The sequence below is a fragment of the Sphaerodactylus townsendi genome, linkage group LG06 (assembly GCF_021028975.2).
Source record: "Sphaerodactylus townsendi isolate TG3544 linkage group LG06, MPM_Stown_v2.3, whole genome shotgun sequence".
Classification (NCBI taxonomy): domain Eukaryota; kingdom Metazoa; phylum Chordata; class Lepidosauria; order Squamata; family Sphaerodactylidae; genus Sphaerodactylus; species Sphaerodactylus townsendi.
In genome coordinates this window covers 117830215-117973769 of record NC_059430.1, presented here as the reverse complement: position 1 = coordinate 117973769, position 143555 = coordinate 117830215, and the positions used below count along the sequence as shown (strand labels likewise).

Genomic DNA, 143555 nt, shown 5'->3' with positions numbered 1-143555 from the left:
TGATCCATCACCAGCATGTGGTATTCAAAAGTACACAGTCCCCATAAATGGGGGTTCTATTTCCTGTTGGGAAAGAAGAACCATGAAGGCTGCTCCTGAGCTTCTGGGGGGAAGGGTGGGATAAAAACATATAGAATATGGAAATGACACCACAAGGAAGAATCTGCAGAGGTAGGCAATAGCAATCCGCTTCTGCTTTTCATTTCCCTTGAAAACCCCTTGCTGGTGTTACCATGAGTCAACTGCGATTTGACAGCACTGACATTTCACAACAATGAATTATGTAGCGTAGAAGAACATATTCCCTGATGGTTGCCCCACCAAACAACTTCTACACCCAAGGAGCTCAGCATGGCATATCTGGTTTCCCTCTCACCTATTTTTTCCTCGCAACAACCCTGCGAGGTAGGTTATGCTGAAAGTTCCATGGCTGAGTAAAGACTTGAACATGGCTCTTCCCAATCCTTTTCCAACTCACTAATCACAGCGCCACACTTGGACTCATTCAGGTGAGTATGCAGAAAACCGGGAAGTTCTAAGACCTCTCCTAATACAGCTCTCCTAATACAGAGGTGGGATCCAACCAGTTCTCACTGCTTCTCTAGAAGTGGTTACTAATTTTTTCTGAGTGCCGAGAAGGGGTTACTAAAGCAGCCTCCCTGCCCAATAGGGACTGGAGGTGTGTGTGTGCGGTGGCGCCACTGTTTGAATCCCACCACCATCGGAACCTGTTATTAAAATTTTTGGATCCCACCACTTCTTAAAAGGGTTTAATGTTCACGCACTTTCCCTAGGAAAGCTTAGGAATTGTAATCCTGTGAGGAGGCTGAGAGAATATCCAACAGAATTCTCAACAGACTACAATTCCCAAGATCCTTTGGGTGAAGATCATAACAGATTGAGCCCATACTGCAGGTTTATCAGATTTCTGTTGGCCCTATTTTTCTTCTCCCTGCAAGACCTTATATGCACAAGTTTCTTTGAAGGTTAGGTGGCTCACTGGACATTTCCCTTCAGTGTCACTTACGGACCACGCGTATTTTGATAGGGACAACGACGATCTCTCCACCGTCAAACTCCCCTTTGCACTGGAAGATCCCATCACTGCTCGAGTCCCAGAGAGTAATCTCCAACTCTTTGGACACTTCATCAATCTTTTTCTCTTTGTATGGTTTGTCTGAATCTGTTGAGATTTCTTCCTCCTCGGGGTCAATCCAGGTTAATTCAGCTTCCCCACTTCCTCTCACTGGAAAGTATAAGAGCAAACAATTAGTACAGCGAAATACCTGGTTTGCAGAAGAGGCAAGACAGAGAGATAGAAAGGCAAGACAAAAATATTCAAATAGAGAAGGTACCTTAAGGGCTTTCCAGTCCTACCTTTTGCTCAGTGCAAGAAGTCCATCCCCAGCAGATGGCCATGAGGCTTCAAGAACTCCATTGAAGAAGAGACATTATTTTCCTCGGTGGCTATACGCTTTGCCACTGAAAGATGACAGCAGAATTGTATATTAATCTGTCATTTCCTGGACCTTCTTTGTTCTAGAATGCTCTGCTTGCTCCTAGTGCCTTGGGGACAGAACTAGGCAGACACTAGGATCCAAATGGAGCATTCTAGAACAAAGATGGTCCAGGAAATGGTGGGTACAATTCTACTATCATCTTTTGGTGGAAAAGATTAATAGTTCAATTGTGAATCACTCTCTGTAAATAAGTTTTTTTCCCCTCTAATGATCAATGAAGGTCAACCCTCCGATCCCACCTGCTCATTAGATTTAGCTCTCTGGAATAAAGAGAGAGCATGCCCTTGCCCTCTTCTCCTTAGCAGCCCTTCAAGTATTTAAAGATCATGACCATGTCTTCCCCCTCAGCCTTCTCTTCTCCAGGCCAACCATGTCCTGTTTCATCACTCTCTTCCATCAGCCTGCTTTCCAGACTCCTAACCATCTTCTATATCCTCACTGAACCAGTTCTGATTTGTCAGCTCCTTTCTTAAAGAGGATCATGTGACTTGGACATAGCACATCAGATGAGGAGGAGAATGGAATGGCTATTTAGATAAGTTGGGTACTGGAAGTAAAGGGTGACAGCCAAACATAAAACTGGTTCAGAAAATGGTAACTAGGCTGTTAACTGGAATGGGTAAAGACAGCTGTGTTTCACAAGTAATTGTTTTTTTTTCAAGGTACAGCTCAAAGTGCTGCTATCTATATATATAAAAATCTAAACGTGTGTTTGTCCCTGATGGTCTCCCTCAGAATGGATCGCCCCCAATGGATCGCCCCCAAATTTTCACATGACGTTCCTCCCTGTTGCAGGCAGGTAATCGGAACTTCAAACTGCCGAAAGTCCATACCTGAGCTAGGTAAAACATCTTTTTCCTGGCACACTAGGCCATGAAGCTGGCTGTGTTTAACTGTCACCCTTAGAATGTTCGTGCAGCATGTCAGTCTGTGGCCTGAGGGGTTTGTATGCCCTTAGAATGTTCGCGCAGATGGCCACAGTTGAGCATTGAAAACAGTAAATAGGTAATACGGTTAGGTAATACGAGTGAAGTGAAACATATGCACACTTTGCCGTGTGAGACGTCAGGTGGGGTTCCCCCCCCCCTCACACGCAGGTAACTTTCACTCTCTGTGCCTCACCCACTGCTACCACACAACACGCATCCAGCTCATCCTCACACACCTCACTCTGCCCTCCCTCACATCCAACCACCACTTACCCTCTTCCTCACCCATATTCGCCACAGCTCTCTTTTACTAAAAGCGAGCTGGAGTTTGCCTTTTTCTTCTAAGAAAATCCACGGGGCGGGGCTGAACCAACACTACCGGCTCCGCTTCTTTTGCACGTGGCCCTTTACGAACCCAGGGAGCTGGCCTCGATCTGAGCGCCTCACCACCCTGCCTCTGCTGCCTGACTGGGATAGCCTGCTTGCCCCAGTTCTGCCTTACCCAAGCCTGGACTGTGCGTGTCAACCAGCCTCATGGACAGCGGGATTCGCACTCTGGACAGTTCCGTTGTGGAATGGGAAGGGTTACCTTATACTAAAAAAACAAGACAGCACCATATAACGATGTGCATTGAAAAGGGAAAGAGGGATTCCATTTGACCACCCCAAAAGGCTATGCTGGGGATCATTGGACCTACATGGACATCTGTGTGGGTTGCGGACTGTGATGAGAAGGACAATTGCCACAACAATGCATGGCCGGGCCCGCTAGTTGATTTATAAAGTCATAAACAGGTAGGCTCCAGGCTACCTGACGGACACACTTGTTCCCATACAACCTTGTCTAATTGTTGAGATCTTATCCACTGGTCTAATTCTGCATGCTCCCAGTTCTAGAAGGGAGATAGGTGACCCAGGGACAGGGCCTTCTCAGTAATAGCCCCCAGTTGCAAAAATGTCCTTCCCTCACAAATTCACCAGGTGTCAGGTTCCTCATGTTTAAGTGCCAGGTTAAATCTTGGCTCTGCCCCACTCACCCAAATGTTCGGTAGTATCTGAATTGTGGCACAGAATCTACCTGACAGTTTATGGCCTCTTCTGCACACGGAGAATAATGAACTTCCAATCGACTTTCAATGCAATTTGCAGCTGGATTTTACTGTGAGAAATAGCAAAATCCACTTGCAAAGTGGATGGAAAGTACAGTATTCTGCATGTGCAGAAGGGAGTTGATTATAGATTTTGGTGATATTGACATGTCAGTATCACCAATATCACCTTGAAGACTTTGCAGTTGAGAAGCCAAATCTAAACAATATTTTTAACTAACAAACATGCGGAGAAACATAGAAATCTTCAAGGAAGTCATTGGTATAAGCTAGAGAACAAGAGTTTGGATTTATATCCCACTTTTCTCAACTGTAAGGAGTCTCAAAGCAGTTTAAAAACCCCTTCCCTTCCTCTCCCCACAACAGACCCCTTGTTAGGTAGATGGGGCTGAGAGAATTCCAAGAGAACTGATTAGCCCAAGATGGACAGAAGATTGTGTGGGTGGATAGTTTGATTTCACCTTTGCACAGGAAAATGGTCTTCTCGCCCAACTGCACCTCCCCATTACTAGGAATAATCTCCAGAGATTCCTTCGTGCCATAGACAGTCCCTAGGAAAGAAAAAAAACATTTCAGACAGGAAGTCTAGGTCTCCCTAAATGGCAAAGCCAACTCATCTGTGAGCACATAGTCAGGTCTGGCCTATAATACAAGTTATCCTCTTGTGATGCAACCACGCTTGCGACCATCATTAAAGCTGCAGTTGATCCCAGAGGAAACCCCCCCACACACACACACCGTCACCCAATTCTGCGCAATAGAAGATTCTAGGATAAAATATTGTGGTAATTTTATGTTAAAAGGTCCTGGGGTTTATTCCATAGGCCAGTGATGGTGAACCTTTTTGAGACCAAGTGCCCAAACTGCAACCCAAAACCCACTTATTTATTGCAAAGTGCCAACACGGCAATTTAACCTGAATACTGAGGTTTTAGTTTAGGAAAAACGGTTGGCTCTGAGGTGCGCGTTACTCAGGAGTAAGCTTGGTGAAGCAACCGTGCAATGCTTCGAATGGGTGAATCACAACCCTAGGAGGGTTTACTCAGAAGCAAGCCCCATTGCCAGCAACAGAGCTTACTCCCAGGTAAAGAATCGTGCCCAGGCCAGCCTAGATGCATGTGTGGGGTGGGTATGATTTTCCGCCCCCCATGATGAACTCTGGGTGCGTGTGCTCACAAAGAGGGCTCTGAGTGCCACCTCTGGCACCCGTGCCATAGGTTCGCCACCACTGCCATAGGCCAATCTCACCTGATCTTGTAAGCAAGGTAGGGTCAACTCCCTGGTAAGTGCTTGGATGGGAGGCCCCAAGAAAGTCCTGGGTTGCTACAGAGAGGCAGGCTGTGGCAAACCACCTCGGTTTGTCTCTTGCCTTGAAAAACCAGTGAGGACATCATAGGATTACCAAACCTCCAGGTAAGGTCTGGAGATTCCTGGAATGATACCTTATCTCCACATTGTACCGATCAGTTCCACTGGAGAAAATGGCAGTTTTGGGGGGGGCGGGCTGTATGGCATTATACCCAGCCATCTCCAGAATCTCCATCCACAGAATCTCCGGGAATTTCCCAACCCAGCGTTGGCAACCCTAGGTCACCATAAATCGGCTGCACCTTGACTCCCAGGTCTCATTCCCTACACTAAACTAGGCAACATTTCAAGACGTCCTTTTGATGTGTTGCATTCCCAAAGTGATCAGATTTCAGTTTGAACTGGAAGGGAACTTTTTTTGGGGGAAAAAATGAATTTCAATCCTTGTTGAACGTTAATCCAACAGGGCACAAGTGTCAAACTTGCGGCCCTCCAGATGTTATGGACTACAGTTCCCATTATCCCCTGCCACCATGATGCTGGCAGGGAATGATGGGAACGGTAGTCCATAACATCTGGAGGGCCGCAGGTTTGACACCTGTGCAATAGGGCATCCGTTTGTTTAATGAAATAATTTTCTAGATTGAAACAAGAACCCAGGTGTATCCATAAGCCTGAAAGTTGACAAGTTGCAGTTAGAAACTGACAAGGTAGGGTTTTCTTTTTTTCTTGAGGAATATTTGATGGAAGAAAATTTGCCAGAACCCTCACTAAAAACCTCCTCCCACAACACCAGGTATACACTTTCTGCTCACTTCCTAAAATCCCATGCTAGTCAGCAGAAAAGAAATTTGCTAAAAGTTTAGTGATTCGGGGATTCCCAGAATTCCAAAAAGACCCCTTGATTCCTTCTTACCGACTGTAAATATGATGCTCAGAAATCTTCCTGGTCCCATCTTCGGGGTGTCAGGTGGGGATCAGAACTCAGCTTCTCCAGTTCGATCATCGGAACAGGGCCCTTTGAATCCCAGGGTATTTATAAAGCTTTCTTCCCCTTCTCTCCTCTCTTGTTTTTTCCTGCCTCTTTCCAGTGCTGCCCTAATGCAGTACTGGGTGGGGAGGGGGGCTAGATTAAGGAGCCAGACTGGGAGGGGAGGGAAGAGATGCTCAAACTTCCCTTCCTCAATTTATCAAGAGTGGGGAAAACACTGGGCTTTGTGTATATTTGAAAGGTGGGAGGGAGGAGAAAAGTTCTCTACTGAAGCTCATACCTTGTATGCACGTGGTCTCATGCGTGATCACTGGCATCCTCAATCCAAAGGGTCCCAGGTTTCAGTGCTGAGAATTATCTCCTCCCAAAATGAAGGGAATGCTGTGGAAGTAGCATACCTTGATTTTAGTAAAGCTTCTGACAAGGTGCCCCATAATATTATTTCAAGTAAGCTAGTGAGGTGTGGACTAGACAATGCTACTATTAGATGGACTTCTAATTGGTTGACTGACTGAACTCAGAGGGTGCTCATCAATGGCTCATCTTCATCCTGGACAGAAGTGACTAGTGGGCAGAGGTGGGATCCAGCAGGTTCTCACCAGTTCCCGAGAGTGGGTTGCTAATTATTTGTGTGTGCCGAGAGGGGGTTACTAATTGGGTCTGCTTTTCCATTAGAAATTCCATTAGGTCCAAAAATCATAAAGTCCTGTTGTTTCCTATGTGGCTGGTTAGCGAAGGTAGAAAACGGGATAATTCTCCCTGTTGGGCTGTTTTAAAACATGTTTTAGAAATATGGCAATGTTCCTTGTTTAAGGAAAGCATCCTTCTTTTGATTTCTAGAAACAAAAATTAGAAGGTGTTTGAAAGTATTATTAAGTATTACGACAGGCAGCGGTCAATTAAGAGGAAGAAGAAGAGTTTGGATTTATATCCCCCCTTTCTCTCCTGCAGGAGACTCAAGGGGCTTACAATCTCCTTGCCCTTCCCCCCTCACAACAAACACCCTGTGGTGGGTGGGAGCTGAGAGGCTCAGCTCAAGGTTACCCACGGCTGCCGTGTGTGAAGTGTACAGGCTAATCTGAATTCCCCAGATAAGCCTCCACAGCTCAGGCGGCAGAGCTGGGAATCAAATCCGGTTCCTCCAGATTAGATACACGAGCTCTTAACCTCCTATGCCACTGCTGCTCCTGCTTCTTAGAGGAGAAGTAGTTGTTTCTGTTGGCAGTAATCGATAGGACTTGCTATAATGAGTTTAAATTATGGACAGAAAGATACTAGCTGGAAATTAGGAACTTTTTTTACAGTAAGAGTTTTTTACAGTAACAGAGAAATTATTAATGCCCCGCCCCCGGAATGCCTGGCCACGCCCCATCATGCCCCGCCCAGCCCCATTGGCACTACGCCACTGTTTGAATCCTACCACCATGGGAACCTGTTACTAAAATTGTTGGATCCCACCACTGCTAGTGGGGTACCACAGGGTTCTGTCCTAGGCCCAGTGCTAGTCAATATTGTTTATCAAGGACTTGGATGTTGGAATAGAGGGCATGCTAATGAAATTTTCAGACAACACCAAATAAGGAGGGGTAGCTAAAACCCCAGACCAGAGGACAGAGTCAGAATTCAAAATGACCTGGACAGATTAGAGAGCTGAGCCAAAACAAACAAAATTAATTTAAACAGAGATAAATGTAAGATACTTCACTTAGGCAGAAAAAAAATGAAATGCACAGATATAGAATGGATGACACCTGGCTTGACAACACTACATGCAAAAGGGACCTGGGAGTCTTAGTAGACCATGAACTGAACATGAGCCAGCAGTGTGATGCAGCGGCCAAGAAAATCAATGTGATTCTGGGCTGCATCAATAGGAGTATAGTGTCTAGATCGAGGGATGTAATTGTACCTCTCTATTCTGCATTGGTTAGACCTCATCTGGAATATTGTGTACAGTTCTGGGCATCACAATTCAAGAAGGATATTGGGTCCAGAGGAGGGCAACCAAAATGGTAAAATGGGTCCAGAGGAGGGCAACCAAAATGGCAAAAATCTGGAATCCATGCCCTGCAAGGAGAGACTTTGGGAGCTGGGTATGTTTAGTTTGGTGAAGAGAAGGTTAAGAGGTGACATGATAGCCATGTTTAGATATTTGAAGGGATGTCATGTTGGTGTGGGAGCAAGCTTGTTTTCTGCTGCTCCAGAGACTAGGACCAGAAGTAATGGGTTCAAAGTGAAGGAAAAGCGATTCCACTTCAACATCAGGAAAAACTTCCTGATAATAAGGGCCAGAGGTGGGATCCAGCAGGTTCTCACAGGTTCCCGAGAGTAGGTTACTAATTATTTGTGTGTGCCAAGAGGGGGTTACTAATTGGTGATTTTGCCATGTGATTTTTGCCTTTGTTATGCCCCTCCTCTCAGCAGTAAGCAGAACTTGAAACAGTCCTAGCAGGGTGCAGTATGTGGCTGCCTGCGCCCTCGTGCATTGGTGCACCCTTGGGACAGGGTGCAGCAGCTCTGCGTCAAGCCTGCAGCCCGCCCAGGAATACCCCTGGAATGCCCAGCCACGCCCCGTCATTGCCCCATTAAGCTTCCCGCCACAGTTTGAATCCCACCATGGGAACCTGTTACTAAAATTTTTGGATCTCACCACTGGTAAGGGCTGTTTGACAGTGGAAAGCACTACCTCAGAGTGTGGTGGAGGTTTTTAAACAGAGGCTGGATGGCCATCTGTCAGGAGTGCTTTGATTTATGTGTTCTTGCATTGCAGGGAGGTAAACTTGATGGCCCTTGGGGTCTCTTCCAATTCTACATGATTCTAAGAAGACAGACATTTTTTTTGCTCCAGTTTCATCCTACTCTGCCCACCCATTCTCAGCTACCCTAGGGAGAAAGCAACCAGATGTCAGATTGTCGCCTGTATGGTTTCCACTGCAGTGCCAGTGGTGTAGTGGTTAAGAGCAGCGGACTCTAATCTGGAGAACCAGGTTTGATTCCCCACTCCTCCACATGAAGCCTGCTAAGTGACCTTTGGCCAATCACAGCTCTCTCAAAACTCTCTCAGCTCCACCTATCTCACAAGTTGTGTATTGTGGGGAGGGGGAGGGGAGGAAATTGTAAGCCACTTTGTTTGTCCTTAAAGATAAAGAAAAGCGGGGCATAAAAACCAACTCTTCTTCTATGGGAAAGGGTTAAAAATTACATCCCCAGCATGGTGGCCCCACTCTTCATTTTCCTCCTCCCATGGTTACTTTTAGTTCTTTGAAAGTTGTGGGAGATCCTACTCATGGACCTTCTGGGGAATAGTTTGGCCTGTACCCAAGAGTCTTCTTTTCCGAGTCTTCTTTTCATAGAGGTACATACAGGCAGACAGATGGGTGGGTGGGTGGATGCATCCATCCATCCATGGAAGGAAGGAAGGAAGGAAGGAAGGAAGGAAGGAAGGAAGGAAGGAAGGAAGGAAGGAAGGAAGGAAGGAAGGAAGGAAGGAAGGAAGGAAGGAAGGAAGGAAGGAGGAAGGAAGAGGAAGAAGAGGAAGGAAGGAAGAAGGAAGAAGGAAGGAAGGAAAGGAAGGAAGAAGGAGGGGAGGGGAGGAGGGAGGGAGGGAGGGAGGGAGGGAGGGAGGGAGGGAGGGAGGGAGGAAGGAAGGGAGGAAGGAAGGAAGGAAGGAAGGAAGGAAGGAAGGAAGGAAGGAAGGAAGGAAGGAAGGAAGGAAGGAAGGAAGGAAGGAAGGAAGGGAGGAAGGAAGGAAGGAAGGAAGGAAGGAAGGAAGGAAGGAAGGAAGGAAGGAAGGAAGGAAGGAAGGACAGGGAAATTTTTCTTAGGCAAAATGTTGGCACTCCAGAGAGAGAGAGAAAGAGAGATTCCTATGGTGGTTTCTGCACAGCACACTAATATACGGTGACCAGACGTCCCGCTTTTGGTGGGACAGTCCCTTATGAACAATTTGTCCCGTCCCACATGAGTTTTGAAGTGTCCCAATTTTTTGGAGAGCTGCCCTTTTTTGCCTTCACAGGGCACAAGGCAGTGTGGTAGCCTCAGCGCCTTGTGACACTTGGGAGCACTGCCTTCTGGGGTGCTCCCATCTCCCGCCCTGTCACAAATGGGGCTTTAGAGGCAGATAGCAGCTCCTATGGCTTTCTTGCGATCTTGTATACTGCCTGCGATATTACCCATACCCATACCAGTTTACAAAGGTGACCATCTGGTCACCTTACACTAATAATGTGTGCAACAAGTTATGAATGAATCCAGTTTCCCTGGTTTGCCTTTGCCTTGGAGATTTCACCCCTCTAGGAAATTATTACAAACAGTCCAGGTTGCTGTTGCTCCTTTGGTTTCTCCAAAAAGATTGCTAGTATAACGATTTTTGAAAAACCTGGGTTGAGGGAAACATTACTGGCTGAATCTGTTTTGGGGAAGAGCCCTGAGTGAAGTTAAACAGCTTCCTCAGCCCATAGTTGGGCTCTGCAGAAACCACCTCTGATACACTTATGGACCTTTAGCAATGTGATACCGTGTTTCAGGGAAACAGGGTATGACTCAGCAGGAAGCATAAGAGAGATCCATGCTTTGCTTTGTATGTATGTTGCATTCCCATATATTCTATTATTTTATAGCTGTGTTTTCATTTTCTGACATTTGATAGGAATTGGGGGACGGGGGAGATTTCTGACCTCATGAGTTTTCCCCCCACTGCTAAAGGAACTTTACATCCATAAAAGAACACACAGATTATAAAAGAAGTACAATAACTTCCTTATCATCGATATATATTTATGTTAAACCTGTGATGTTGACTTACTTGGCTTGGCTTTATCGTTAAACACATTTACTAGTCTGTGTGATAACAAGAGATGGCATGCAGCTCACCAGCCAATAAGGCAAGAATAAGGTTCCTAATGTGAAAAAGTCTATGGAATAAAAGTCGATTGATTAGATTGATTGATTGATCGATTAGAATTAGGAGAGAGAGCAAGTAATAGGTAAGTTATTCAGCTGTGTAAGTAACCTTGGTCTTTTTTTTCTTACAGTGTACAGGTTCCACAGACACATGAGGCATGTGGAGAGGAGGACCAGAATCCAGGACCTCAGAGAGTGTGAGTGCCCTCCAAGGAGAAAGAGGCCCTCTGTAAATTGTACCTATCGACGTTAACAGTTTTAAATGCTTTGTTCTAGGAAATGGCTTATTCACAAAGTACTTTTTTATTGTATAGAACTGAATTTTTATTTGTTGTATAAAAAGTTCAAGTTAAACAATGCCCATGCTGTTCTTTTGTTTAGGCCTAAATATCTACACCCACACACCACACCACATCAGATATTTAAACAACCCAAACCTTTAAATCTTTAAAAGTGGGAAACGGCACAACACATCGCTCTTCTCAGAGGTTCTTGCGAGCAATATGTTTCTTAGCTCACGTTTCCCAGCCTGTTTTTTGGCCAGTGTTTTCAGAGTCAAGGGATGTCTGAGGTTCTGAGGGGGTCAGCGTGAACTTTTCTCTTTTGGGTGGGGCCCCTAGTGGATTATTCTTCCTTCACTGGTCTTAGAGGCATGTTTTCGGGTTCATGGGAAGTCAAGGGCTTGTGCTCAGGGACCAGGGATGTTGAAGGGATCAGGTCAGGGTATATCTGCTGTTCAGGTGACTGCCTCACAAGCCTGCGCACCAGCAAGTCAGCCGCTGTTTTAATTGCACCCACAGCCTCAGACATAACATTTTGGCTTCTGGCCATGATAGTTACAACGTTCTCCCGGTGCAGCCTGCTCTCCTCTAGCATCACTTCATGTCTGTGATTCTCTACTTGCAAGACATGTTCATGCCATCTTCTCTCCTCTGCCCTCTCTTCTCTCTGAGGCCATTTCCGCACGGCCACGGTGGGGGTTGGGTTGGCGTACATGACGCCGACCCAACCCCCCTGGGACCGTTCGCACAAACGGTCCCAGAAATTACCGGGACGACGGCGCCGTGCTGCGCCGTCGCCAGATCGACTTACCTTCCCTGCGATTGTCCGGCACGTTGCCGAGGCCAGGGGACCCGCCCCCCCTGCCCTGCGCGACTGCACCGGAGTCACAGGGCAGCAGGGGCGTGTCCCCAGGCCTCGGCAACACACCAGACAGTCGCAGGGAAGTTGATCGGGACAGGGGGGAGGGATGGCACCTTCCAGCCTCTGCCGTTCGCACAGTTGGAAGCCGCTGTTTCCCAAAAACCTCACTCGGGAGACGTGAGGGCGGCGCGGCTGCGAAGCAGCTGTGCCCCCCCCATGTGAACAGCTCCCTGTGGACAGCGTTTTTGCCATCCCCAGGGCGCTGTATTAGGCCCGTGTGGAAAGGGCCTGAGTCTCCGCTTTGGCGGTACATTAAGTCAGCAGTTGCGGGCAACATCCGAGAGCAAGGATACTCATATCATCCTTCTCCTCCTCAGAAGCTGCCTGCACTTAGGAGACGTCTCTGCCACACTTGGCAAATCAGACTTAGCAATACTGCAAATGTTATGATAGAGTTACAACCCTTTCAAATAAGGGGATTTTTGTGGATGCTTCCTGCCTTGAAGTCAATGTGCCCTTTCCCTTTTCTCCCACGATATTCTCAGTTCCCAAATACCTTGTTTGGAGGCTGCACACACACTAATACTGATGGTTTGGACAACTCACCTCATAGCGCTCACTACATCCCCCAACTTATGGTGCTGGGGAATGAGACTGATAGCTTGTGAACTTAATATGAGTAGCATAAAAGTAGCAGCAGAGTAGCATAAAAGAGACCAATACACAGTTGCTGGTTTTATAAAAATGAATTTACTAGCTATTAGGGAGGGTTACATGGAAGAAAATAAAGAACAGCTTTTGATTCTAGCACTAACTTGGTTACACATGCTGCCCAGAGGTCACCTTGAGGGGATGGGGCAGTCTAATGCAATGCCATCTAATCAAATAAATAAATAAATGTTACTTTATAACTTTCTGTCTACGTGACTAGGTGTGTCTTAAAAAAAAACCTCACTTCCCATGGTGTGTAACTGCACAGGGAGGACTTTTAAAAACCGGGAAGAAATCACTTCCCGGGGCAGCCGTTCACTTGTGAGCAGGTGCAATCCACGTTTCAAATAAATAAATAAATAAATAAATAAATAAATAAATAAATAAATAAATAAATAAATAAATAAATAAATAAATAAATAAATATGTTAGGATTTGCAAGTGTCTGTCACAATCTTGACTAGAAGGGGTTAACTATGTGCATGTTAATTAGGTACTGAGGTCACAGTTCATTGATTAAGTCATTGACTAGTTAACCGGCATTGCATAGGTGAGGCTTGGCACGTAGGTCAGCGGTGATAAAATTATCTGTGTTCCTTTGTCTCACTCACATGCTCAGAAGTTCTTTGTTGGGATTCACACAAGGTGTATTCCTGCCGTGCTCATAGGCTCCATGTGGGCTCACATGGGCCTGAGTAATCCTGTTAGTGCTAGGATAGAAAGCTGTTCTTTGTTTTATTCCATGTAACCCGTTTTACCCTTATAAGTAAGTAAACTGTTTTTATATAACCACAGCAATTGTCTCTGGGTTGATTATTTTTCTCTGCTAATAATCAAACAATCCAATTATCTAACAACATAGTTTGCACCTTGTAGTCTCACGTGGTGCCTATCTTGCAATGTCCTACAATGGCTTCTGCAATGGCTTCTGCAATGTGATGCCTCGAGCATCTGCAATGTGTCCAAACAAGGACTTTATAACTTTCTGTCTACGTGACTAGTTCCACATAAGCAATGCCGGGGCTAACTGACCGATAGCTTAATCAATGGACTGGCCATCAAGCTGTAACCTTGGTAACTAATTAGCATGCACACAGCTAATCTTTTCATGTCTGAAGGGTGACAGACTCTTGAAAAATACCAACAGACTCCCCCTTGCTGTTGAAGGAGAAATTAGATGGGGACGTGCAGTTGCTGCTCGCCACCATGTTGTTGCTGTGGGGATGTTCCTTCCTCTTCTCCCTGCTTTTCCTGTTCCTCATCAGATTGGCCCCCTAAATGAGGAAAAACACCACAAAAATATCCAGGCAAATGGGTGTACATGGAACTCTCCGCAGGATGAATGTGAGTGTGTCTTCCATGGGAACTCAGGGCCTACCTGGAGGATGGCACCAGTGGTGGGATCCAAAAATTTTAGTAACAGGTTCCCATGGTGGTGGGATTCAAACTATGGCGTAGCACTAATGGGGTTGGGTGGGGCACAACGGGGGCGTGGCCGGGCATTCCAGGGGTGGGGCATTCCTGGGCGGGGCTGTGGCAAGGATGCAGCCACTGCGCCGATCCTTGGGCGGGAAACAAATGCACGCAGGCGCAGGCTGCCACGCATGCCGGTGCACCTCCTAGACTGCTTCAAGTTCTGCGCGCTACTGCTGAGAGGAGGCAAAATCACGTGGCAAAATCACCAATTAGTAACCCCCTCTCGGCACACACAAATAATTAGTAACCTACTCTTGGGAACCTGTGAGAACCTGCTGGATCCCACCTCTGGATGGCACCCTTAAGCACTCGCTCTTCTAAGTGACCTTAGAGGGAAGGTCTTCCCTTGACAACTTGGCAACTTGTTCTGGCAAAGGCCACAACACAAAGGGTTTCGGCAGGAAATCCCACCCCACACCAGGCCAGGAAGACTGCAAAGGGTGCCGTTATCCCCAAGGAACCAATGCAGGGAAAGGATGGGTGGGCATTCACAAATTAAGGGGTTGTGTTTGCCCACATGCGTCAAGAGGACCCACATAGTCCCAATATGCGTAGCTTGTGGGTGCCAGCACTGGGTCACCACCAGAAGGCCTGCAGAGGGCTACAAGGTGGATTGTTCTGGAGCAGAAGTATGGGAAAGATGACAAAAGGCAATTGGCATGAGGAACAGCAGCACAGTGGTTAAGGATCAGCTTGACATGCACAAGGTCCCAGGTTCAATCCCAGGTATCTTCAGTTAAACAGATCAGGTAGTAGGTGATGTGAAAGGACAACTTGAATCTCTGGACAGCCTCTACTGACCAGAGCAGTTCACAGTGAATGTACATCCTGCATAGACATGCATACGTATGTTTGTAGGAAAAAGCCAACATGTATTCACTTGACAAGTGAAACTGGGGCTTCCGTCACACATTCAGCTGTACATGCAGTGAAGGTAACATAATTACCTAACGCACTTATATTTTTTAAAAAATAAAACCACATGCACGCTTTGACGACTGAGGCTGAGATTAAGCTTGGGAGAGCCACTCTTATCTCACCTCGGTCTGGGGTTCTTTTCCCTCCCAATGACTCCAGACCAGCTGATTGTTCAAGGATTTATTGTAAAAGTTCAAAACAAAGAAATAAAACATAAATGCAGTAAGAGATTGCTCAACTGGTTACATTCCTTTTGGTTCTTTGTCCCCATTCCGGGAACCCATGGCCCAGAGATGCTTCTCTGACCACGTCTCAAGATGGAATTCCAAAACCTTTGCTTTCCCCCTCTCAGGAAAACTCTGTTCAGGCCATGAGGTAACTTAGGCCTTTGAAGTTTCATCCTAGCACCTCTGCATAGTTTCCTGTCCTCCCTCCAGGAGATCAAAAGGCAAAGATGCTTTTCACAGTCATATGTGACTTCCCTTTACTGTAGAGATAGCATCATTCCATGACACGCCCCCTTTTGGAGATGAAGTCTGTAAACTCCATGTTCACATACTTCAGCTTCCCAATAATACTGGTTGCATAATATCAAATGTTTCTAGCTAATACATAGGCCCTTTCCCCACTTACCCTTTTCCGAGGGTTGCTGCGTGCAATTCCCAGCGCGCGGCATCCCTGGCGCGCGCCCGGGCGTCCCCACAACCCCGCGCTCTGCGCGGGGTCTGCGCGGGGTCATCAAAAGGCGCCCTTTGAAAGAGCACCAGGAATGCCTCGCGCTGAGGGGCGTGACAGAAGCAGCATCAGGGCAGCTGCGCTGTCACTGCCCCTCTCAGTGGGGAGTGCCGAGGGACCCCGCACTACTCTCCTCAAGTAGCGTGGGGCTTAAGGTAAGTGGGGAAAGGGCCATAGTTCAGCTAACTATTTTCCATCACACGCCCCCTTTTAGAGAGGGAATATGTAGTATAATGGTTACATATTTCATCTATCCATATAGAAAAGATTACATGTGTTACTTCCACATCAGTCATCTCTAAATAATACAGAGATCTGCTAACTACAATACCTTTCATGCACATTCAGCTGTACATGCAGTGAAGGTAACATAATTACTTAACGCACTTATATTTTTAAAAAATAAAACCACATGCACGCTATACATGGTTTGGGTGTGTTCACTGTAACATTTGAACAGGGCTTCTGGCCCTGATAGACGAGCAATCTGACTCAACGTACTGCAGCTTCGTGTGTTCAAAACCGTCACAGACATCAGAGTCTGGACAGCACAGACACTGGACAGTCGGGGCCTCCAAACTACCTCTAGGATCTGGTTCTTGTTCCTGGAAAGCAAAATAGTTCAGCTTTGGGCCTGAAAGAGGAGAGTTTTGGCTTCTGCACCTGATTTTCTGTGGTCAAGTTTATTTATGGCACTGATGTTTTTCCTTGCTGAGGACTCCGTGGCTTCATGCCCGGGTGGGGTTTCAGGGATGGCACGATAACCTGGGATTACTGGAGAAAAACGAACACAGGATGTTTCTGTTTCCCGACAAACCCGATTGTGTCATGATGCTTTATTTATCTCTCCTGTTCTCTTTTCAACAGGACAGAGATGCAGTTAATAGGTTTCCAACCAGGCATGCAAGTCTAAGAAAGGATCCTCCTTACCACCTGAGACTATTATGAGATGCTTGCAATGTAATTGCCAACTATTGCTTTCTGATTCTTCAGTAACAAGTGTCCCCTAAGCATTCTGCATGGTATTATCCTATACACCCATAGCATAGAGTGGTAAGCTGCAGTACTGCAGTCAAAGCTCTGAGTTCAATCCTGGCAGAAGTTGGTTCCAGGTAGCCAGCTCAAGGTTGACTCCGTCTTTCATCCTTTTGAAGTTGGTACAACAATACCCAGTTTGTACAGATAACATAGTCTGCCTAGTACAGGGGTCTGCAATCTGTGGCTCTCCAGATGTTCATGGACTACAATTCCATGCTGGCAAGGGCTGATGGGATTTGTAGTCCATGAACATCTGGAAAGCCGCAGGTTGCAGACCCCTGGCCTAGTAGATGTGACATTACCCCATGGGTCAATAATGATCCGGTGCTTGCACCTTTTAAGCACCTTTTAGAAAATCACAACCCTAATCCAGACATTCTAAATGACAAAGTCAAATATTTTAACCAAAGGGTTCAACAAGTATGAAACAATCAAGTCATGTAATAAAACCAATTCTTATTGTCTCAGATTAATCCAGAGGGTACATTTGCAGAGCAGGGTTCTTTAAAAGACAGTTACTTAAAACAATGGTAATAAACAGACAAGATTCTTTGCCTGTTTCCCTAAACATATTTCTCACTGAATGGCACAATTTTTCTTCTTGCATTTTGCAACCAAAAGTGCAGCGAATCCATTTTGAGACTATTCAGCTGGTCTGGAAATTCAGACTGGAGGGCATTTTTTTCCCTTTGAGGAAAAAATTTGACAGAAGATAAATGCTTGTTTCCCTCAACCAACATTACGTTCATCAGGTTATTCAACATCAGAATTATACCACCTAATCAACACATAAATTGGATTAGTGGTTTAAAAGACAACCTGGTTCATAGGGCAGCGGATTAAAAGTAATTCTCAAAGTATTTGAAATATACAGACATTGGGCCTTTCCCACCTCTACGGGTTTGCGCTTACTCAGCGCAGCTGCATTTCCAATCAAGGTCAGGCTCCCACTGCCAGGGCAGCCAGAAGGTGCCTTCAGTGTCAGAAATGACGCTGAGGGGATGCCGCCGTGGAGAGCGAGAGTCGGGCGCTTGTCGCCGGCCCCGGACTCGTGGGGAGTAACTGCTGGACCACGTGCTGGCCATTTGGGGAGAGAAGCATTGCAGCAAACAGTAAGTGGGGAAAAGGGACATTGGGCTTTCCACCCACGGTTTGCTACTCTCTAGTATAGCCCGTTTCCACCAGCAGGGGTGGAGTGCTCCCCCCCACTGCCAGGGCAGTCCAGAGGTGCCGTTTCTTCAGTGTCAGAATGGCCAGCTGAGGGATGTGAGGAAGCAGAGTGAGCTCTTGCGTTGGTAGCTGCCAGTGGACACAAATTAGAGGGCTTTGCCGCTGGACCATTATTTAGGAGAGTAGCGCGCATGGAAACAGTAGGTAGGAAGGGACCATTGTATGTTGTAGGGTTTAGAGTGGGGATTTAGCATTCCTCTCACATTACTCCAAAAGGGGCATTTTCCTTGGAAAGGAGGGGAAAACTGCACATTTCAAAAATAAAACTGATTATCAGTTATGAAGCTGAAAAGTAGATGGATTTATATATGCTTCTAGGAACCAGATTATACATTCAGGATTCTGGAAGGGCGTTCTTTAGGCCCCCCCCCCCTTTCAATTATTTATTACATTGTTTTTCCTTCCTTTTCTCAAGGAACCCAAGATATGGAATGCAATTTCCTCCTCTTTATTCTTCCAACAACCCTGTCTTCATCACTCTGTCCCCCTAGAACAGTGGTGGCGAACCTTTGGCACTCCAGATGTTATGGACTACAATTCCCATCGCCCTTCAGCAGCCAATTGGCCATGCTGGAAGAACTGATATGTAATCCCTGAGTCTCAAAAGTCCCTAGAGTAGAGGGAGGACCCCAGACTCCAGGATGGATTCACTCTATCAGTTTCCAGCATGGCCAATTGGCCATGCTGGAAGGGGCTGATGGGAATTGTAGTCCACAACATCTGGAGTGCCAAAGGTTCGCCACCACGGCCCTAGAAGAACGTCCATCATAGCTTGGACCTTTCTGACATTCTCCTCCATGGCTCCATCCAGTCACTGCTAAAAATAACCCCTGCCAATATCCTTCCCAGCTGTATCCTTTCCTCCGGCTCTTCCCCCATAAACGACAGATCCATACCCAGAGGTGGGGTCTGGGAAAGAGGAAATAAAGATCAAGATAGCGTACGGTTGTTTAGCTTTGGTGTCTCTCTCAGAAGGAGACAAGGTGCCTCACTGATGTGAGGAGTGGAATCTCATAGCAAGAGAAGGGCTATATCAAGCTTGAAATGAGCCTCCGGGAGAGATAGATGCTGCTTTCAGAAGGGAGAGAGAGGCACAGTGGTTGAATCAGGGGAATCAAGGAGTTAAGAAGCCTTTTGGCTTCCATTCCAGGCTCTGGCGCCATGCAGGAACATGGCAGATGTCTCCCAGCACGTGTGCAGAGCAGACCCACTCTGTCCCCTGACTTGGGGCCAGTTCTTCATCCCTAAAAATGTGTGCAAGTTCTTGGCAAATGGATAGCTTTATTTTAGCATCTTCCCAGTTTCCAGATACCAGCTGTTTATATTCTCCAGGAGCCTGGTTTTCCTTAAGCGCCAACAGTAAGCCCAGACAAGGGTGTCTTACTGCTCTATCTAACCAAGGAACTGATCAGTAAATTGGGGAGGAGGGAATCCTTGTCTTGCCTGTTCTGTGGATTTGGTAGCCCAATCACTCCAACTGCAATGAGGACCATTTAGCACATATTATTACTGGTAGTAGTAACATCATCACCATCATCATCATTTATCCCTAAGAAAGGAACATTTAACTGTCATTCTCCTCAGACGGGGTCTAGATTTTCTCACAGGAAGAAGCAACCTGGGTCCATTGTACAGCCCAGGACCAACATACCTTCAGGACCACTCACCTGGTCATGCTCAGAGACTCTGCTATGGTTACCCCCATCTGAGGTTAGACAGGGGGCAATCTGAGAAAGGGTCTTCTCCACTGTAGCCAGAGGTGGGATCCAGCAGATTCTCACAAGTTCCCAAGAGTAGGTTACTAATTATTTGTGTGTGCCGAGAGGGGGTTACTAATTGGTGATTTTGCCACGTGATTTTTGCCTTAGTTACGCCCCTCCTCTCAGCAGTAGCGCGCAGAACTTGAAGCAGTCTAGCAGGAGGTGCACCGGCGTGCGTGTCAGCCTGCGCCTGCGTGCATTGGACCTGCATGGACTCTAATGTGGAGAACTGGGTTTGATGACCCACTGCTCCATGAGTGGCAGACTTTTATCCGGTGAACTGGATTTGTTTCCCTGCTCCTCCACATGATGTAGTGGTTAAGAGCAGGTGGATTCTTATCTGGTGAACTGGGTTTGATTCCCCACTCCCTCATTCCTGCTGGGTGACCTTCAGCTTGTTACAGTTCTCTCAGGGCTCTCTCAGCCCCACCTACCTCACCAGGTGTCTGTTGCGGGGAAAGGAAGGGAAAGGAGTTTGTAAGCCCCTTCAAGTCTCCTTACAGGAGAGAAAGGCGGGGTATAAATCCAAACTCTTCTTCTTCTAGTTTTGTCCTTTAGGGGTATTTTGCATGGAATAGAGGATTCTCTGATCTTTTCCGCACATGCAAAACCACATGGGACAGTCCACTGCCTTAGCACTTACGAGTAGATCAAACCGCACTCTGAGTAGGAAGTGTTTTAATCCTTGTCTGCTCTTTTGAAAGAAAATGCTTCAGAATGGAGCTGGTCTCTGTTCAAATCGAATCAAGTTTCTGTTCGTATCAGATGCTATGTAGTTCAGTGGTCTGGGATGCTTTGATTTTATTAATGAAATCCAAAACAGCATATTCACCTTTTCTGGAGCCGCACTATACTGCCACCTCCTGGTCAGCGACTAGCAGCAATTCTGAGATTCTTTTTCATGCGTAGGGTTGCCAGGTCGCATTTGGATTCCTGCACACTGTGGGTATGGAGTTTGGGAAAGGCAAGGTTTGGCAGGGCCCTAAGAAGAATTTAATGCCATCAAATCTGCCCACCAAATGGGGTCATATTAACCCACAGACAGGCTCCTAGGCTTTCAGGCATCATTTACATTTTCAGTATTCACACAGACACGGATACCCAGTGGAAATAAAGTCAGCCGACCTCTTTTCTCACAGTGCAATTGTTCATCCTTTTCTTTTCTCTTCTGAAAGCCTGACTTGTGTTTTTACATGTTGGCTCTAGTAACACAAGCGAGTTCACACCCTAAGAAACTGAATGGTGCTATGTATTTTGAAATGTCTAATGTTTTTTAACATTTAAACAGGACCCACAGGATAATAGTATAGCAGTATAACAAGAAAACATGTGCTTAACTTGGAAATTATTTTCATATATATGTATTTTCCTATTGCTTCATAGGAATAACAACATAAACAAATATTTCTTTGTACCAAAGTTGTACACACCTATTGCTTCATAGAAGAATTATATACAGAAAAATCATTTCATAATTAACAACAAATATTAGGTAACAAACATTATTTTTTAGTCACAATATAGCACAGCAATTTTAAGGTCTCATTCAGAGTATTTTACTGTGGTATAACACACAGCTAAATTCCCATTCATAATACCTTTGTCCAAGTCAAAATAGGCACTTCATTCATAATAGGTAACAACTCTTTGTAGACTCAGTCCATTCATGAAATTGGCTCTCCAGCTGATGCTATCCAAGAAGTCGCTCATAGAAAGTCAATTCAAGGACAATCTTGTAAGGTAGGACGTCTATTGCAAGCAAGCATCAAACTGTTTTGGCTGGTCCCAAAGGCTCGCGGGAACTCTCGATCACATGCAGTCAAGGTCCCGACTAGACTGTATTGCTCGTGGAGTGTAAAGAAAGAAGAGGCAGTATGACATCACAACCCTGGTGCTAGCGCGTTATTGGCACATTGCCCTTCCCCCTTGCCTCAAAACAAACCGCAGCTCAGTGCAAAGTGCCTTTAACCATTGGAGCCCTAGGGTGATGATCACAGTGGCTCAGAAAAAAATGGTGGGTCCCTCGTCTCTGTGGGGCCTCTAGCCTAGTCAGCCTTGTGGATAATACAGCCTGTCTTCCAAAGAAAGTCACAATACTAGAACCAGGGGGCATTCATTGAAAATGCTGGGCGGAAGAATTAGGACTAATAAAAGGAAACATTTTTCACTCAACGCGTGATTGGTGTTTGGAATATGCTGCCACAGGAGGTGGTGATGGCCACTAACCTGGATAGCTTTAAAAAGGGCTTGGACAGATTTATGGAGGAGAAGTCGATTCATGGCTACCAATCTTGATCCTCCTTGATCTAAGACTGCAAATTCCTTAGCAGACCAGGTGCTCAGGAGCAGCAGCAGCAGAAGGCCATTGCTTTCACCTCCTGCATGTGAGCTCCCAAAGGCACCTGGTGGGCCACTGCGAGTAGCAGAGTGCTGGACTAGATGGACTCTGGTCTGATCCAGCTGGTTAGTTCTTATGTTCTTAAGGCCACACCATCAGAAGCAAACAGAAGAGAATTTGGGGGTTTCATAAATCTTTTATGGTTACATCCTGATTCTGAAGTGTTTCGCCTGTGGCTTCAATAGGAGATCAATTATAATCAGATAATTTTACCAGTGTGGAATAAAAACAAATCATATTTTGTAATCAAATACAATTCATTTGGGATATATCTTTTTTTAAAAAAAAATGGTTTAAAATTTTAGGAATAGAAGCCTACAACCTGAATATATTTGGGATATATATATATTTTAAAAAATGGTTTAAAATCTTAGGAATAGAAACCTACCACCTGAAAAACTCTTGTCAAAAATTAAAATATTGCCAGGATCAGGAAGTATGGGGAGGGGGGGTTGAGAGGGGGAAGACCTCAGCCATGTTGGGATGTCACAGAGTCCACCCTATGAGGCTGCACTTTCATCCAAGGGAAGGAGATTAGTTCTAAAGGAAAGAAAACTCCAGGACCAGCCTTGAAATTGGTAACCCTAGGCTCCTTCCGCACATGCAGAATAATGCACTTTCAAACGGCTTTCAATGCTCTTTGAAGCTGTGCGGAATAGCCCAATCCACTTGCAAACAGTTGTGAAAGTGGTTTGAAAACACATTATTCTGTGTGTGCGGAAGGGGCCCTAGCTGGCACTGTGTAGCATTGATACCAGATATCAGAAGTGGTTTAACTGGGGAGCTGAGAGATTGAACCTTGGGCCTGTGACTTCTCTAGGATCAATGATAGTCATAGGATTTTTTTTTTGGAGGGGGGGATGTTTTGTAACCTATTCTTAGTCCGATAAACCAGTGCAAAAACATAGTCAGAAAAGACTTTTACCTGACCAAGGACTCCTTTGCAGAAAGAATAACTTTTCAGTGCTTATCAATGTAGGCAGCATCAACGTCACAGGTTTTTTTTTTAATTTTTCATGTACACAAGTTGAGCAATGACTACCAGGAAGCATTTTTTTAAAAAAATGCATTAAATGCTATTATATCTGTGTTTCCCTTTCCCTGGAACATGAGCAAGAAGGATAGGTTACATTAATAAAGATGAATTTTCAAGGGGGGGAATTACTTCCTTTTAAACCATAATAATACTGTATTTAGAAGAAGAGGAGTTGATTTTTATATCCTACTTTTCTCTACTGGGGGAGGGCGGTATATAAATAGAATGAATGAATGAATGAATGAATGAATGAATGAATGAATGAATGAATGAATGAATGAATGAATGAATGAATGAATGAATGAATGAAGCAACACGCATTTCTGTATGGACTCAATGGCCCTTGTGGTCTCTTCCAACTCTATGGTCATTTCCACACAGCACAATTATACTGGGTTACAATTACGATCTGGGTCTATTTTATCCCAGTTTCTCCCTTCACATGGGTGCCCATTTCCATGAAAGGATCAAGTTAAGACTGGGAGGAAATGCCTCAGTTTGTTTTGCACAAGCCTGTATCTTTTGTATTTACACTGCAAGCGTATCCACGGATGCGCAAACATCCCTGGTTTCCCGCATTCTTTTTGGCTGTTGTTTTTGGGGAGTAGCTTGAATGAACATTCTCATATCTTTGTGGAAAATGAGAAACTCCCCCCCCCCTCCCGTGATATGCCCACTAACATTTGAGTGCACATCTTCTTAGCTATGCGCTCCAAGCAACCAATACATGTACAGAAAAGAAAACGGGGATATTTTGGGACTCCACTCTCGATTAACCCAGGTGAAACAGCACCCGGTCGATACCATGAGCAGAAAATGTGCTTGGAGGAATGTTTCAGGAAGGGTGGGCTGCAACAGTCGGCGGCTCAGCAGAGTTGAAAACTGACATGACGTCAGGTGGGGAACTCAGGGGGGCAGGTCATGGGGCGAGGAGATTAGGCAGCTGGTTGGGAAAAATAAACTGGTTCTGCTCCCATGATGTTTGCACGGTAGCAGGTTTCTACGCAGGATTTTTGAAAAGGATCATCATTTTGGCGATTTTTGAAAAACCTGGGATGAGGAAAATACAGTGGAACCTTGGTTTTCGTCACCCTTGCTTTTCGTTTGTTTCAGTTTTCATTGATTGCCTGGGTGAAAAGGTTGACTCAGATTTCATTGATCGCCTCGGTTTTCGTTGATTTCCATTGCCTGTTGATCGCCTCAATTTTTGTTGATTTCCATCGCCTGTTGTCCGTCTAAACCGCATCAATAGAGACCCAGGACTGCAAGATAGGTGGCCCTATGGTGCCTTGGTTGTCATCAGTTTCAGTTTTCGCCGGCTCCTGCCGAACGGATTACCAACGAAAACCGAGGTACCACTGTATCGTGGGACAAATCCGCTTTAGGACCGGGAACCATGCAAACTTCTTGGCCAAACCGGGATATTTCCCTTGCTCAGCCCAGGATATTTGGACCATGAGGAAACAACCTGTGACTCTATGATTCTATTATTCATCCCACACCAGGTACCTTGTGAGGTAGGTAAGGCTAGAGAGTTCCGAGAAGACTGTGGCTAGCCCAAGGTCACCCAGCAGGCTTCTTATGGAGGAGTAGGGAATCTAATCAGGTTCTCCAAATTAGAGTCTGCCACTCATATGGTGGAATAGGGACTCGGATCCAGTGCTCCAGATTAGAGTTTGCCATTCTTGACCCCTACCCTGTGCTGACTCTCAATCATCCCCTTTATGGCATCTGCAAATGTGTTTCTTGGTACTCATTTACTTCTTTCCAAAAGTTCATTATATCAGCTTCCCTTCCTTCCAGTGCAGCAAAGAATGCTTCAGAAGACTATGTCTGCACAATATTCCCACTGTAGCCCAATGCTTGACTTCCAATTTTTGCAATTGGTTCCATGTAGAGATGCCTTTTGGCTCCCACCCCATCCTCGTTATCAGCACTGCAAATATTGTGACATCACTTTCCCAGAAGTGGTTTACCCTTGACCTCTTTGGTCTGTACCATAAAGATTGGGGGAATTCCTAGAGCACTGCAGGCAACTATGACATCACTTCTGAGTGATCAGTGAACAAATTTCACCCCTCTCTAGGGTCTAACCCCCCCCCCCAAAAAAAGCTCCCATGGTTTGCAGCAACACGTTGGCAACCCTAGCCCCCACCTTGAATGGCAGCCGAAAAGTACCTCCAGGCACAACAAGGTTGTGGATCTCCCCGATTAAAATGTGAATGCTCTTGTATGCTATCTAGGCTGGCCTACCCTAACGTAGCATGGAAAGGTAAAACAAATCAAACACAACAGAAATCTAAGACTGACAGAAAAAGCAGTCATAGTCACCACATAGTCAAGATAAAATAAACCATAAGTCCAGAATAAGACAATCTTATTTTTTTTAAATCCAGATTTTTTTTGCACTGAAGTTCCCTTTTTTAAAAAAAGTTTGTTTTCAAAAACTATGAAAAATTCAGTGCAGAGGAGAGCCACAGTGTTTCCCTCTAATTACCCACTCTCTTTTACTGGCTCTGTTCCTGTTTTTCATAGGCAGTCTGACATGCTGTTGAATCGATATTTTCATGCCAAGGGCAACCTTCCCTCCCACTAACTTTCCAGTTTAGGCTACACAACAGAAGGTTCTGTGGACAAAGTTGGCTGTCTCGTTGGCATCATGGATCTTGGCCTATGAGGAAATACTGCACAGTTTTGGAAGCAACAGTGGGGGAAAGGAATTTCTCAAGGACACACACACAGAGAGAGAGAGAAAAGCTAACAGAAGCAAAGAAAATGCTGACACACTGATATCTCAGCAGCTACCTGGCCTGACCTCTTTTAGAAGCCACCAGCAGCCAGTCAGAAAAACAAGGTCATCGGTTGGCCTGTGGCTGCTGTTCTTTGAAAATAATGTTGATATGGACAAATCTTAGGGTGGCCAGCTCGGGCTTGAGAAATTTCTGCAGATGGAGAGGCAGTGCTGGAGGAATAAGGTTGCCAGCTGCGGGTTAAGAAATACCTGGAGATTTTGGGGGTGGAGCCTGAAGAAGGTGGAGCTTGGGGAGGGGAGGGACTTCAGTGAGGTATAACCAGAGGTGGAATCCAGCAGGTTCTCACCAGTTCCCGAGAGTGGGTTACTAATTATTTGTGTGTGCCGAGAGGGGGTTACTAATTGGGTCCGCTTTTCCATCTCCACACCCTCGCCTCCCCGAGAGGCATACTGCCTTTGAACGTGAAGGTTCCATATAGCAATTGCGACTAATAATGTAATCCCCTGAACTGGGTTAATCCCTCTTACAAGGTACCACAATTCTAATTGATTCTCAGCCTTTCTTACCTTTTATCTCACCAGTCTCTATCAAAGAACCTGTGTGTTTCACCATTGCTGTGTTCAGATTTGTGAGTTGGGGCATTTTCTATAATGTGATGATGATTTAGAAATGACCTGGTGCAAAAAAAAATGGGGGGGCTTGTGGTGGGGTGGCTGCCCATGGGGGTGGGGCATCCAACAAGTTTTGCCCAGGACTCAGGTTTGTCTAGGTACGCCTCTGCCCCCTTTGCTGAGGGGGGCTGGTGAGGGAACCTGTTACTTAAATTTTTGGATCCCACCACTGGATGGAATTTGCTTTCCAAAGCAACCATTTTCTTCAGTGGAACTGATCTGTTGCCTGGAGATCAGTTCTAACAGTGGAAAATTTCCAGCCACCTCCTGTAGACTGGCAATTCTGTTGGGAAGGGAGCTCAGCAGGTATGTGATGCCATACAGGTTGCCTGGGAAAGTTATCATTTTCCTCCAGGGAAACTGATCTCTGCAATTTGAAGGCCTCTTGTAATTCTGGGAGGGCTCCAGGTCCCGCCTGGATGTTGGCAAGCTGTATGTGAGGTTCTGTGCTCTCCTCTGCTGATTACACCAAAGTGAACCATTGGGCAAAGGCCTGTTTCAGAGGCCAGTGCAGAGGTTGGCATCTCCATTGGTGGATCTCTTGGCAATGCTGGGCAAAGACATCAGCCATCACCTTGTTATCCTTTGAACCAGCCTCTATAGGCTTTCCCTCAAACAGCAGTTTATTTTCCCCAATAAGGAGCTGCTCTAGTTTTGCTCAAGGCTGTGGGCCTTTCCCCACTTACCTTAAGCCCCGCGCTACTTGAGGAGAGTAGCGCGGGGTCCCCCGGCACTCTCCACGACAGGAGCGGCGACAGCGCGCAGTATCCCTGGTGCTCTTGCAAAGGGCGCCTTTGGTCGTGGGGACGCCCGGGCGCGTGCCTGGGATGCCGCGTGCTGAGAGCAGCGCGTGGCATAGGGGGGATCAGGGTGAGTGGGGAAACGTCCTGTGATAACCTTCACTTCCTAGTTTGCTGGGTGTTAAACCCTCCATTCAAGAAACAGAAGCAGGCCAGAGGAGTTAAGCACAGTGGATTCAAATCTGGTGAACCAGGTTTATAGAAGGGGGTTACCTTTGGGGCAGAGCAAGGGGGAACTACGCCCGGGGCATGCCTGTGTCCTCCACCCCTGCCACACCTCCGCCCGCCCCCACCATGCCCCGGAACACCCCCGGAATGCCCCCACCACACCCTGTCCACACCCCCGCACAGGCACGCACCCAGGACGTCGCGCCCCACCCCACCCCATTGGCGCTACCCACTGGTAACCATGGTGCTGCTCTGAGCTGCTCAGAAGAAAGGCCAGATAAAAATGTAAGCTGTAGGAGATAAGGAAATGTCTCCACAATTTGTACTGGGATTATCTGGTTAGCCACTGTGGGAGCCAGGGTGTTTCTGTTTGCAATTCCCTCCCTGTTTTGAACAAAAACAATCAGTTATTCAATCACCAGCAGAGGCTTTTGGGAAATGATTTGCAACAGGAAATGTAGAAGGTATGCAAAACACAACAAACAGCACTCTCAGTCGTCCTTGAATTTTCTTGCTGATCATCAGTTCACAACCTTGGGGTTCCTCAAATATAAGGACTGGGAGGACAGCACTTGAAGCTTGTAACTTTTTATCTCCCTCTGTGTGTGTGTGTGTGTGTGTGTGAGTGTGAGTGTGTGTGTGTGTGTGTGTGTGTCCTCCCCCATTCCCCTTCCTGTTTAGTCAATTGAAACTTTCTTGTTATAGTGGGGGGGGCAGTGTTGAACAAAAAACCTCGCAAGAGGACAGGTGGGGGTGACACAGCTGCCCGGACTTCGGTTTTACCAGCAAGCGTAAAGGGTTGCCACCCGGCAACTTTCTTTATCAGCACTATAGCGCCAACTCAAACTCCAGAGTACTTTACCAGATGTGCAACCGGACTATGAACCTCTGACCTCTTTGTAATGCCAATTAGAAAAAAAATTAGGAAAGAAAACTCTTGACAATTGCATTACTTCCTGGGCTTCTAACAGCCCCAAACAAAGAAACCAAGGAAGTTGAAACTTTTCAGAGAAGTGAGAAATAGCATGAATGTGACGCTCACGCAGAGTGGCCAAGCGCAAGCTAAGAAATTCCTCGAAAGGGCAAAATACCATAGCAGCCATACTACAAAAATGCCATTTTCTCCAGGAGAATTCATCTCTGTCGCCTGGAGCTCAGCTGTAATTCACGGAGATTTGCAACCACCCACCTGGAAGTTGGCTACCTTAGGTTTGGGGGACTCCCTTTTGTGCTAGGCTGCATGAATAACATGCAGCCTTCCCTCTTTATTCAAGAGTCGGGATGCTGAATTTCATTAAAAGCTCCCACCTATCCCCTCGCCATGAGGAAAAATTATTTTCCCAACTGTTTTTTAATGCGCTGAGCTTCCATTAAAAGCACAGAAGTGGACCCAGAGCAAAGAGGAGCAATCCAGTTTGAGGGCTCTGTTTACTGCATTTTTATCTTTTCCTTCCTCTGAGCACCCTCGGGGAGATGTTCGTGGCTTTCCCTTCTGCACTGTATCCCTACAACAACCATGGGCCTTTCCCCACTTTTCCTTCTACCACCTTCTACCACTACTCACTGCGCGCGTCATTTCTGGCGCGCGCCCAGGCTTCCCCAGAGCGCGGGGTCATCAAAAGGCGCCGTTTTGAGGAGCACCAGGAATGACGTGCGCTGAGGGGGCGTGAGAGCAGCAGCGTCAGGGCGGCTGCGTTGTCACCGCCCCTGTAGTGGGGAGTGCCGCGGGACCCCGAGCTACTTAGCCCGAGTAGCGCGCAGCAGAAGGTAAGTGGGGAAAGGCCCCGTGTGAAATAGGTTAGGCTGAGAGAAAAAGCGACTGGCTCAGAGTGATCCAATCCTTCTCATCACTAAGTGGGGATTGGGTTTTGCCTGTTTGGGAGCTCAAATTCTGCTCTTCAGAGAGCCAGCATGGCTTCAAAAACATAGGTAGCTTTAAAAGGAGATTAGACCGATTCATGTGTTCCTGCATTGCAGGGGGGTTGATGGCCCTTGGGGTCTCTTCCAACCCTATGATTCTATGTAGGATAAAACCAGCAGTGGCTACTCATCACAGAGGCCCTTTCCGCATGGGCGCAAGCAGGGGTGCATCGGCAAAAACAATGCTGATGCACCCCCTGGGACCGTTCGCACGGACGGTCTCGGTAGGGGAGCAGGCAGCGGCACACCCTTCGCACAGGCTGCGCCATCCCTGTCACCATCCCTCATCTCCGGCGCATTGCAGAGGCCAGGGGACACCCCCCACACACACACACACAGGCTGGAATGGCAGCTCTGGAGTTGCAGGCCAGGGGGGGGTGTCCCTTGGCCTCTGCGATGTGCTGGAAGCCAGGAGATGAGGGACAGCGACAAGGACGGTGGAGGGGGGCGGAATGGCGCCTTCCAGTTGCTGCCATTCACACAGCAGCAGTTGGAAGACGCTGCTTCCGAAAAAACCTCGCTCAGGGAGCGAGGTTCAGAAGCAGCATCTTCGCGCCACTCTGGGGTGGCGAGGCCGGCGCTACTGCGATGCAGTGGTGGCAGCCGTGCAAACCTCTCCCCAGGGATGGCATTTTTGCCGTCCCTGAGGCGCTCTATTCCACCCATGCAGAAAGAGCCTAAAGAGAACCTCCACATTCAGGGGCATCAAACCTCCACATCCCAGTGCTTAGGAATGCTAGCCTCCAAGTGGGACCTGGGGATCCCCCAAATCGTAGCTCATCTCCAGACTACAGAGATCAATTCCCCTGGAGAAAATGGATGTTTTGGAGGATAAACTCTATGATATTGTACCCAATTGAAGACCCTGTTCGCCACAGGCTTCATCCCCAAACCTCCAGGTGTTTCCCAGCCTGGACCTGGCAGCCCTGCCCCCACCCCCACCACCCCTCATCCCCTGCTGGTGGCCAAGGACCACCAAGGCAGCCCTACCACCACCCCGACCACCCCTCATCCTCTGCTGACAATCCTGCCAATGCCAGGAGGAAACATCTTCTACATCCCATTGATGGCCTTCCAGAGTAACTGGTTAGCCAGCACCTGAGACAGGAGAGTGGCCGAAATGAACCACTGGTCTCATCCAGCAGGGCTCTTCTTATGTGTTTGGTAACAGAGCAAGCCAACATGGTACCAAGGATGTGGCTTTAAAAAATAATAATAATAGTGCAGTAATTGTCCCAGGGAGAGTTATAAATTTGGACAACGTCACTACAGCTAGGCAGAGCAGTTTACTTTGTATTCCCCTGATTAATCCATCTTTATTTGTTACAACCATAAACCAGCCAAACATTAATCCAAGAGTAATCCATTCTGCTGCTTCAGTCTACCAGACTTGGAACCTCAGGGGCAACAAAAGGCAGATATTTGAGATAACTCTGACTTTTCCTAGTTGCTTTCTCCTTGCTGCCTTTCTGCTCGTGGTGAGGACGGGCACATGCAACCTGAGGCTAAGAAAGGAAGAGCTGTTACACAACTTAATTAGCAGTGGTAGGTATTTCTTCCAAAGAAGCCATTGGAACTGTTCCCAGTCCTTATTATAAAGATTTCCTTCGTCATCTCCTTAATGGTCCGGGCATGAACACTCATGTTCTGTGGGATTATCACCTGGAAGTTATATCTAAACTCGCCTTCCCATCCCCAGCTTCATCCGAAAGACTTTCTGTAAATGTAGCAGGAACAAATATAATTGACTCTTTTTAAAAGGAAGTTGAAGGGCAGGCAATCCAAGCCAGACAAAAGGAAGGATTTCTTCACACAGCACATAGTGAAATTGGGGAACTCCCTGTCACAGGATGTGGTCATCAAAATACTGAGGGTTACAGTAATACAGCAATCATTTAAAAATGACAACTGTAGCAATGATGGCTAAGATTATTATTTCTATATTCAACTACCTTTATAAATGTTATAAACAAATATAAAAATAGTTGTTGTTTTATGTTTGCAAGATATGGCGATGGACACCAAATTGGAAGGCGTCAGAATGGGAGTGGAAAAATTACTGAGGAAGAGGGCAACTCACAAAGGCTACGAGGCAGGGTGGACATCTATTCACTCCGATACGAGAAACAGTATGCTGGTAGGTCTTGAACCATAAGCCAATAAACAGACTCTAAAGTATCAATTAGCAGCGTTTATTGACGAGGCAAAGTCAGTTTCAAGGAAATTGGTCTTTGCAGACCCATATATCCCCTAACAAATCCCCCTCCCAATTTCCCAGAGGCAGCCTCTGGAACCGAGACTGGTCCAAGGTCAGCAACAAATAGCGAAGGAGCTACCTAGTCTTCTGCCCACAGTAAGATAACAATTATAACTCTTTTCTCATGGGACAGGAGATGCAGGGGATGCCTAGTTTACTACAAAGCAGGCAAAGCCATAAAGCATAAATCAAGGAAAGAATGCTCAGATGGCAGTGGTAACATAGAGCAAGCTGGTTACATATATCAAAAAGGCATTGATTGGTTATCAAAAAGGCATTGATTAGTTAAAAACAATCTGGGCTCCCTAGTTTAAACAAGTGATGCTGGGATCCACCCCCAAACAGCATCATTGTCAATGGTGTTTAAACTACGGAGCCCAGATTCTCCTTTTAAATCCACCTTAAAGGGAGAATCTGGGGTCCCCAGTTTAAACAACATTGAAAGTGATGCTATTTTGGGGTTGATTCTCCCCCACCCTGAAACAGCATCACTTTCAATGTTTAAACTGGGGACCTCAGATTCTCCCTTTAAATCCATGCCAAAGGGGGGATTTAATAATGATAATAACAACAACAAAAAAAACAACCTTTATTAGGCATTGAGAGAAAGAAAGAAAGAAAGAAAGAAAGAAAGAAAGGAAAGAAAGAAAGAGAGAGGGAGAGAGAGAGAGAGAGAGAGAGAAAGAAAGAAAGAAAGAAAGAAAGAAAGAAAAAAAGAAAGAAAAAAAAAAAGAAAGAAAGAAAGAAAGAAAGAAAGAAAGAAAGAAAGAAAGAAAGAAAGAAAGAGAAAGTTGAAAAACAAGCATTGGCAGGAAGGGGGGATTTAAAGGGAGAATCTGCGGATATTTAGGGGGTGCCTGCTGTCAGGGGTGCAATTATTAAGGTAGCAGCACCAAATTTCAGAGTATCTTCGTGAGACCCTACTGATGATACCACCCAGGTTTGGTGAAGTTTGGTTCAGGGGGTCCCCATCTCCTATTAGCTCCCATTGGAAACAATGGGGGATGGGGCACCCCGTTTGGGAGCCCATAACTTTGAACTCCCTGAACCAAACCTCACCAAACTTCGGTGATAGCATCAGGAGAGTCTCCCGAAACATCCCTGAAATGTTGGTGCTGATAGCCTAAAAACTGCGCCCCCTGCAGGCCAAAAACGGAAAAACCACTAAAAAACCACAAACAGACCCTGCATTTTTGGCGCCCACCACAAAGGGGCGCCCGTGGGGCAACTGCCCACTTTGCCTAATGGGTAGTACGCCAGTGCATATATCCCCTATATTGCAAAAGGATCTGCATTCCGGTAAGCAATTTTTCGATTCGTCCAGAACACAGTCACAAAGTCTATCAGAATATGCTGTCTTTTGTATTCCTCCTGCCATTACTTGAGAGGGGAAGAGTTCAGTCTTTCAAGCATAAATGCTCTCCTAAATAGAGGAACTTTCCTAAGTATAAAAAGGAGCATATCCTTGTTGTGCCAATAAAGTTGTGCTCTCTTTGTAGTATCAATAAAGTCCAAGTTATACAGATGCTTGTTCACCCTAGAGCATGTTGCTGATCTTCCCAGTATCTCCAAACCACTATTTAAACACAACAACTGGAGTCTAGTCTTCATTCATTTTCTCCACAGGGCAGCATAGGAATCAGATTTTAATAGATAAATGTACCCAATAGTTTCTGTGGTGAATTGAATTTCCAGCCAAGGCCCGAAGGTCCTTAACTGTGCCGATGCTTCTAGAGATTATAAACCTACTTCCTCTGACGCTAACTTTCCCCATTAAAGAAACATTAGCCACACAACTTGGCCTTCCTGTGATCTTCCACAAACATACTGACAAAAGGGAATCTAGTATCTCTCTGTATGCCTTGATCCATATTGGTGTTTTGTAGAGAAGCTACCTACTTTTGCACTGAAAGCTAAGGTGACCAGATGGTCACCTTTCCATCCCGGGACGGGGAAGCGGCTGTGCGCGCGCACACACGCGCAGCCGCAGAAGCGCACGGGCTTCTGCGGCTTGTGACTTGGGCGGCAAACAGCAAGCAAGCCTCAGAAGCCCGCGTGCGTGGCCGCAGAAGCGCATGGGTCACAGGGCGGCAAACGGCAAGCCACAGAAGCCCGCGCGCGCGACCGCAGGAGCAAAAGGCAGCCTTTTGTGCGGCGCTCCCCGTTCAGAAACAGGGAAGCGCCCCAGAAGACACTGCAGCTGCTACAGTGCCTTCTGGGGCGCTTCCCTGTTTCTGACCGGGGAGCGCCGCACAAAAGGCTGCCTTTTGCAGCGGCGCTCCCTGGTCAGGAAACAGGGAAGCGCCCCAGAAGCGTTCTGGGGCGCTTCCCTGTTTCCTGACCGGGGAGCGCCGCCGCAAAAGGCCGTGTGCTGCTGGGGCCATTGTCCATAATCGGGACAATGGCATAAGCCCAGCAGGACGCAGGACACTCTACGCAAAAGCGTGAGTGTCCCGCGAAAATAGGGACGGATGGTCACCCTACTGAAAGCTGAAATATCTGTAGGAACAAAATGGCCACCTTTCCTGTAAAACAATATATGGCCATTGTTGAGACTAAGGCCCTGTCGTGAGTATTCTTAAGATAGGTCCTCCTGGACAAATTAACAGGGAAATGAACTGCCAAATAACAGAATTGGGTTGACAGGTGCTTTCCCAGTTATACTTTGTCAGATGCCTGGATTTAGAAAATGATATCACCTTAGGTTCCCTTTGGTTAATTGTCCGCCCTTTCGCATTACAATATTCATCACAGGCCCATTTATTAAATAGAACAAAGGTGGTAATTTAGCCGACAGACACTTTGTGTGTGTCCTCAAAGATATTTATTGATGGAACCAGTGAATACCACCAACAAGACAATGTATGCAATAAGGAAAGCAAGCCCCACTCCAAAGGCAGAGATTGCTAAATTCCGCGCCATCCTGGAGTTCCGCTGAGCCTCAGTGACATTCCTAGCATGGTTAGCATCTCGTGTCTGAGGAGGAAAGAATAGTGAAAGAATTAATAAGTGAAAAATATATGACCGAACAACATTGCTATCATGGGAAGCAGGTGTCACTGAGCTGCTGTGGAATATGGTGTTGGCTGACAAAGAATCTTTTTGTCATGAACTGAAAGGATATGGTCAAAGAAAATGTTCAGTAATAAACTACACTACAGAACAATTTACATACACAGATATAGTCCAAGAAGATAGTTTCGGAGGGAAACCATGTTGGTCTGCCCTAGCATAGCTAGATTCGAGTCCAGTAGCATATATGACGATAGAAATCTTGGTTCTCAAAAGCTTATACTCCAAAAGTCTCATTAGTCCCTGAGGAACTACTGGATTTGAATCTAGCAGACATATTCTACAGTATTCTTAAACCAGGAGCTGAGAAGAAGAAGAAGAAGAGGAAGAGGAAGAAGAAGAAGAGAAGAGGGAAGAGAAGAGAGAACACAGTTAGCAAGAAGAGAAGAGAAATAAATAGAAGAGAAGAGAGAAAAGAAGAAGAAGAGGAGAGAATATGAAGCAAGAAGTGAAGTAGAAGAAGAAGAAAGAAGAAGTAAGCATGGGGAAGAGAGAAGGCCAGAGAAGAGAAGAGAGAGAGAGAAGAAGAAGAAGAGAATGATCATCACAGTGCTTATCATATAATGGCCTCACTTCTTGAGGAAGCTCCAATCCTCTCTGTATAACTTCCCTTCTCTCAGAGGTTTCACTTGTCCATATCCACCTCCCGAGGCTGCTGTTCCCACTATTTATTTGCTGTCCTTCCAAAGAGGCTGAAGGCAGTTTACAGCAGTCAACAAAACAATGCATTATACTGAGTAAATATTTTAAAACCACCAGAATAAGATGTTCTGTGAGCTAAAACAAATATATCAAAATAGCTCTCATTAGTTCTCATGCTGTTTAATACCTGGGTCTCCTATTCATCAATTTATCAAAAACAGGACCCCAACAAAGAGCGAATGTGGAAGGAACACCTGAGGGAGGGGGCATTTGTCTGATCCAATGTTGCTGCCTCAACCATATGTCCGGTGGAACAGCTCTGTCTTACAGGCCCAGTGGAACTACGTTAAGTTCCAAAGGGCTCTGGGTTTCCCAGACAGAATGTTCCACCAGGCAGGGGACATGGTTGAAAAAGCTCTGGCCCTGGTTGAACCCAGTCAAACCTCCTTTGGGTCGGGCATCCCCAGAGATTGCTGTTCACTTATCGCAATGGCCTTTGAGGGACATATTGGAAGAGGCAGTCCTGAAGATATGCAGGTCCCAGCCTGTTTTGGGCTTTGACGGTCAGCACAAAAATCTTGAACCTGACCCAGTGCTCCACTTGGAACCAACACACTCGGCGTAGCACTGGTTGAATATGTGCATGCCATTTGGTCCCTGTTAGGACCGCATCCTGCTGGTACCCTTCCAGCTGTAATTTATCCTATTATTGTGAGTTCTATTCTCCACTCCCAACAGGAACAGCTCCCTGCCCTCCTCTAAGTGACAGCCTTGCAAAAGCTTAAAAAGAGCCATTGTGTTCCACTTCAGAGTCCTCTTCTTCAGACCAAACATTCCCAAGTCCCTCAGCCTTTCCTCATGGGCTTGGTTTCCTGGTCCCTGCTCAAAAACATCATATTCGCCTATCAAGGGAGCTCCTGGAAAGCCCCCATGTTTACCTGGTTCCAGTTACCAGTAAAGGCATAGTAAGGCAAAGCACTCCCCATGGAGAGGGGGGCGGCAGGGACTTACCGCGGCGCCATTTGCCAGCTGGGGAGGGTCACGTGGCTCTTCCTCTGTGTGCAGGGGAGGGGCGGTCCCATGGGGATTACGTCTGCGCAGCCAGCACAGGCAACTGGACGCCCGTCGCAGGGCGCAGGGTCCTGGCGTCAGCAGCCAGGTGCCGCCCCTTCCCCATATATGGGCAGGCCAGACACATGTGGGCCCTCTTCCTCCTTCGTCGGCCGACTTGTCGCACCTACCACTCCCTTATTGCAAGTGGGGTTACAGGGGCTCAATTTTACGCCTTCTTTGTCATAGCCATCTGGCGGTTGGCGCATGGGGGACTGATCTGGCTTGGGGTAAGCTGCTTGCTAACCCCTTTTGGGAACCTCCTTATGAGGTATGGGGGGAGCAAACCAGGGGTCTGGCAGCCCAGGCTTGGGCTGAGACCGCCTGCCCCCCCCCCCCTCCAGCAATTTGGGGAAATCCTCAGAATGCAGCCCACCGCCCGTCTGGAATTTCCCACCTTCGTTGCTGCTCCCTGTTACTCAGGGTAAAAAGCTCTTTCCCTCAAACAGCCAGGTTTGGGGAAAGCTTTGTTGTGGACAGCCTGCTTGGCTGCCCAACCCTCGGATCAGACCCCCATGCTGCGCCACACGCTCTCCTGTTTTTTCTGCCAATAAAAGTTTATGGCTATAGCCAATTTTATTACCATAATAAAGTGTTTGTGTTTTATTTACATCTGTTGTACTTTCCTCTATGTCTAGCATATCCCTCACTCAGGTGGCAAAAAGTTCACAGTCTCTTGATATGTCCTTCAGTCTCTGTCACTACATACAAAGGGAACATAAGGCAGAGAGTTGCCAACCTCCAGGTGGGGCCTGGGGATCTTCTGGAATTTCCAATTAAATAAGTTTAGACTTTAGTGAAGTTCTTTTCTCTAATCAAAGAGGTAAGTTTAGCCATTTCTGCTCATTCCAACAATTTCACAAGCCATTCTTCTGTTGTAGCACTAGATGAAATTTTCCATTTTGGGGCCTATAATATTCCCGCTGCTGATGTCATATATGAAAACAAAGTTCCATGTTTTTTGAAGCCGCCTATTCATAAGACCCCAAAGAACACCCTCTTGTTTCATTTGTTTATTAATATTTAAAATCTTCTGAAATGTTGAATGCATTTGTAGTTACGAGATTTTTTTAGCTTTATTACTAGCCCACCATGAATGATTTTTTTACAAAAACCCTTCATGGTGTTCACAAGTCCGGCATACATTCAGGAGATTTTTATACGTTTTTCCCAGTTCCTCCATTGGCAAATGGCACACTAGTATTTAATGATTTCCCACCCCCACCCCACACACAAATGACACCTTTTTTAAAAAAAGTTTCAGCCAAAAGAATCGCTAGAAAAGAAGGTGCATTGAAAACGTTTTTGAGGCTGCAAACAAAATACTGGGGTGGGGGGGAATGCAGAGCTCCTCAGAAGACATTTTATTTCTCACATCAAGACTTTTTAAAAGGTCTGTGCGGAAAAGGCCATCATGTGACATCTACCCCATCCTTACTTCCTGCATCTGACCAAGAAAAAACTCACCTTTATTGAGAAAAACAAGGCGGCAATTCCCAGAGGCAGGCAACAGAAGATCATGGTGAGAATGGAATATCCCATGTGATCTGGTTCATTGCAGGGTCGTACAGAGCTGACAAACAGGGTGTGCTGCAGCGGTTGGATGATGGCCCCTTGGCTGGGCCCTACTACCCCCCCCACAATGTGAAAGCACATAATGGCTAATGCAAGGATCGGCGGTTGCATGGGGTTTACTGGCCCAGCAACAGGATATGCTTGTTGATCGTAGGGCTGTTTTTCAGAGTAGGGTGGTGGGCTCAGGGCAGAAGGTGGACCTCCATGGTATTTCTGGTTGTCCATAGTGAAAAGGTCTCCTTCTCAGCTCTGCAGGGGGTGTCTCGGTTCTTGAAATGCTCTCACTTTCCTCCTTTCTCTGCACTTGTTGCAACTTCAATTCAGTTTTCTCCTCCTCCTTGATTTCTGTTACGCCTAATCAAAGTCTCTGTGCTATCCTGATTGCAGGTTGGTCTTCCCCAGTTTGCTCTGGTCCTCTGCCTGCTACCTTTTTATGTAGCCCTCTGGAGACTGGATAGAGCAACTTCCCCATGCCTGCAATAAGACTGAGAGGGCAGGACAGTGAGGCATTATGAAATAAATAAGCCTGACAGAGAAGCTGACAAAAGACTTGAGAGTCATGTGAAGAAGGGTCGAACTGCCCTTCTGCCAAAGAAATGGAAGCTCTGGGGTTTTTGCACTTGGGCTGTCAGACACTCAAGTCAGCTTTGCAACACTTGAGATTTAGTCTTCTGGAGAAGCATGCCATATGGAAAGAACAAAACACTCTTCAATGTGACATATGTCCTCTTACTTCCTGCTCCTCCAGTTAAGGTAGGTCCACATCCTCATCATTTATCAGTAGCCCTAATGCCTGAGTGCCCAATCCACTAAGCCAGGGGTCTGCAACCTGTGGCTCTCCAGATGTTCATGAACTACAATTCCCATCTGGAGAGCCGCAGGTTGCAGACCTCTGCACTAAGCATTCTACAGCCTGAAAGCAGGCACATTGCAGAAAAAGAGAAGGCCTGGTGGAAGAGTCTTTGCTTGGCATACAGACGGGCCTAGGTTCGATCCCCGATATTGCCAGTTAAAAGGAAAAGATAGGAGGTGATGTAAAATACCCTAATCTGAAACAACACTAACTGAAGAAGAGTTTTGAATTTATACCCCACCTTCCTCTCCTGTAAGGAGACTCAAGGTGGCTTACAAATTCCTTTCCCTTCCTCTCCCCACAACAGACACCTTGTGAAGTAGGTGGGGCTGAAAGAGTTTTAAATAACTGAGAGAGTTATTTGAACAACAGAGAGGGAGAATAACTGAGAGAGAAGAACTGTGACTATCCCAAGGTTACCCAGCAGGAATGTAGGAGTGTAAAAACACATCTGGTTCACCAGATAAACCTCTGCCTCTAAGGTGGAGGAGTAGAGAATCAAACCTGGTTCTCCAGATTAGAAACCACCTGCCCTTAACCATTACACCGCACTGGCTCTCATAATCTTAATCACTACACCACACTGGCTCTCATGATCTAATTCAGTATTGAGTAGCTTCATATCTATTCCCATGAGCTTCCGCTTCAGGTGATTCAGGTGATTCAAGGTACAGAAAAGCAAAGTGTAGAAGTCCAGATCGACAAGGGTTAAAATCAGAAAGGTAATCTAGAAGGCACATACTTTGCCATACTCAGTTTGCATACTTCAGCCCTGCCTGGGACAGATCCTCCTGTTGGTCTGCCTGCCTGCCAGCCGAGCGGAAGTCCACCGGGTGAGCTGCCGCCTGCTGCCACTGGGAAGGAGTGAGAGTCCTTCCCCACCCACCCCATTGGAAACACCTGCAGGGGGTGGGGCCTGGCAGCTACAACAGGAGCTCCACCAGCAGCCCAAGGCAGCCAGCCTTTCAGCCCTGCTCGACAGGACAAGATCCTCCCTGTTGGTCTGCCCTGCCTGCCAGCTGAGCCGGGGAAGTCCACCCGGGTGAGCTGCGCCTACTGCCACTGGGAAAGAGTGAGGAGTCCTTCCCCCACCCACTACGTGGAAACACCTGCAGGGGTGGGGGCCTGGCAACAACAGGAGCTCCACCAGCAGCCAAGGCAGCCAGCCTTTCCAGCCCTGCCTGGGACAGATCCTCCTGTTGGTCTGCCTGCCTGCCAGCCAGGCTGGAAGTCCACCCGGGTGAGGCTGCCTTCTGCCACTGGGGAAGGAAGTGAGAGTCCCTTCCCACCCACCCCATTAGAGCACCTGGGGTGGGGCCTGGCAGCTACAACAGGAGCTCCACCAGCAGCCCAAGGCAGCCAGCCTTTCAGCCCTGCCTGGGACAGATCCTCCTGTTGGTCTGCCTGCCTGCCAGCAGGCGGAAGTCCACCGGGTGAGCTGCATGCCTGCCACTGGGAAGGAGTGAGAGTCCCCACCCACCCTAGTAGGAAGCACCTGCAGGTGGGGCCTGGCAGCTACAACAGGAGCTCCACCAGCAGCCCAAGGCTTGTCATAGACTGTCTTGTTTGTATTAGTGTTGAATTAGTGGGTAGGTTATAGTTAGCTTGCCCAGCTCAGTGGTAGTTTAGGCTTTGTTTAAGCTGGTGATATTTTATTAGCAGAGCTGGGGCCCACCTTTAGTGGGGGGTTATTTCCAGTCAGGCTCTGGGTGGAGGGAATTTAGCTGAGTCATGGGGGCACCAACTTTGGGGCTAGGGATCCCAGTGCTGATGGGACGGGGAAGATATTGCGGTAGGCGGCGGCCATATGATAGAAGGCGACGAGATATGGCTATGCTCGTTAAGCCTTCCTGACCTCCGACCTATCCCGAAGAACGATGGTGGTTGGGATCAGGGACACTCTGCTTCGTCCTTGGTGTTGATTAATGCCAGGTCCATTAACAATAAGACCAAGGTGCTCCAGGATTTTCTCGGAGCCCAGCAGGTGGACCTGGCGTGTGTCACCGAAACCTGGGTGCGCGCAGGGTGAGACCGTCGCCTTGTGCGAGGTCGCGCCACCAGGTTTCTCAAGGTGGTCTCCCACCAAATCACAACACAGGGCCGGGGCGGTGGCATTGTTCGTCCGGGAGTCTATTCCCTTCAGGGCGCTCCCCGTCCCAGAGATCACCGGCATGGAGTGTGTCGGCCTAGAGTGGCTGGCCCTGGAGAGGTTGGCTGTTCTCCTGGTGTACCGGTCGCCTGGCGGGCCGGGAAGCGGCCTGCCGCGGCTGCTGGAGGTGGTGTCGGACTGGGCGCTGCGGTTCCCCAGACTTATTGTCTGGGGGACTTCAACGTCCATGCCGATGCCGCCTCATGTACAACGGCGGCGACCTAGTGTCATCCATGGCGACGCTAGGCCTCTCCTTAGTAAATTCGGGCCCCACTCACGCAGGCCGGGCACACGCTGGATTTGGTCTTTGGGTCGGGATTGATTTGGTCGCGGTCCTCTGTCAACAGAGTGCCATGGTCCGACCATTACGCCCTGTCGGTCCGGGATGGACATGCCCCACCGCCTCCTGTCTGAGGCGACGGGCTGATTTATGCCAGCGCGGAGACTTATGGATCCACTTGGTTTCCTGAATGCTCTGCGGGACCCTGAACCCGCCGGCACACTTTCGATGAGCAGGTAGAGGACTGGAATTCCCGGCTCTCTGATGCCATCGAAGTTCGTTGCCCCCGGCGGCCTCTATGCCCCCCGGGCCTCGGCGTGCTCCATGGTACACAGAGGAGTTACGCCGTATGAAACGGGCGCTTAGACGCCTAGAGCGAATATGGAGGAAATCTCGTGACGAAGCTGCGCGAACATCTTATAGGACGTTTATGAAAGCCTATGAGATGGCGACGAAGGAAGCGAAGAGAACTTTCTTCTCCTCCTCTCTCGCATCCGCTAGCTCTCGCCCGGCACATTTGTTTCGTATAATTGGTCTTTAACCTCCTTATCGGAGGGTTCTTCAAATTCCCAATTGAGCATTAGCTGTAGAGGCATTTATGAGCTTTTTTGCGAATAAGGCCGCGTTGCTACGCCAGGACCTTCCTCCTACATTGGATACAATTAGTGAACTGGAGGCTCCCTTGCCGTCTTCAGGCCCTGGTATGGCCCAGTTTTCCCTGCTCTCTGGAAGCCGCTGTTGACAGGGCCTTAGCTGCTGTTAGGACCTACTACCTGTCCTCTGGATCCGTGCCCCTCCTGGCTTGTAAAACTTGCCGGGAGGAGCTACGACCCCATCTGTTGAGTATCATCACTCCCTCCCTTGAGCAAGGAGTCTTTCCGGATGGGTTGGAAGGGAGGCAGTGGTCCACCCACTCTTAAAGACCATCGTTAGATCCAAGGGATCTGGCCAATTACCGCCCCGTTTTGAATCTTTCGTTTCTTGGGAAGGTAATTGAGAGAGTGGTGCTGGAGCAGCTTCAAGGGTGTCTGGATGACACATCGGCTTTTGACCCCTTCCAGTGCGGCTTCCGTGCTGGGCATGGGACGGAGACTGTTGTCGTCGCCGTCTACAGATACACTCCGTGATACAGCTTGACCTGGCGGATCGGCGCTGCTGGTATCGTTAGATCTTACCGCAGCGTTTGATATGGTCGATCATGACCTTTTGACCCACCGCCTGGCCGCCTCCGGAGGCACGGGGCATGGTCCTTCAATGGATTGTCTCGTTTCTCCGGGGCCGGAATCAGCAAGTGAGGCGCGGGGATCAAGCCTCCCAGAAGTGCCCGCTTTCTTGCGGTGTACCCCAGGGGGCGCTATTATCCCGCTATTATTTAACATCTATGTACGACCCCTTGCTCAGCTGGTACGGAGTTTTGGGCTGGTCTGTCATCAGTATGCGGATGACACCCAGCTCATTCTGTCGATGGAGGGGGGAGCAGCCGCCGCCCCTGCGGCTCTACAGCATTGTCTGGAGGCGGTTGCTGGTTGGTTGCGACAGAGCAGGTTAAAGCTGAATCCATCTACGACGGAGTTCCTTAGGCTTTGCCACGAGGGGAGGGCGGGACTTTTCAGCCGCCCGGTGTGGGAGGGGTCACATTGGCGCCGACCCCCTCTGTAAGGTAACCTGGGGGTCTACCTGGATTCGTCTCTTTCTATGGAGACTCAGGTGGCCCATATAACCCGGGTTGCCTTTTCCACCTTCGCCAGGCTCCAGCCGTGGCTGGCCCCTTCTCTCCCAAGCGGACCTAGCCACTGTGATCCACGCAACGGTAACCTCCAGCCTAGACTATTCTACTTCGCTCTACGCTGGCCTCCCCTTGCGCTCGATCGCGAGATCGAAACTGGTCCAACATGCTGCGGCGCGCCTCCTCACCCGCAGCGCCAGTTGGGACCATATTCAGCCTGTGCTGCGCCGACTACATTGGCTCCCAGTAGAGTTCGGATCGCTTTTCAAGGTGTTGGTGTTGACCTTTAAGGCCTTACAGCTGGCCTGGGACCCTCGTATCTTCGAGACCGCATCACCCCATATGTTCCCACACGGCCTCTTCTGCTCGTAGAGGCCAATCCACTGGTGGTCCCCCGGCCCCTCGATGATGCGGCTGGCCTCCCACACGGGCCAGGGCCTTTACAGCCCTGGCCCCGGCCTGGTGGAACCGGCCTGGTGGAACGCGTTCCCGGCCTGGTGGAACGCTCTCCCACCAGCTGTTCGGGCCCTGCGGGACCTTGGTGAGTTCCGCAGGGCCTGTAAGACGGAGCTGTTCCGCCGGGCCTTTGGAGAGTCCAGCCGCTGATGGTGCCCCCTTCCGCTGGCCCCTTTCGCTGGCCCTTCCGCTGGCCCCTTTCGCTGGCCCTTCCGCCGGCCTCTACATCTGGGCCTATAACATCTATCTAGACCTACCGTTCTCCCTGGGGGTGGAAGAATTTAATATTAGGCACCGGGCGCCACCTACACCTATGCCTATATTTATTTTACATTTAAATGCTAATGTTTAGCTAGTTTTCGCTGCTTTTATAAGTTTTAGCCTATTTATGATGTTTTAAAATTGTATTTATTATCTGCTGTACACCGCCCAGAGCCCCTCGGGGATGGGGCGGTCTAGAAGCCCAAAGTATAAATAAATAAATAAATAAAAATAAATGATAGTATCTTTTCAGCGTACTCAGGTAGAACAAAGATAACTCTCATGCAAAGAGGATGTGTTTGGACTTGTTTGCCTATGTCTCTAGAAGTCGTTATTACCTGTTGCCAGGAAGTAGATGATGGGGGGAAACTCTGAGATGCTGGAAAGCAGCAACAGGTCCGAGACCTAACAATGAGCTAAAGGTTTGACACCTAACAATGTGCAGCCAACTGTAGAATGGGAGCAATACAAATTTTCTGTCTTTCCCCAGATAATAACAAAACTGCAGCATTCTAGACCAAACGGAGTTTCTGAATTAATTTTGAGGGGAGACCAGTGTTTTATACATTACATTAGTCTAGTCTCGGTGTTACTGTGGCATAAATCTGGGCGGCCAGATCAAAGCATATCCAACAAAAAGCAAATTTAATTCACTCTGAGGGTCTAAATAATTGCGGCCAATCGGAGGGTTCAATACTGATCTAGAAGGATCTATAGTCTAATGGTATATGTGCAAAAAGTGCATTGTGTGTATTTCTAATTTGAATTTACAAGTCCTCGGGCTGCGTCATATGGTTAGCCAGTTATGAGCCACTTCAACTCTTAAAGCAAGGGAGCTCATTTGGTGATTTTAGTGAACTGGTAAGTTTCTGCAGGAGATTATGATTTTTGCAGACCCTACCCCACCCCCACCATCAAAGCGATCCCTGCCCAACGTCCTCTTTGATTCTGCTTCATCTGCTTCATCTTAGACTGTTGGTATAGCAGAGAGCTCTGGGTGAAAAAACAGGAGCTTGGGTAACTAGAGCAGGTTTGGTGGCATGCTTGTGACAAAGGCTCAAGAACACCTTGTAGGACACTTATGAGATCCTTTGTGGTGGTCATGAAGGTAGTTATAAAGAATTATTTTGTGGCTTATGTTGCATCCATTAGCAGTTAGCTCATGCTCAGTTACTTAGAGTAATCAGGTCTCTTCCCTTTCAGAAGGATTCTGAAATGTTAGTGATTTGGCAATTAGCTCTGAAGCTTTTGCAAGCCATTTTGCTGACAAAATCTTGTCACTCTGCCAAGATTTCCCCATCCTAATCGAAGGTGGTGGCGGCGGCGGCGGCGGCGGCGGAGGAGGAGGAGGAGGAGGAGGAGGAGGGGGGGGAGGGGGGGGGGGGAGGAGGAGGAGGAGGAGGAGGAGGAGGAGGAGGAGGAGGAGGAGGAGAAGGGGAAGGGGAAGGGGAAGGGGAAGGGGAAGGGGAAGGGGAAGGGGAAGGGGAAGGGGAAGGGGAAGGGGAAGGGGAAGGGGAAGGGGAAGAGGAAGAAGAGGAAGAAGAGGAAGAAGAAGAAGAAGAAGAAGAAGAAGAAGAAGAAGAAGAAGAAGAAGAAGAAGAAGAAGAAGAAGAAGAAGAAGAAGAAGAAGAAGAAGAAGAACTACTTCAATTCCTTTGTTAAGGTAGTTGAGGGAGCAACAGCAAAATAAATTCAGGCATTCCTGGAGGACACTTTGGATCTGGACTCATTTCAGTCTGTAGACAGTTAGATGTGTCTTCTTTCAGGCTGTGCAATGCTTAGTGGATTGTGTACTCAGACATTAGGGCTACTGATAAATGATGAGGATGTGGACCTACCTTAACTGGAGGAGCAGGAAGTAAGAGGACATATGTCACATTGAAGAGTGTTTTGTTCTTTCCATATGGCATGCTTCTCCAGAAGACTAAATCTCAAGTGTTGAAAAGTTGACTTGAGTGTCTGATAGCCCAAGTGCAAAAAACCCAGAGCTTCCATTTCTTTGGCAGAAGGGCAGTTTGATCCTTCTTCCCAGGAGACTCTCAAGTCTTTTGTCAGCCTGTCTGAAAGGCTTATTCATTGCATAATCCCTCACTGTCCCGCCTTCTCAGTCTTATTGCAGGCATGAGGAAGTTGCTCTATCCAGTCTCCAGAGGGTTATATAAAAAGGTAGCAGGCAGAGGACCAGATCAGATTGAGGAAGTCCAACTGGCAATCAGGATAACACAGAGAGTTTGACTGCATTGAAGCTGCAACAAGAGCAAAGAAAGGAACAGCAAAGGAGGAGAGTGAGCATTTCAAGAACCGAGACTCCCCCTGCAGAGCTGAGAAGGAGACCTTTTCACTATGGACAACCAGAAATACCACGGAGGTCCACCTTCTGTCCCAAACCCACCACCCTACTCTGAAAAACAGCCCTATGATCAACAAGCATATCCTGCTGCTGTAAACCCCATGCAACCGCCGTATCACCCTTATATTCCTCCATATGGAACAGGGCCCAGCCAGGGGGCTATCATCCAATCACCGCAGCACACCATCTTTGTCAGCTCTGTACAACCCTGCAATGAACCGGATCACCTGGTGTTTTCCATCCTCACCATGATCTTCTGTTGCCTGCCTCTGGGAATTGCAGCCTTGTTTTTCTCAATAAAGGTGAGTTTTTTCTTGGTCCGATGCAGGAAGTAGGGATGATATGTGCGGAAGTTGGGAGATATGTGCGGAAAGGGCCTGTGGCAGAAAAGAAGGGGAAACGGGGACCAGTTTAAATGTGCTGATGTGGCTCCAGTGTCTCATGGAGGTTGCCATCTCATATCAGCCTTGGGAAATCTGAGCTTTTGAATGGGGCAAGGTTATATCTGAGTCAAAGAACACCTATATGCCTCTCATTATCAGAATCTTTATTCAGATGAAAAACAATATTTTAAAGTAGGTGGAAAACGTCATGGTATTTCAGATTGTTTATTTGGGTAATGGGAAATGAAATTAAGAGAAGAATTAATGGCAGAAGGGACTTTTATGCACAATTATTAGAAGGATTAATAGCAACAAGCCTTTACTGGCATAAAATAAACATACAAAATAAGCATACAAAATTTGCCCATTATTGCTCACAGTTATAGACACTGGTACTAAAATATATACATGGTCCTTCTGTAACTATACGGCATTCCTTCAGCTAAGTTGACTCACTCCAGCGTCATCGGATACTAACAGAAGCTAGAAAAATTACTGCTGGCTATATGTGGTCATAATACATAGACATTGATTGGTATTCATCTAGACTTACGTCTATTATCTTTAGCAGAAATTTTACTACATTCTCGCACACTGTGGGATCCATGTTGTTCAAAAGCATAGGTATCTTAAGAGCATCGGTTAGATTATTATACAGAAATGGGATAAGTGCAGATTGCGACATTCTGATTTTTGCAAACCTTACACAATGAAAGAGGGTATGATCGAGTGTCTCCACCTGACCCATATTGCATGGACATAGCCTCCTCTGTTTATCAATTTGTTGATATCTGCCATAGAGCAGCATAGAAGGCATTAGATTGAATCTGGCCAGTGTTAAGGCTCTTCTTAATTTAGGGTTGGTGATCCAATGTAAATAATTGGCCATGTGTCCTTGTTCAATTGGAATAAGCAGGGTCAGGGGGAAACACGTTTTCCTCGCAGCCGGTTAGAAGGATTAAAAACAAATTTAAAATCTGATGCTTTTAAACATTCTAAGACTGAGGTAGAATTGTGTTCGAATGATGATGACCTTGCCAAAATGTATACGCTTTTGTTGAGATTTGAAACAGAAAAGGAAGGATGAAAGATTAGGTATATGACGAAATGGGCTATGAGTTCTGGGTACAACATCTAAATTGAACAATGGGAAAATATTTATAAAGTGATGTACCAGTGGCATTTGCCAATAGAGGAATTGGCGGAAAATGTATAAAAATCTCCTGAATTTATATCATACATGGGAATACCATGAAGGATTTTTAAAAAAAATCATTCATGGTGGACGTGTAATGAAGCTAAAAAAATCTTGACTACAAATGTATGCAGCATTTAAGAAGATTTTAAATATTAATAAATGAAACAAGAGAGTGTTCTTTGGGTCTTATGACTAGGCAGTTTCAGAAAACATGGAACTTTGTTTTCATATATGACATCAGCAGCGGGAATATTATAGGCCCAAAAATGGAAAATTTCATCTAGAGCTACAACAGAAGAATGGCTTGTGAAATTGTTGGAATGAGCAGAAATGGCTAAACTTACCGTATATACTCATGTATAAGTCGAATTTTTCAGCACATTTTTAATGCTGAAAAAGCTCCCCTCGACTTATATGCGGGTCATTAAAAATTTGTGTGTGTTTTTACTTTGCTGGCCAGCAGGGGGCGCAGTTTTTATGCTAGAGGCACCAAAATTACAGGGTACCCCCAGAAGACTCTCCTGATGATACCGTTTCAACCATAGGATTTGGTAAAGTTTGTTGGTTCAAAGGGGTCCAAAGAGTTATGGACCCCCAAAGGAGATGCCCCATTCCCCATTGTTTTCTAATGTGGATGGAGCTATTGTGAAGTAGATGCAGGTAGCTATCCTTTTGAGAGTCCATAACTTTGGACCCTCTGAACCAGAACTTTCCTAAAACCTGGCTGGAATCTCATCCAGGAGAGTCTCTTTATGATACCAGCCAGGTTTGGGGTGGAAGAGTTTGGGTCAGGGGATCCCAAGAGTTATGCTGGACCCCCAAAGGGGATGCCCCATCCCCACATTGTGTTTACAATGGGAAGCTAATAGTAGATTTTTCATTTTCTGATAATATCCTCTCTTAAAATCTAGAGTTGGAGTTACATTTGGACATGCAGATGATGATGACATGAGGAATCCAGTTTTGAAGGATTTTAACTCTTGTGTTTTAGCTTTGGTTTGCTGGATTTGAGCTTTCAAGGTTTTGTGTACTTTTAAAGTTATTGTTGATACCTATATTGTTCTTGTTGACCCTCTTTTCCACTTACAGAGCCAGTTTACTGTTTTTCTTTGAAATAAATATTCAAAAACATTTAACCTACTGATGCCTCAATTGATGCTGCATTTCCCACCCTCGACTTATACGCGAGTCAATAAGTTTTCCCAGTTTTTTGTGGTAAAATTAGGTGCCTCGACTTATGCGGGTCGACTTATACGCGAGTATATACGGTACCTCTTTGATTAGAGAAAAGAACTTCTCTAAATTCTAAACTTATTTAATTGGAAATTCCAGAAGATCCCCAGGCCCCACCTGGAGGTTGGCAACTCTCTGCCTTATGTTCCCTTTGTATGTAGTGACAGAGACTGAAGGATATATCAAGAGGCTCTGAACCGTTTCTCCATGGGGAGTGCTTTGCCTTACTGTGCCTTTACTGACAGTGTTCTGCCACGCAAGTGAATCTGTTTTTGGTGCCCTGTACTTGGCTAGGACAGAGTGGGGGAGACACAAGCCAGGTTCAACAATGCACACAATAGGTTTATTACTTAGGAGAATTAAGACCCTAACTCTTCCCTTGGGTATGTCTAAATCAAAGTACTTGCTTGTCTTGAGCAGATTTGAAGCTGTAGACTGTGTCTTCTCTTGGTTGCTTTCAAGAAAGTCTACTATGTCTTGCTTGCTTCCTTTCAGTTCTTTCAGTCTTTGCCTGGTTCTAATTGCTGTTAACCTTGTGCTCTATACATCACCATAGACTACTATGGACCACCATATATGTCATGAATATTACAGTCTCCAGCTACACTTGGCACCTTGCTCTAACTGGCTAGAGCTAAAACAGGGGATTGCTGGGTAAAGAAGGAAGACTGCCTCCTGGGAATTGTCTTAAAGGGACAGGGGCTAACTAAAATTCCCTCCCTTAGAAGACTGGACAATGAACAAAACCCTTGTTAACTATGGGGAAACTGAAGCTTAATGGGGAATTAACAAAAACCTCTGTGGGGGCATGACAGGCAGCAATGGTGTATCAGTTAAATGCCCCTCCCCCAGGTGTTCCTTCCACATTTGCTCTCTGTTGGGGTCCTGTTTTTGATAAACTGACTAGTAGGGGACCCAGGTATTAAACAGCATGAGAACTAATGAGAGCTCTTTTGATATATTTTGTTTATTTTTGCTCACAGAACACCTTATTCAGGTTGTTTTAAAGTATTGATAATATATTGTTCTATTGTCTACTGTAAACTGCCTTGAGCTTCTTCAGGAAGGAAAGTAAATAAATCAAATGAATTAATAAACAAATCAAGTAGTTTAACAGTGGGAACAATGGCCTAGGGTGGTTGTGAGCTCCCTTGCACTGGCAGTCTGAATGAACTTTTGTCAGGGATTCTTTAGGATGATCGTCCATTGAGCATGAGGTTGGACTAGGTTGTCTATATGGCCACTTCCAGCCCTACAGGTCAATGTTTCTGTTGTTGTTCTTCTTCTTCGCCGCCTCCTCCTCCTCCTCCTCCTCCTCCTCCTCCTCTTCTTCTTCAAATGTTGTTCAATCATATATTTTTCACCTATTAATTAGTTCACTTTTTCTTCCTCAGACACGAGATGCTAATCATGCTAGGAATGTCACAGAGGCTCAACGGAACTCCAGGATGGCGCGGAATTTAGCAATCTCTGCCTTTGGAGTGGGGCTTGCTTTCCTTGTTGCATACATTGTCTTCTTCGTGGTATTATTCAGTAGTTACAACAATTAAATATTTTTGAGGGCACACACAAAGTGTTTGTCTGCTAAATTACCACATTCTTTGTTCTATTTAATAAACTCTTGTTTTTTTAATTGTGGCTTTTTAAAAAGAAATGTTGCTCCAAACCTACCTTAATGTTAAATGAAGAGACCACGCAGTTGAAGAGATATTTAGTCTTACTGTACATCAGTGTGCAATGAATTAGCAATATAAAATATAAATGTGTCTTGGATTTTCACTGGAACTTTTTCCTCTCTTGTGACCACTGGTTGTTGCAAAACAAGGAAATCGTTTTTTTTAAAGGGCCTGTAATGAAAACCCTAGAACATTTCAAAAAAGAGAAAGAAACAAAACATAATGATATCATCATGGATAGATAGGCTGACCAATCCTTCGAAAAAATGGCCCCCTTTACACCTTTTCATATTTTGTTCTTTGAATTAATAGTGTAAAAACTGGCCTCTGATGACAGTGGAGAACTTGAAATATTGTAATGCAAAAGGGCAGGGGAAAAAATCTATATAACTTGGACTTTATTGGTACAACAAAGAGAGCACGAGTTTATTGGCAAAACAAGGATATGTTCCTTGTTATACTTAGGATAGTTCCTCTATAGAGGAGAGCATTTATGCATGCAAGAGTGAACTCTTCCCCTCTCAAGTAATGCCAGGCGGAATGCAAAAGATGGCATATTCAGATAGACTTCATGACTATGTTTCTGGACAAATTGAGTTGTTGCTTACTGGAATGCAGAACCTTTTTGCAGTATAGGGGATATATGGTTTACTTCTGTTTTGTGTGACAGTAAAGAGCTGTCAACACCAGATAAGGTTCAAAAACTCTCAGCAAGCAGGGATTTAAGAGTTTCATTGGGAGAAGCCGATTTTTTGCTCACATAATCTAATTCAAAGAACCCAAAGTGTGGTAAACTGATTGGCTATTATAATTATCTGTTATACTTTAAGTAACCTCATACAGATGCAAAAGGTCATTGTACATTTCAACTGAGAAGTGTCCCCAGAAGCTATTATCATTAAATGCCTATGAAATATCATCTGCTATGAAATGTTGTCCTATTTATTTTAATAAACAAAAAGGTTATCATTGGGATATGTTGGCTGCAAAAAGTCTAGGATCTGCAAAGCTGAAGAAATACAGTCTCCTGTAGAAATATGCCTGCCAATTCTGACTACCTAAGATTGTCAGGATTATACTGAACAGAAGAATTTGTTATTAATAGACCAATATTGCAGTTTACTTGGTTATTTATTTTTCTTTTTTGATGCAGGAAAGGAGGTGATTTCTTTGTCTCCCTAATACATGCTGATAAATAAGAAGCATTTCTTGCTGGAAGTCAATTAACTTTGTGTTAAATTTTATATACAGGGTATATTCTGAATTGTACACTGTGAATAAGCATTATATGACAAATTGTATGAGTTGTTGAATAAAATTTAATAATAATTTAAAAATGAGTCAGGAGATGGTATCTCAAATCTGGATTTCCTTGGCCCAGTCTCAGGTGGATTCAGTTTCAGCAGATTCTTTGGTGGATTCAGATTTAGCAGATTCTGTTTCAGCCACGTCACCATGGCCCCTTACCTACATCCTTGCCTATCTATAGAGGATAAGGCCACATGCATGCCCACCACGAATATCAGGTCCAGAGCGAGTTCTCTTTGATTGGTGGAATCCCCGGTGTTTACAAGAGAGAGGCCTAGCGCCCCCATGGATGACACTAGATTTGCAGCCACTAAAAAGAGGGTGAATTGGCATGAACGGTGAAGTTCTTCAACACTATGAAGTTTGGGAACTGCAATGCCCACCCGGCAATGACCTCAAGAAGCTGCAAATGAGCCAACAACAATTTGGCTGCTGGCATTTCGACTGAGGCCTAGTATCAGCATTACAAGAACACCTTTAGCATTGAAGAGGAGGGCCTCACAATCCAAGACCCACCTCCACTTGACAATCTTTTGGACTGGCCCCCAGTTATTCCCTCCAAGATAGTGACTTTAATTGAACAACTTAAGTCAGGCAAGGCGCCAGGCCGAGATGCAATACCACCTGAGATGTTAAAAAAATGTTGATTGGTGGGCTCCACTTTTGGCCTCCCTCTTTACAATGATTAACAAAACCAGTCTAATCCCAAAAGCCTGAACAAAGGCTATAGTTGTCCCTATTTTTTAAAAAGGCGAGATCATGCCTCACCAGCGAACTACAGGCCGATCAGCCTTTTATCAATACCTAGGAAACTATATGCCAAATTTCTTCTCACTAGATTGAATGACTGGGTTGCCTTGAACGGGGTATTAGGCCCCGAACAGATAGAGTTCAGTAAAGGCAAATCCACTCTTGGTCACATCATGGTTATAAACCAACTTATAGCTAAAACTTGCAATAAACCTGGAAGGTCTCTGTACACTGCATTCTTGGACATCAGGGGACCTTTGACTCTGTCCCCAGAGACATACTATGGGCCAAGTTGGCCAAAATGAGGACAGATTGATTCTGTTTATTAAGGCCCTTCACCATAACACCGAGTGCCAAGTCAAATATAATCAAGAGGGACTGCTTACATCTAAAATATCAATCTCCAGGGGAGTTAAACAAGGCTGTGTCCTTGCCCCGGTCTAAATGACTTAGCACCAGTACTTAAATCAGTTAATTCACACAGCCAAAACCTAGCCAGCCATCAAACACCTCTATTATTATATGCAGATGATGCAGTCCTCTTATTGCTTACTAAAATTGGGTTGAAGCGATTATTAGTGGCCTGTAATGAATATTGCCTTAACAATGGCCTAACACTAAATCTTCAAAAATCTAAGATCATAGTGTTCTCAAGATCCTGGAAACCATCAAAATGGCTATTAGGAGGCCATCAGCTGGAACACGTCAAATGTTTCAAATATCTGAGTCTGCACCTTCATTATAGAGGAGACAGGGTTAGCCATAGAGACCACGCAATCACTGTGAGGCCAGCGTTGCAGCCATCATACTTTTTTTTTTCAACAAGGGCAAACAATATGTACCTGCAGCGATTAAAGTGTTTAATGTCAAGATATCCCAGCAGCTTCTGTATGGAGTCTCACTTTGGATAGGCTCCTGGTCTAACTCAGTTGAGCAGGTACAGTCACGATTCCTGTATAGGCTCCTGGGTATGCCCCACTGTGTGCCCTACACAGCTCTGTGCCTTGAAACCAGACAACATCTATTGGAGACAAGAGCCTGGCTTGTTACTTTTAAATTCTGGTTATATCTGTGCTTCATTTGTGAAGCCACCACTCTGATTAATAAGTCACTACATCTTTTCCACCAGTCTGAATGATGGGGCCATATCGAATCCAAAATTCTTAAGCTGGGCTACTCTCTGGATTCCTTGACCGTATTTTCATCCAAAGAAATATTTCAACTCCTGAAAAGGAAGCTGTTGGATCAGGAGCACCAAACTCTAATTGAAAAGGCCACAAGGTCTTGTTCCCCTGTCGCCCTGGGCTAAATATCTTCCTCAATTAATCCCACTCAGGTCTCGTAGAGCAGTGAGGCTGGCCCGCTGCAATGCTCTCCCACCAGCTGTGCTATCAGGGAGGTTTGCCAAAACTCCCTATCAGCAAAGGCTTTGAGCATGTAATGGGGACTGTCCAGACACTATAGTACATATTTGATTATATTGTCCTCTCCTTATGACACCTAGAACAAAATGGCTAGCAAAAAAAGAGCATGCATCCGATTTGCAGAAGTTCATCTTTTTATTAGATAACACCAGCAGTGAGGTAAAAAATCCAGTAGCCAAATTTCTTGACCTATATATAATCCAGAGATCCAAGTGTTAACTTGCCTAATTCCTTTCTCCTCCTCGCCCCCTTGTTTTAGCTTTCAATTTATGTACTGATATTTATTCATAATTTTATTTCCATTACCTGTTTGGTGACTGAATTCTCTGTTGATAGAATTGTATTATTATGCCAATAAAGGTTGTTGAGTTGAAATGAAAGAAGCCGCAACAGGCTGTCCGTTGGTGCGCTAGGCGACCGATACACCAACAAGACAGCCAAACTCTCTGAGGACCCCCAACGGATAGCTAAACACTTCATGCCAGTGATCAATGGGATGTGGGATATCCGAAAGGGTATGGAATCCTGAACAAGCATCACCACTCCTTCTCCCCAGCCCTGTGTCCCAGACTGATGAACAATCACAGAGCTTTCGGGGAGAGCTCATTGTGGGAGACAGTCTCTCCCTCTCTCACCCAGGTCTCCGTTATGCAGGTGAGGTGCACAGCTTGCTCTCCGAAATAGTCCCAGAGAACAGGCGATTTGTTGTTAATGGGCCTTGTGTTCATCAGCAGCTGCAGAGCAAAGTCTAAGACTCCCACCGCACAACCTGCATTCCTCGGAATAGGCTGCAGGTCAGACAGGGAGTGAGTATGTCTGTATCTCTCTATATATCTTTCTATTGACCTGGGCCTACCACTGTATCTCCCATGCCCCAGAATTACTGGGATCCCTGACCTGCCTATGGCCTTCTTTAGGGTGGGAACTATAAGTACCATAAAAATCTAGTACTAAAATCCCAAGTACTAAAACAAGAGCAGCAGTGCAAATTCCACTAGCCTAGCAACTTAACCATTTAATTCACTAAGCTAAAGCTAAGACATGACACACAAAAACCTGATACATAACAGCTTTGACTAATAACTAATACAATCCCATTAGCCTAGCAACTAACACAAAACACAGTTATCTATTTACCATGCTAACTAAACCTAACACGAATGAACTACATAACTGTTATGACTAAATACTGCACTAACTGCCAGGAACAACTATACTATAATCTACTAAATACAAGCAGTACCCAAGAGCTAAATAATCAGTAAATCTGGACAGTGCGAAATCTTACTAGGGACCTCCCAATCTCAGCAGCCCAACAAACATTGTACAGGGATTGCTGCCACCGATCCTAACTGTTGTCCTAAGGTCTGTATGGCCTCTGTTCTCATACAGACACTCTTGGGTACGGCTCTCAGTCCTCTGCTGAGCCATCATTGTAATTGTTGTTGATTGTGCTTGGAGGTCTTTTCTCCACTGGAAATGCACCCAGGCACAGCTCCCTCCTCACAGTAAGCAGCTGCCATTGTCTTAGGAGTCCTGATCCCATACGGGCACATCAGGGGGTGTCACTGTCCAAATAAGGAGCTCCCTCTGCCCCCCAGCTGGGCTTCCTCAAACCCCATCAGGTTTCAGTTTTCGTGGACTTTTTGTCGGTTTCGGTTTTCATGGACTTTTTCTGGGCAAACTTTTTCTTGGTTTGAGGATGAAAACTGAAGCAATCAACGAAAACCAAGACAAATTTTGCCCAGAAAAAGTTGACAAAAACCGAAACCGACGAAAACCAAAGTCAACGATAACCGAAGTACCACTGTACTTTCAAGCAGGTTCGGCAAAGATGCGGGATAAAGGGGAGACTGAGCACCAGAACCGGAATGAATCCTTGTTCGCCAATCAGGCAGTGGGGAGTTCTTCCTGAATCCTTGATATTTTGCATGAGTATCACGTGATTAATTGACCGTGGGGAATCGGCCCTTGTTAGAACATTTAATACATATCTGTGATGGCTGCCAGCGGGATATTTCAAAATATCTTCTTCAGATAAATGTTATTCTTTCCTTCTTTCTTGTATGACTACCAATCAAATGAGGAAGTGAAGAGTTCATTTTAATAGGCACATTTGTCTCTACTTCATTGAAAGGTCACAGCTGTTTGGTATGTTCAGTTAGTCATTTCAGAAGAAGTTAATTTGAAATGTCCTGCTAGCATCCATTAATATATTTGTGTCATTCATAAAACTTCCAGCTTTTTTAGGTGTGGCTGACTGTATAATGACGTTATGCAGTTCTTATTGTGCAACTTTCTTATTCATGTTTGCAGGAAGGAAGAAATTGGATCTTCCTGGTAACACTGTATATATTTCTTGCATGTAATTGTACTTGTTTTTCTGTGTAATTGGATAAGTTTTCTAAACAGACTTTAAAAACATTTTTCTTTGGTAGCGGGCGGTTTTCCCCTTTTGTGCTGCTACCCTTTGTGGTAGGCTGTTTTGAGGGATTGCCTCTTTATCTTTGTACGATTAAAAAAGAAATCATTCATCAAACAGGAAAGAAGAGAAAATAGGGAGGGAGAACATTTTAGGTCAGGTGGGTTGAGTGCTGTCCAAAGGAACTGTATCAGAAGAAAGGGAATTAGAGCCAAGATGCACTTGTCTAACTATGCAGAGATCAAGAAGGCTGGAAGCTCAGCTAAAGTATAACATGTGGACCAAAGGTTATTGCCTTTGCAATAAAAAGCACCTCTAAGAAAATGAATGAAAAGGAAAAGGAAACACTTCTTCACTCAACGTGTGATTGGTGTTTGGAATATGCGGCCACAGGAGGTGGTGATGGCCACTAATCTGGATAGGTGTAAAAAGGGCTTGGACAGATTTATGGAGGAGAAGTCGATCTATGGCTACCAATCTTGATCCTCCTTGATCTCAGATTGCAAATGCCTTAGCAGACCAGGTGCTCAGGAGCAGCAGCAGCAGAAGGCCATTGCTTTCACCTCCTGCATGTGAGCTCCCAAAGGCACCTGGTGGGCCACTACGAGTAGCAGAGTGCTGAACTAGATGGACTCTGGTCTGATCCAGCAGGCTAGTTCTTATGTTCTTGATGAAATGAATAATACAGTCCCCACACAGAGTGAAATATGGGCAAAGAACTGGGCTTTCTGTGATGACTCCTGAGCAACAGTGCCATCTCCGATGCAGTTGGCCTCTTGGGTCTGAAGAGAAAGAGAAATGTCATGAGTAAATGAAAATATACAACAGCAAAGCATATCTGGCATACAGAAGCAGATTTTCTAAACCTCAGTGAAACTTTCTGTTGAACTACAAAAACTATTTTTGCCTTAGTGTCTGAAGGACGGGGGAAACATAGCCAGTCATAAAATGTGCTACATATGTAATTTATCTGCCCTTACAAATTTAAAATTACAACCCATGACTGTAATTTTGAGTTGAGTGGAGCAGCTGCCACCCTCTTGTGACACCGAAGTTGCTGGCCAGAAGACGGAATTGCATGCTATTTCAGCCAGGAGATTCTCATGGTCTTTTTTCACACAAATGTTTAAATCCCATAGCCTACAAACAGAGGAATCCATCAGCAAGCTTCAATTCTGGAAACTGTACACAAATACTTGCTTGTCAAAGAAATCTCCTGAAAGGAACTATTGTTATGGGCCAGATACTAGTAGAGTGGGGGTAAGCTGAACCTCTGATGGGAGAAAATTCCAGAATCTTGTGATGTGTGCTTCAGACTCAGTCACTAGTGATAGGGTGAGGAGCAGTGGCGAATTTCCCTAGGGACGTGGGGTACCCCTTGTCCCCGGGCGCACCGATTAAAGTCACGTGGGGGCGCCAAAATGTCCCCCACAGTTACCCATCATGCTCCAGTCCAGCAAGGACGGTGGCCTGGAATGTCCAGTCCAGGGGGCGGGCAAAATCCTCCCAGGCATTCTGACCTCTGCAGGGGCTGTGAGTCATCAAGATCAGGAGCCTCGGAGGCGGGAGCTCCGCCTCCCTCTGAGCCGGCATGCCTTGCCTTCTCTTCCGGCCTGCCTGCAAACAGTCACAAGACTTCTCCCCAGGCTGGCCGGCACAGAAGAAGGCAGAAGCCGAGAAGGGAAGCCAAGTGGGAGCCCGGCAGCAGCAACAACAGGGGGCGGCAGGTGAGCGAGGCAGCGAACCAGCCCATGATCGGTCCCCCACACACACACACACAGCCGGACTTGTCAGCCTTTCCTTGGCCTCACCCGCCTCGCCAGCGTTTGCTCCGTGAGCGCGCCCATGGCCCACAGGAACCAGTCTGGCCGTGGAGGGAGGGGGAGTGATGGGCCAGCAATGCGGACAAGCTGTGGGCGCCCAAGCACCGCTGGAGGCAGGTGAGAGGCACTGGCAGCCATCTCTCTCCCCCCCCTCCCCACACACAGCCAGACCGTGGGTGCTCTCAAGGAGCCCTCTAATCTGGAGAACCAGGTTTGATTTCCTGCTCTGCCACTTGAGCTGTGGAAGCTTTTCTGGGGAACCAGATTAGCTTGTGCACTCCGACACATGCCAGCTCGGTGACCTTGGGCTAGTCACAGTTCTTCAGAGCTCTCTCAGCCCCACCTACAGAGTGTTTGGGGGGGGGAGGAGATTGTAAGCCCCTTTGAGTCTCCATACAGGAGAGAAAGGGGGGATAGAAATCCTCAGATCAATAAGCTATTTCCCTTTGTTGCCAGAAATTTCAATCCCCTGCCCTGGATTTAGGTTCCCTGCCTTAATCTAAATGGAAGCTGGCTTCCAGTTAGCTAGGGAGGGGGGGGAGCAGGTAGGAGGGAGGGTGAGAGAGCGAGAGGGGAATGGGAAAGGACAGGGGAAGAGAGAGATGGGGAAAGGAGGGAGGTGGCACGGGAGAGGAGGAGATGGGCCACAGGAGAGAGAGATCTAGAGGCGACTGTCTGAATGGAAAGATCTGGCTGCTGAGATCAGTGATTTAGAAAGTATGTACTAATGTTCCAAAGATCTACCAGCATGATCTCTGAATTTTTAACTTTTATAACTCTGCAAGGAAGAAATCTGGTGTGTGTGTGTGGGGGGGGGGTATGAAAGCTGAGAATTCAGAGATCTTGGCATAAGATTGTCAGAACGTCAAGCGCATACTTTTGCAATACAAATTAAAGAGAACATTTCATTGAGTTGCAACTGAGTGATGACAATCCTCTGCATGGAGTATTCCATCCAGCAAGAAACAAGGTGTTTTGCTATTGCTTTCCTCTGCATAGCAACCCTGGTCTTTCTTGGTGGTCTCCTATCCAAGTGCTGACCATGGGTGACCTTACTTAGCCTTTACATCCTGACAATCTTGGACCCAACTGGGCTAATCAGGATGGTGTAGTAGCAATAACAGCATCCGATGTTTTTAAAAAGCACTCTAGTGATACAGCACCAGGGAAAGTGGGGTTGCTGGGGAAATAATGGGTGACTATATGGATGCAGTCACAGATAATTAAATCTCAGATTAATCAGTTATCAATGAATGCTGTATTTTTGGGGGGAGGGATCATACCATTCTGATGTGTTTGCCTAAATATTCCTTAGCAATTTTAATGGCTATTAACCTGCTTGGGTAGGAAGTGTTTTGGCACATAATAAAACTGATGCAAATCTGTACAGTGGGTGTTTGAGTTGGTCATAGTTAACCAAGCAGACTAGGAGATCAGTTGATGTCTGATTGTGACATTCAAACCTGTTAAGTTTGATTGTTGTACATATTCAGTGTGAATTTCCCTTCTTTTCCCAACTCCACTTAAGAACACAGACATATTTTACCACACATTTCTAAAGCTCAAGTACTATAACTTTTCTTCAAAGTATATGAGTGTTTTAGGGAGCTTTCTGCATCTCAGTCAAGTCAGTGATAGGACAAATATAGAATTTAAAACATTTGGAAAACAATGCTCCCCCTCAAAAAAATTTTGAACTCCTACCCCTTTATGGACTAGAGCATTTCAAGTTTGAATCCAATAATAAGGTTCACTCCACTCTGCCAATCACTCCTTACAATAGTAAAAACATACTCTTGAGATGGTGGGGCAAAGGTTAATCCAGCAGCAAGAAGGGCTTGCTCCTTCCAGGCCTGGAGCATGCACAAAAGTGCCCTTTGTGCCCAAGATGTATAGTTTTCCTTGGCTTCTCATGCTTTCCGATGGTCATTTTTTACATGGACACAGGATTGTAATTTCCTCTGTCTCCTAGTTCAGCTGGGGAGGGGTGTAGATTGCCAGGCCTCTGTAGGGGGTGGGGATCCCCCACTTTGGGTCCCCTCCCTCTGAAGGTATTCAGCTAGCTGCTAGCCACTGGATGACTTACAAGCAGTAAATTCAGGCTATGTTTCCAATGCTGGGGGGCAATTGGGGGTGCTGGATATAACACCATCAACGTTTTCACAGCAGTAATAAAACATTTTGCAAGCATTTTGAAAACGTCAAAAATTTTATTTCTGCTAAGTGGCATGGACTATTGCTGTGTTCAGATTTGTGAGTTGGGGCATGTTCTATAATATGATGGTGACTTTAAAATGATCTGGTGCAAAAAATACTTGTTTGGTCATGGTGGGGGAGGGTGGCCACCCATACTGGGGGAGGGGGCTCCAAACTCAGGTTTTGTCCCCAGGCGCCAGTTTGCCTAGAAACGCCTCTGGTGAGGAGGGAGCTTTTGCATACTTCAAAGGATCGCAGCAGCTGCCCATGGTGGGGGGTGGGGGTGGGGGTGGGGTGCAAAACTGGGCTCCATTTTCCCTAGCTTTTTGCACTGGGTTCCATTTTCCCTAGCTATGCCTCTGATTCATGCCCTAAGGAATGTTGGTATGAAAAATTGGCTGCAAATGCCTCATTACATTCACAGAGTTGGGCAAAAAGTAGTAAAACAGCCATGCTGGCCCACAAAAAATCCAGAACAAAGAAACAAAATCCATGCAATGCTTTTTTAAAAAAGTAGGGCTCACCGGCATGTAAAGGGCTTGGTTGAATCTAATAAATGATATTAAGCAGCCTGAAAGCCCGCTTTAGCCTGAGCTCATCAGAGCTTAGAATCAAAGCAAAGGCAGTTATGGTCATTACTTTCTTGGGCTGGAGTTGCTATGCAGAGGAAACCATGTGGCAAACCACCTCTGATCATCTCTTGCCTTGGATGGGGTGGGCTTGAGTCAGTTGCAACTTGATGGTGCATTATTCATCCAATAAAATGTATTATTCCGATTTTGTTTTTGGTCTCTTTCTGTGTTGCATATTCCAGGGATCTGAAATGTAAACTGATGGGAAACTCTTCTTCCAAGGCGTCATATCACCTCTTTGACCCCAAATCTCTCCCTCTTCCAATCCCTTTAAAGATGTCTGTCAATTCCATCTCGCTCAAAAGCCCAGGCAAAAAGGCAGGTCATATGTAGCAGCAGGCCAGACGCTGTACAGCAGGGGTCCCCAAACTTTTTAAACAGGGGGCCAGTTCACTGTCCCTCAGACTGTTGGAGGGCCGGACTAAAAAAAAACTATGAACAAATTCCTATGCACAAATGATTGTAAAATGTTTGATTTCACCTTTCAACCTTTCTGTCATGGTCTATTTTTAGAACAGTGACCAAAGTATGTCAAGTACAGGGTGGGCTCCAAATATTGTTGGGGAGGCTGTGGAATACCTTCCCCTGTAAAAAAAAGCAGAAATTTCCCAATGAAGCATTCCATCTAACCCAGGATCAGGTATCTTCCTGGGTTCTTTCTCCCTAGCAGCCAGCGAGCGATTCACCAGCCTGGCTGATGCCAATGGGAGTGAGGCGGAACAGAAAGCCTGAGAGCAACACATGGAGTAGCCGAGAGGGAAGGGCGGAGCAGGAGTTGCCACGTGTAAGGTTTCCAACTCTGGGTCAGAAAATTCATGGAGATTTGGGGGTGCCATCATGTAATTGCAATCAACAGCCGTTGGGGCCAGTTCTTCCTCTCCCTCAAGCCCCCACTGCACATGAATGGAGCCATCACCGCCATGCCTGGCGGGCCAGATAAATGCCTTCAGGGGGCCACATTTGGCCCCCGGGCCGTAGTTTGGGGACCCCTGCTGTACAGGAATGCATGCCAGCGGTCCTGCGCTTGGTCACTAAACTCACACCAATCATAAACAAAATAGAGCTTGTCAGAGAAGTTTTAAAGAAAACAAAGGAACACAATTCAGCAATGGCAAGATGAGCAGAAAATAACAAGGCTAACTTACTAATTAATTACTTTTTCATTATTTTTCAACATAAACAATACAGGAAAAACAAAAGAAGTTATAGAAGTAATAGAAAACAGACCAGATTACATCAAAGAAGAAATCTACCCATCATTATATTAAGTACATATTATATAATGGATCCCAATATAACATTTTCTATTTATTAGACAGACTTAATAAGGTCTTAGACTCTTTCTCATTTGTTTACCCTTGGGCATCTTTACTAGTCCATTTATTATAGCTTAAACATTACTGAATTTCAGTCTTCAAGTTGTTTTGTTTTTACATGCTCAGTTCAGATTAGTATAAATTTCAGATTAGTATTCCTCCTCAAATTCATATTTTGGGCGTCAATTTACTAGTTAGTTTGGCCATAGTAGCATAATCTCTGATTTTGTGTTCCCAGCATTCCATTGTGAGACCTTCATCAGATTTCCAAGTCAAGAAACTTTAATTGCATGTAAATTTCCAACTTGTTGCCATTATTACTCTTGCAGGGGTTATTAAGTACCAGCACAGTTCATTCAGTTTCTTGCAGGCACATAGCTGCAATGGGGACATCAGGGGCAGCTTGTCCGGGGCACCACCATTGCTGTCATGTGGGGAGGCGGGGCCGGGGGCATGTCGGGGGCATGTTGGGCATGTTGGGGGCAGCATGTTGGGGCGGGGAGGGCATGCTTGAGCAGTTCATGCCCTGGGTGCAGTTCCCCCTCCCTTCATCACTGGTTTCTTGGGAAGCTTTTCTGGTAGTATACCAAACAGCATTGTTGTTGCAGTGAGTGGAAATTTAAGTGTAATTATCTGCTATATCTTCTTATGTTTTTTTATCCAAAACTTCTTGGTTTTTTTACAAATCCACCACATGCAAAAAAAGGTTCCAACCTCTTTATTACATCTCCAGCAGATACTGTCATGTTGTTTAGTCATCTTCTTAATCACTTCAGATGTAATATACCATCTAAAAACATTTTATACCAGTTCTCCTTCAGTATCTGACTTGCAGTGAGTTTAATGTTTTTTGGTCCATAATGATTGTTGAAAAGTTATCTCCACTGTTGAAAAGTTATCTCTTCTGTGAATTTTTGCATCCATTTTATGATGCATGCTTTTACTTGTTCCATTTCTGTTTCCATTTTTAGTAGAATCTTATACATTCTGCCCATCCAATGTTGCTTCTATGTTATGATCTCTTTTTAGAAGTATGTTAAGTCCCATAATTTTCCACTCTGTGAACTTAATTATCTTTTAAGTCTAGATGAAATCTGGAAATATGTCAGCCATTGTCTTTTTCTTCCCTCTGTTGTTATTGTTTGCCACAATTTAATTTCCCCAACTTACTAATTATTTACTGAAGTCCTACCACAGCATAGATTGTTTTTGAAGTCTAAAGTGTCCAGAGATTAGTATGAGTTTCTTTCTGGCAGCGAAGAGTGGGGAAGAGTAAGAAAAAAGGATTTGGCAATACTTCGCAATAGCTTTTTTTATGGAAAATATTGACCATAATGTACTGACCCTGACAACCAATCATAGGGCTATCCTGAAGCAATCTTCCAGAGATGGAGTGAATCACCCCCTCCCAAGGGAGATTCTCAGCCACAATGCATGATCTAATCAAGCTTGCCTGGAAATTTTTCCCTTGAGATATACCGGGATGGGTGGGGGTGTGGGAGTGCACATTGCACCTACAAAGGTAATGAAGTAGCTAAGGCTGCAAAATTTCTGCAAGATGGATACTCTCTTGACACCTTGCCACACCTCCTGAAGATCTTGAGCGGGGGATTCACTTCTTCAGGGAGCCCATTCTCCAGAGTAATGGGCGATATTTGTTTCTTTGAAATATTTACATAGCACATTTCAGTTTGGAGAACCTCCAAGACTACAGAAGCTAGGAGTATCTGCAACAAAGGCCAAAAAGTAATAATAACCTCAGATCAATGGGCATCAACAGCAGTAAGAAAGTGACTGAGTCATTAACAATATAACATAAAGCCATATTAATAAAAGAGATACAATAAAATAAAATATATACAATAATGCAAGAATCAGTCCCATAGGCAAAAAAGGTCTATTTTTGAGGGTTGGCATGCACACACTTTTTTTCTTAATTTAATTGATAAATACAGAAAAGAGGCAACCTATATGTAATTGTTGGGAATAACTTGATTCCATCTAGGTTGGACATAGCCATATAATGGGTAATAGAAAAAACAATGGGCAGGATCATCTACAAGATTAGAGGCACATGGGCAGAAATGAAGATCAACAGAAATGTTACTATATCTGCCCTGAAGTAAAACTGAGGGCATTGTCTGAAAATGCGCACCAAAGTTATAATGGTTACCTAAAGATCATTGAAGGAGGAAGCTGGAGAAGATGACTATCATCGAGAGGCTATTCTAAAGAAGTTGTTACCAAGGAATGAGTATTACTCATTAGTAATTAATCTGCTTTGGATGCAGAAGGTTCTGGATTCAGTACTTGGCATTATCTCCACTGTTAAGGACTTCCAACAACATATGGTGGGAAGGGCTCTTCTCACCTCAAAGTCTTGGAGAGCCACAGCCAATTAGAATAGTCAATACTGAGTTAGATGGAGCGATGTTCCAACTTGGTTTAAGTCAGCCTACCTCATTTCTGAAGGCAAGCACCTCATTAGGTGATGCTATAACAGGTATGTTTCTGTGGGAGAAAGTAGTGCTTAATTTTCTCAGATCCAGTCCTTTTCGTGCCCCACCTTATCCCAATATCAAACGTTTCTTTTGTTAAAATGAGTAGGATGGCATTTTGTCTTAGGTGATAATTGACAGCACCTCTTTCACCAGCTATATCAGAAAATTGACTTCCAAGTTCTGGAATTGTCTCCACAGGGAGATTCTTGTGTCCCCTTCTGTTGTTGTCTTTGGCCAATGGGTGAAAAGATTTTTGTTTTGCTTGACATTCCCTCAACGATCCCTCTCCCTAGAAGCTAGAGTGATTAAACTGAGGCTATCGTGTTTTGGTCACATTCTGAGACAGTGGTGGCGAACCTATGGCATGGGTGCCAGAGGTGGCACTCAGAGCCCTCTCTGTGGGCACGCACAAACAGAGTCCCCCCCCCCCCCGCATACATCTAGGCTGGCCTGGGCCGCTGGGCTTGATTATTAGCATTAAACCTAAGACCTCGTTTTGGGGAAGCAGTGTAAGTAACCCTATTAAGCGCTGTTAAACCCCACTGATTTTCATCCGAAGAACTAAAGTGTGATCCTTTACCTGGGAGTAAGCTTGGTTGCTGGCAATGGGGCTTGCTTCTGAGTAAACCCTCCTAGGGTCGTGATTCACCCATTGGAAGAGTTGCTTCAAAGAAAAGCCACCGACGACCACCAAGCTTACTCCCGACTAACACACGCCTCAGAGCCAACCGAGTTTAGTTTTTTTTCTAAACTAAAGCCTCAGTATTCAGGTTAAATTGCCGTGTTGGCACTTTGAGATACATAAGTGGGTTTTGGGTTGCAATTTGGGCCCTCGGTCTTGAAAAGGTTAGCTATCACTGTTCTGAGAGGATGAGACTCACGGGAAAAGATAATAATATTAGGGAAAGTGGAAGGAAGCAGGAAAAAAAGGAAAACTAGATATGGGATGGACTGACTCAGTCATGGAAGCAGTCCTTAGTCTGAAAGATCTGAGAAAGACTCTTGTGCCCACACCGGAGGCTCCAACTGGTGCAGAATTCAGCAGCGTGGGTCCTCATGGGGACCTTGTGGTGGCATCTGTTCAATCAATGCTCCGCCAGCTGCACTGGCTCTGGGTAGAGTACTGGATCAGGCTCAAGGTTCTGGTGCTTACCTTCAAAGCTCTAAACCAGGGGTCTTCAAACTATGGCCCTCCAGATGTTCATGGACTACAATTCCCATTAGCCCCTGTCAGCATGGCCAAGTGGTAGGGCTCATGGGAATTGTAGTCTATTAACATCTGGAGGGCCATAGTTTGAAGATCCCTGCTCTAAACAGTCTGGGGCAAGCATACTCATAGGATCGTTTCTCCCAGTATGTCCCTCAGAGATCACTGGTGAAAATCTACTGGTGATCCCTGGACCGAAAGATGTCCAGCTAGGCTCAATCAGGGCCAGGGCTTTTTCAGTCCTGGCTCCAACCTGATGGAATGCCTTGTCTTGTGAGACCCAGGCCTTGTGGGATCAGAGGCATTTCCACAGGGCCTGTAAAACAGAGCTGTTCCACCTGGTGTATGGTTGAGGCAGATACGGGTTTCCATCAGTTGGGCCTCCCTGCCTTCCTGTACCTTCTTCCCTCCTATTCAAGAAATCATTGTTATCTATCAGCATCATCAGACTTAGAACAGGTTTTTAACTGTTTAAAATGTATATAAATTGGTTTCGTGTATTCGTTGATGAAGGGCAGCAATAATGCTAATAAAATAAATCAATCAATAAAAATAGGACATGTTGGAGATCATTAGTTCATAGGGTCACCATAAATTGGCAGCAGTGTGATGGTACTTTACATACATACACAGCATGCGCACACAAACATACACTCACACACATACACACTCAACGATCCCTCCTTCCTAATCAGTACTTTTTTTGTATGTATTTTAACTCTGTTTTTTTAACTTGTTCCAATGATGTGTCTTGAGGGGTTGATTTTATTGGTTTTCAAATGTGATTTTATCATGTATGTTTGTGAGGGGGGTGAAAGACGGGATACACATTTTGTAAATAAAATTAATATAGCAGTCGGTGTGAAGTTATTTACAATATTGTTCCAAATTTAAAAATGAAATAAAGTTTTCAGGGAACTTTTTTTTTCAAACAGTTGATCAGCCCATCTTTATCTGATGTGTTTATTATTTCTTTGTTCTTTTTAATAGTACAAATATTCCAGTTGTTTGATTACAAGTCTTTCGAAATTGTTTTTCTTTGGTAACAACCGATGGTCCCAAACTGATCAAACAACACGGCACCTCACAAATTAGGTACCACAAAGTCACAAAACATTCTGGCAAAAAATCTAAGGCTTGTTCATATTTTAACATTGCTGATTCATTGGATATTGATGCTTCAGCCCCAGGGTCTCTAACAGAATGAAATATATTCATTCAGCATCAGTGTAGGATCAAACTTGGCATAACATTGCAAATGCCTTAGCAGACCAGGTGCTCAGGAGCAGCAGCAGCAGCAGGCCATTGCTTTCACATCCTGCATGTGAGCTCCCAAAGGCACCTGGTGGGCCACTGCGAGTAGCAGAGTGCTGGACTAGATGGACTCTGGTCTGATCCAGCAGGCTCGTTCTTATGTTCTTAACATTCCATTAAAACTGTCACAATTAAAAACAAACTTTTAATTAAGTTGAAAAAAATATACAAACAATCATTGATCTACATCATTCACAGCATATTAAGTGTATGACCTAAAGAACTTCCCAGTGGTGGCGACGACACTTGCCAATGATTGGCTGAACTGCCTCCAAGATCAGAGAAGGGAAAACCGCCTCCAAGAGGCTGGGTTTCTCTGTTGCAAGAAAATAGTAGGGTAGAAAAAGGGGGCTTTAAGGAGTCTCAAAGTGGCTTACAATCACCCTCCCTTCCCACAGCAAACACCTTGGCTCATTCCGCACATGCAGAATAATGCACTTTCAAACTGCTTTCAGTGCTCTTTGAAGCTGTGCGGAATAGCAAAATCCACTTGCAAACAGTTGTGAAAGTAGTTTGAAAATGCATTATTTTGCATGTGCGGAAGGGGCCCTTGTGAAGTAGGAGGTGCTGAAGAGTTTTGAGGGAACTGTGACTAGCCCAAAGTCACCCAGCACCCAGTCATGTGGAAGACTGGAGAATCAAACCTGATTCTCCAGATTAAAATCTTCCACTTTTAATCACTACACCACACAATTGTTTCGGGGGTGCAGGACTAGACGGACCACTGGTCTGATTCAGTCAGGCTCTTCTTACGTTCTTATTTTAACGGAATGGAAGGGGGGTGTTTTAGCATTAGCAACACTGCATCTGATTCCTAAACCCATTGAGCTTGACACCCAGTTAATAACAGACATTCTCAAGCCATCAACTGGTCTCCTCGTCACCATTGACCTTGATCAGTTCATTTGACTTTGTTCTAGTATCTCAGTGTCAGACATCTGTGTGTTTCGCACATGAGATGGTACATTTGATGCATGGGTCAATTGGCCATCGCAGAGCCACCACTGGGGAAAACGGTGTTCAGGTCATCTCAGATCCGGTACTTCTCATTGGACCGAGTTCACATGTTCGGCTACGAGGAGCAGGGAAATCTGTCAGAGATCTTCCATGGGCGCATCATCTCCAGGTGCGTCCCTTTGTGAAATGGCTGAAGGGAATGGACTTTGAGCCAGGACTCCTGTAAAAGGTGCAACAGGGGAAGTCTTGGAACATGACCACAAGCCCCACTAAAAAACAACCGTGGTCAAAACGATGTAGACGACGAGAAACACAAGACCCGTCGCAAGGGCGGTATGGGCAAAAATCTGCGCCATCCTGGAGCTCTGCCGAGCAGCATTGGCATCCCCAATACGGTTGGCATCTCTGGTCTGAAAACAGAGAAAGATATCGTGAATCAACGAAAACATACCAGGAAAGCATTTCCAGAATGTGCAAAGCAGATGATTTTGAGCCAGGGTGGAGCTTACCCACCAGCAAACGAAGAATCCTTTGGTCTTAACCTGTGACAGACTCCAAGAAAATAATGTTCCTCTTCTGATAACATCATTGAATCCTACCACCCCTTGGGGTTGAGGAGTTTAACAGTAGATGCCATCATGTATTGATATTAATTTTAATGCTGCATTTTAATGGGGAAGGTTTATATTTTATCTTTTAGAGCCCGTATTACTTAACTTATGGAATTTTAATTTGATTTGCTATATTGTGCTCTATCTATGTGTTCACCGCCCTGAGCCCTTAGGGGGAGGGCGGTCTATAAACCAAATAAATAAATGAATGAATGAATGAATGAATGAATGAATGAATGAATGAATGAATGAATGAATGAATGAATGAATGAATGAATGAATGAATGAATGAATGAATGTGCTAGGATAAAATAATTTATTCATGCATCCGTTGTCCAAAAGCAGGCGCTCTGCAGACCAGCCACTGCCGTCCTGCACTGTCAAAGCTTCTGGTTAGATGCAGGAACTTCAAGAGAGTCCAGCTGAGAGTCTCCTAGATTTCCTGCAAAGATCCCCTGCAAATCTGGGGGTTTCCCAGATCTCCAGATGACATAAACCAGTTCCCTGAGAGAAAATGGCACCATCAAAGGGGGTGGGGCCAGAGGTGGGATCCAGCAGGTTCTCACAGGTTCCCGAGAGTAGGTTACTAATTATTTGTGTGTGTTGAGAGGGGGTTACCAATTGGTGATTTTGCCACGTGATTTTTGCCTTAGTTACGCCCCTCCTCTCAGCAGGAGCGCAGAACTTGAAGCAGTCTAGCAAGAGGTACACCAGCGTGCGTGGCAGCCTGCGCCTGCGTGCATTCGTTTCCCACCCAAGGACCAGCGCAGCAGCTGCGTCCTTGCCACAGCCCCGCCCAGGAATGCCCAGCCACGCCCCCGTCACGTTCCGCCCAGCCCCATTGGCGCTACGCCACAGTTTGAATCCCACCACCATGGAAACCTGTTTCTAAAATTTTTGGATCCCACCACTGGGTGGGGCTGTCTATGGCAACACATCTTTGCTGAAATCCCTTTCCCCACAAACTTTACCCTCCTCAGGCTCCCCCCCCCCCAAATATCTCCAGATGTGGCAACCTTGTAATGGGACACCAGGCCCAACTTATATATATGTAACTTGTTGACAAGTGGCTTGTATCTGGTTTTTATGGAACCTGGAGGGATTGCCCTAAATTCTCGTTGTAACATGGGGGAGACAAAACTGAAGGGCTGCCAATTTTCATGGCAACTGTGCTTTCTCCCTCACACATTGTTCTAACCTTAGCATCAGTGCCAAGTTACACAATAAGTGGGAGAGCCAATATTGGATTTCCTGACATACTTTAACTTGAAAAAATGGTCAAGGGGTAATTTGCTCTGGGGCCCCGTTTCCCCAGTAGAAATCACACACGCAGCTGCTAAACCGTGGCAGGGGGAGGGGGATATTGGCTTCATATAGGTTCCTGTCTTTTTCCTTACTGGATAGAACAGAGATTCAACTGGGTAGATTTTTGTTAGAAAAATGGCAAGGGGGGGTTGGGGAGCGTTAAGCTCCCTGATCAAGGACGTCACCACCAAATCACCATCTGAATTAAAAATTACAAGTGAGCGTGGATCCTTACAATAACAGGCGCTTTGGACTTTAAGTATTGAAACATTACTTGCCGGAGTTTTTGCAGACAAGAGATCTAACCCAGAGCAAGGTCCCTCTGCTAGGGATTCCTGGGTTGTCTTTCCTGCGATGTTTGCAGGGAGAGGACTGTTCCAAAAGGGTTTCAGGGTTTCAAAAGGGAGTTTGTAAAACAGAAAGCCATATGCAATCAGGGAGTCAAATGCAAAGGAGGAACTCTTGCAGGGTAGTAATTATCTCCATGAGCATCAATTGTTTTGCTCTTGTGCACAGCTGCATAGCAGCCTAACCAAAACAAGGCCTCACAGCTCTGTTGTGGAGCTGCCAATTTCCACGTAAGAGATATATAATAATGATAGCACCGATGGCTCAAAACTCAATTATGATGTACTATTCTTAATTAAGAACTATTTTTTGGCAAATAACAATCTCTGCATATCATTCAACCATTCCTTTACAAAATCAACAGCAAACCTTTTTACAAATGTAACAACTTTTAAACCTCTGAACATTTCTTTTACAGAGGTAACAACTTATAGATCTCTCCTTTTAAAATAACAAACAGCAAAGTGTTGTAGGGCTAGAAGATCCCCAGGTTGGATCACACCTTGTCACAAGGACTTTGTTCGGACCCTCAGCCTCACTGTTAATTTCCCAACACAATTTTGTTATGCCTCATACTTTGCTAATTTATAGCACAGGCTATAAGAGACAAGCAGTCCTGTGCATAAACAGCGGAGAGGATCCTGAAGAAACAATTGCAGCAATTGCAGCATAAAGAAATTGTACTGGGAAATTGTTAGCAGTGAGATTGAGGGGCCAAATGAAGTCCTTGTGATGAGGTGTGACCCAACCTATCTACCCCTACAACACTTTGATATCTGTTATTTTAAAAGGAGAGGTCTGTACTTCTGAAGTCAGAGGTTTATACCTCTGTAAAAAAAGTTTAGAGGTTAATAAATGTTACCTCTGTAAAAAAAAGTTTGCTGTGGATTTTGTAAATGAATGGCTAAATGATTCACAAAGACTCTTATCTGGCAAAATATTTATTAATTAAGAACAGTACATTATAATTGAGTTTTGAGCCATTGGTGACATTATTATTACATATCTCTAAAGATTCACCTATCCAGAGCATAAACCAATCTCCAGGTAAGGTCTGGAAATCTCCCAGAATTACAACTTCTTTCCACCTAGATTCAAGTCTAGTAGAATGTAGAGACCAACAAGATTTTCAGAGTATAAGCTTGAGAATCAAATCTCCCTTAGTTAAACACACTGTATCTGATGACCCTCTGAAACACTTGTCCGGACTACAGAGATCGGATTCCCTGGAGAAAATTATAGCTTCTGAGAACAGTCGCAACCGCATAATACTCCATTGAGGTCCCCGCCCTCTGCAGTTTCTTCCCTCTCCATGATCCACCTTCAAATCTCAAAGAACTTTTCAACCTGGAGTTGGCAACTCCACTTAGTTGCCATCTTTAAGGGTTTTTTTCCCGATTGGATTTGTTTTGGCTGTTGCCATTATTGTAAAAGGAAGGAAGGAAGGAAGGAAGGAAGGAAGGAAGGAAGGAAGGAAGGAAGGAAGGAAGGAAGGAAGGAAGGAAGGAAGGAAGGAAGGAAGGAAGGAAGGAAGGAAGGAAGGAAGGAAGGAAGGAAGGAAGGAAGGAAGGAAGGAAGGAAGGAAGGAAGGAAGAGGAAAGGGAGCAGAGGAAGTGGGGAAAGCATATGCCATATGAGGGAGGGTAGATGGACCCCGAGAGAGGAGAAGAGTAGATCTGTACACATACCTACCACTTGTAGCATAACGTCCTGAGAAAACTCACCTGTACTGAGTAAACCAGAGCTGCAATTCCCAGAGGCAGGCAACAGCAGAGCATGGTAAAGATGGAATACACCAGGTAATCCGGTTCTTGAGTAGGTTGCACAGGGATGATCAAGGTGGTATGCTGTAGAGGCTGAGCGATGAACCCTTGGCCCGGGGGTATCCCATACTGGCCATAATAAGGCTGAGACTGTTGAGGCATGGTGGGGTTTGCTGTGAAGCTTGTGGTGGGTGCTGGCCCATCAACAGGAGGCTGCTGTTCTTTTTCAGAGTAGGGTGGTGGGTTCAGGGAAGGTGGCGCACCACTTTGGTTGTTCTCATAGTTTGGGTTCTCCATAGTGCAAATCTCTGTTCTTCTCAGCTCTGAAGGGAATCTCTGTTCTCGATTCCTTCTTGCTCTGTTCCCTAACTGTTGAATATTCTTCACCGGCCTCCTGTTGCTGCTTCCTTATATGGCTCCCCTCCTTGCCTTCCTCCTGTTACACCCAGTCGAACGCTCAGAGGTCTTCTTCTGGCTGCACGTTTGCCTTTGATCTGCCCAGCTCCTCTGGGAAATGCTCTCTTACATAGACCTCTGGGAAGAGGATGAAGCAACTTTTCTGTGCCTGCAGTAAGAAAGAATGAGGACGTGGGAGGGTGAAGCATTGTGCAATGAGTAACCCAGACTGACAGACTGGGAGAGAGAGAGAGCTCTGGGGGAAAAAAGATATTGCCTTCCAGCAGAGAGTGGTTCTGTTTTCCATACTTTGAGCTCCCAACTCCCAAGAGCCACCACAAGAGTCAGCGTGGTGTCGTGGTTAACAGCAGCAGACTCTAATCCAAAGAACTGGGTTCAATTCCCCACTAATCCACATGAGCAGAGGTCTCCAATCTGTTGAACCAGGTTGGTCTCCTCACTCTGACACGTGAAGCCTGCTGGGTGACCTTGGGCTAGTCACAGTTCTCTCGGAACTCTCTCAGCCCCAGCTACCTCACAAGATGTCCATTGTGAGCAGAGGAAGGGAAGGCATTTTGTAAGCCACTTGGAGACTCCTTAAAGATAGAGAAAAGTGGGGTACAAAAACCAAAAGGTCCATTAGTGCCTGTGGGGCAATCTGACACCTGTGAAGATATAGCATCCGTTGTTGTGGGTGTAGTAGAGTACAAATCCGTTGTTTGGGATTGTGTCAGTCTCAGTTCTTCAAGATCCTTAACCCATGATTTCCCAGGAATTTTGGAAAGGTTGTCACTGCTCAGTACGTTTGCAGAACTGAGGTCTAATTCAAAGTCCCAGTGAGTGGATGGAGTTTGATGGGGACCGTTTTCTAACGAGAGAGAAGGAACGATATGGGTGGACGGGATGGGGCAAGTGGTCATTGGAAGACACAGGGGTTCAGAGCAGTCCGCTGGTGATAAATCCGGCAAAGGCTCTGGGATTGTGGAGTTGTGGTTAGCGGTAGATGATACAGGGTCCACCAGGGTAGGGCAGACTGGATAAAGGTTGCACAGAGACTGGCAGTCGGCTGCATGCATGTTGTTTGTGGCCTCTTCTGCGAGCATTTCGATGTTCCTCCATTCGTCAGTCAAACTCAGTCAAACTCTCAGTCAGTCAAACTCTCAGTCAGTCAAACTCTCAATCGTTGGCGGTACAGAGGGACAGGCCTTGATGGACGCAGGGAGCTCTGGGAGCACTGTTTCCTCCCCCATCTCTTTTTTATCATATTTGTAGACCACCAACTTGTTCCCTGTAAAGTCCTTAAAAACTCTCCCAATAAAAACATTGGAACGACTGGCAAGCAGTGGCGTAGGAGGTTAAGAGCTCATGTATCTAATCTGGAGGAACCGGGTTTGATACCCAGCTCTGCCGCCTGAGCTGCGGAGGCTTATCTGGGGAACTCAGATTAGCCTGTACACTCCCACACACGCCAGCTGGGTGACCTTGGGCTAGACACAGCTTCTCGGAGCTCTCTCAGCCCCACCTACCTCACAGGGTGTTTGTTGTGAGGGGGGGGGAGGGCAAGGAGGTTGTAAGCCCCTTTGAGTCTCCTGCAGGAGAGAAAGGGGGGATATAAATCCAAACTCTTCCTCTTCTTCCTTTTCCTCTTCCTCTTTTTCTTCTTCTTCTTCTTCTTCTTCTTCTTCTTCTTCTTCTTCTTCTTCTTCTTCTTCTTTAATAGGAGTGCAGGGCAGACAGGAGTATCAAAGTTTAAAATCATTCTGTGATAACCGCCTTGGTAAGGCAGACGTTCAAAGGAACTTAGTTGAATCCTCCCAGGCTTGCAATTCAGCAGCTTGCTTAGTGAGGGGCAAATGCCGTGAGATGAGGCCCAGTTACCAGCATTTGTGTGGATGTCCCTTATCATTAGAGCCACCTGATGTTTCTGAATCGACAAGGTGGAAGAAAAGGAGTCTGGGTTCGGAAATAACAATGTCCTAGGTTGATCAGACATAAGACTGCAGTTCTGGGGAGCAGTCTTATTGGTGAGGTTGGGAGGTTCGTTGGAAAAAGGTGACGCTTCAAGCTTAGCATTAACTGAAGCAAAGTTCATTAGTAGTACTTTGAATGTTTTAGAAATTAAAAGAGCCTGCCATGCCAGAAGTTCAAACATAAAAACATCTCTCCCTGCCACTGGCTTGCAGCATGGCTTGGCAGCCGTTGGATCTACTGAAACAGCATCTCCCCCTGGCTCCGTTGCAATTAAAGGCACCTCCTCCGCTTCAGCAGGAGACACCGAGCACCATAAATCTGTTAGAAAGCTTGAGATTAGAAGGAGGTAGAAAGTTGGCAAAAACATCAAGTTTTGTCGAAGGCTTTCACGGCCGGAATCACTTGGGTGCTGTGTGGTTTCCGGGCTGTATGGCCGTGTTCTAGCAGCATTCTCTCCTGACGTTTTGCCTGCATCTGTGGCTGGCATCTTCAGAGGATCTGATGTTGGGAAAGCAAGTGGAGTATATATATATCTGTTGGAGTGTCCAGGGTGGGTGGAGAAACATTGTCTGTGAGTAACAAAGAAGGCAACCAGGTCAAATCCATAAGCACATGGACAATTTCAACAGGAAGGAAGAAACTATGAAAATGAACAGAACTTGGCTGCCAGTGTTGAAAAATACTAGAGTCAAGACAGTGTCTAACCAGCTCCACACAAACACAGGATGACCATAGACAAAAGAAACAAAAGCCAGGATACTTCTATTCAGATGCTCCCACCTTGCTATCTATTCAGATGCTCCCACCTTGCTATCTCCATTGACACTCCCATGCTATAGTCTTCATTGTTACTCATACTTCTATTCAGATGCCCTCAACTATTGACCTGGTTGCTTTCTTTGTTACTCACAGACAATGCTTCTTCACCCACCCTGGACACTCCAACAGATATATATACACCTCTTGCTTTCCCAACATCAGATCCTCTGAAGATGCCAGCCACAGATGCAGGCAAAACGTCAGGAGAGAATGCTGCTAGAACACGGCCAGACAGCCCAGAAACCACACAGCACCCACATCAAGTTTTGTCTGCTTACAGGCTTTCTGGCTGGTCGTTGGGAGGGCATCGGGGTCAGAGCGTGTGCGCTTCCTTGCACCTTTCGTCTTCGTTGTAGAGATAAACAGCGGAGGCTCGATGCAGGCATTATCCCTGCTGAAACAGTGCAAAATAAACTCTGTTTCCCAGGGTCCGGTTGTTATTTGAAACAGAGGGGGAGCATTTGCTGAGCTTCAGCTACCACAACAATGAACTATGGGTCAAAAAGGTGGAGAGCGAGAGGCAAAATAAAGATTAAAAGCTGGTTCAGCGAAGAGAGCTCGGCAGCTGCTGTTCACTCATCGCTATCTTAACCGGGTGATAAGCAAGAAGGACAGCAGAGAGCCTTCGTACCATGCAAAGCACCTCACAAGTGCTTGACGTAGCTTTGAGAAGCGGTGTTGAAAAGTCAGGTTGTTGGAAACTCCCACGAAGCACATTGGGGGTAGTTCCAGAGGTGAGATCCAGCAGGTTCCCATAGGTTTCCGAGAGTGGGTTACTAATTTGTGTGTGCCAAGAGGGGGTTACTAATTGGTGATTTTGCCACGTGATTTTTGCCTTAGTCACGCCCCTCCTCTCAGCAGTAGCGTGCAGAACTTGAAGCAGTCTAGCAGGAGGTACACCGGCGTGCGTGGCAGCCTGCACCTGCGTGCATTCGTTTCCCGCCCAAGGACTGGCGCAGCGGCTACGTCCTTGCCACAGCCCCACCCAGGAATGCCCCACCCCCGGAATGCCCGGCCATGCCCCCGTCGTGCCCCACCCAGTCCCATTGGTGCTACGCCACAGTTTGAATCCCACCACCATGGGAACCTGTTACTAAAAATTTTGGATCCCACCACTGGATATATGAGTTATATTTAAGATTGCCATTTGCCAGGTGGGGCTCAACCGACCCCTTGCCTGCCATCACTCTGGTGAACGGGGTGGGGGGGTAGGCAGGGATGAAGAAGCCAGAATGGTATCCCATGACAGCCCGACAGTATTTCTGACCATGTGACAGGAAGCAACATTACTAGGGTCGATTCCACACAGCATATGTACAACAGGTTGCAGTTGTTATAAAGGAACCCATGTTCCTTTTTCCCATTCACATGTGGGCCCTTCCTTCACCCATTCAGGCAGCGATTGGAGTCGATGGAAACAATCTGGATTGCTTTTGTGCCTTTGCACAGAGACATTTTTTTCTCTCTCTCTCTCTCTCTCTCTTTAATTTCCTGCAACACATGCGTAGCTACGCAGGCATACAGAAATGAACCCCTGCGGGTATGCCGATCGTCCCACAATACAACCAATTGCCCCTGCGTAGCTACACAGATGCAACATGCAAAAAAAAAGGCAGGCAACGGCAGGTGGATTTTCCCTAACCGTGGATGGTGTAGTGGGAGGGAAACTGCTGCAACCCAGAATTTTTCAAAGGGATTGCTATTACAATTTTCAAAAGACCCAGGCTGGGGGAAATAAAATGGGGCAGGCTCATTTTGGGGGCGGGACTTGTGCGAAGTCCCCTTGCAAAAACCGGTTGCATAGCATCATTATATTTGTCCTGTGTGAAAAATCAGCCAAAGTCACTGGACACTCTAGCATTCACCCAGAGGTGGGATCCAGCAGGTTCTCACCAGTTCCCGAGAGTGGGTTACTAATTATTTGTGTGTGCCGAGAGGGGGTTACTAATTGGGTCCGCTTTTCCGTCTCCACGCCCTTGCCTCCCCGAGAGGCCTACTGCCTTTGAACATGAAGGTTCCATATAGCAATTGCGACTAATAATGTAACTCCCTGAACTGGGTTAATCCCTTTCAGGTACTGCAATTCATTGATTCTCAGCCTTTCGTACCTTTTACCTCACCAGTCTCTATCAAAGAACCTGTGTGTTTCACCATTGTTGTGTTCAGATTTGTGAGCTGGGGCATTTTCTATAATGTGATGATGATTTAGAAATGACCTGGTGCAAAAAAAAATTGGGGGGTCGTGGTGGGGTGGCTGCCCATGGGGGGGGCATCCAACTCAGGTTTTGCCCAGGGCTCAGGTTTGCCTAGGTACGCCTCTGCGCCCCTTTGCTGAGGGGGGGCTGGCGAGGGAACCTGTTACTAAAATTTTTGGATCCCACCACTGCATTCACCCCAAACTCTGTTTTCAGTTAATACTAGAGCAACCGGAGAAGTAGCAATATGATTTCTGGTTACAAAGCTGGAACTGACATCATGTCACGGAATGCTATTAAAGTGAGTTTCCACACACACATACCCAAGTCTCTCCTCGTTATATTTGAAATAAATTTGCCATGGCAGCTTGAATGCGTCCCAGGAATTGCAAGGAATTGCTGTAGCAAAACCTTTTGTGCTGTAATTTCTGCCGAACGAAGTTCCCCTTCTGCATCTGACTAAGCAGGCTCTGGCCCAAGAAAGCTGACGCTTCAACAAATATATTCGCTTTTAAGATACCACAAGAATACTGCTAGTTTTTATCACAAACACACTGGCACTAATTTGACGTCATAGAGATGCTTGTGCCTGTTATGCCTAGAGGGGTATTTTGCTGCAGTCACAGAAACAATGGATACTAGTGGGGTAAGAGCTCTCTGGTTGTAAAATGGCAATCTGGGACTCACGTCTGTTTCTGCATGAGGTTGTTGATCCTGCCAACTCAGTATCTCTCTTTCCTCTTAATAAGGTCGCTGGGTGATAAGCACACAGAAGGACAACAGAGAGCCTTTGTGTCATACAAAGAACCTCACAAGTGCTTGACGTAGCTTTGAGAAGCGGTGTTGAAAAGTCACTGCAAGGTGAAACCGTCTTATATTTTTGGTCCCTCGAGGCCAATGTTGATTGGCTGTGGACCCCCAACCCCAGATCTCAGATAGAGCTAAGCCTTCCCATACTTGCTGTCTAAGTTACTTGTTAACTGATGAGAAATATTACCTCAGACTTTTGGCATGTCCTCCCCGTTGAGGCCTAGACCCCACAGGGAACAGAGTGCTCTCTGGGAAGAAAGAAAAGGCATGATCCAGAATTGTGGAGAAAGGTGGGCTAACTCTTCCCCAAAATGTCCAAAGACTCATTCACTTTCAATAAATGAGCCAATGGTTGGCCCTAGAGTCACACCCAAGAGTGGTGCTATCAGAGGGGGCATTGAGACAGCTGCTTCCGTGAACAAATTTGGTGCACCACTGTAATGAGCACAGGAGAAGAACAGACAAGATTTACCTCATGTGATTGCATCTGTAACTCCTGGTCTGTAACACAATGGCAGTGATGAAGGATGTCACAGGTATTGGCCAATAACCACCTTTGAAAGTCATGCAAATTCATGCCTAGGAGACAGAAATAATCTCTGCTGGGTTTGGCCAGATGTCTCTAACAAGAAACTCAACATTACTACAAACAGCATTAATGTTGATATTCATCAGCTCGATTAGCTCCCACTTCATTTTTCTTAAATCAAAAGATTAACAGAGATGGGATTAACAGAGATGTTGCCAATAATTTGTCTTACTTGTTCAGCCCAAGCAGTGAGGAAGTGCAAACAGTTATGCAATAAGAATCTCCAAAATTTGTTTTTTGAAGTTACGTCACACTTCCTGTTAGACCATGACTTGAGGCTTACCGTTTGCTTGGGGGCACTGCACAATCAACTATCCTGCCTTTTGGTCCCCCTACCTCGATAATTTGAAGAGTGAGAGAAAAAATGGGGTGGAGGAATGCCATTGATAGTGACACTCAAGTAAATTCCCCCAATCTCTATGTGAAATACCATAGAGATGTGGAGGTTCTACACCAACACCTGGAAGTGATGTCACATTCCCCTGAAACTCCACCCTCCTCAGGCACTGCTCCAGGTGGGCCATTCCACAAGGTGGAAGCCGCTACAGAGAATACATGTATACAGACAGTTTCCAATCTTACCCATTTGAAGGTTGGCACTCTCAGAAGTCTTTGCCCCCCGGTAAGGAAGCATTTATTTAAGCATGAAATAACAGTTATTAAATTTATTAAAACATTAACTGCCTTTCTGCCCCAAACACAGAAAACAGATCTAGATCTACCACTTTACCATATTTGAATATCTTTAACAGCGGTTCTCAACCTGTGGGTCGTGACCCTTTTGGGGGTCAAATGACTCTTTCACAGGGGTCGCCTAAGACATATATTTTCGATGGTCTTAGGAACCAAGACACTGATAATTTTATGGTTGGGGGTCATCACAACATGAGGAACTGTATTAAAGGGTTGCTGCATTAGGAAGGTTGAGAACCACTGATCTAGAATTTATTCATATACTTGGCATTCAACATCTGCATGTCTCTTAATTTCTGACCTAAAGTCAGAAAAATTCTAAAGCTGCATGATAAAAGGAGCAGCTGGGAAGTTACTGTCATGTTCACAAGGTCTTATATTTTACAACCCAGGTTTATTTGCAGTTGTTTAAAACATTATCTTCTGGCTTTCACAAACATTATCTTCTGGCTTTCACAAACATTATCTTCTGGCTTTCACAAACATTCTTATCCAAGGTACAGATAATGCAACTGCCAACTGAGAAAGCAGTACGTTTCCCTAAAAATTGGAAATTTAAACATTGGTATTCATGGGATAAACTAGGATTGCAGGAAAAGGTAATTTTCAGCAGTGCCCTAACAGGAAAGATGATTCGTCAACACACCATGTGCGTGTTTCTAGCTAAGAGCATGGTTTGCAATGCCTAAGTGAAATATGATTTCATCCACACGGAATGTAAATGTTTCTTGCTTATGAGCATGGTTTGCAATCAGACCCCATAAAATACTTTTACAGTCCTTTACAAGCTCTTGTGGGCCAGAAAGAAGAAGAAGAATTAGGATTTATATCCCATTTTTCTCAACCATAAGGAGTCTCAAAGTCGCTTACAAACTCCTTCTTTTCCTCTCCCTAGAGCAGACACTTTGGCTGATTCCGCATGGGCCAAAAACAGCAGTGTGAAAACGGTGTGAAAATGGTGTAAAAGGTGTAAAAGGGTTCATGCTGTTTTCACACCATTTTCACACCACTGTTTTTGGCCCATGCGGAATCAGCCTTTGTGAGGTAGATGGGTTTGAGAGGGTTTGAAGAGAACTGTGACTAGCCCAAGGTCACCCAGCAGGCTTCATGTAGAAGAGTGGGGAAACAAACCTAGTTCATCAGATTAGATTTCACTGTCCTTAACCACTATACCATGCTGGCTTTCAGCTGGCAATCCTTGGGAAAACATTTTACCATAGATTTTTGCAAAATGCTAGACCATCCGCTGTGTCACTTCCAGTCTTTATCAGAAGTGAAATAGCTGTGCCACCACAGTGCCAGCATGTGCTCCTTTCTCGTTTCCTCCTTATCAAAATGGAACGCCTTCCATATTGGTAAGATCATAAAGTGGAGATGGGAGGCTTCCAGTATTAGGGTTGCTGGGCCCCCTAACTGTCATAGTGGGAGAATATGGGGAGGAGATTTTTCCAAACCTGGAAGTGGTTATACTTCTGGGTGAAATTCTAGGAATCCCCCAAATCTTTATGGTCAATATTGTGGAGATTGAGGGGTTCCTTGAGCGTTGCCCTTGACCTCTAAATTTGAATTTATTTCTCACAAACACATACTATCTACTCTTGCAGTGATCATCATTGGTAAGTTAGTGAATTAGTAGGTGGAAAGTCCACTAGGAACAGACATGGGGCAACCCTACCCAGCTATCTGAGGAGGTAACATTTGCCTACTTCATAGTGTTGTTTTGAGGATAAATCCAAGAAAGAACACCATCTTGAGCTCCTTGGAGAATGGACAGGATAAAAAAAATTAATAACAATTTTGGTCCTGAGGCTATCAGCTCCCCAAGCGGACAGTGTTGTATAGTGGTTATGAGCAGGTATACTCTAATCTGGAGAATCAGATTCAATTCTCCACGCCTCCCCATGAAGCCTGCTGTGGGACTTTGGGCTAATCACAGGTGAGCAGCAGTGACGTAGGAGGTTAAGAGCTCATGTATCTAATCTGGAGGAACCAGATTTGATTCCCAGCTCGGCCGCCTGAGCTGTGGAGGCTTATCTGGGGAATTCAGATTAGCCTGTACACTCCCACTCACACCAGCTGGGTGACCTTGGGCTAGTCACAGCTTCTCGGAGCTCTCTCAGCCCCATCTACCTCACAGGGTGTTTGTTGTGAGGGGGGAAGGGCAAGGAGATTGTAAGCCCCTTTGAGTCTCCTGCAGGAGAGAAAGGGGGGATATAAATCCAAACTCTTCTTCTTCTTCTTCTTCTTCTTCTTCTTCTTCTTCTTCTTCTTCTTCTTCTTCTTCTTCTTCTTCTTCTTCTTCTTCTTCTTCTTCTTCTCAGAACTATCAGCCCCATCTATCTCACAAGGTGTCTGCTGTAGGGAGAGGAAGGGAAGGAGTTTGTCAGCTGCTTTGAGACTCCTTACCGTTCAGAAAAGCGGGGTATAAATCCAAACTCTTCCCTTCTTCTCTTCTTGCTTCCTTATAGCCTTGCCTCAAGCGGCACCTGCGTGTCCTTTTATACCAAGCATACGTTTTGTCCTTCTCTCACCTTCAAGGACTTTGAGTCTGATGTGTTTGCACCAGCAGGGTGGAAAGGACATCCCAAAGTGACGCAGTTCATTCTTTCCCTTTCAGGACTGTCACCTCCTGGCGTGAGATTAAAATAAAAGCAGGCCAGAGGGCCAAACGGCCTTTGGGAACCACCTGCCAGCCCCAGAGGAGGGTGGCACCTGCAGGAATTTATAAAAGGGGGCAGCAGAACGAGAACGCTGTTTACTGTGTGGTGTGGTGTCTGCATCAGCTACACCGTTGAGATCCGCTGGTCAAGATGGGGAAGGCGGTAAGGATTCTTGTGTTTTCATGCCTACAGACAGAGGTGGGATCCAGCGGTTCTCGCCAGTTCTCGAGAGTGGGTTACTAATTATTTGTGTGTGCCGAGAGGGGGTTACTAATTGGGTCTGCTTTTCCGTTAGAAATTCCATTAGGTCCAAAAATCATAAAGTCCTGTTGTTTCCTATGTGGCTGGTTAGCGGAGGCAGAAAACGGGATAATTCTCCCTGTTGGGCTGTTTTAAAAACATGTTTTAGAAATATGGTCAAGTTCCTTGTTTAAGGAAAGTATCCTTCTTTTGATTTCTAGAAACAAAATTAAGTATTTGAAAGTATCAAGTATTTGACAGGCAGTCAATTAGAGGAGAAGTAGTTGGACAGATTTATGGAGGAGAAGTCGATCTATGGCTACCAATCTTGATCCTCCTTGATCTCAGATTGCAAATGCCTTAGCAGACCAGGTGCTCAGGAGCAGCAGCAGCAGCAGAAGACCATTGCTTCACATCCTGCATGTGAGCTCCCAAAGGCACCTGGTGGGCCACTGCGAGGAGCAGAATGCTGGACTAGATGGACTCTGGTTTGATCCAGCAGGCTAGTTCTTATGTTCTTCTTATGTTCTTATGTTCTGTTGGCAGTAGACGATAGAACTTGCTATAATGAGTTTGAATTATGGACAGAAAGATACCAGCTGGAAATTAGGAACTTTTTTTTACAGTAAGAGTTTTTTACAGTAACAGAGAAATTATTAATGCCCCGCCCCCAGAATGCCTGGCCACGCCCCCGTCGTGCCCCGCCTAGCCCCATTGGCGCTACGCCACTGTTTGAATCCCACCACCATGGGAACCTGTTACTAAAATTTTTGGATCCCACCACTGCCTATAGACCTGGTGCTCTGAACGTAGACCGTTTTTATGCCTGGTGCAAGATGTTCTTTGGATGCTCCATCCCCACATCTTTGGCTGTGGTGTAAATCAGTTCACATTAGCAATTCTTGGCCACTGGATTGTCTTGTATGGGCAAGACCCCTCCGGTTGGAGAAACACCAGCAACAACACAGCACCCAGAGATGTGTGGATGAAACCTCTGAGACTGTCATGGATGATAGCTGGGATCCCAAGGACATTTTCCTGGGAGTAAGCCCCTTTGGGGAAATGGTACTTGCTTCTGAGTAGACCTGCTGTGGATTGCTCCCTTTTTGTTGGGTAGTTCGTTCAAGAGGAGTCTCAAAAGCCGGTTGAGATGCATATTACTCAGCTTGACCATGTGTGTGTCTGTATTTTTATTTTTATTTTTAAGCAGCGAGAAAAAAGGAGTAATTGCATGCAAGTCCCTTAAAATCTTTCAGGATGCTCTCTGGTGCGGTTGTGGCTCAGTTATAGAGCATCTGGTCACAGGTTGGATCCCTGGCATCTCCTGTTGAAAGGACCAGGTTGTCAGAGATGTGGAAGACTTCAGTCAGAAGTCCTGGACAGCTTCTTCCAGCCTAAGTAGACAATTGTCACCATAATAGACCAAGAGTCCATTTCAATAAAAGGCATTTTTGTATGTCTTCTCAGGCTATTTGTGAGCATGCATGAATATTATTAATTCGTCTGCTACACTTTTAGCCCACCCTCTTTTCTAGACAGCTCAGGATGGTTCCCCTTTCCCCATTTCATCTTCATGACCACCCTGTCCCAGAATTGATCGGTTGTTTCTAGAGGCAGATTTTCTTTCTTTCGTTGTGATGGCCCAGGAAGTTCCTGGTGGAGGGGGAATTTGAATCCAGGACCAGTTATGGCGAGGCTGTCAACAATAGGACAGTTTGGAGGTCATTAATCCATGGAATGGCCATTTGTCAGAAGCAACTTGGTGGCACAACGCACACACCAGTTCTGGCAATGTTGTGCCAGATGCTCTCCCAATATTCCCGTGGCGGAGATTTCAGTGACTGAGAAAATGAGTGTTTTGCTTATTTCTTGAATCTTACAAATGTATATCATCTGTGCTTCATGGAAGGTCTAACATTTAGCCAGCCCTTCTAAAACAATTGTGTCATTGTGTACATGAGAAACACAGAAAGGGCAGAAGGGAGAGAGAAAAGAATGGAGGTGTTCATAATTTTGCATACAAATCTATGTGGGGGTGGGGTCAGAAGTAATTGGAACAAAGCCGTGGGGGTGGGGGGGAGTTGGAAAAGATTGCCCTTCTTCCCTCTTCTGGCAGCTGTAAGACTGGCGGTCATCCAAATTGTAATCTAAGAGTGAAACTTCGTATGTTTGGCCAAGTGCAGACTTTGTGGAGACTAGGACTTATGAAGGTTAAACCAGAACAGATCACCAGGTGCATTTTTCGTTGCTAAATATCAGTTCAGTGTGCGTGTGGGGTGTGGGTTTATCCTGATTCAGATGAGAGGTGCTACTCAGGGGAGGAGAACTAACTCTTTCCTCCCTGTGTAAAACCCAGAAAGAGAAAGAAAAATACGGCTACACCCAGCAACCTGCTATCAAACCATCAAGGAAAAAAGACACAAGGTGTCAGATGAAATCATGTAGGGGCTTTACGTGACAATATAGTTGTCGCCTGTCACCTGGCAACCTGGCAATCTTAAACGTCTTCTGAGGTGCTATGTTTCCTGCTAGGGAAATAGGTGAGAAAGGCTCCCATAGTTTTAGAAGAAGAAGAAGAGTTTGGATTTATACCCCACCTTTCTTTCCTGTAAGGAAATTCAAGGTGGCTTACAAGCTCCTTTCCCTTCCTCTCCCTACTGTCAGGCTCTCGAACGTGGAAATAACAAAGACCGTAGGAAAGTCCTAAAGCTGAATCTAAGATCTCCATCTTAGATCCAGAGATTATATCCTTCAACCCCCCCGCTTTGTCCCACACCAAATGTGCCTCACAAATTCTACAACATTTGCACTACAGAGCTTCAAAGAACCTGAGAACCGTTCACACCTTCTTGCAGGCAAGCTGGCACCAGGGAGTTGCCAGGAAGGGAAGAGGGAAACAGAAAAGCAGTTACAGGAAAACATTTGCAATTCTTACACAGCAAGACATCTGGGCACTGACAGGCTTGGGCCTGACACATACAACAGACACCTTGTGAGGTAGGTAGGGCTGAGAGAGTTCCAAAGAAATATGACCAGTCCAAGGTCACCCAGCAGGAATGTAGGAGTGCAGAAATGCATCTGGATCACCAGATAAGCCACCGCCACTCAAGTGGAGGAGTGGGGAATCAAACAAGGTTTTCCAGATTAGAATCCACCTGTTCTTCACCAACACACTATGCTGGTTTTACCTTTCCATAGAATATGTCCAAGAAACAGAACTGTTCAGGAACAGAGTTGACAATTCCAGGTTGGGAAATTCCTGGAGATTCCTGGGAATGGACCTCAGTGAAGAAGAAGAATTTGATTTTATACCCTGTCTTCTTCTCCTGTAAGGAGACTCAAGGCAGCTTAAAAACGTATTTCCCTTCCTCGCCCTACAACAGGCACTTTGTGAAATAGGTGGGGCAGGGAGAGTTCCAAAAACTAGCCCAAGGTCATCAGTGGGCTTCATAGGTAGGAGTGGGGAAACAAATCTAGTTCACCAGATCTAGTTCACCAGGAGCAGCAGTGGCGTAGGAGGTTAAGAGCTCGTGTATCTAATCTGGAGGAACCAGGTTTGATTTCCAGCTCTGCCACCTGAGCTGTGGAGGCTTATCTGGGGAATTCAGATTAGCCTGTACATTCCCACACATGCCAGCTGGGTGACCTTGGGCTAGTCACAGCTTCTCGGAGCTCTCTCAGCCCCACCTACCTCACAGGGTGTTTGTTGTGAGGGGGGAAGGGCAAGGAGATTGTAAGCCCCTTTGAGTCTCCTACAAGAGAGAAAGGGGGGATATAAATCCAAACCCCTCCTCTTCTTCTTCTTAAGAGTCCACTGCTCAGGTGGAGGAGTGGGGAATCAAACCCAGTTCTCCAGACAAGAGTCTACCACTCTTAATCACTACACCATGCTGGCTCTCAAGGTCATCCAAGCAGGAACATAGGAGTGGAGAAACCAATCTGGTTCACCAATTAAGAATCCACTGCTCATGTGGAGGAGTGGGGAATCAAACCTGGTTCTCCAGATTAGAGTCCACTCCTCTTAACCACTATACCTTGCTGGTGAGCTTTGTATTTTAAATACTTTTACGGTACGCATTTTTAAAAGTCGGGCATAACACTATAGAGTCCACCATCCAAAGCAGTCAGAGAACAGATCTCTAGTCTGGACAGATCAGTTGTCATTTCAGGAGAGCACCACGCCTGACTTGGAGGGTTATTTATTTATTTTATTCATTTATACCCCATCGTTTCCTCCAATGGAGACCCAGAGCATCTATACCACATTCCTATTCTCCAGAGTGGTACAGTGGTTAAGAGCAGTGGGGTCTAATCTGGAGCACCAGGTTTGATTCCCCATTCCTCTTGGTGAGTGGCTGATTCTTATCTGGTGAACCATATTTGTTTCTCCACCCCTGCACATGAAGTCTGCTGGGTGACCTTGGGCTAGTCCCAGTTCTCTCTGAACTCTCTCAGCCCCACCTACCTCAGAAGATGTCTGTTGTGGAGAGAAGGGGAAGGAAGGAAGGGAAAAATTCGTAAGATGCTTTGAGACTTCTTACAGTTGAGAAAAGAGGGGTATCAATCCACACTCTTCTTCTTCTCTTCCATTTTATCCTCACAGCAACCCTGCCCTTGAGATTGTGTCTGGTCCAAGGTCAAACCAAAACAGAAAGGGGAAGAAAAACCAGGTGTCCCGAGAAGGTGGACAAACAGCCTCACAACAGTTTGAATATCAATGGATTACATAAGATAAACTAGCAGAACTTTAACGTAATGCAAATAATGCTTAAAATCCATTAAACCAAAACATGTTTCAGTCACAAGACCTTCCTCAGTGGTACAAATTCTTATAATACACACTACAACAGAAAAGTTTTTAAAACAAAAGTTTGCCTCCTGATTGTGGATATACATACCATAGAGCCACGATTCACGGTGACTTTGCCTTTACAGAGCTACTTGGACAACAACAGTCTGAAAAATGATGATGGATGTTGTACTTGATATTTTAAATACTTTTATGGTGAATTTGTGTCCCTGAGGAAGAATTTGCAACACTGAGGAAGGTCTTGCGGCTGAAATGCATTTGATTTAAATTGATTTTTTTTGGTATGATTTGTATTAACGTTCTGCTAGTTTATCTTGTCCAGACCACTGGCATTCTGACTCATACTAGGCCGTTTGTCAACCTTCTTTGGATACCTGGCGTAAGAGTTTGCATGGCAGGAGTAGGAATTAAAATCTGTTTCTTTCAGACAGTAGTCTGACACTATTAACCATTATAAAAGGCTGTAGTTTTAGTGTTTGGGATGCATTAGAATGTTTTATTGCATGATTTATAGCGTTATACTGTTTCTCTTACATTGATTGCCTACATTTTGGCGACTTGTCTTGCATCTCAGAGGTAAAGGTCTATTGGCTGCTTGCATATTGAGTGTATATCTTTCCCGATGGGGCAAAAAATGACTGCAGAGGCCATCTGAGGTTGGGAAAATGGCATGAAGGTCAGGGAAGAGACAGTATTAACCCTTCTCCTGCCAGTGCTGCAGCTGCAAATCAGAAGACCCAGTAACAGCTACTTAGGAATTAAAAATACATGGGAGGTCTGTCCCTATCTTGCAGTATCCTATCTGGTTCCACCTTTGCATACCCAAGGACAAAATCAGATTTCTGGTTATACTAGTTGATATGCTTTTATCTATCTATCAATCAATGAATCAAAGGCCTTTTGTTAGCCATCTTTCTGCCTTATACGAACGGAAGATGGCTTACAATGTCAACAACAATAAAATACACAAATATATAAAAACCACTAGTTAAAATCAATACTTTAAAACTGCCATTAGGCAGAAGAACTAATCAGAGGGCATCATGACTGAATAAGATGGTCTTCGGCTGTCTTCTAAAGGTCAAGACTGAAGTCTTCTAGAGAACTTTTGTTGAAAAACAAATCCATACCAAACATACAGGCTCTATTAAACCATCTGTTAAACCATCTGTTAAAATGTTGACAGAGAGAAATTTCTCTCTCTTTCTCACAATACTAGAACCAGGGGGCATACATTGAAAATGCTGGGGGGAAGAATTAGGACTAATAAAAGGAAACACTTCTTCACGCAACATGTGATTGGTGTTTGGAATATGCTGCCACAGGAGGTGGTGATGGCCACTAACCTGGATAGCTTTAAAAAGGGCTAGGACAGATTGATGGAGGAGAAGTCGATCTATGGCTACCAATCTTGATCCTCCTTGATCTGAGATTGCAAATGCCTTAACAGACCAGGTGCTCAGGAGCAGCAGCAGCAGAAGGCCATTGCCTTCACATCCTGCACGTGAGCTCCCAAAGGCACTTGGTGGGCCACTGCGAGTAGCAGAGAGCTGGACTAGATGGACTCTGGTCTGATCCAGCTGGCTTGTTCTTATGTTCTTATGTTCTTATCCCTGAAATTCTCAAGCATCTCCTAAAAGAAGTGGAGGCTTCAAGTTGAGACATTTTTCCCTGTCTGTGAAAAAGGCCATTTTAAAAATCCATTTCCAAAGACATTTCCAGGGCACTCCTATTCCAGTCTAAGCGAATTGAAATCAATTAGCTTAGTGTGGGATGTAAGAAATGGTAGAATGTTGCTTTTACATATACCAAGAAGTGTTACTTACATAAGCATCAGTATGCATGTGAGAAACACAAAGATTGTTGCTTTTACAAGCTGTAATTAGTTGCTTTGGAGCACCTTCCTTATGAGGAGAGGCTGAAGCATTTGGGACTCTTAAGTTTGGAGAGGAGACGTCTAAGGGGGGGATATGATTGAAGTCTATAAAATTATGCACGGGGTGGAAAATGTTGACAGAGAAAAAAAAATTTCGCCAGTGCCCAGAATGCATACTGCTTGCTACAGTACAGCCCAAGAAAATAGGGATCCACCAAAAAAAATTAACTCTGAGCATAAAAATTGAAGAAATAAATATATATATATATATAGGCTGCATATATATATGCAAAGTGCCTGCAGCTGTAATTAAAGTCATAGCTATTGTTAGGCACAGGGCAGGGCCCTGTTCTCAGAGCTAAGGCTCTGTCCGGTTACTCACAAATAACCATCCATAAGCTTCTTCAGTGTTCAGAGTTTATTGTTTCAATTCTGCGCAGAAGAGGGAACTCTCCTCTGTTAGCAACAGGGAGGAGGTTCAAAGGGGCTGTTGCTTGTGTAACATAATTTATACCCTCTTACAAACATCCCTCCTTGTCTTCTGACTATTGGTTTGAGTCAAGAAGACGTACAGACCCAGTCATTTCATCTCACCTTTTACCATACCTTTTAATCCCATATTTGGTGCAACTTAAGTTAAAAACATTTTACGCAAAGGTTTCCATAACAACTAAGTTTCTACTTTACTGTTATCTGTATTTGTGAGCTTCTGCTAATTCCTTATCTCCTTGGTGGGGCCCTGTTCAGGCTGCTTTATGAGTTTCGTTTCTTTCAACGAAAGTAAGTTTCTGAAGTGCTTAGTGCCCAGTGAATTACACTTATATAACTTATATGATTAAATACAATGGCTTAAAACATTACAAACTATTTGTTCATATCACTATCAAACCACACTGAGGAACAGATTCAACTTTGCAGCCTTCATTTCCTTTTTTTCTGCTTCAGGACAAATACGAGATGTACTCTGTAGAGATGGAAAAGGAGTCTGGTGGAGAAATGGAAGTAAAGATCAAGAAGAAAAAGAAAGGGGAGAAGAAGAAAGAGAAGCTGGAGAGCATGAAGAAAGAGGTGGACGTGGTAGGTCGGGGCCCGATTCAGACATTTTGGAAGGAATGGTTATTTTTGTGGAGGTTCTCCACCAGAGATGCAATAGGGGACAGCACACTGATTTGCATCACCCATCCTACCTCTGCATTTTTCTCATTTATCTACCTCACGAATATGGGTGCTGATTGGGCATTTCTTCCATTTGTGCCGTGTCCTTCTCCCAAGGCAGCCACAAGTTGTGTATGATTGCATCCCAGTCTATCTTCAAAAAACACCACAAGGTTGGGCTATAGGCCAAATCATGTCGCTGTTTTGCTCCATGGCTTGATCAGTGAAGAGTCGGGTGCTTAACCCTTTCCCAGCTGGTTATTTGTTCTTTCCTACTCCCCCCCCCCCCATTCCAAAATACAAGGTTCCTGCATATTTTCTCCTACAGCTTGGGCAGGAACAATTTTGGATAAGCCAAGTGACCCTTGAGGAAAGAGTTGACCAGTCCTGTCCTGCCCCTCCTGAAATCGCATGCAGTTACTTTGCATGGAAAAAGCAGAGAGTGGTACATTTGCCAACTGCAGGTTGGGTAGTTCCTGGAGATTTAAGGGGTGGAGCCAGTGGAGGGCAGGGTTTGGTGAAGGGAGAGACCTCAGTGGTATTATATACCATCTGTCAAAGCTGCCATTTTCTCCTGATCTCTGTAGTTTGGAAATCGTTTGTAATTCCATGAGATCTGCAAGCCCCACCTGGAGGCTTCCAAACCTAGTGGGTGGAGGTTCCAAAAGTTCCATGTAAACTTCTAAATTTATCAGATGAAACGTCTGCTCCATGTTTTTGAAAGAGAAGTTGTTTTGTGCTGAGGAAGTTGTTTTGTGCTGTCAGTGGGCCATGTGTGCAGCTACTTTCTATTAGAAGCTGGTAGGGATGGCTTTATCCGAGCTCAGTTCTGCAGCTAGTTTTCTGTGTCAGTACACAGCTGTAGAGTCTATGGCCATTCCTGCACAGATCCCACAAAATGTTTGCAAATTGTTTTCTATTCCCCCCCCCCACATACACACACACACAGTTTGTCCACACTCACTCCCTCATAACAATTCCTGATTGCCATTTTGTGATTCTTCTTTAAAAACATTCTCGTGAGTTTGATGCTACATTGCTTCAAAGCCTTATGCTGCAATTCTCATAGAAGAAGAAGAAGAAGAGTTTGGATTTATATCCCCCCTTTCTCTCCTGCAGGAGACTCAAAGGGGCTTACAATCTCCTTGCCCTTCCCCCCTCACAATAAGCACCCTGTGAGGTAGGTGGGGCTGAGAGAGCTCCGAGAAGCTGTGACTCACCCAAGGTCACCCAGCTGGCGTGTGTGGGAGTGTACAGGCTAATCTGAATTCCCCAGATAAGCCTCCACAGCTCAGGCGGCAGAGCTGGGAATCAAACCCGGTTCCTCCAGATTAGATACACGAGCTCTTAACCTCCTACGCCACTGCTGCTCCTCCATGAGGCTTCAAAGATTTGCCCCTTGCAATATTTCAAAAAGGTGAAAATAAACAGGCATGCTGACAAAAGCACGCTCAGAAAATGGCACTGAGGGGAAAATCCAAGGACTGCAGAACAGCACGGGAAACATTTTAAAGCAATCCGCACATCAAGTGAAACCATTTTTTAAAGAAAGAATCACTAAAGCAAAGCAGTTTTCAAAAAATAATAGCTAAAGATGCAAATAAGACATTTTCAGACTGAAAATAAAATGTTTGAGGGCGGAACCATGTGGAACTCCATGGAGGAAACGTTTCACTTCCTGCCTCAAAATGTTTTATTTTGGTCGTGTGGAAAGGGCCTATAATGCTTCTCAACTGGAGAAAAAACTTAAGGGTCCAGAGGTGTCACACATAAGTATCTTTCCTCTGAAGTCACTTATTCATCGTAATGCTTCATTCTGTCTTTTTTTTCCAAATTAAAAAATGTATCTGGACTTCAAAATCTTTCTGACATCAAAAACTCACGAAGACAAAAAATTCACCCAAATACCAAGTACTTATTCTACAGGGACTCCCAGTTTCTTCCAAATATTAACTCTACAAATATTTTTAAGCATTTCAATAAAAGTAAACCTTTAGCATCATTACTGATAAAAGTTCTCACTTTCCTCTATCAGTTCTCGTTTTAGCAGAGCCTCATTCTGTCTTTTAGGATGATCATGAGTTGTCTGTGGAAGAACTGGAGATGAAGTATCGGACCAGTACCACCAAGGTGAGGCTCACATAAATTCATGACACTGCTTGATCCTGAATCTGTCCAGAGTCAATCTTATTTACTGGCAGAAGGTCCTGAAAGTCTCGGTTCTTTCTCAGCCTTTTACCGGACCCCAGAGGTGGGATCCAGCAGGTTCTCACCAGTTCCCAAGAGGGGGTTACTAATTATTTGTGTGTGCCGAGAGGGGGTTACTAATTGGGTCTGCTTTTCTGTTAGAAATTCCATTAGGTCCAAAAATCATAAAGTCCTGTTGTTTCCTATGTGGCTGGTTAGCGAAGGTAGAAAACGGGATAATTCTCCCTGTTGGGCTGTTTTAAAAACATGCTGTACCATACAGAAGGCTAGTGATAATTTAGTGCAAATCCATTTAACGAACAGTAGAACGATTGGTGAAGTCTAACCTAAGTTAATTGAAGAAACTGTATACTTTAGAGACGACAACCCTTGAATAGGGAACAACATACTGGGAAAGTTTTCTTTTCTCTTTTTAAATCAATTCTATGTAAAAGTTTTAACTGACAAGTATTGCATGTTTTCTTTTTGTAATGTTGTAAACTTTAATAAACTTTTTTGAAAATAAAAAAAATAAAAAATAAAAACATGTTTTAGAAATATGGTAAAGTTTCTTGTTTAAGGAAAGTATCCTTCTTTTGATTTCTAGAAACAAAATTAAGTATTTGAAAGTATTAAGTATTTGACAGGCAGTCAATTAGAGGAGAAGTAGTTGTTTCTGTTGGCAGTAGACGATAGGACTTGCTATAATGAGTTTAAATTATGGACAGAAAGATACCAGCTGGAAATTAGGAACTTTTTTTTACAGTAAGAGTTTTTTACAGTAACAGAGAAATTGTTAATGCCCCGCCCCCGGAATGCTTGGCCACGCCCCTGTCGTGCCCCGTCCAGCCCCATTGGCGCTACGCCACTGTTTAAATCCCACCACCATGGGAACCTGTTTCTAAAATTTTGGATCCCACCACTGCCCGACCCTTGTAACTAGGAATGTCGCGTGGCCTTCCTGAGGAGGAGATGGGGCCATAGTGAAGCTGAGGGACGGTGTCCTGGACTTTTGGACTTTTAATGACTTCCCCTCCCCTCCTGCCCCGTCTTCACCTTTCCCCAGTCCCTTTCTTTTCTTTTTTAAAATTTTCCTGCCCCTGGAACAGGAGCTGCGCCACTAGATTCATTTAAGGCTTCCAATTTGTCACAAAACAGTTTAGGGGATCAGACTCCTGAAGTCTCCTTTATCAGGCTTGGAATCTGAATGCTATTATGGATCGAATTTTCAGTCACCTTAATGTGCCGTGCATCTTCTGATGCAGGATTTCCTGGTTCCTAATACCTGTTTCCTTTTCATTGTGGCAAATCATATAAGAAGAAGAGAAGAAGAGTTTGGATTTATATCCCTCCTTTCTCTCCTGTGAGGAGACTCAAAGGGGCTTACAATCTCCTTGCCCTTCCCCCCTCACAACAAACACCCTGTGAGGTAGGTGGGGCTGAGAGAGCATGTGTGTGGGAGTGTACAGGCTAATCTGAATTCCCCAGATAAGCCTCCACAGCTCAGCTGGCAGAGCTGGGAATCAAACCCGGTTCCTCCAGATTAGATACATGAGCTCTTAACCTCCTACGCCACTGCTGCTCTCAGTTTAGGGTGACGTACTTAGTTTAAAAGATCATTACTCTTCATTACACCTTTCAACCATGGAAAACTTGGAAGTGGATATTGACTCTGGACTGGAGGAAGATGAGAATAATCAAGGCAGCCTTTCTGAAGATTCCACCATTTTTTAAAAGCTTTTAAAAGGAATATAGATGATGATGACTTCAAACCGAAACTGGGCATCATGTTGCATGATGTGCCTGGCCTTTTACACATGGATTCTAACAAGTTAAAAAAAAGTTAAAGGTAACTGGAAATGCCCAGGATTGAACCTGCGACCTTCTGCATGCTCTGCTGCTGAGCCACTGCCTCTCCTCAATGTCTTTTTGGGTGGAAAGCAAAGGCAGATAAGCAGACAGCTAGGTCTTACCAGTCCTCCATCACTAGATGGCGCTGTCTCTTTTCCAGGCACAGTCTCAAAGAAATACACAGATAATCAATACTTAGTTATGTGTTTATTTAGTAAAACATTTATCTCCCACCCTTTGGTCGTGTTGCAAAGATTTCCTCACAACCAACAAGATCATCCATAAATGTCCTCACCAATCCCGAATGTTGCTGTATTTTTACTTTCAGCACTAATTACTTTCATGCTAAGTAGAAAAGAGTTGTTGTTTTTAAATGAACACTTCCCTTAAAGAAATAAGGTGTTTTTCCCGCTCACCTGTTTCAGGCCCTTTGCCACGCTCATGCCTAGTACCCCTTTACCATGTTCATGCTTAGTATCCGAAGGGGGCACCGGTACCGTGCAGCAGAGGGAGAAATTGTGGGCCAAAACTAACTTTGCAGCCAATGCCACAATGTTACTTCCCGTCACATGACAGGAAGGGATGTCATACATCATACTGATGCTCTAGCGATTCTTCAAAACTCTCCAGATTGCCCCACCCCGCGATGTTCCCCTAATCCTAACCAAGGGAGGGATTTCTGACTGGCAGCCCTTCTCTCTGCTTACAGGGCCTGACCAGCGCAACAGCGGAAGAGGTTCTTCTTCGTGATGGCCCCAACGAGTTGAAGCCTCCCAAGGGCACTCCTGAGTATGTCAAATTTGCTCGTCAGCTGGCTGGTGGGCTCCAGTGTCTCATGTGGGTGGCCGCTGCCATCTGCCTCATTGCCTTTGGCATCGAGTGTGGACAAGGGAGTCTAACCAGTGCCGATAACGTAAGTATGGACGGATTCCAGAATGAGTGAACATTCACAAGAATTGATGAAGACTATCAGGAGAGGGAAGGTAGCATAGCATAGTAGCCCAATCTTGACAGATCTCAGAAGCTAAACAAGGTTGATACTTGTTTGGAAGTATCAAGGAAGACTGCAGAGGAAGACAATGACAAACAACTTTGTCTTCTCAGTTGGCTTGAAAGCCCCATTCGGGGACCACCATTAGTGCAAGCTGACAGAGCTCACTCAGGTACACAAGACCATCAGGTTAGATGTTTGATGTATCACTAAGGTGCCTGCCATTATATTTCCTAGTGCCCACTTGCTTCTCCCATATCATCTCTTTCCCAAGGCAAAAAGACTGTCTTGCCTTTCCTCCACTTGGCTGGAGTAGGAAGAGCCCAGGAACTATTGTAGTACCTATTCAGAAGTACCTGCCTCCATCATGGGATGGTGTGTGGCTTGGAACCTACCGCCATTTTGTAGCTGGATCCATCCCTTGTGGAAGCCATTTTGTTGCAATGCCGACTACTTGTTCCCCAAGTGCCCGCTGGTTTAACAAGGCCCAGGATCCCTGGGTTAGGTTTTCCAGAAGAACGGGTCCCAGATATTTTCCAATCCTTGGTGTTTACAAATGGCCTCCGAAAGGCTATTGCTAGGACCATGAGGATATTGGCAGCAATTCTTAGCTCTCCTTTTTTTCTCCTCCTACGTAGCTGTACTTGGCTGTTGCCCTCATTGCTGTGGTGGTTGTGACTGGCTGCTTTGGTTACTATCAGGAATTCAAAAGTACCAACATCATTGCAAGCTTTAAGAACCTTGTGCCACAGGTAAGGAGATACCTGAAGGGTTAGACCTTTTGCTATCATAGAATCATAGAGTTGGAAGAGGCCACAAGGGCCATCAAGTCCAACCCCCTGCGATGCAGAAACACACAATCAAAGCACTCCCGACACATGCTGATCCAGCCTTTGTTTAAAAACCCCCAAAGAAGGAGACTCCACCACTCTCCGAGGCAGTGAATTCCACTGTCGAACAGCCCTGATGGTCAGGAAGTTCTTCCTAATGTTTAGGTGGGATCTCTTTTCCTTCACCTTGAATCCATTACTCCGTGTCCTAGTCTCTGAGGCAGCAGAAAACATGTCTTCGACATGACATCTCTTAAAATATTTAAACATGGCTATCATGTCAACCCTTAACCTACGCTTCTCCAGACTAAACATCCCCAGCTCCCTAAGCCTCTCTTCATAGGGCATGGACTCCAGACCCTTTACCATTTTGGTTGCCCTCCTCTGGACCCGCTCCAGCCGGTCAATATCCCTCCTGAGCTGCGGTGCCCAGAACTGTACACAATACAATATAAATCAGACAGCGATCAATATAAATCAGTATACAATGTAAACCCAACAGCGATCAATATAAATCAATATAAATCAGACAGCGATGCACTGGATCCCTTTGCAGACATATGTCCATTCCAATTAAAAAGCAGTCTGTGGTGCTGCCATCAGAATGCCAGGAGAGAAGGGAGGTACTTAATCCTGTCTTCAAGCTCAAAAATGCCCCCACTCCTCACAAACAACTTGTTTATTTTCTCACATTGAGGAACATCGACTTTGAGTGCAGGTGAAAAGGTAAAGGCTTAGCATCACCGTTCCTGCTTCCCTTCTCCTTGCATGTTTTTGCAATGTCTTGTCTAGCCCCAATGCCTGCTTAGAAGAAAGAATTTGGACATGTTCAATTTGCCTTTGTGATGGTACTGACCTTGGGGACTTCCAGACTAGAAGAACTCTTCTAGTGGCCCAGAGCCAGTGGTGGTTCCCATGGTGGTGGGATTCAAACTGGGGCGTAGCACCAATGGGGCTGGGCGGGGCACAATGGGGGCGTGGTCGGGCATTCCTGGGGCGGGCCATTCCTGGGTGGGGCTGTGGCAAGGACACAGCCGCTGCGCCGGTCCTTGGGCAGGAAACGAATGCACGCAGGCGCAGGCTGCCACGCACGCCGGTGCACCTCCTGCTAGACTGCTTCAAGTTGTGCGCGCTACTGCTGAGAGGAGGGGTGTAACTAAGGCAAAAATCACATGGCAAAATCACCAATTAGTAACCCCCTCTCGGCACACACAAATAATTAGTAACCTTCTCTCAGAAACCTATGAGAACCTGCTGGATCCCACCTCTGCCCAGAGCCCATACTGTTTTAAGTTTATGTGATTGAGATTGTTATGGTTTTATGATTGTATGATGTTTTATGTTGTTTTATCTGAGGTTTTATCTGAGATATTAAGCTGTACACCACCTAGAGCCCTTTGGGAATGGGCGGGATAGTAAGTTTGAGTTATAAATAAATAAATGTCCCATTTTAGCACATGCGCCATCAGCCATCACGCAGCGTGCCACACGTGGGTACCTGATAAAATCGACCTTTCCATTCAGCAAGACGATGCAGGCAGGATAATAAAATGAGAGTGGGTTGGTCACCAATGAAAGAGGCAAGAATTTGGCATTTCTGTCATCAATTTCATGTTGCTTCTTGATAAAGCCAGCCCTGCAAGAAGGAAGGAATTAATTATAAATGAAATGTTCTCTTTAGTACAACTATTATGGGGTGGCTAGACCTGCTTTTCAACTGGTCTCCTGCATTCATTCATTCATTCACTCATTCGTTCATTTGTTGGTTCATTCATTGGTTCATTCATTAGATATTTACATCCTACTCCCCCTCCCAATGGAAATCCACTTAAAGCATCATTCTCCCCTTCTCCATTTTATCCTGACAAGAATAACTCTGCCAGGTAATTTAGGCTGAGAGAGAGTGGTTGATTCAAGGTCACCCAGAAAGCTTCCAAGGTCGAGCAGGGATTTGAACCTGAGTCACCAAAATCCTAGCCCACGTTCTAACCATTACACCACGCTGGCTCTGGTTCCACCCTGCCCTTTTCCATGGTTATTAACTGAGGCATTTGTGCCTCATCCCCAGAATGGCCAAACTTTAGGTGGCAGTAGAGGTTCAAGCCTGATTTCTGCTTCCCCCAATCACAGCAAGCCACAGTGATTCGAGGTGGGGACAAGTTCCAGATCAACGCCAATCAGCTGGTGGTGGGTGACCTCGTGGAGATCAAAGGAGGAGACCGAGTCCCAGCAGACATCAGGATTATCACCGCGCAAGGCTGCAAGGTACCTGAGACACACGTGTGGGGAAATGAGTAACTACCCACATCGTCTCATAGGTGGCAGAAGATGGACCACCACTGACCTCTACTGGAGAACACTATTACCCTGTTGCAATACTTGGGGGTTTGTGCAGCCAATACAATACCATATGCCTTCCAGGATAAAGATCAAAGTGCAACAGAAGTTGCAACACACATGACCATAGTTAGAAGTAAAAGTACAAATACCTTTATTGGCATGAAATTGAAATGTGCATATAGTCGGAAACATTTATGGGTTAAGATGCTACAAGTTAGGGTTAAAGTTGATGCTATAAAAACATAAAATTGGTGATTATGTTATATTCTTATTCATGGGCCCTAATACTATCAGGATCCATTATTTCGCATTAGGAGGGTTTCGTAAGGGCGCGGGCGATGCTTTAAGATATGACTGTTGTTTTAATTATATGTATGTTTTTAGCTGATGTTTTATCTGTACACCGCCCTGAGCCCTTCGGGGATAGGGCGGTATACTAAATTATTATTATGATGATGATGGTGATGGTGATGGTGATGGTGATGGTGATGGTGATAATGCATACAAGTCTTCACTTTAAAATTTTTAAGATTTGATCATTACATTTTTTATTTTTTAAATCTGTGAAAAGTATTGAGCTTGCTAGTTGTGGATCTCTATCAGACAGGTTGAGAGCCAGTGGTTTCTTTTTGCTTCCAATTGCATCGTCTTGAGCCGCAGGGGCAATAAGTTTCTCCCGTAAGTCCTTATAAAGCTGACTGTCAAAGAGTATGTGGGAGGTAAGAGTCTGGCATTTCTCCCTCGTGTGCACAAAGTTGCACGGAGTATGACACAGGGAGGAATCTCCTAGAAAGGACAGATGATGGGAAGGAGTTCAACATGGCCATCATAACGACACTTCTGTGTGTGGGTGATTCTAGATCAGAAAGATAAGATAAACTGGAATTGGAATTAAACTGGATGCCTAAGTATTGGGGAGAACAAATTCTTGGGTCGTGTGGAAATCATGTTGCAATTTTCAGGATCAGGTCGCAGTTCAAAATAGTGCCTGTTCTTCTTTAGTGTCAGAGAACTGTGTTTAAGCGCCGTTTTCATCAAAATCATCATGCCCTCCAGTATCAAACATAGAATTTTGCATGTATAGCATTTATATTGCCCTAGACGGCTCTTGTTAGCCTGTTAGCAAGACTTGCCTTTGTGTAAAGTCGTGCCCACCTGGGCGCAACTTTACACAAAGGCAAGGCTTACTAATAGCCGTCTGGGGCAATATAAATGCTATAAATGCCAAGTTCTATGTTTGATACTGCAGGGCATGATGTTTTGATGAAAGAGGTATTTAAATACGATTCTCTGACTCTAAAAGAGAATCAGAACAGGGGAATGGCAGGAACTAGGATTCGGCAGAGCATTCAACATAAAGAAGACCCAGGAAGATGTGGCGAATTGATTCATTCATCTCCTTGGTTCTTGACAAGATTTAAATATACACTTACACAGTAAAATACTTGAATATCTTCAAAGTACACACACATTTACTACTATTTACGATTATGTACACAAGAAAATTCTTTCAAACTCCAAAACAAAATTACATTACATGCATAAGACTTATCCCTCAGTCTCCATTTTTTTAACCTTTCAGTGTTGACTCAAAATATGTCCTTATATATACATGAACAGTATAAACCCAACATTCTGGGATACTGCAGATTCTTAGGTTTAAGATAAATTTAATTCAAGCTAGTCATCTCCTGGGTTGGGGCCTGACCTCATCATGACTTCGCAGGCTTGAAATAATTCTAGTACTCACCGAGCCTCAAATATTCAACAAATTCACAGTTTTCAACTGGGACCATGATCTTGAACAGAATCTCTAGCCCAGGGGTGTCCAACTCTGGCACTTCAGATGTTCATGGACTACAAAGCATGCCAGCAGGGGGTGATGGGAATTGTAGTCCATGAACATCTGAAGCGCCAGAGTTGGACACCTCTGCTCTAGCTGTCATGTAAATGTCCTTGCCTTTTCTGAGCTTTGCTCTCTGAACAACATGGACAGGGCTACTTCCAAATGGCTAACCCCACATAGCTCTATTTCAAAGAGCATGCTACATGTACAAATTTCCTTATGTCTTTCTCTCTCTCAGGTCGATAATTCCTCTTTGACTGGGGAATCAGAGCCCCAGACCAGATCACCAGAGTGCACCCATGAGAGCCCCCTGGAAACTAGGAACATTGCCTTCTTCTCCACTATGTGCCTGGAAGGTAAGCTGGAAAGGTCTTCTGTGTTGAGATGAAACTGGGGAAGGCCCATTTGCCGCCTCCAGCCAACCTCTGAGAAACAATTTGAAGGTTTTCGGCACCTTGTTCCCACTTATTTCTGCTGATTCATGTCACTGAAATGGAATTGCATGAGCCAACATAATGACCACAGTGTTAGCTCTGGGAGATGCAGCCATCTACACGTGCCTTCACAAGAGGTTACATTTCACATAAGTAGCCATATTGTTTCCTCATGACTTTCCAGGCACAGCCACTGCCATCATAATCAATACTGGAGACCGCACCATCATTGGGCGCATTGCCAGCCTGGCCTCGGGTGTGGAGAACGAAAAAACACCCATCGCTATTGAGATTGAGCACTTTGTTGACATCATCGCCGGCCTGGCCATCTTCTTTGGTGCCACCTTCTTTGTGGTTGCTATGGTGATTGGCTACCCCTTCCTCAAAGCCATGGTTTTCTTCATGGCCATTGTGGTGGCTTATGTTCCTGAGGGCCTCCTGGCAACTGTAACCGTGAGTAACCGTACTTTCTAGTCAACATACATTCTACTGCCCTGACATTCTGCCTCATCCCAATATTCTTTTAAGGACATCCCAGTTGCAATGAGCACTAGTCTGAACCATTCTAGTATTCCAGCGCCTGATTCAGTGCAAACAAATGAAAGTGGACTGATTCAAGGTAGATATGCTGGGTTATGGTGTAATAAGACTGCCATCTTTGTTTCTGGCAGAAGAGTAAGGTTGCCATCTTTGTTTCTGGCAGAAGACTAGAGTTGCCATCTTTGTTTCTGGCAAGAGAGTAGGATTGCTATCTTTGTCTCTGTCAGGGCTCCAGTAAGGATAGAAGCCAGTAAGAAGTATAAATTTTTTAAATATTTTTATTAATTTTCAAAATTAAAATACATGAAAATAAAGGAAAAAGGAAAAAAACAAATCATAACAATATTGAGTAATCAGAAGCTAACCATAAGTTCTCCCATTCTTCAATAAGGGAATTATACAATAAAAAAAGAGAAGAACCCTGGCTAATTCATTCTATTATTTCAATTCATTACCATACTAATAAAAAAAGAGAAAATTAAACAGACCATTATTGTATCTCTTCCCCACTAATACAATAGGATGGAGATTCGTATGTAGCTACAAACTAAATTAAAATCTTATCTAACTGCAGAGTGTACTAACATCCCCTCCCCTGCTTCTAACTACTCTCTGCACTTAACCCCTCCCCAGACCTCCCCAACAGCTTATCCATTTAAAATTATTGTATCAACTCCCAAACTCCTCGTAATTTATCCTTAAAAAATTATCAATTCTAATTACTATACCAGTGACGGCGAACCTTTTTAAGACCGAGTGCCCAAATTGCAACCCAAACCCCACTTATTTATCGCAAAGTGCCAACCCAGCAATTTAACCTGAATGCTGAGGTTTTAGTTTGAAAAAAAAGGTTGGCTCCCTCTTCCTCTGCCCCACCGGCTTGAGCAGGGGCCAGCCTGCTCTAGCCTCCAGCAAGTCCTGCGCGCACCACTCTGTGCCTCTCTAGCATCTCTGCCTCCTCTGTGCCCCCCCCCCTCGGGCAGCAGTCACCCGGAGCACAGGCACCAGGCCCGCCAGCCAAGTCCTCCCTGCTCACCGCGGTATGCGCACCTCGTGCTCAATGACTCAGGCCAGCCTAGATGTGTGTGGGGAGGGAGTGATTTTCCGCCCCCCACATGACGAACTCTGTGTGTGTGTGCCCACAGAGAGGGCTCCGAGTGCCACCTCTGGCACCCATGCCATAGGTTCGCCATCACTGTACTATACTGTTACCTAATGTCTAATGATTAAAATCAGTTCTTTGTTTATTTCAAACAGTCTGATCTTGTTCTAAAATATCTGTTGTTTCACATCTGTAAAGAGAGAGAAGTATAAATTCAACAACTGAAACTTTCCCCTTTAAGTGCAAAAAGTCCAAATGCATTTTTTTGCTATAAGCATAAGTCAGTTTAAGCTCCTACTGGATTCAGTTGAAGCTTTGTAAATCTCTTTCTCTTATTTTGCTTGGCCAGGTTTGTCTTTCCCTTACAGCCAAACGCTTGGCCCGGAAAAACTGTGTGGTAAAGAACTTGGAAGCCGTAGAGACACTTGGTTCTACATCTGTCATCTGCTCAGACAAAACGGGAACCCTCACCCAGAACCGTATGACTGTCTCTCACCTTTGGTTTGACAACCAGATCCACACAGCAGATACCACAGAGGACCAGTCAGGTACGGAATTACCTAATAGCCACATTACATGCCTGGAAAGCTTGGAAGATAGAAAGCTTGGAAGATAGAAAGCTTGGGAGATAGAAGATAGAAAGCTTGGGAGATGTTAGGATTAGGCTTGGTCAGTACCCTAGAAATTCGGTAAAATTCGGATTTTGATTTATTTGGGCATAAAATTATCTGTATGTACGAATAAGACAAATAACATATTTGGATGTACCCAAATATTCTGGTATACCCGAAAAATTCGGGTCCATCTGATTTTTTTTTGTATTTTTGGTGTTTTTTGCATTTGTGCCTGAAGGGGTTGCATTTTAAAGACAGTGGCATCTAAATTTCAGGGTCTCATCCAAAGACTGTTCTGATGATACCATCTGAGCTTGGTGAAGTTTGGTTCAGGGGGTCCAAAGTTATGGATCCCCAAAAGGGGTGCCCCATACCCCATTTTCAATGGGAGCTTACAGGAAATGGGGGTTCACAGGCGCCCCCACCCCAACCCATTGCAGCAACGTGACTGTCCTGTCTCCCTTTTATTCTCACAATCACCCTGCAACAGAGGTGGGATCCAGCAGGTTCTCACAGGTTCCCGAGAGTAGGTTACTAATTATTTGTGTGTGTCGAGAGGGGGTTACTAATTGGTGATTTTGCCACGTGATTTTTGCCTTAGTTACGCCCCTCCTCTCAGCAGTAGCGGGCAGAACTTGAAACAGTCTAGCAGGAGGTGCACCGGCGTGCATGGCAGCCTGCGCCTGCGTGCATTGGTTTCCCGCTCAAGGACTGGCGCAGTGGCTGCATCCTTGCCACAGCCCTGCCCAGGAATGCCCCGCCCCTGGAATGCCCAGCCACGCCCCTGGAATTCCCCGTCCAGCCCCATTGGCGCTACACCACAGTTTGAATCCCACCACCATGGGAACCTGTTACTAACATTTTTGGATCCCACCACTGCCCTGCAAGGTTGGCAAAGTGGAGAGTGACTGCCCCAAGATCCCCCAGTAAACTTCATCACTGGGGTGGAGATTCAAACTGGGGTTTCCCTAGCTCTTGACAGGCACGCAAACCCCTGCATCACACCAGCTGACTAAACTGACCACAGCTTCTCAGAGAGGGCCTGACCCACTGTCAGCTACGAGCAAACAAGCTGTGAGTGCCTCAAATTCATATGGGTCTCTCTCTTTCTCTCACCACTTTTCAGGTCAGAGTTTCGATCAGTCATCTGAGACATGGAGAGCTCTGTGCAAGGTGGTCAGCCTCTGCAACCGTGCTTTTTTCAAGTCAGGCCAAGACAACGTACCTGTGCCAAGGGTAATGAAGGCTGTGGGCACGTGTAGATGTTTTATGATTATCAAGGGTCTGCTCTGAAAGCCCTCTGATGTAACTTTGTGTGTGACTTTGGTCAGGGTTACTGGAAGTCTGCTCATGTTGATATTATGCTGAAGAGCTTCTTTTGTAGAATGGTCATCTTCAGGGACAACAGTGTAATCTCTGGCCTGTGGGTGGTGCTAGTGAGCACCAAAAATAAGTGTTCGGATGCTCCACTGTTGATGAAGAAGAAGAAGATGGTTTTGGATTTATATCCCACCTTCCTCTCCTGTAAGGAGACTCAAGGTGGCCTACAAGCTCCTTTCCCTTCCTCTCCCCGCAACAGACACCTTGTGAGGTAGAAGGGGCTGAGAGAGTTCAGAGAGAACTGTGACTAGCCCAAGGTGACCCAGCAGGAATGTAGGAGTGTGGAAACACATCTGGCTCACCAGATAAGCCTCTGCCACTCTGGTGGAGGAGTGGGGAATTCCATATTAGGAGCTCCTAAAAAAACCTGAAATGGGGGGGGGGATTCATATCAGATCTGAGCTGTAAGAGCAGGAGGATTGAAGACTCCCCCATGTATTGTTTTCCCCATCTGTGCCACAGGAGTCACTGCTTGCACCATGGGGCAAGCCATGGCGCATCCATATCTTAGGCTGTGTATGGGGAAGGCATCCTTTCCATGCTCAGTGGCACGGCTGTCTCCAGTCATTGTTGCCAGTTCTTTGTCTGGAGATGATACCCGATATCATCTTGAAAGACAATATAGACCAAGGTCCACCTACTGGAAGGAAGAAGATAGGCACACAAGGCTGGAGTCTAGGTCTGTGAGCCTCATAACATGATCCAGTCATTTCAGAAATGAAGCACATACCAGTGGCGTAGCACCAAGGGGATGGGGGGCATGATACACCGGGCGCATGCTAGTGCGGGGGCGTGGTGATGGCGTTCTGGGCCGGGGGCACAGAGCGCACATGTGCCCCAGGCACAGTTCCCTCTTGGTACGGCTCTGGCACATACATTTTACTTATGTGGCTTATGAGTTCCTACATATGGGATTGCCCTTGAGCCTTGCCCAAGGCTTCTGGGGTGAGGCAGGATTTCCTCTTAAATGTGGCTGCATCTCCTCATTCCTGGTTCCATTTCTCCCCCTTGGCCTTCTAACCCCAGCGGATTGTGATCGGAGACGCCTCGGAAACAGCCTTGGTGAAGTTCTCTGAGATCACCCTTGGCAATGTGATGGAGTACCGGGAGCGTTTCAAAAAAGCCTGCGAGATCCCCTTCAACTCAACCAACAAGTTCCAGGTCAGCAAATCTGCATCTCATCCCCAGGGCTCCAGAGAGCAGAATCCTCTACTGTCTCCGATGGAGACTCTTCTTTATTTCGCTCATGGTTAACGGAGGAAAGAGAGGGAGAACAGCTTCCAAATGAAACTGCCTACTGCTTGCCTGAGACCCGCTCTGCTGTTCCCTTGAGTCTTTGGAAGCTGGGTAGCTTGAGACGCTGATAACTGAACCAGGGACATTCTGCCTGCAATGCCTCTGCTGTCTCACTGAGCTAAGGATAGTAAACTAGTTAGATCTGTCATACATTGGAATTCAAGAATCTTGGTCCTTTAAGAACCAGTTAAATTCTAGATCCGGGGTCTGCAACCTGCGGCTCTCCAGATGTTCGTGGACTACAATTCCCATCAGCCCCTGCCAGCATGGCCAAGTGGCAGGGTTGATGGGAATTGTGGTCCATGAACATCTGGAGAGCCGCAGGTTGCAGACCCCTGTTCTCGATCCAGTAGTTTAGCAGATTGCATAAAGTGTTAGCATGTTCAGCAAAGCTCATCTCTGTATGTGTCAGGAACACAATAACTCGGAGCCTTTTGTCTTTTCAAACTAGTATACCGGTACTATGTTTATTGTAGGAGCTCCATTTCTAGATAGCATTGAGTGAATATAGTTTTCTAATCTGGTCTAATGAACTAGGATGGAGAGAGATACAGGAACTGGGTCCTGTCCTCATGGAGAAGCGTGATTTTGAGTGGAGATGTAAGAAGAAGCAGGAAGGAAGGAAGTTTCCCTTAGAGAAGCAATCCGCAAAGGCAAAATGTCAGAGCAGTAAGAGAAAGGATGCCCAGTGCCTTGACCACTCTGTCTCTCCAACTCTATAGTCAAGTCCCTCACTGAAGTCTGAGGCTGGGCAAAGTCCTCATTTCCAACATGATAAGTCCCAAACTAGGATTTCCATTTTCTGACTATGGCCCCTTCCGCACACACAAAATAATGCATTTTCAAACCACTTTCACAACTGTTTGCAAGTGGATTTTGCTATTCCGCACAGCTTCAAAGAGCACTGAAAGCAGTTTGAAAGTGCATTATTCTGCATGTGCGGAATGAGCCTTAGAGATGCAAAAGAAGATCTAAAGGTAGAGTTATCCAATCCTCATGGTTCCTCTCCTCTCCCTTCTATAGCTGTCCATCCATGAGCTAGATGACCCTCGAGATCAGCGCTACCTGCTGGTGATGAAGGGCGCTCCCGAGCGCATCCTGGAACGTTGCTCCACCATCATGATCAAAGGCCAAGAGTTGCCCCTGGATGAGCAGTGGAAGGAAGCTTTCCAAACAGCTTACATGGATCTCGGCGGTCTGGGCGAGCGTGTTTTAGGTAAGCTGGAACAACGCCGTGCTGAATCTGGCATCTTGTAAAGACAAAGCACGGAACAATGGGAACCTGGGGTCCTGACAAGCTCCGGACAAGAGTGTGTAACCTACAGCTCTGGAGCCACATGTGACTCTTTTGCCCTTCTATGGTGGCCCATCCCTACTGCCCCTCAGCCAATAGGCCCACCAGCACTTGCATCTTCAGAGTCTAGGAGGCAGCCAACCCTGTTGCAACCAACAATGCAGGGGAGAGTTGGCAGATAACAGACAGCCAAGGAGGCAGGGTGGAGCAGAAAACGTGGCCAGGCCCAGTGGCCAATGCCCATGCAGCTGGCCAGGCTCAATTGTAGGGGCAGGGCAACTAGCCAGTAACAGTCAGGAGAGCGCCAGAGTGAGGGGAAACCATTCAGAGGGACATGGCAGGAGCAACCAGGGGTGTAAAGCCCATTGGGCAAGGTGGGCAGCTGCCCAGGGCACCACCTTGGGGGGGCATCAAAATGCAGGGTTCGTTTTGGGGTATTTTTAGTGGTTTTCCATTTTTGGCCTGCAGGGGGCGCAGTTTTTAGGCTAGCGGCACCAAAATTTCAGCATATCATCAGGAGACTGTTCTTATGCTACCTCCAAGTTTGGTGAGGTTTGGTTCAGGGAGTCCAAAGTTATGGACTCCCAAAGGGGGTGCCCCCATCCCCCATTGTTTCCAATGGGAGCTAATAGGAGATGGGGCTACAGTTTTGAGGGTCCATAACTTTGGCCCCCCTGAACCAAACTGCACCAAACCTGGGGGGGTATCATTAGGGCAGTGTTCTGATGAGACCATGAAAGTTTTGAGACTGTGCCTTCAGAAATGTGCCCCCCCCCCAGCCTGCAACCCCCATTGACAGCAATGCAGAAAACCCAATGCAGAACAAAGATTCTTGGGCAAATTTCTGGGATGTTCCTGCAGGGGGTGCATTTTTGGACGTATCAGCACCAAAATTTCAGGGTATCATCTGGATACTGTCATGATGCCACCACCACCACCCAAAGTTGCTGTCAATGGGGGGGGGGGCATCCAACTCAGGTTTTGCCCAGGGCTACAGTTTGCCTCATTATGACCCTGGGAGCAACTCAGTTGAGAGGCATCAGGGACAGCTTTGGGATTGGCTAGGAGGGAACAGGAGAGCATAAATGAGAGGGGGAAAGACACCAAAGGGGAAGAAGAAAGAGGAAGAGAGAAAAAGAGAGGGTGAGAGAAGCACACATGGAAGAAAGGGAAGGAGGGAGAAAAAGCAAAGATAAGCAGAGGTTATAAGCAGAGGTTATCTACTTCTAGAGTCTAGTAGGAGAGAAGGGCCAGTAGCCAAATAATGGACTCCTCCCGCCACACCAAGTCTTGTAAGGTCGATTCCGCACTTGGGTTATCGACCTAAGTTCAAGCTGCGTTCGACCTAAGTGCTCCGCACAACCACTGGGATCGACATGGTTTTGTACCAGCTTCGCCCCGTGTAACGGTCAAATTTCCGACTCCAGTTGGGAACTACTACTTTTTCAGGGAACCACTCTCAAACTCAGCTCGATTCCAGGAAAGTGCGGAATCTCTGGTGCCAGGAGTCCCACATTCAGCCAATCACAGCTGAGTGTTTCGGGCATGCGTACAGCTGGCCAATCAAAAAACGCCACCATCCCTTCATTCCTGTGGCAGTTTTTTTTATAACGTGTGTGGGGATAGATGGAACATGGCCATAGAATAGTAGCCAATCGCGGCAAAGAGGCACAGGATGATTCCGCCCTCCAAGCTGGAATCAAGCTGGTTGCAATGGGGAACAACAGTGGCTTCAACCTAGGTTAGTACCCTTCTCAGGGAACTGGGTCGAACCTATTTTACTTGTGTGCGGAATTGCCCTAAGAGAATGAGAACAAGGGAATCCACACCCAGGCAGCCTCAGGAGGCACTCCACAGGCACCCTTCCCTAATTTTGACTTAATAGGCTGTGTATGTTATAAGGCTAAAATATATTTTGTGGCTCCAAATTCTGCTTGGGGCGGAGGGGGCAAAATGGGTGCTTTTGTTAGTGAAGGCTGCCAGCCCTTGCCTGAGGATAAGGATACATACAAGTTGAGCATGAAAGGCCAAGCAACTGTGGTGTCTGGTGTGGAAATGTGGGGGGACTGTGTTGTTTTATGAACCGAAGCACGGTGCTCTCCCCTTGATTTGCTTTTTTCTCTCTCGACTGCAGGGTTCTGCCACCTGTACCTCCCCCAGAGTGAGTTCCCGCGTGGTTACCACTTTGACAGCGACGAGATGAACTTCCCCACAAGTGGGCTTTGCTTCGCAGGCCTCATCTCCATGATAGACCCACCAAGAGCCACTGTGCCCGATGCCGTCATGAAGTGTCGCACTGCAGGTATCCGGGTATGTTCCGGGATCATCTGGGGTACTCTGGCAGACAGGATAGTCAGTGCCATGCAAGGTGGATGGGCTCAGTGAAAAGAACGGTTATTACTGATTTTATTTTCATTTTTATTCGGCAAGATTTAAGTTACTCAGAGGATCTATAGAAGGGGTCCCAACTTGGCACCCTGGCATCCACCAGTACTGTCCCTGTCATCCACCAAGTATTTTTAGAAAGTGGGTGGGGCCAGGTGGGCCTTGTGGCAAGCAAGGCTTTTGATTGGCTATGCAATTTGTTTAAAACATCACTTTGGCAGCAGCTGCCACAACATCTATACTGTGTCACTGAAGGTAAGCAGCTGCCATTTTGTGGCTGGTGCGGCAGCCATTTTGTGGCTGGTGCGGCAGCCATTTTGTGGCTGTACCCACGATACTTCATCAGAATTCCACAGGCCTAAAAAGGTTAGAGTCTACAGACGTTTCACATGTGGAAGGGGCGTTTGATATCTCTGAACCTTCTTGGCAACGCAAATCCTTCAGCATACATTTACCAGTCATCAATATTGAACAGGTAATGTATTTTGGCTGTAATCTTTCCCCCTGCTTCATCTGTCCCTTCCTTTTCCAGGTGATCATGGTGACAGGTGACCATCCCATCACTGCCAAGGCCATCGCTGCCAGTGTGGGCATCATCTCAGAAGGCAGCGAAACTGTTGAAGACATTGCCACCCGCTTGCGCATCCCCGTGGAGCAGGTCAACAAGCGGTGAGTGTCTGAGAGCCAGCGTAGTGTCATGGTTAAGAACAGGTGGATTCTAATCTGGAGAACCGGGTTTGATTCTCCACTCCTCCACCTGAGTGACAGAGGCTTATCTGGTGATCCAGATGTGTTTCTGCACTCCTACATTCCTGCTGGGTGACCTTCATCTAGTCACAATTCTCTCTGAACTCTCTCAGCCCAACCTACCTCACAAGGTGTCTGTTGTGAGGAGAGGAAGGGAAAGGAGCTTGTAAGCCACCTTGAGTCTCCTTACAGAAGAGAAAGGTGGGTATAAATCCAAACTCTTCTTCTCTTGAGGAGCAGCAGTGGCGCAGTGGTTAAGAGCAGGCGCGTTCTAATCTGGAAAACCGGGTTTGATTCCCTGCTCTGCCACTTGAACTGTGGAGGCTTATCTGGGGAACTAGAGTAGCCTGTGCACTCCAGCACATGCCAGCTGGGTGACCTTGGGCTAGTCACAGTTCTTCGGAGCTCCCTCAGCCCCACCCACCTCACAAGGTGTTTGTTGTGGTGGGGAGTAGAAGGGAAAGGAGTCTGTAAGCCCCTTTGAGTCTTCTTACAGGAGAAAAAGCAGGAATATAAATCCAAACTGTTCTTCTTCAATTGCATTTCTCAAATAATGGAAACTGTCACAAAAATTTTATACTGTGCCATAAGATTGCACCCCTAGAAGCTTTTTGCTTTGTTTCTGTTTTATTATTTTATCTTTTTTTCTAGCTATGTTTTGTTTTATCTGGACTGGATGTTAATTAGCTGAACTGTTTATTTGTCTGTTGTGCCAATAAAGGGCTGTGACTGTTGGAAACAAAAATCTTTGCCTTTCTCCTCCAGGGAGGCCCGAGCATGTGTAGTGAATGGGGGCCAGCTGAAAGACATGGAGACCGAGGAGCTGGTGGAGATCCTCAAGATGCACCCAGAGATGGTCTTTGCTCGCACTTCTCCACAGCAAAAGCTCATCATTGTGGAAAGCTGCCAGAAACTGGTAAGGGCCACCAAACCCGAGGAAGAGTTTGGCAGGGGTAATGCACACAAAGCTTCCTCATACAGACTCAGACTATTGGTCTAGCGCAGAGGTCTCCAACCCATGGCTCCAGAGCCGCATGCGGCTCTTTCAGCCTTATACTGCGGCTCTGCGTGGCCTGGAGGTCGGAGGGTAGCATGGGCGTGTCCCTCCAGAGCAGTGCTGGAACGAAAGGTGAGTGGAGGGGCCGAACCGGAGGCGGATCCGTGTGGAGCCGCCTCTCCGGCTCAGTAGATCTTTGGGGCCGTGGAAAACGGGTCCAAACGGCTCTTTGCAGAGGTGGGATCCAGCAGGTTCTCACAGGTTCCCGAGAGTAGGTTACTAATTATTTGTGTGTGCCGAGAGGGGGTTACTAATTGGTGATTTTGCCACGTGATTTTTGCCTTAGTTACGCCCCTCCTCCGCTCCTCAGCAGTAGCATGCAGAACTTGAAGCAGTCTAGCAGGAGGTGCACCGGCGTGTGTGGCAGCCTGCGCCTGCATGCATTCGTTTCCTTGCCACAGCCTCGCCCAGCAATGCCCCGCCCCCAGAATGTCTGGCCATGCACCCGTCGTGCCCCGCCCAGTCCCATTGGCGCTACGCCACTGTTTGAATCCCACCACCATGGGAACCTGTTACTAAAATTTTTGGATCCCACCACTGGCTCTTTGAGTGGTAAAGGTTGCCAACCCCTGGTCTAGCATGAGTATTGTCTGCTCTGATTGTTAGTGCCTGTCAATTGTCAGTGCTTATGACCTGATCTTGTTAAATGGAGCCTGAAGCTGGGGCCTTTCGCATGCTAAACAGATGCACTACAACTGAGCAACAGAACCTTTGCAAGAAGACCATCGGGGTGGTGTGAGTCTGGAATGGAAGTATATTGGACAGGCAAATGACTGGACATCCCTTCTCTTGCCCTCTTCCTCCTCAGGGTGCCATCGTGGCGGTAACAGGAGATGGAGTCAATGATTCCCCTGCTCTGAAGAAGGCGGATATTGGGGTGGCCATGGGCATTGCTGGATCCGACGCGGCCAAGAACGCTGCCGACATGATCTTGCTGGACGATAATTTTGCCTCCATTGTCACGGGGGTTGAACAAGGTCTGTTATGGGGAGATCCAAGCCGGTGGGGGAAGCACCTTTTGGATTATCAATTTACCCTTGATTGCCAGAAAGCATTTAAACTGTTCAGTACAAATATGTGAAGAAGAGGAAGAAGAAAAGAGGAGGGGGGAGAGGAAGCAGGAGAGGGGGAGGAGGAGTTGTGGTTGTTGTTGGGGTGGTTGTTTGAATGTATTCTGTCTTTATCTCCTGTAAGGAGTCTCAAAGCAGCTTAGAAACTTCTTTTCCCATCCTGTCCCCACAATAGACACTTTGTGAGACAGGTAGGGCTTAGAAAGCTCTGAGAGAACTGTGACTAGCCCAGTCACCCAGCAGGCTTCACATTTAGTAGCAGGGAAACAAATCCAGTTCCCCAGATAAGAGTCCGCCATTCAAGTGGAGGAGTGCGGAGTCAAACCCACTTCTCCAGATTAGAGTCCAGGTTGGGTATGGGTTGAGCTTCATCTCTAAAGTCCTTTCTTCAACAATGGCCATCATGCACCCCAGCGGACAGGAGTCTGCTCCCACCTCAGAACAAAGAGAGGTCTCCTGTCTACATGCTTAAGACAATTCATGGGCTGAGCCCAAATGACAGGAGCTTGATTAGGCCTATGGCAAGATGGTCAACAGTGGGAGAATCTCATAATCGCAGAACCTTTGGCCACCTTGGACGTCCTGAGGACTTTGTGGTAAACTGACGTCTGAGGGGGGATATGATTGAAGTCTATAAAATTATGCATGGGGTAGAAAATGTCGACAGAGAGAAATTTTTCTCTCTTTCTCACAATACTAGAACCAGGGGGCATACATTGAAAATGCTTGGGGGAAGAATTAGGACTAATAAAAGGAAACACTTCTTCACGCAATGTGTGATTGGTGTTTGGAATATGCTGCCACAGGAGGTGGTGATGGCCACTAACCTGGATAGCCTTAAAAGGAGCTTGGATAGATTTATGGAGGAGAAGTCAATTTTATGGCTACCAATCTTGATCCTCTTTGATCTGAGGTTGCAAATGCCTTAACAGTCCAGGTACTCGAAGGCCATTGCTTTCACATCCTGCATGTGAGCTCCCAAAGGCACCTGGTGGGCCACTGCGAGTAGCAGAGAGCTGGACTAGATGGACTCTGGTCTGATCCAGCTGGCTTGTTCTTATGTTCTTATGTTCTTAAACTATCCACTTGCTGATAAGGATGATACCATTTCGTATACAGTAGCAAAGTATTGCTACAGCGCTCACAAAACATGGAAGGTTTTGGTTGGCAAGTCCATTAGCTAAATGATTTTATTGTACTGTTGCCATGCAATGTTATCTGTGCTGATGTTTTACTCTGCTGGTCTATGACTGTACTTAACAAAGGGCGTTTCCCCACTTACTCATAGCCCCCTAAGCCGTGCGCTACTCTCAGCGCGCGTCATTTCTGGCGCGCGCCCGGGCTTCCCCATTAAAAGGCGCCATTTTGAAGATCGCCAGGAATGACATGTGCTGAGGGGGCGCGACAGTGTCAGCGTCGGGGCAGCTGCGTTGTCGCCACCCCTGTAGTGGGGAGTGCCGGGGGACCCCACGCTACTTGGCTACAGTAGCGCGGGGCAGAAGGTAAGTGGGAAAACGCCCAAACTGAACTGAACAAAGAGGGCCTTTGTGAGTTGTTTTTTTTAAAGGTGGAAGAAAGGAGCTGGCTCAGCAAAGCAATTGGTTCGCTGCACTCATCTGTGTCTTCCTGTGCTCCAGGACGTCTGATCTTTGACAATCTCAAGAAGTCCATTGCCTACACCCTGACCAAGAACATCCCCGAGCTGACCCCGTATCTGATTTACATCACCGTCAGCGTCCCCCTTCCCCTCGGCTGCATCACTATCCTCTTTATCGAATTGTGCACAGACATTGTGAGTAGCAAGCAGTTTCTTTTCACTATTCCTATTTTTCCATCTGTTCAGATTCATTCCATGGGTGACACAGGCACTGATGGCATTGTACATGTTTGAAAATATGTACAACTTGAACAGGCACTGATGGCATTTGACATGTTTGAAAATATGTACAACTTGAACAGGCCAGTCAGTCAGTTTTATTACGGCCATTAGGCCAGCAAAAAAGAGTAGAGAAGAACAAGAAAAAGGAAGAACAATAAACAAAAGAAAAATCGAATTTGTACAGAAATCCATGGTATAAGTCTATACACAAAAAATATCATCAGCTTGTAGCATTATTACGGTCACCTTCATGTGGTCTGGCTCTTGGTCCTAACATGATTCTCTTCGCTTTATTATGTGCCAGCATTGTACAAAAATTTAGCTTACCGCTTGATGATATAAAAATGAAACCTTCGGGTCTTCCAGTAAAATTCTCACAAGAACTGAATCGGAATTAACTCTAGTTAAATTTCTGTACTGAATAAACAATGGATGAATTAAAGCCTCCCTTTCCCCTTTATGGAGTTCACAATGCAATAGAATATGTAATACAGAGTCCACTTCCCCTGAGTTACAAACACATAGTCTCCTATGTCATGGGATTTTTTGAAATCTGCCCATTAGATTGGCTGATGGAAAAGCGTCAAAACGGGCCCTGGAAAAGGCCCAGCGGCATTTCGTAGATGTTATATTGGACAGGTAAAGGGCAGCCGAGATACCTGTCCAAGATTTTAATGGTCTATAAACTTGAACAGGCACTGATGGCATTGTACATGTTTGAAAATATGTACAACTTGGACAGCAGAGAGATACGCAGTAAAAAGAACAGCTTCACAGTTGGAGAGCCCACTGGTGAACTGCCCTGCTAGCAGGTATTATACCCAGTAGGGGCAAAGCATGCAATAAATTTCAACACAGATCTGATTCGCCGGGAGAAATTACCTTGCTGGATATTCTTGGTATTATACAACCTGAATTTCTGATTGGATTGTTGTCTACCTGAATAGCAGCATTTGGTTTTATCGAGTCAGATTTCTGCAGCTTGTGGCTGCTTTTGCCTGGTCTGAAAACGAAACAATCTCCATTAAGAATTGAGGGCCCTTTCCCTCTTGCTCTTAGTTGTCTCATTGGTGATGGACTTTTGTTGCAAAGAAGGAAAGCTCTTACAGTTCATCCCCTCTCTGCCCATGTGCAGTTGATGCAGTCTTTAAATGACCAGTATTGTCACGACTGCTTTGCCGGTGCCTAGTACCCGAGAAGTGATTGCAAGAAACTGTTGCAAAATTAGCAGGGTTCAAGGGAAGACACAGAAGGTACACAGAGACACTAAATAGTAAGTCTCTGTTCAAAACTCTCAAAGATTTTTTTAACATTGTGCCTTTTTACAATTGGAGGTGGTAGCAGATGAAGGTAGCATCCATGAAGAAGCTCATTTTGGTGCATCCAAAGCATTTGCTGAATATTTAGTTCCTTCCTGCTGACTGCCAGGTGGACCTTAGCAGGTTCTCAAGCATGGCTAGTTGGCACCTCAGCAGACTTCCCTTGGTGATATTCTTACTGGGACAGAGATGGTGCAGCCACCTACCCCCTTGGACTTCAGTTTTCTCCCTTTCCTAACTTAACTAAGGTTTCTTTCTCCTCTCATCTCTTAGTTCCCCTCTGTTTCCCTGGCCTACGAAAAGGCGGAGAGTGACATCATGCATCTGAAACCCCGCAACCCTCGACGGGACCGTCTGGTCAATGAAGCACTGGCCGTCTATTCCTACTTCCAAATTGGTGTGCATTATTTATTGTATTCATTTTATTAAATTTCTATCCCACCCTTCCTAACCTCAGGGTGGCATGCATACATATTTAAAAGCATTTATGAACATTGATATATCCAACTAACTAACATCTTACCAATAAAATAGAAACTCAGATGGGAAGTAACAACATAAACTTATGAAAACCAATTATCCCACATCGATACAGGCCCCCTTTTTCAGAAGGACCATCCGAGCATGGGCGAAAGGTTGACAAGAGGGGGGGCACAGAGTGGATATTTGTGGTCTCAGCCAAAAGCCCAGTGGAACATCTCTGCCTTACAGGCCCTGCGAAACTATTTAGGGTCCCTCAATGCCCTTTTGTCTGCTAACAGAGAGCTCCACCAGGCTGGAGCCAGGGCAGAGAAAACCCATGGCTCTAGTTGAGGTCCAGCTAATGTCCTTGGGGTCAGGAACCACAAGGAGATTTCTATCAGAGGACCAGAGCGTCCTCCACCGACAATATGGAATGATGCAGTTCGTAGATACAAGGGTCCCAGACTACTCAGAGCCTTAAAGAAGAAAAGTTTGGATTTATATCCCACCTTTCTCTCCTGTAAGGAGACTCAAGGTGGCTTACAAGCTATTTTCCCTTCCTCTACCCTCAACAGACACTGTGTGAGGTAGGTGGGGCTGAGAGAGTTCTGAAGAACTGTGACTAGCCCAAGGTCACCAAGAACCTTGAACCTGATTTGGAGTTCCACCAGCAGCCAATGGAAAAGCACTGAAGGAACTAGAATGGGCAGTGGGGATGAAAAAAAAAGGTTTTTGATTGTGGTGGGTTTTACAGGCTGTGTGGCCGTGGTCTTGTAGATCTTGTTCCTAATGTTTCGCCTGCATCTGTGGCTGGCATCTTCAGAGGTGTATCACAGAGAAAAGTCTGCTTCAATATGTGTGAAACAGACTTTTCAAGTGTGAAACAGTCTTTTCTCTACGATGCACCTCTGAAGATGGCAGCCACAGATGCAGGCGAAATGTTGGGAACAAGATCTACCAGACCACAGCCACGCAGCCCAGAAAACCCACCACAGCCAGTTGAATCCGGCCGTGAAAGCCTTCGACAATACAATATTGTTTTTGTTGGGCATTTGTCCCCAGTGTTGGAGGAAAGGAAGTAGAGCTTGTGTGTGTAAAGTTCCGTCAAGTTGTGGATGATTTATAACAACTCCATAGAGCAGTGGTGGCGAACCTATGGCACGGGTGCCAGAGGTGGCACTCAGAGCCCTCTCTGTGGGCACGCATGCACAGAGTTTGTCATGTGGGGGGACTTGCTTCTGAGTAAACCCTCCTGAAATGGTGAGTCACCCATTCGGGCATTGTATTGCTGTTTCAAAGCAAAGCCACACCCACTACCACCTCTCCTCGCTTATTCCTGAGCACCAGCATCTCGGAGCCAACCGTTTTTTCTAAACTAAAACCTCAGTATTCATGTTAAATTGCTGTGTTGGCACTTTGCGATAAATAAGTGGGTTTTGGGTTGCAGTTTGGGCACTCGGTCTCAAAAAGGTTCGCCATCACTGCCATAGAGTTTCCAAGGCAAAGAGATGTTCAAAGGTGGTTTGCCAATGCTGCCTCTGCATGGGCTGAGACAGTTCTGAGAGAGCTGTGACTGGCTGAAAGGTCACCCAGATGGTTTTCCAGTTTAGAGTCCACCTCTTCTTAACCACTGCACCAGGCTGGCTTGGAAGTAAGTCTTCGGTGTCTTCTTAATATGTTTCTAAGGGCCAAAATACCCTGAGCTGGATAACCTAGGGCAGTGGTGGCGAACCTATGGCACGGGTGCCAGAGGCGGCACTCAGAGCCCTCTTTGTGGGCACGCGCACACAGAGTTCGTCATGTAGGGGGTGGAAAATCACCCCACACACACACACACACACACACACACACACACATCTAGGCTGGCCTGGGCCACTGAGCACAATGTGCGCACACCGCAGTGAGCAGGAAGGACTCAGCTGGCGGGCCTGGTGCCTGTGTTCCAGGTGGCTGCTGCCTGGGGGAGGGGGCGCAGAGGAAGCAGAGATGCTAGAGAGGCACAGAGCGATGTGTGTGGGACTTGCTGGAGACTACAGCAGGCTGGCCCCTGCTCGAGCGGGTGGGGCGGAGGTAGAGAGAGCCAACCGGTTTTTTCTAAACTAAAACCTCAGCATCCAGGTTAAATTGCCGGGTTGGCACTTTGTGATAAATAAGTGGGGTTTGGGTTGCAATTTGGGCACTCGGTTTCAAAAAGGTTTGCCATCACTGGCCTAGGGTAGGTCAATCACATCAGATCTCAGAAGCTAAGTAGGGTCAGCCCTAGTTAGCACTTGGATGGAAGGCCACCAAGGAATACCAGGATTGCTGCACAATGGCATGCAATGGCAAAACACCTCTGATGGTCTTTGCCTTGAAAATCCCACAGGGTCACGATAAGTTGACTGTGACTTAATGGCTGTGACTGAATGACACATAGGTACACAATGACTCAGAAGGTCCAAGATCAAACCTCTTGATGCCTTTGTTTTGACTGCAAAGTCCAAAACCTAAAAAGATATGCCAACACAGTTCTGTGGGTAGGTTTTCCTGGTACCTTTTTCCTGGTGCTTTTTACTTCTGAGCAATCACAGAGAATACTAAAATGATAATGGAAATGGCCCCTGGGGAGAATTTCCCTGAATTTAATTACTCCCCTCCAAAGCTGCTATTCTCTTTGCTGGGCAAAAAAAATTCAAGCACTGATTAAAATTTTGTGTCCTGTCTGCCTGCCTGAGAGCTGTGCAAAACAGAGTTTCTAACAATGGTGGCAAAGCATGGCTTAGATCAGTGTTTCCCAACCTTTTCAACGTCACGGTACCCTTGACCTCACTCTTCATATCTCACGGTACCCCTGCCATCCCCCCCACCTTCCCCTCCCAGTGCCCGTTCTTGCCACCCCACCCCCCACACCTTCCACTTCCAGGGTGAAGGGAAGCACTCGGGGGAAGTGGCTGCTGACCTTGTGGCAGGCCTTGCCCCCCCTGGGCCAGCTCCATGTCCTTGCTGGCTCCGGCAGGAGACACCACAAAAGTAAGGGGGGCCGGTAGGGTTGCCGCGGTACCCCTGGGACATGCTCACGGCACCCCAGGGTACCACGGAACCCTGGTTGAGAATCGCTGGCTTAGATAAGAACATAAGAACATAAGAAATAGCCTGCTGGATCAGACCGGAGTCCATCTAGTCCAGCATTCTGCTACTCGCAATGGCAGGTGCCTTTGGGAGCTCACATGCAGGATGTGAAAGCAATGGCCTTCAGATGCTGGCTCCTTCTTCAATTCCCTTCACTCCTTGATGTGACAAAAAGGGGGTTGGCTGATTCCTCATCTAAATCTGCCTCTATTTCCATCCCATCCAGGAGCCATCCAATCATTTGCAGGCTTCACCGACTACTTCACTGCCATGGCCCAGGAGGGCTGGTACCCGCTGAAGTGTGTGAGGCTCCGGGCCGACTGGGAGAACCAACATCTCCAGGATCTCCAGGATAGCTATGGGCAAGAGTGGGTGAGTGGGGAGCCTCTTCTTATCTTTGCCATTGCCTTCCTCTGCATAGCATCCCTGGCCTCCCTTCCAGGTACTAACCAGGACCAACCCTGCTTAGCTTCTGAGATTAGGTGATGTCAGACTAGCTTGGGCCACTTACATGCCACCCACATCACAGGAGAAGAGCTTGGGTTTTTCTTTCACGTGTGGTGGACTTGTAAAAAAATCATTGGATAGAAGTACTTATAAAAATTCAAAAAATACTTGAGCTAAAATTTCCTTTTATTGCTAGAATGTGTTTTAATGAATTTTAATGTTTTATCGCTATATTGTATTTATGAGACCTTATATTGTATCTGTTTAATGTCTCATTGTACACCACCCAGAGCCCTTCAGGGGTTGGGCGGTTTATTAAGCCTAATTAATAATAATAATAATAATAATAATAATAATAATAATAATAATAATAATAATAATAATAATAATAATAATAATAATAATAATAATAATAATAATTGAAGTTGAACGATTGTGGCAAAAAAGAACAACAGTAATCCCACTAGTAGTCGGTGCTCTAGGAGGAATCCCAAGAAATCTTGAAAAACATCTGGAAAGCCTAAATTTGGACAGAACATCAGTCCACATGGTGCAGAAAGCAGCACTTCTAGGAACTGCACATATTCTACGCAAATACCTCTAATATCCTAGGTCCTTGGGAAGGACTCGATATTCAGAGATGAATTCCAGACACTTGTGCTGTGTTGTTATGTGTATAATAATAATAATAATAATAATAATAATAATAATAATAATAATAATAATAATAATAATAATAATAATAGAACCATCCTATTAGGTATTTTGCCTAAAAATCTTCCACAGAAGCTCAATGAACTATGTTGTCACTTATTAACAGCTACAAGGGTAATAGTTGCATCCGGCTGGCAAACTGAAAGTGATCTTAACACTTAAACAAAAAATACTTAAACCTAAAATTTCCTTTTATTTCTAAAACTATGCTATTGGGTATTTTGCCTAAAAATCCTCCAAAGAAGCTTAATGAACTATGTTGTCACTGATTAAAAGCCGCAAGGGTAATAGTTGTATCCGGTTGGCAAACTGAAAGTGACCTTAATGCAGAACTCTGGGAAGATAGTTCGAGAATATGCTACAGTGGCCAAATTAACAAATATTGTAAACAGGCGCTTAAAACAAGGACTTGATGAGAAATGGGGACTGTATTTCTTATGTGGGGCTGAATCAACGATGTAAGAATAATAACAATAGTTAGAATATTAATTTGTTATTGCTCACTAGATATTTATTGTTGTTTTGGAACTAAAGGTTAGAAGGTAACAAATTTCAAAACTAAGTAATGTTTTCTCTGAATGATAGAAGTGCTGTAATTCAAAGATCCAACGTTTTATTGCTAATATATGTATGGTTGATGGGTAACTGTATTTTCTTTTTCCTTTCTATATTTTCTTATCTGCTTTTAAACTATATTTGAGAAAAGTAATAAAATGTTATTTTTAAAAAAGCACTAACCAGAACTTACCCCTACATAGCTTCTGAAATGTAACAAGGATAGCCTAGGCCAGATAGGTCAAGGCTAGCAAATATATACATGAATATGCTGTAAAATACAATCAAGGCAAGAGATTTTCAGAGGTAGTTTGTCATTGCCTTTCTCTGTGCCATGATCCTGGTATTCCTTGGAGGTCTCCCGTCCAAATACTTGCCAGGGTCAACTTTGCTAAGCTTCTGAGATCTGACATGATCAGGCTAGCCTGGTTCATTTAGGTCAGGGCTAGGAAATATATAGCCTGGGGATTATTTACCTTTAGTCTGAAGGTCTGTTGCTATTCTGCATACTTTGCAAGCATCCATCAGCCAATATGTATTAAGTTGTCCACTAGAAAATGGCCAGTCTATGGTAAACTTTCACACATCCTAAATTCAGAGTGTGTGCATGTGTGTGTCCAAACACTGTCAAGTCATAGCTGAGAGACAGCATGGTGTAGCGGTTAAGAGCAGATGGATTCTAATCTGGAGAACTGGGAATGATTCCCCACTCCTCCACCTGAGTGGCGGAGGCTTATTTGGTGAACCAGATACATTTCCCCACTCCTGCACACAAAGCCTGCTGGGTGACCTTGGGCTAGTCACAGTTCTTCGGAACTCTCTCAGCCCCACCTACCTCACAAGGTGTCTGTTGTGGGGAGAGGAAGGGAAAGGAGCTTGTAAGCCACTTTGAGTCTCCTTACAGTAGGAATAGGTGGGGTATAAATCCAAACTCTTCTTAGAGCAACCTTTAGGGTTTTCAAGGCGAGAAATTCAGAGGGGGCTGACCATTGCCTGCCTCTGCGTAGGCTAAAAGAGTTCAGAGAAAACCATGATTGGCTGAAGGTCACCCAGCAGGCTTCATGTGGAGGAGCAGGGAATCAAACCCAGTTCTCCAGATTAGAGACCACCCACTCTTAACCACCATACTACGCCAGCTGAATGGGAAGCATGGCTCTCTGTTCCTGGTCTTATAGGGGGGAGATCAGACTATACGAGTGTTTTAGAATGACCTCTGGGTGTGCTACTCTCTTGCAGACCTTTGGGCAACGCCTGTACCAGGAGTATACGTGCTACACTGTCTTTTTCATCAGCATTGAAGTGTGCCAGATTGCTGACGTGCTCATTCGCAAAACACGGCGTCTTTCTGTCTTCCAGCAGGGTTTCTTCCGGTAGGTGGGAACCCAATCAGCAGTGCCATATCGATCTTTCATATCCTAGCCACTGCCCAAGGTAGAATTATTCTACCTTGCCTCCTTAAACACAAATGCACATATATTATTCCCATTGCCAAATTTCTTGGCTGTATATTTTTGCATGCTCCTAACACATGCACACTGAATCTGTTTTGCTTTCAAATTTAGAAGGTTTGATGTCATACTGTTCCCCAGAAACAGATCTTGGTCTCTGAAGCTTCCAGAGACTCTTTTGGGATAACACCGAGTGAGGCTGTTGCCACAGAGGAGGTATGGGAGACCTCTTTAATCCAGGCACCTCCTTGGATTTTTAATTCACTCTTTTAAAAAAGAGTGAGAAAATAAAAAATGGAGATAGGACAACAGGGGTGAGCCATGTACACATGGTTCTCAGCCACCAGGTGGCTTTACACTGGTTCTTCACCCCCAACATACCCATGGGTCCAGACACCACAACATTTCTGGCTATAGTCCTGCATCTGCACTTTCTTGCAACATTCCATCACCCGTGGCTGAGCAAGCAACATCTGCCGAACTTCCTTGTGGTCATCAGCAGTGAAACTTAGAAGCCCTCCTTAGTCTTTGAGTCAACACTGAGGTTTTTTTTTAAAGGGTTTTTTACTGCAAAAATTTCCCAGACTATTCGGCAAAGCTAAATATGATTCAGCTTTATCAGCTTAGAGAGCTTCAACTGAACTCTGGACCCCGCCCTGCCATGTGGACTTGAGAAACAGCAGCTGGGAGAACTGAATTTGGGGGGGGGGGGTTTAACCCCCTCTCATCAGGTTTTTATTATCCGTACCCAAAATTTACTAAGCACAATTGTCAGTACACTGTCCTAGTCAATACAGCCTCACTCTCAAGTCTGCCCCCTACTGGATAGAAGCCACTAGGCCTGAAGTCTCCTCTTCCCATCCCCATCTGCTTCCCTTTGCAGAAACAAAGTCCTGGTGATCGCTATCGTCTTCCAGATCTGCGTAGGCTGTTTCCTCTGCTACTGCCCTGGGATGCCCAACATATTCAACTTCATGCCCATACGGTAAGGACTTGTGCAGGTGGGAGAGAAGTAAAGGAAGTGCTTAGCAGTTGCCTGGCAACTACACAGTGTGTCCTCAGTGGGGACATTACTCTGTGGGGACAATGGAGAGGAAGAGGTCCTACATGCATAGACCTTGCCTGTGTGATTGGAAAATGCCCTATTGAAATGTTTGCCAGTCATATGAAGAGAGGCCATCCCTATGCGGTTTTGTCTGCCTGCAGATGCTGAACCAACATAGGTCTGAACATGTAGGGGACAGAGCTAGGACTGCAATCCACCAACACCCCTAGCCATGGAACCTCTATGCCCTGTCCCCTCGCATTCCACCTTCTTAAGGCCTGGCATGGCAGAGGGAGGCCATGGGGCACTGCTATCTTGTTAGTCGTATCGAGCCTCATTGTGGGGGAGGGGTGGGATTTTAAAAATCCAATGAATGAATGAATGAATGAATGAATGAATGAATGAATGAATGAATGAATGAATGAATGAATGAATGAATGAATGAATGAGTCTAGTATCTGGCAAACCTGGGTTCAAATCCTCACTCATACCATGGAAGCTCACTGGGTGACCCTGGGCCAATCACACTCTCAGCCTAACCTACCTCACAGGATAGTCATGAAGATGAATTGGAGGATGGGAAAATTACATCAGCTACCTTGAGAAAGGTGGTGTACAAATGAAGTTTAAAAACCCCCTAAAACACCAAAATCTTCTGCTCCATATGCATTCTGTATTAGGGATTTTTTTTAACATAGGGGGTGTATATGAAACATAAAACAGTCCTCCCCAAGAGGTTCAAACAATACTACCACCTCACTCTGGTGTGTGACTACCTGGTTCCCTGTCTGGGACCAGGAAACATAGCAGCTGAACAGGCAAAAGCTGGCTTTGGTTCAGCACCATGGACAGGGGCAGCCTTCCACCCTATCCCAAATGTATGCTCTTGTGGATGGAAAATACCTGCTTAATTTTCTGCTGATCCGTAGACAACAGCCCCCTCAAGAACTACTTCTCTGAACGGATTTAGATGCATGCCCTTCCTTTTCTCTCAAAAGAGTTTGCAGCGAAACATACCTTTCTAACCTAACATAGAACTATTTATCTTCATGATGGTAGTTCCAGACAGGTCACCGTGTTCGTCTGCAGCAGCAAAACAAAACATCAGTCCAACTGTGATCCATTTTCAATTTTAATCCATTATGTCAGTCTTTAAGCTGCCACTGGGCTCCTGTTACATGTCATATCTTCATGCCCAAGCTTTGCTTAGCGTTCCTCCTCTCTGTGACTCCACCAAACGCTTCAGGACCCACCCCTAGAGATTTACGGTCCACCCTTGCCAGTTTCATTTAGATGTCCCACGGTTGGTTCCAAAGGATTTTACTCCATGGCTGCTCATTTATGGCTCGCTCCAAGCTAAAGAGGGCAATCGAAAAAGTACATCTCATTTCAAGTGGCCTCCACATGGCCCCTGCATGGAGAAACCTAGTCCACAGGACATTACTCGTTCCGGATGGAATTTTAGAACTGGCTGTGACACTGGATAGAATCAGGAGCAGAAGATTAAGTTTCTGCTATACGAATGGAGCCAAGCTTGAAGATGGAAGACTAGAAGCTGATTTGAACCACCAGGCCAGCTTTGACCAATCCAAAATGGTGGATGTCAAGCTCAATTAACCGCCCAAGAAAGGTAGCATCAAACTGACCTCTCCTTTCCCCGGTCCTCCCCAGGTTCCAATGGTGGCTGGTGCCGCTACCCTATGGCATCCTCATCTTTGTCTATGATGAGATCCGAAAACTGGGCATCCGGAGACACCCTGGAAGTAAGTAATCTCACGGCAAGGGTTCAGGAGTCTGCCATCTCCTACTTCCCACTCAATGACACCCCCTGTCCCAATGGGGAGCTGTCTCCCACCTGCTAATCCCATTTTCACAACAGTGGAAAAAACAGTGCTGGGCTTACCTGTTCCTGTTGTTCATCTAATGCACAGGTGTCGAACTCACGGCCCTCCATGTGTTCACAGACTACGATTCCCATCAGCCCAAGGCAGCAGAGCCAATTGGCCATGCTAGCAGCGGCTGCTGGGAATTGTAGTCCATGAACATCTGGAGGGCCTGAGTTTGACATCTATGCAATGTCTTCTGTACGTGCCACCATGTGGGGCTGCACAGAAGATGGGTGCTAAACATCTGCTCCTTTCTTCTATTCAGCTTCTCTACTTATATCCCAATTAGACTTCTTACCTTGGACATCTCCGAATTAGATATTTCCAGTCTGTATTGCCTCAGAGATGGTTTGGTACCAGCACCTTTGCTACAATCTCACTTGATTGATTCTCTCTCCCTACAGGCTGGTGGGACAAAGAACTCTACTATTAAAGCTGGCGCTTTTTGCCATGTCGCCCCCTCCTTGGCTGCGCTCCTGCTGCCCTGTCCAGAACAAGAAGCGACAGCGACAAGAACAGATCCCCATCGGTCTGTCAACCAGGATTTCTGCATTTCCCATCACCACCCAACGCATTATACTGCAGCACCTCGTGAGCAAACAATTTGCAGTTCACCCAGGTGTTACTAGGGATCCTGAGAAACCCATCTATGTGATCTCACAGGAGGGAGGATTTGACAAGGGCTCAGAAAGCGGCCAAGGACAGAAAATTGGCACAGAGTTTTGCTGCAGCGGAACTTCTGTATGTTTATTTAAAATGAGAAAGTCAATAAAGAGGCCAAGATTCTAGTGCTCAAGATTATGGAGATACATTTTAGACTGGTCAGAAAGTTGGCTGATAAAATTCCTAAGGGGCGGAGTAGCAGTAGCCAAGTTGGAGCATGTTTTTCAGGGCTTCGGTGCCCGGAGAAGCTCTTTCTCGTCCCCCTGTGTAGCCGAACCAGAATAAATTATATCAAACGAGAAAAGGTGTTCCGGTTTGAGTCATTTGCAAGGAATCCAGCTTTTCCGGATGCTGAATTTGGCGAGAAATTGGGCTCCGCTTTATCCCCCACATGAAGCTGCCTTGCAGTGAATGAGACTGTCAAGGTCAATATTGTCTGCTCAGACCGGCAGCTGCTTTCCAGGTAAAAGACTCGAAATGGGTGGACTGGATTTATTTCCCCGCTCCTCCATATGAAGGTTGCTGGGTGACCTTGGGCAGTCACAGTTCTCTCAGAACTCTGTCACCTACCTCACAAAGTGTCTCTTATGGGGAGAGGAAGAGAAAAGGAGTTTGTAAGCCGCTTTGAGACTCCTTAAGGCTGAGAAAAGTGGGGTATAAATCCAAACTCTTCTTCTCTGCATGGCAGCCCTGGTATTTCTTGGTGGGCTCCCATCCAATTACCAACTATAGTTTGGAGAGGAGACGTCTGAGGGGGGATATGATTGAAGTCTATAAAATTATGCATGGGGTAGAAAATTTTGACAGAGAGAAATTTTTCTCTCTTTCTCACAATACTAGAACCAGGGGGCATTCATTGAAAATGCTGGGGGGAAGAATTAGGACTAATAAAAGGAAACACTTCTTCACGCAACGTGTGATTGGTGTTTGGAATATGCTGCCACAGGAGGTGGTGATGGCCACTAACCTGGATAGCTTTAAAAAGGGCTTGGACAGATTTATGCAGGAGAAGTCAATCTATGGCTACCAATCTTGATCCTCCTTGATCTCAGATTGCAAATGCCTTAGCAGACCAGGTGCTCAGGAGCAGCAGCAGCAGAAGGCCATTGCTTTCACATCCTGCATGTGAGCTCCCAAAGGCACCTGGTGGGCCACTGCGAGTAGCAGAATGCTGGACTAGATGGACTCTGGTCTGATCCAGCAGGCTAGTTCTTATGTTCTTATGTTCTTAACTAGGGCCAAACCTGCTTAGCTTCTGAGATCTGGGTAGACTGGGATACCCATGTAAAGGCCAAGAAGAGTTCTCAAGACCCAGTTCCACACCCCAACCATCTTGTCCACAAGACCCCTTTTGACAAGCATTTAAAAGTCACATGCTGTGAAAAATAAAACAAAGGGGGTTTATTATTATCGGTGGTGGTGGTGAGTGGGCGGCAGGACCAAATGGCTCTCGCAGCGACCAGGACCGAGCCGTGCATCACCTGGGCCACAAAGGCTTTTGGCTGAGATGGACAGGGAGGCTGCTCCACAAACTGGAAAGCGCAGGAAGGCAGCTCCTCAGTTGCTGTGCACCAAAGTGACAAAGAGTGTCAGGGAGCTGAGGGAAAGGAGGCCAGTGATGACCGCTTTGACCAGCAGCGCCGTCCAGCTGCCCAGCAGGAAAACATGAACGAAAGATCTGGAAAGGAGGAAAGAAACAGAGGAAGTTGGTGACGGGCCAGGGGAGAGAAGAGCATGCAGAGAAGACCTCTGGCATTTACATGGTGGTGGGAAATGGTGCCAAGTCACAGCCCCCTAAGGCCCCTTCCGCACATGCAGAATAATGCACTTTCAATCCACTTGGCCGCTGGACTTTACTGTGCGGAATAGCAAAACCCACTTGCAAATCATGGTGAAAGTGGATTGAAAGCGCATTATTCTGCGTGTGCCGAAGGGGCCTTGCGGAGACCCTGTAGGGTTTTCAAGGCAAGAGATAAACAAAAGTGGTTTGCAAGAATTTCCTCTCCCACCCGAGGAGTTTTCACCCACCTCTGCCTAGCAGCCCTGGACATTTCCCATCCAACCAGGACCAGCCCTGCTTAGCAGATGAGATCCGATGGCATCAGACTAGCTTGGGCCACTGACATACCACCCGCTTAAAAGGGGTTGAGTAAACATCTACAGAGCATCATTTCAATGATTAAAAAAAACCAAAAGGGCTGTGGGAGGGCTGGACAGGAGAGCCCACTGCATCCCCCTCTAGTTCCCATTCCTCTCTGGCCCCCCACTCAGCTTCCTTCTTCAGGCGGTCTAAAAAACCCCAATCCATGCTTTATCAAGGACGCATTTTATGGCGCCTCTTCAGAGTCCTGCTCAAGGAGGCTTAAAAATGAAGAACAACATAAAATCAGATCTTCATACATTCATATTTTAAAAGCAATGACAACACAAGCCAGGGACATAAAAACAGAATAGAGACACCCATAAGACAGAAGAATTCAGACTGGGAAAAGACCCAAGCGTTAAGAGACTGAGGCTCTGTCTAGTGCAATGATCTTTAATGCAGGATTTGTGGGTACCATGGTGGTCCACCCAGGCCTATCTTGGCTCTCACTTCCTTCTTCCCAAAAGAATTCCCCCCCCCAAGAGTTTTCACCCACCTCATTTAGAGCAGAAGGTGACTCAAAAGAGCACCAGAAAGCCAGAGTGGTTAAGGTGGCAGACTAGGATCTGGGAGACCCAGCATCGAAGTCCTATTTTGCCATGGAAGCTTGCTGGGCAATGTTCCCTGTAAGCTGAGCGGGTGCACAGCCACACAGCCATCATACTGGTGTCGCGCAGATAAGGGGCCTCCCAGCAGGGAGAGCTCTCCCAGGAAGCTCAGTTCCACACAGAACCAGGGAACTTCCATGCAGCAACTGGGAACACTTAGGTCGATTCCGCACTTGGGTTATCGACCTAAGTTCGAGCTGCGTTCGACCTAAGTGCTCCGCACAACCACTGGGATCGACATGGTTTTGTACCAGCTTCGCCCCGTGTAACGGTCAAATTTCCGACTCCAGTTGGGAACTACTACTTTTTCAGGGAACCACGCTCGAACTCAGCTCGATTCCAGTAAAGTGCGGAATCTCTGGTGCCAGGAGTCCCCCCCATTCAGCCAATCACAGCTGAGTGTTTCGGGCATGCGTACAGCTGGCCAATCAAAAAACGCCACCTTCGTCCCTCCATTCCTGTGGCAGTTTTTTTTATAACGTGTGTGGGGATAGACAGAACATGGCCGTAGAACAGTAGCCAATCGGAACGGAGCGGTGAAGAGGCACAAGATGATTCCGCCCTCCGAGCTGGGATCAAGCTGGTTGCAGTGGGGAACAACAATGGCTTCGACCTAGGTTAGTACCCTTCTCAGGGAACTGGGTCAAACCTATTTTACTCATGTGCGGAATCGCTCTTAGAGAATCTATTGTTGCTGGGTGACTTTGGACCGATCAAAAAACCTCAGCCTGGTAAGAACGGGTACTACACTTGCTCTTAGCCAAAAAGCCAAGGAAAAAAAATCTCAACCTAACCTACCTCACAGGGTTGTTATGAGGATAAAAGGGAGGACTGGAGAACAACATAGGTCCCAGTGGGGACAAAGGTAGGAAATAAATAAGAAATAAATGAAATAAAAGAAGAACCTGTGGGACATCAACCAGGAATACCAACTGGGAACAACAGACGTCTCCATTGTAGGGACACACTTAGCTTGGAACCCTCTCAGCATTTTGTGGAACTTTTCAACATTTTGTGACTGGACACCAACCCCGCCCCCCCCCCCCCCCCCCCCACATGGGTGTTCATTTTTTATGGCCCCCACTACCCATTTGCAGAATTCCAAGAAGGATCTCAACAAGGTCAGGAGCCTCTGACCTAGCAGAGCTTCTCACCCACTAGCCACTATAAGTTGTTATTAGTCCACATATACCCCTCCTTGAGGATGTGGACAGGCATGGTCTAGCCCGATTTCATCACACCGTGGAAGCTGAGTAAGGTTGGTGTTCACAAACCCGCAACAGAGGAAGGTAATGACAAACCACCTGTGCTTCTCCTTTGCCTTGAAATCTCCTTGCTGGGATACTCCTCAGTTAGTTGCGACTTGATGGCTGATACCTACACACACATCCCTCTTTCCTTTTAATACTGAACTTTCCCCATCAGGTGCATAAATGGTGAAGTTCAGTGCAAAACACAACAAACAGTGCAATTCTTACAACAATACAGCTTATGATGGTTTCAATTGCAGCATTCACTTATCACACCTTTATCACGCTTTATCACGCCTTTAGCTTTGTCCCTTTGAGGATTATGGATACGGAGTTTCGTGACAATTAAAGGTATGAGAGGACATTATTGAGACGTACTAAAGGCGTGATAAGTGAATGCTGCAATTGAAACCATCCTAAGCTGTATTGTTGTAAGAATTGCACTGTTTGTTGTGTTTTGCACTGAACTTCACCATTTATGCACTTTACTGTTGTTTGTGATGCACATATATAAAAACAGTTGATGAAACGCGTTGATGTATTGGAGTGAGTATTAACGTTGCATCTAGAGAGTTGATTGATACTTTCCCCATCAGGCCCTGATTGGCTTCAGAAAGGTGGCTACATACCTGGGTCTTACCTATGTCTTTCAAGGATGCTGACTTTTTACTCACAGAACCCTCAAAACAAAAACACCCCAAAACAAACACACCCCACCACCCTCATAAGCCAATTAACAGACAACCGACACAGGCCCCAAAGCACTCACTCCATGAAGAAAGCTTTGTAGATGCTGACTCCCAAGAGGAAAGTGAGAGGCAGCCTGTAGTGTTTGGGTAAGTCGTAGCGAGTAAACATCCATACCAGGGCAGCCATAGCAATATAATGGACCTGGGGAGAGAACAGTAAAGAGGAGAAGGGAAATAAGCAGGGACCCCCAAAGAATTTTCTATGGCACCATCTACAGATCAATATAGTTCACGCTCAACACTAGTTCTCCAGGTGATCTCTTCTAAAAACCCAACACCCAGAACAGCTACTGATTCTTTCTCATTTTTTTCTTGATTTCAAGGGTAAGATCTTTAAGGGCCAAACTACACATTATGTTTTTTTCTGAGTCATCAGGTGTGGGTTGCAAGTCTTGGGTTGGAGACTCCGTTCCTAGGTATGCGGTGCTTGACTTGGATTGAGATAGATTGTGCATAGAGGTGGCTTGTACCTCCCCCCACAATGCTTTCCTGAGCTGAAATCAAATGCTTTCCTGAGCAATTCACAGGGGAGGGGGGGAAAGGTTCGAGCATCAAAGACACCACAGAAGAGTGTTCTTCTGACCATATGCATGGTACATGCCCAACCTTGGTCCTGCCATACACCTGGCATCAGACCTTCTAGGAGAGATGATGTACCTTTCCCCCTGCCACTCATTCTGATGCTTTTTTGTTGTAGATACAAAGCACTGAATGCTTAACATGTTCACTCTCCCTACAAACTCAGAGGATGTCTTTTACAAATTTGGAAGGAAAACAGGTCACAAGAGCACATGTTTATTTCAGCCAATGTCAAGGGGCTGAACTCTCCCTCAAAAAGAACCAAAGTAATTCACCGATTACAGAAACAAAATGCTGACAGTATTGGCATTCAAGAAACCCATATTAAAACTCAACATGAACATGTGACTTCTAATGATACCTCTGATAACAAGAAGGCACAAGAAGAGGCCTGCTAGCTTAGACCTGCTAGCTCTTTGCCAAAGGCTTCCAGAGAGACTACAAGAAAGACAAGAAGACAACTGTCCTTCTCTGAAGTTATGCCTGCAACATTACGCCGGTCCTATACAGCCTTCATAGGCTGCTCATCGAGTTCCAGGTCATGTTCAAGGTGTTGGTTTTAACCTTTAAGGATATAAGCAGCCTTGGGCCTACATACTTGAGGGACTGCATCTCCCCATATTGCCCCGCACTCCCCATATTGCCCCAATCTTCGGAGGAGTTCCTACTGGAGATCCCTGGCCCAAAACATATCCCACTGACCTTCCACTAGGGCCAGTGCTTTTACAGTCCTGGCCCCACTCTGGTGGAACAGGCTCCCTAAAGAGACCAGGGCCCTGCGAGACTTGTCGAGTTTTCACAGGACCTGTTCCACCAGGCATTTGGCCAGCTGGGCTGTAGTATCTTCATTCATCCCAGCCTCCAGTGGGTTGGGGGGAGGGTTTTTATTGCCATCTGTGACTTTGTTTTCAAATATTGTATAGTTCAGGTTTTATTTATTTTTGTTATATTTATTTATGTTATGCATCGCCCTGAGCCCTTCAGGGGAGGGCGACTAAAAAAATCAAAAGGATAAATAAACTAAATAAATAAACATCTGGTGTTCAGAAGTACACTGGCCCTGAAGGTCCCATTAGTGATCATGGCCAATAGCCAACAACAGATCTGTCCTTCATTAATTTTTACAACCTCCTTTTCAAAAACGTAACTACCTCTGGCAGTGAATTTCTGGAAGATCACCATGTAATACATGCAGTTATGAGCAAAAAAAACACTACCTATCAAACAAAGGCATTGAAATCAAATCCAGCAAAACCGAGGATATTCACAACCTTAGTTTTTCCCTCCTGCCACCCGGAAAGCCTAACGTCAGAGAAGCTCTCTGTAGGCTGTGATCCCACTAGCCCTCACCAAACTGATGTTGGAATCGATGCTCATCTGGATGTATTTCCAATCAAACTCGATGCCACGAGCTCCTACCCACAGCGGGATGCACCTGTGGGTGACAAGGACAGCTTCAGAAGATGCTTACACAAACAGGCATGCCAGGGAAGCTTGCAAAGAGAAGACCCCCCCCCCAAAAAAAAACAATACCTGCAGGAATTGCTTGCCCTGCAGGGATCAGGAGGGATTGCTTGCCCTGCAGGGATCACCTTTGGACACAGGAACTCTGTTCCAATTTTATGCGAGTTTGCAGGCCGGTCAGGAAAATTTTATGCATCTATTCTCCTTGCAGACTGTCTTAATGAAAGCACCCTTAAGGTGGCCAAATGTGGCACTTCAACTTGGCCAACAAGAAAGCAGAAGTTCCAATCCTTTTATTAATCACCGTGGATTACTAAAATTAATGATTAATGTGGTAAGCCTTAGTTGTAAAACGAGTACCCAGGTTGCTGGAGGTAAAGCATAGATGACTGGGGAAGGCAAAGGCAAACAACCTGTAAACACAGTTTGCCTAGTAAAGGTTGTGATGCGATGTCACCCCATGGGTCCGTAATGACCTGCACTCCCACCCACGCCAGCTGGGTGACCTTGGGCTAGTCACAGCTTCTCGGAGCTCTCTCAGCCCCACCTACCTCACAGGGTGTTTGTTGTGAGGGGGGAAGGGCAAGGAGATTGTAAGCCCCTTTGAGTCTCCTGCAGGAGAGAAAGGGGGGATATAAATCCAAACTCTTCCTCTTCTTCTTCTACTTGAACTTTTACCTTTTTTAGATGTTTTACCAGCATCTACATTGGGTTTTTATGCCAGTGTTGGCTGATGTTTGATCATAATGAATGAACGAACAAATGCACATGAACACATGAAACTGTCCTATACTGAGTCAGACTCTTGGCATAGCAAAGACAACATGATCTGCTCTGATTGGCAGCTGCTCTCCAGGGCAGAGGTTTTTCACATAATCAACTCTAACTGGAGATGTCTGGGATTGAACCTGGGACATTCTGCTTCACCACTGAGCAAAAGGCCCTCCCACTAGCTACAGAGGTTTCCCTGATTTAAACGTACACTCCAGGATTCTTTTCCGTGCCAAGATTCAGTTCTGAAACATGCAAGAGCCCCTGTGGTGCAGACTTGGATTTGGAAGAACTTGGTTTCAAACTCCCGTTTGCTACAGAAGTCCACAGAGGAACCTTGGGCCTCTGTCTTTCTCTGTCTAACCTGCCTTGCAGGGCAGTTGTGAAAATAAAATAAAGGCAAGGAAAACGACGAATATAGTCCCGAGCCCCTTAGAGGAAAAGCTGGATATAAAATATACAAAAGGTGGAAATAAACTCACCGGGACATGATAAGCTCAGCCGTGGCCCACCCCATGGCAGCAACCATGATCTTATACTGCCCTTTCCCTGCGTTCCTGGACATCACTAGGTGCAAACCCACCAAGTCGGCCAGATCAACTGTGGCTTTCATGAACTCCTGCCACAAAGCAAGGGAGAGAGGAACAAAATGACAATTGGCAAAGCGCCCTGGGTTTCTGCCTCCCTAAGGACTCAAATACTCATCTCTTCCTTACGACACTTCCAGTATATTTGGTAGGAGGCTCAAGTCATTAATGCTGATACAGTAGCATCCTCTAGGAATGATTCCATAGAATGTTTACCTATATTATTATTATTATTATTATTATTATTATTATTATTATTATTATTATTATTATTATTATTATTATTTTATAGGATTTTTATACCGCCCCATCCCCGAGGGGCTCTGGGCGGTGTACAGCATTTAAAACAGTATAATTAAATAATATTTAAAAAAAGCAGCTGCAGGTAAAATCTCCCTGCAATACGCGCTTTACAAATAGAAGCCCAGGTTTAAATTTAGGTTAAAATTCAAGATGTAGGGTGGCGTCCAGCGTTCCAATAGTATAAAATCCCTCCCTCCCCATGATGAAGGGAGGCATGGCGAGTCTCAGTGATGGAGTTGTGGCCCAGATGTTAAGGGCCAAAGACGGGGCACTATTAGCGGCTGGATCCTCCAAAGGCCCGGCGGAACAGCTCCGTCTTACCTAGAACAAAGCTTGTCCACGTTCTCAATTTCCTTGTTTGTAAGTGTCTGCTTCTTCAGGATGTTTCCCCGGTTCTGCACATCTTGCTCCCTCTGATGATTTATTCAATATAACACAAGTTTCTATACAGCAAAACAATCCCTCCAGTTTAAATCAACAGGGAGATATATTGAACTGAAACTTGTGTTATATCAGATTGACCACTAGAGGGAGCAAAACATGTACAGAACTGGGGGAAAAAACTGGAGAAACAGGAACTTAAAAGCGAGGACAATAAGAACATGGAAAAACCCACAGTCAGGCAAAATGAACCCAGAATATTCTCTACCAACACCCACCCACCCCTGAATTCTAACATAGTTCTGAGCTAGACAGATGTGGTGATGGCCACTAACCTGGATAGCTTTAAAAGGGGCTTGGACAGATTTATGGAGGAGAAGTCGATTTATGGCTACCAATCTTGATCCTCCTTGATCTGAGATTGCAAATGCCTTAACAGACCAGGTGATCGGGAGCAACAGCCGCAGAAGGCCATTGCGTTCACATCCTACATGTGAGCTCCCAAAGGCACCTGGTGGGCCACTGCGAGTAGCAGAGAGCTGGACTAGATGGACTTTGGTCTGATCCAGCTGGCTTGTTCTTATGTTCTTATGTTCTTATTCTGTGGAAGGTCTCTTCTGATGCTCAACTTTTTTCATTGTTTAAAAGTCAAAACTAATAATAATAGTTACAGAGAAATTGCAACCTCCTCAATTTTTACAGTAATTCCTAAAATGGAACAGACAAAATCGTGTGCCATATTGTTCCCAAACACAGTAAAATAATATCCACCATTCATTGAATTTCTGTAACTGCCATCTTTTCTTATGGAACTCTGAAAGTACGTCAATTTCTCAGCAATTCAACCTGCTGAATACGACTTCAACCAGCTTGTGGAACTGGGAAAAATGCCTAAAAATTGTATTTGATATCAAGGAATATGGAATTTGTATGAACCAAGGATTTGAAGAATCAAAATGAGATTTCTGTATAGAGACCAGCAGGTCAAACAGCACGTAGTAGCTTGTCAGTGGTCATGCAGGCAAGCAAAGATAGATATCTTTTTTAAAAATTGTCAATAAGGGCCAGTGACAGAAAAATATACTTTATAACTTTGTTTTCAGAACTAGCTATAGGGGATAGCTACATGAATAAACAAAGGAATATGGAAATCAGAGGTTAGAATAGAGAGAAGGACTTTGATTAGTTAATTGAAAAAGTGTTTTTTTATATATGTTAAATGAACATAGAAATGATAATGAGAGATTCATATTTACTGGTATTCCACTATAATTCATTGTATAGAATCAAATGGTACAATTGTTAAAATCATTCTTAACATGGGAAAAAGGAACGTTATGATTTTAAGGAATGTATGTGAAATCTTTCTACCCTGGAGAGGTCTCTCTCTCTGGGAACAAATGCTCAAGAATGCACTAGCTACCTGGATTTGAAAAACCAGAAAAACAGAATCTAGCTAATTGCAGCCCTTTGCATATGGGCAGAGGGACATGAGCAGATGACATGCAGCTTTAATGTGACACGTAGGATAGAGGCAGACTATCCAATTGGATGTTAATGATCATGCAGAAAACACCTGTATGGGAAATGATTATGTGGGATATGTATACAGGTATGATTAATGATGTCTATACCAGTATTCTTTGTATCTATAAAAATGAAGTCTATTTGGTTAATGCGTGACTCTTTTAGAGTTACCCTGTGTGTGAACTGTTAAAATTCAGCACAGTAAACTTATCTTTTTGTTTCAAACCTGCTTCTTGGGTATTTTCTAACTTAGTCTTAAAACAACTCAACTGTGCAGGACCAGAGACGCGGTTCTGGCCCCACAAACTATTATTAGAAGGGGGCTCATTTTTCTTCTAATTAGCAACGATAACCATTTTTGCTCCACTTACTCCAATGAAGTCATAGGCGCCTGCTCCGCCCTCCCAGGTTGGAAAGAACGTGGCTAAAAACAGCATCTGTAAAGTAAGTCAGCAGCCAATGCAGGAAACAGTACAAACACAGAGAAGGTGGTTTCAAACTCATCCAGGCAAAAGGATTTCCCCCAAAGAACCAGTGTGGTGCAGTGTCTAATTAGGACGTGGGAGACATGGGTTCAAATCCCACCCACCGCCATCCTCACTATGGACGTTTGCTGCGTGACTCGCCGCCTAAGCTACCTCACAGGGCCGTTGTGATGATAAAAAGGCAGATAGGGTGACGATGTAGTTTGGGAGAGGAGGCAGAGGGAGTATAAGTGGCATAGGAGCAGCAGTGGCGTAGGAGGTTAAGAGCTCGTGTATTTAATCTTGAGGAACTGGGTTTGATTCCCAGCTCTGCCACCTGAGCTGTGGAGGCTTATCTGGGGAATTCAGATTAGCCTGTACACTCCCACACATGCCAGCTGGGTGACCTTGGGCTAGTCACAGCTTCTTGGAGCTCTCTCAGCCCCACCCACCTCAGAGGGTGTTTGTTGTGAGGGGGGAAGGGCAAGGCGATTGTAAGCCCCTTTGAGTCTCCTGCAGGAGAGAAAGGAGGGGATATAAATCCAAACTCTTCGTCTTCTTCTTCTATAAGCAAAGCCAATAAAATAAAATTTACCTTGCAGAGCTGGACAAAGAGGTAGGTGGCCCCAGCCTGGACACATCTCCAGAAGGCATTGTACTCTGACCTGAAAGCAGTAAGAACGTATATATTAAAAAGATGGAACCTTGCAAAGGGAGGAGCCCATTGGAACCCCCAGAATCTGCTACTTACAGTCCGCTGCACTTGTAGGTGATGAAATAAGGGAAATAAGCCAGAGCAAAACAGTTGCCAAAGTGGAAGAGTGTCATCTCGACGTCAGCCCGCTGGATCCCAGCTCAAGAGCGAGGTGGGTGGCCAACGTCCCACCTAGCACCTCCGGGGTGTTCCTTGGGAAAGGGAACATTTTCTTTTCAAAGCACAGCTAAAAACAAGGCAAACATCTTCTCTGCCAATATGACTGACCAGTGTGGTACATAAGAGTAGTCCCCTTAGGTCAGACCTATGGCCCTCTGTCCCAGCACCTTGTTTTCAACAAGGGACAATTAAGATGCCACAGGGAAATCTACAGTCATTTCTGGCTAAGTCATCTCTAGCACCCAAAGGCATTCATTTTCTTGGTTCAGGGATTCCGCTCTGCTTTCCCAGTTAATAGTCAAACACAGGCCTATCATCCATAGACAGACCTAACACCCTTTTTAAATTCATCTAAGGCTATGGCCATCACCGCTTCTTGTGGCAGTGAATTCCACAAGGCAACTAATACAGCAACTTCCTGCCGTCTGACTTGAATCTACTGCCAATCAGTTTCCTAAGTGGGAACCCTGAGTTCTACCGTGTTTCCCCAAATATAAGACAGTGTCTTATATTAATTTTTGCTCCCAAAGATATGCTATGTCTTATTTTCAGGGGATGTCTTATTTTTCTGTGTTCTGTTCGTCAGGCATGCTTCCAAACAAAAACTTTGCTATGTCTTACTTTTGGGGGATGCCTTATATTTCGCACTTCAGCAAAACCTCTACTATGTCTTATTTTAGGGGATGTCTTATATTCGGGGAAACAGGGTAGTACTGAGGGAGAGGGAACGAAAGAATCTCCTTCTCCCATGGAAAAAAAAACAATCCTTTCCAACCAGGCCTTAAAAGCAACCAGGGCTAGGTCTCAAAAATATCCCTCTCTTACAGTTCTCCTTAATTTCCCCTTTAGACTGTCAAGGCTTTTGACTGTGTCACTGTGCAAAGCACCCTGGGTAACAGATAGCCAGTCTGTTGCAAGGAAAAAGGAGATGAACACACTCCTGATTGAGAAATGGGCAAAAGAACGTTTCCGTTGGCTCGCATGCTCCACTGCAAACCTTAAATTCACAGCAGTTATTATTATTACCTTCATTTATAGCCTGCCTTTCCCACTAAGACACAAGGTGTGCTACAAAACACAAAAAGCAATTCTGACTCCAAAGTCCTCCAAAAAAGAAAGCCTAGAACAGTGGTGGCGAACCTTTGGCACTCCAGATGTTATGGACTACAATTCCCATCAGCCCCTTCCAGCACGGCCAAGGGCCTAGAACAGGGGTAGGGAACCTGCGGCTCTCCAGATGTTCAGGAACTACAATTCCCATCAGCCCCTACCAGCATGGCCAATTGGCCATGCTGACAGAGGCTGATGGGAATTGTAGTTCCTGAACATCTGGAGAGCCGCAGGTTCCCTACCCCTGGCCTAGAACTATTCATAAGAAGAAGAGTAGAAGAGAAGAGTTGGATTTATACCCTGTCTTTCTCTCCTACAAGGAGTCTCAAAGTGGCTTACAAACTCCTTCCCTTCCTCTCCTCAGACACCTTGTGAGCTAGATGGGGCTGAGAGAGTCCTGACAGAACTGTGACTGGGCCAAGGCCACCCAGCAGGAATGCAGGAGTGGGGAAACAAATCTGGTTCACCAGATAAGACTTCGCCACTCAGGTGGAAGAGCGGGGAATCAAACCCAGTTCTCCAATTTAGAATCCACTTGCTCTTAACCACTACGCTATGCTGGCTCTAAATGCCATCAAGTCACAACCAACTTATTGTGACGCCTCATGGGGTTTCCGAGGCAGTCATGAGCAGAGGTGGTTGGCCCCTGCTTGCCTCTGCGTGGTGACCCGGACTTCCTCGGAGGTTTCCCATCCAAGGACAAGCAGGGCTGACCGCGCTTGGCTTCCAGTCTTTGACAAACTAAGGCTGGTCTGGGTTATTCAGGGTGCTAGACCTAAATTACAGAAGTAGAAAACAACGCAAATAACAAACCATTTCAAGATTCAGTTTCAAAAGGAGATGCCAGCACGGAGCACCCAAACTAGAACTTATCAGGAAGTTTAAATCTATTTTTTTTTTCAAGCTTAATCAAGGCAAGGGTTTTCTCTCCCACTACAGGTTAATATAGCAAAGAGCGCAAGATTGTGTTATTAGGGCTCACCAGCCAAGACCCAGCGTTAGAGCATCTGCTTAGCACCCAGAAGGCCACAGGAAAATCTCTGGCACCTCCAGCTAAAGCAGTGGTGGCGAACCTTTGGCACTCCAGATGTTATGGACTACAATTCCCATCAGCTGCTGCCAATTGGCCATGCTGTCAGGGGCTGATGGGAAATGTAATCCATAACATCTGGAGTGCCAAAGGTTCGCCACCACAGAGCTAAAGGATCACAGGGAACAGGTGATGGGAAAGACCTTTCTGCCCACCCAGTTTACAGAGTCTGCATGCAGATTTTTGCCCCTACAGCTCACCATGTCTTCCACTATAATGTATACATATAATTTGCTATCATTTCACATATCTGATAAAAGTGGGCTCTAGGTCTGTGAATCTATAAGCTGGATTACCCACTGGTTGATCTCCGTGTGCGTCTAAAGTGCCGTCAAGTCCCAAATGACCTCTGGCAACACAGTAGGGTTTTTGAGGTAAGAGACTAGCAGAGGTGGTTTGTCATCTCCTTCCTCTGCTTTACGACCCTGGTATTCCTTGGAGTCCAAATACTATCCAGATACTAACAGGAGCTGGTCCCGTGTAGATTCTGAGATCTGACAAGATCATGCCAGTCTGAGCCATCCAGGTCAATGCATTTGTTGATCTAGTACTGTTTTAACCTAACTTTTCTCTAAGGAGATCGGGGTGTTATCTGTGGCCCTCCCATCCACCATTTTGACCTCACAACTACCTTGTGAGGTAGGCAAGGCTGAAAGGGAGGTCACTCTGTGAGCTTTTCGACCGAGGACATTAGAACTTGACTTTTCCAAGTGCTAGTCCACTGGTCATAAGGAGGAGCGGGCAATCAAAAAAGGTTTGTCAACGAAGGAAACAAACCAATCGAAGGCGCCACTGGACATCACTTTGCAACTAGAGACCAACAGGCTTCAATGCTGTGCATTCCCGTGGGAGGGTGGTCTTAGGCAGACCAAGGTCTTTCCCAGCCCGCGATCCTTTCTAGCACAGATCCTGGGGACTCAGCCCTGAACCGTCTTTCCCAGCACGGTTGTTTTTGCACCGGGCACTGCCAAGCCGAGACCTCCTCTGTGCAAAGAATGAATCACTGGCCCTCTCCAGCCAGGTCACAACCGGCTTGCTTTACAGCGGAATCCACCCCTCTGGGTTGCAACAAAAAACCTCCTCGCTTTCCACGGTCAGAGACCCCCCAGGCCACCTCCTCTAGCCCCAGCCCCACAGTTCTTCCCAGGGACTCACTAACCTGCACCCACGTCCCCCTGCTCAGCTGCATTGACGCATGCGCACAACACCGCCCGCCTTCTCCCGCCCTCTCTTCTCAGTGCTGGGAGTTGGAGTTCTTGCTTCTGCGAGTCGCTACCAGTCTCGGCCGTCGGTGCACTACAATCCCCAGAGTGCATCGCGCGAATCGTGCTACCGCATGATGGGAACGGTAGTCCTTCATTTGAATGCTCGCGTGCTGCATTGCACAACAGGCAGAGTTGGGAGGGGAAAGGTCTGTCAAAGTGGCTCAAGATGGGAGTGACCTAAATTAGCGGTCGGGCGGAGGAAGAAAAACTTGATCGTTCGAAGAGGTGTATTGTGGGGATTGTGGTTCCTTTCCAAGCTACACCTTGTGGTTCCTTTCCAAGCTACACCTTGTACCTTGGGCTGAGGATATCGCAATTTATGCTGGTGGTGCAATTGTTTATAATCTATTGATGTTCACTGCTGCTGTGAACCTCTCTAATGGGGAAAGCGGTTTACAAATCAAATAATAATAAAACAAAGTCTGCTTTGAATTAAATAGAAGTGACACTTAGCGTTGGGGAGGTGGACGTGGTGAGACACAATTCTTCACCACCTCCCCAGAAAAGAGGGAGGCAGAGCAGGTGAGGATCAGCATAAAAGAATAAAATGTTATAAATATGAGCAGTAATTCAGCATCCAGAATCTATTTTAAATGCCAAATAAAGGTTATTGTTGTTGGTCTACATGGTTACTAATCTGCTTCTCAAGCCAAGTCAGGAAAAATTCCTGTCAATAATTATGCACAAGGTTATCCTCTCTATGCTTGCACACACCAAATGCAAGCCCTACATTCAGGTCAAGAATCATCTGTTCCAGTTCAGGACACTGCTGTTTATTACTCTCTGGAAGGATCCCATCCTACTGACATGATCTTTTAAGTGGATCATGTACCCCCACTATACCAGTGGTGGCGAACCTATGGCATGGGTGCCAGAGGTGGCACTCAGAGCCCTCTCTATGGGCACGTGCAGAGTGCCCCAACATCTAGGCTGGCCTGGGCAGCAGCAATTATTAGCTGTTAAACCTACAACCTGTTTTTAGAGCCATGCAGTAACCCTGTTAAGTGCTGTTAAACCCTCTGATTTTCATGCGAAGAACTAAAGCATGATCCTTTACCTGGGAGTAGGTTGCTGGCAATGGGGCTTGCTTCTGAGTAAACCCTCCTAGGGTCGTGATTCACCTGTTGGAAGAGTTGCACGGTTGCTTCAAAGCCAAGCCACCGACTACCACCAAGCTTACTCCCGAGTAATGCAGCCTCGGAGCCAACTGTTTTTCTAAACTAAAACCTCAGTATTCAGGTTAAATTGCCGTGTTGGCACTTCGATAAATGGTGGGTTTTGGGTTTGCAATTGAGCACTCTGTCTCGAAAGTTCATGCTTTTATACCCTTTTCCACATGGGGCAAAATGACCTTAAATGGGACAGTGGATAACTTGCAACAACCACAGAGACCTCATGGTGTCACTATGGAGGAGGATGTTTGGAATTTATATTTTTTTTCTCAACTGTAAGGAGTATCAAAATGGCTTACAATCGCCTTCTCTTCCGTTCCGAACAGACTCCTTATGAGCCAGGTGGGGCTGAGAGTTCTGAGATAACTGTGGCTAGCTCAAGATCACTCAACAGGCTTCAAGTGGAGGAGCGGGGAAACAAACTTATTTCCCCAGATTAGAGTCCACTCCTCATGCGGAGAAGAGGGTATCAAACACAGTTATCCAGATTAGAGTCCACCTGCTCTTAACCACTATACCACATGTAGTGTCGCTCAGTGTTGATGCAGAAGTTGAAGTCGGGGAAATCTGCAGCAGTGAAAATCCAAAAAGGTTCCTTCTGAAATCCTTAAAAGATTCAGATACATCAAAGCATGTGCCTTGGGAGAATAGAGCAAATGCATGGAAGGGCTTAGACTAGAGTCATAAGAACATAAGAACAAGCCAGCTGGATCAGACCAGAGTCCATCTAGTCCAGCTCTCTGCTACTCGCAGTGGCCCACCAGGTGCCTTTGGGAGCTCACATGCAGGATGTGAAAGCAATGGCCTTCTGCGGCTGTTGCTCCTGAGTACCTGGACTGTTAAGGCATTTGCAATCTCAGATCAAAGAGGATCAAGATTGGTAGCCATAAATCGACTTCT

General features: G+C 45.8%; 4 protein-coding genes across 4 annotated transcripts; 2 read left to right on the top strand and 2 right to left on the bottom strand.

Moving 5' to 3' along the window:
* Positions 1-46030: 46030 nt before the first annotated feature.
* On the top strand, positions 46031-52066 carry LOC125435021 (proline-rich transmembrane protein 1-like). The gene is made up of 2 exons (XM_048500990.1): positions 46031-46549; positions 50456-52066. The coding sequence occupies exons 1-2, from the start codon at positions 46241-46243 to the stop codon at positions 50609-50611; spliced, it is 465 nt and encodes a 154-aa protein (XP_048356947.1). The 5' UTR covers positions 46031-46240; the 3' UTR covers positions 50612-52066.
* A 16139-nt stretch (positions 52067-68205) lies between these two features.
* LOC125435604 (transmembrane protein 91-like) lies at positions 68206-73141 on the bottom strand. Its single transcript, XM_048501823.1, has 2 exons — positions 72576-73141; positions 68206-68997 (listed from the first exon to the last, which is right to left on the bottom strand). The coding sequence occupies exons 1-2, from the start codon at positions 72909-72911 to the stop codon at positions 68857-68859; spliced, it is 477 nt and encodes a 158-aa protein (XP_048357780.1). The 5' UTR covers positions 72912-73141; the 3' UTR covers positions 68206-68856.
* Positions 73142-82854: 9713 nt separating this feature from the next.
* Positions 82855-126595, top strand: ATP4A (ATPase H+/K+ transporting subunit alpha). The gene is made up of 23 exons (XM_048500545.1): positions 82855-82909; positions 90619-90750; positions 92899-92958; positions 95576-95779; positions 96496-96609; positions 98818-98952; positions 101112-101229; positions 101492-101760; positions 103299-103497; positions 104690-104799; positions 105970-106104; positions 107263-107455; positions 109668-109843; positions 110451-110587; positions 111431-111581; positions 112531-112699; positions 114430-114584; positions 116264-116387; positions 119787-119932; positions 122513-122646; positions 123608-123709; positions 125441-125532; positions 126060-126595. Exons 1-23 carry the CDS (start codon positions 82898-82900, stop codon positions 126086-126088), a joined length of 3096 nt encoding a protein of 1031 aa, XP_048356502.1. The 5' UTR covers positions 82855-82897; the 3' UTR covers positions 126089-126595.
* A 1100-nt stretch (positions 126596-127695) lies between these two features.
* Positions 127696-141471, bottom strand: TMEM147 (transmembrane protein 147). The gene is made up of 8 exons (XM_048499850.1): positions 141378-141471; positions 137896-138050; positions 137740-137809; positions 137052-137117; positions 134365-134501; positions 132998-133082; positions 131089-131210; positions 127696-127996 (listed from the first exon to the last, which is right to left on the bottom strand). The coding sequence occupies exons 2-8, from the start codon at positions 137970-137972 to the stop codon at positions 127876-127878; spliced, it is 678 nt and encodes a 225-aa protein (XP_048355807.1). The 5' UTR covers positions 137973-138050; positions 141378-141471; the 3' UTR covers positions 127696-127875.
* Between the last annotated feature and the right edge of the window lie 2084 nt (positions 141472-143555).

Excerpts from the sequence above, each read along its gene's own strand:
- LOC125435021 (XM_048500990.1), top strand. The coding sequence starts at position 46,241 with ATGGACAACCAGAAATACCACGGAGGTCCACCTTCTGTCCCAAACCCA. Across the intron at positions 46,550-50,455 it reads CCTTGTTTTTCTCAATAAAG|ACACGAGATGCTAATCATGC; the intron begins GTGAGTTTTTTC and ends TTTCTTCCTCAG.
- LOC125435604 (XM_048501823.1), bottom strand. The coding sequence starts at position 72,911 with ATGGAGAACCCAAACTATGAGAACAACCAAAGTGGTGCGCCACCTTCC. Across the intron at positions 68,998-72,575 it reads CTCTGGTTTACTCAGTACAG|ACCAGAGATGCCAACCGTAT; the intron begins GTGAGTTTTCTC and ends CTCTGTTTTCAG.
- TMEM147 (XM_048499850.1), bottom strand. The coding sequence starts at position 137,972 with ATGACACTCTTCCACTTTGGCAACTGTTTTGCTCTGGCTTATTTCCCT. Across the intron at positions 137,118-137,739 it reads TCTTTGTCCAGCTCTGCAAG|ATGCTGTTTTTAGCCACGTT; the intron begins GTAAATTTTATT and ends CTTACTTTACAG. Across the intron at positions 131,211-132,997 it reads TCGATTCCAACATCAGTTTG|GTCCATTATATTGCTATGGC; the intron begins GTGAGGGCTAGT and ends TTCTCTCCCCAG.
- ATP4A (XM_048500545.1), top strand. Across the intron at positions 111,582-112,530 it reads TGGAAAGCTGCCAGAAACTG|GGTGCCATCGTGGCGGTAAC; the intron begins GTAAGGGCCACC and ends CTTCCTCCTCAG. Across the intron at positions 112,700-114,429 it reads TGTCACGGGGGTTGAACAAG|GACGTCTGATCTTTGACAAT; the intron begins GTCTGTTATGGG and ends CCTGTGCTCCAG.